We start from the raw sequence: 113,711 nt of genomic DNA, 5'->3' as shown, positions 1-113,711 counted from the left end.
GGTGAATGCAGGGAAATTCTGTATTTTATGTTTTATGTGAATGTTTTAACCCAGATAGCAACAGGGCCGGCGCTACCAGAAGGCGGCCTTAGGGCGCACCGGCCCTGGGGACGCAAAATCAGGCTGACCGGAAGGAGGGAAGCGCACTGCGCTCCCCTCCAACCGACGACCTATTGTAGCGTGGCCGAGCGCCCGGTTCTGCGGGCGCGCGAGGGAGCACTCTCCCATGTGTGCTTCCTCTTCAGCTCCCTCGCGCGCCGCATACTGATAACGGAGCCGGAAGATGATGTCATCTTACGGCGCCGGCATCCCTACACGGTGCGCGAGGGAGCTGAAGAGGAAGCACACATGGGAGAGTGCTCCCTCGCGTCCGCCCGCCAGCCCGGGAGCCAGCCAGCCTGGGAGTCAGCCAGCCAGGGAGCCAGCCAGCCAGCCAGGGAGCAAGCCAGCCAGCCAGGGAGCCAGCCAGGGAGCCAGCCAGCCAGGGAGGGAGCCAGCCAAGGAGCCCAGGAGCCCAGCAGCACCACTGGACCCCAGGGAATCCCTTCAGCACTCCAAAAAGGTAAGGAGACTGGGGGATTAAATTAATAAAAAAAAACATGTGTTAGTGTGAGTTTTAGTGTGTGTGTTTGTGTCTGCTAGTGAGTGTCAGTGAGTGTCAATGTGTGTGTCTGCTAGTGAGTGTCAGTGAGTGTCAATGCATGTGTCTGCTAGTGAGTGTCAGTGAGTGTGTCTGCTAGTGAGTGTCAGTGTGTGTGTGTGTCTGCTAGTGAGTGTCAGTGAGTGTCAATGAGTGTCTGCTAGTGAGTGTCAGAGTGAGTGTCAGTGTGTGTGTCTGCTAGTGAGTGTCAGTGAGTGTGTCTGCTAGTGAGTGTCAGTGAGTGTGTCTGCTAGTGAGTGTCAATGAGTGTCTGCTAGTGAGTGTCAGAGTGAGTGTCAGTGTGTGTGTCTGCTAGTGAGTGTCAGTGAGTGTGTCTGCTAGTGAGTGTCAGTGAGTGTCTGCTAGTGAGTGTCAGTGAGTGTGTCTGCTAGTATCAGTGTGTGTGTCTGCTAGTGTCAGTGAGTGTGTCTGCTAATGTCAGTGAGTGTGTCTGCTAGTTTCAGTGAGTGTGTATGCTAGTGTCAGTGAGTGCTAGTGAGTGTCAGTGTGTGTCTGCTAGTGAGTGTCAGTGTGTGTCTGCTAGTGAGTGTCAGTGTGTGTCTGCTAGTGTGTCAGTGAGTGTGTCTGCTAGTGAGTGTCAGTGAGTGTCAGTGAGTGTGTCTGCTAGTGAGTGTCAGTGAGTGTGTCTGCTAGTGAGTGTCAGTGTGTGTGTCTGCTAGTGAGTGTCAATGAGTTTCTGCTAGTGAGTGTCAGTGTGTGTGTCTGCTAGTGTCAGTGTGTGTGTCTGCTAGTGTCAGTGAGTGTGTCTGCTAATGTCAGTGAGTGTGTCCGCTAGTTTCAGTGAGTGTGTCTGCTAGTGAGTGTCAGTGTGTGTCTGCTAGTGAGTGTCAGTGTGTGTCTGCTAATGAGTGTAAGTGTGTGTCTGCTAGTGAGTGTCAGTGAGTGTGTCTGCTAGTGTGTCAGTGAGTGTGTCTGCTAGTGAGTGTCAGTAAGTGTGTTACTGTGTGTCTCTTACTGAGTGTGTTTGTGTGTGTATTTGTGAGTGTGTGTTTGTCAGTGAGAGTGTATGTTTTGTAAGTGAGTGTGTATGTATGTCTGTCGCTGAGTGTGTCTGTCAGTAAATGTGTGTGTCTGTTAGCTGGTGTGTATGCATCTGTTCGTGAGAGTGTGTGTGTGTCTTCAGCACTTACCTTTCTCTAGCACCGGACTCCCTTGGCACTGGGGATCCCTCCGCCTCTCAGCTCTGAATGCTCTTGCAGCGCACGCATTCAAACCGCCCATAGGAAAGCATTACTCAATGCTTTCCTATGGACGTTCAGTGTTTTAGAATAGCGGAAGCTCCTCTAGCGGCTGTCAGTGAGACATCCACTATAGGCTGGATTAACCCTCGGTGAAACATAGCAGTTTCTCTGAAACTGCTATGTTTTCAGCTGCAGGGTTAAAACTAGAGGGACCTGACACCCAGACCACTTCATTGAGCTGATGTGATCTGGGTGTCTGTAGTGGTCCTTTAATTGTGTGTGCATCTCCATGCACTGGCGTACAGACCACGGTCGCAGGGGTCATAGCCCTGCAACCCCTGCGACCAGGTGCCCGCCACCATGAGTTGCGGCCCCGGCCCGCGCAGAGTAAGAGCGAGGGGGGGGGGCACGGATCAATTTGCGCACTGGGGCCCCATGGGTCATGTGTACGCCACTGCACCTACCCTGGTGTCTGCCACAGGCTGTGTGGAGGGGGCGAGGATATGGATGACATCATATCCCTGCTCCCTGTGTACCACACAGCGCGGCTGGCGCCCTGTGATGGGGCTGGGCTGCAGGGCAGGACTCCAAGGAGCCAGACAGCATGCATCCAGGGGACAAGATTTAACTGATGTAAGTATGTAATTGTGTATGTCTCTGTATGTACATATGTATGTGTCCGTATGCCTGTATGTCTCTGTATGTACAAATGTATGTGTCTGTATGCCTGTATGTCTTTGTACGTATGTGTCTGTATGACGGTATGTCTCTGTATGCGTGTATGTCTTTGTATGCCTGTATGTATGTATGTGTCTGTATGCCTGGATGTCTCTGTATGTTTGTTTCTGTATGTCTATGTATGTATGTATGTATGTATGTATGGTATGCCTCTGTATGTATGTCTATATGCTTGCATGTATGTCTCTGTCTGTGTGTGTATGTCTCTGTATGATTATTTCTGTGTTTGTATGAACCTTATTTTAAACAAAATGCATCTTCGCCTGTGTAACTAAAAATCCTAGCACCGGTCCTGGATAGCATTGCCATGGAGCCTGTTCATATAATTAAAGACTTTGGCTCCATGGCAATTAAACTGTATTTGGGTGGTCTGGGTGCCATTCACCTAATAATGTGCACTCAGACCTGAGCTATCTGGGGATATGTTACATGTCTGTGTTTTATGTATAAAATGTGTCTTTATGTATTTTAAAGTGATAGTCTGTTTTGTGTCCCCACATGTATAATGGAGTTTTGCCTTTGTCCTGGGAGATAATTGAATTACTTCACTAATTATCTCCAGGACAGAGAGGAGGAAGCCAGGATGCATTGTGGGAAAGTATTGTGGCTGTATGTACTAAAGTGATACATGCCTGTCTGCTGTTTCAGTCTTCCATTTGGTCCCTTAGGGGAGTGTCCACCAAGTGGGAGACCCGCATAAATACTGGGCAGGTAGCCCTCAGTAAACCAGTTCCTGCTTAACCCTCAAAGCGATGTGTCGTCTCGTTCTTTGGGGGAATTGGATTGTATGCTGACTGCCAGGAGTGTAAGCAGATTGTATGCTTTTCCTGTTCGGCTGATTCCAGGGTTCGTGTTTTTGCAGTTCGGGAGTTGGTGAATTTGTACAGTTTGGAATTCGGGAGATTGGTGATTGCTGTAGTTGCTGGTCTATGAAAAAGGGGATTATCGCCTAAACAATTTTTATCCCCTTCTGAGCGAAACGGTCCGTTACACCAGGTCTTCACTAACTATACCCTAAGAACAAGATATGGCGGTATGCCGTGTCACATTCTGCATTTTTATGGTAGTTAAACCAACAAATAATAAACATCTGGATCAAAGCAGTTAAGGCATGTGTTATAAAAATAAAAAAAACATACAAGGCGTGTTACTGCCTTTTCAACCAATAGTAAAACAGTAAAACTGTACAATATCTTCCCAGCTGAAGGGGTCTGGATCTGGGTCTGCGCTTCCCTACTGAGCCTTCTCACTGGAGTGGAACAGATTTTGGTAGCCCTGTTCCAGCTCCATCTCCCGGGTCACCAGATGGACCAGGTCTTGCTCAATCTTATGAGTGTCGTCCCAGTCATACCTGCTCTCCCTCCACTCAAAGAGATCCTGGAACTGGGCTTGTGTAGCGCTCCCAAACTCAGGCTCTGCAAAAGTCTCCCATAACAAGCCAGGACCATCAAACTCCTCTCCCTCTGGCTTGTCATGCTCGGCTGTCCAGGGCAGGTACTGTGCAACATACCACCAAAGCGCCTGGTAGGCATCCTCCAGCCACATCTCCTGCCATACTAGGTGTTCCAATTCTCTCACCCATTCCTCCAGGGGCTGCTCTCCCAGGAAGGGCATCCGCAGGGCTACTCGCTTCTGCAACCGCTGCTCTTCCTTGGGGAATCTCCCGTCCTGCTGGTATTCCACAATACCCAGTGCCTGGTACCAGATGCCTTTGCGTACTGCATCTCGGTCATCCATGTCAGCCTCATCGAACTCCACTGCTGGTTCCATGCTGGTGCTGTCAGGGTCGCTGTACTGAGACATGCGTTGCCCTCAAATTGTAAAATCCAGAGCAATGGTGTCTCCTGTAGCTGTCCTTCTGGCTGTAGAAACGATCTCGCCGCTTGCCACCAATTGTAACGGACCGTTTCAGCAGACAAGGGGTTAAAATCTGTTTAGGCGATATGCCCCTTTCTGAGAGACAGGCACAGCTACTGTAAAATCACCAAACCTCACAAATTGGATATAGGTGAATGCATCAAACTCCCGAACTACATACAAGGGAATAAGGTAGCACTCCAAACTGGAACCTCACGAATAGTTGCTAGCAGACGAACAGGAAAAGCATATATCAGATTACACTCCTAGCAATCAATCTCCAACAGCATACAGTGAATCCCCCAAAGAACGAGACAAGGCTCCGTGTTGAGGGTCAAGCAGTGGTCTGTTTATTCAGGGCTACCTGCCCCTGTATTTATGCAGGTCTCCCACTTGGTGGACACTCCCCTAGGGGACCAGATGGAAGACTGTAACAGCAGACAGACATGTATCATTTTCGTACACTCAGCCACAATACTTTCCCACAATGCATCCTGGTTTCCTCCTCTCTGTCCTGGAGATAATTAATTAAGTAATTAAATTATCTCCCAGGACAAAGGCAAGACTCCATTATGCACGTGGTGACACAGAAACAGACTATCACTTTAAAATACATAAAGACACATTTTATACACAAAACACAGACATGTAACATATCCCCAGATAGCTCAGGTCTGGGTGCACATTATTAGGTGAATGGCACCCAGACCACCCAAATACAGTTTAAGTGCCATGGAGCTAAAGTCTTTAATTATACGAACAGGCTCCATGGCATTGCTATCTGGGTTAAAGGATTCACATAAAGCATAAAACACCAAATTTCCCTGCATTCACCAAATCCATACGAATTAGAACCAGGGGCTGGAGGTTCAGCGGTGCCTGCACGTAAAAGTGTCCGATTTTGGTGCATGAAAGCCGGGCAGAAAATTGCTGGCTGCCCGGGGAGATCCAGAACAGGACTCCAGGCTGTCCAGGGCAGGTACTGTGCAACATACCACCAAAGCGCCTGGTAGGCATCCTCCAGCCACATCTCCTGCCATACTAGGTGTTCCAATTCTCTCACCCATTCCTCCAGGGGCTGCTCTCCCAGGAAGGGCATCCGCAGGGCTACTTGCTTCTGCAACCGCTGCTCTTCCTTGGGGAATCTCCCGTCCTGCTGGTATTCCACAATACCCAGTGCCTGGTACCAGATGCCTTTGCGTACTGCATCTCGGTCATCCATGTCAGCCTCATCGAACTCCACTGCTGGTTCCATGCTGGTGCTGTCAGGGTCGCTGTACTGAGACATGCGTTGCCCTCAAATTGTAAAATCCAGAGCAATGGTGTCTCCTGTAGCTGTCCTTCTGGCTGTAGAAACGATCTCGCCGCTTGCCACCAATTGTAACGGACCGTTTCAGCAGACAAGGGGTTAAAATCTGTTTAGGCGATATGCCCCTTTCTGAGAGACAGGCACAGCTACTGTAAAATCACCAAACCTCACAAATTGGATATAGGTGAATGCATCAAACTCCCGAACTACATACAAGGGAATAAGGTAGCACTCCAAACTGGAACCTCACGAATAGTTGCTAGCAGACGAACAGGAAAAGCATATATCAGCTTACACTCCTAGCAATCAATCTCCAACAGCATACAGTGAATCCCCCCAAGAACGAGACAAGGCTCCGTGTTGAGGGTCAAGCAGTGGTCTGTTTATTCAGGGCTACCTGCCCCTGTATTTATGCAGGTCTCCCACCTGGTGGACACTCCCCTAGGGGACCAGATGGAAGACTGTAACAGCAGACAGACATGTATCATTTTCGTACACTCAGCCACAATACTTTCCCACAATGCATCCTGGTTTCCTCCTCTCTGTCCTGGAGATAATTAATGAAGTAATTAAATTATCTCCCAGGACAAAGGCAAGACTCCATTATGCACGTGGTGACACAGAAACAGACTATCACTTTAAAATACATAAAGACACATTTTATACACAAAACACAGACATGTAACATATCCCCAGATAGCTCAGGTCTGGGTGCACATTATTAGGTGAATGGCACCCAGACCACCCAAATACAGTTTAAGTGCCATGGAGCTAAAGTCTTTAATTATACGAACAGGCTCCATGGCATTGCTATCTGGGTTAAAGGATTCACATAAAACATAAAACACCGAATTTCCCTGTATTCACCAAATCCATACGAATTAGAACCAGGGGCTGGAGGTTCAGCGGTGCCTGCACGTAAAAGTGTACGATTTTGGTGCATGAAAGCCGGGCAGAAAATCGCTGGCTGCCCGGGGAGATCCAGAACACCGCCACCTAGCGGCCGCAAAGTGTAACAGCAGGCACAAAGTTAACAAGCAATTAAGCTGCGGTTAACCGCAGCTTCAGGGAGGTAAATAGGAGGCACACTCCAGCTCCTGGGTGGCCAATTAACAACGCCGGCCGGCTTCCCACGGCTCTGGGAAGGTTGGTGAACGGCTGTTTGTTCGGTATATGAAATCTACCGAACTGCTGTGCAGAAAGGGAGAAATAAATCCTTCTGCACAGTAAAATTAACCCTTTAGCTGCCGGTCCATAATCCAAAGGCAGTAGGCGGGTGTTCTATCAAAAAACCCTACCCCGTGAAAATTCCCTACCCTCGTCACTTCCGGTGACGCGGCCGCACCGGAAGTGACCCTCATCCAATGGAGGAGGAGGGTGTGCGCCGCCGCGCAGGCGCACAACAACTAGGCTAGGTAGGGATTTTTCACGGGGTAGGGGAAATTAACGCCACAGTGCGCACGCGCGGCAAAGTACTCCCGTCGGAGGTACAGCGCGCGTGCGCACTAGTGGCAAGGGAGAGAGGCTTTAATCCGACGATCAGAGTTTGCGCGTGCGCAGTATAGGGGTAGGGAATTTTGATGGCTATTAGCCCTGTGAGATCTCCCTACCCCTATACTGCGCATGCGCGAACTCTGATCGTCGGATTAAAGCCTCTCCCTGCTCCCAACACTCTCAGCCATCCAAGATTGAGGGTGAATTATGGTGGGACGGTGGGTGTTTATGTGCATTATATTGGGGGGGTCTGCGCAGAATTGGGGGGTCTGTGCAGAATTGGGGGTCTGCACAGACCCCCCAATATAATGCACATAAACACCCACCGTCCCACCATAATTCACCCTCAATCTTGGATGGCTGAGAGTGTTGGGAGCAGGGAGAGGCTTTAATCTGATGATGAGTCCGCGCATGCGCAGTATAGGGGTAGGGAGATTTCACAGGGCTAATAGCCATCAAATTTCCCTACCCCTATACTGCGCATGCGCGGTTTGTGAAGCGCTCCCTTGCAACTCGTGCGCACGCGCGCTGTACCCCCGACAGGAGTACTTTGTCGCGCGTGCGCACTGTTGCATTCATTTCCCCTACCCCGTGAAAAATCCCTACCTATTTGGTGTGCGCTTGCGCGGCGGCGCACACCCTCCTCCTCCATTGGATGAGGGTCACTTCCGGTGCGGCTGCGTCACCGGAAGTGACGAGGGTAGGGAATTTTCACGGGGTAGGGTTTTTTGATAGAACACGGGCAACCAGGCTCCTCCAATACAATGTGGCGAGATTGGTTTCGTCACATGTGCATACAGTGCCCATCCAAGCACCTGACCGCTAAACTGATTATCTCCCAAATACAAAGTACTTAAGACAAAAACACCCCCATAATACAATAAAACCACACAGGCACCCCACATATCATACAACCCTGGATAGCTCTCATCCGAATTGGTAAAATAGTGCCAGGATCCATGAAAAAATGTTGAATCGCCACCGGGTTACATTTTGACTGGCCGCACACGAGGGCCAAGCCCAAAATAGTTCCAGCATAATTGTGTCTTGGGCCAATCAAAGAGTGGGAGTTCCTGCAGTCAAATGGAAGGGAGCTCCCCCTGGCTCTCAGGAAGCAATTGCTCCAATAAGTCTGAACCTTCCCTCCAAAAAGCGCTCTACTGGCAGGTCGGCAAGGGGGTCATCACACTACCTCAAGATGACCAAGGGACGCAAATTCTCAGAGCAGAGTTTCCTTCCAGAGTATATATAACTGGTTTTAGTTGCTGTTAGACTCAGAGGATAATGAATAAATAGATAGAATAAAGATTATGCAAATTAAATATCAACTATATGCTATGATCTTACTACATACTGCCTGAGTTTACTGTCTGAACAAACGAGGTGCAACATCCCTCTTCTCTGTTTCTTTATGACATGAGCTACAACACACCTTGATAACACAGGTCCCTTCCCTTCCCTGAATAAGAGTGAGAAAGAAAGCCTTCAAATATATCATTTAAATAGTTCTGGAAATAATGTTTCTGGAGAACATCAAGCTGATCACAAACGAGTTGTGTCTGCTTTCCCCAGCTCTACTACATTGTGACAGCCCTCGGGAGCCATGAGACTGCTAATAAACTCTAGATAAGATAGTTTAGTACATTTCACGATGGATGACATCGACATCCGTTCTCTTATTTCAGTAAAATCTATTAGTTGTATCCACTCGGAAACACAGAGTGAGAGCAGTGTGTGAAAAGCAGGAGAAGGGAAAGTGAAGGGTGTGTCATAAGACTGTATCCAATCAGAGCGCGCTTAGATCAGCCTATAGGATGCCAGCTTGAGATCTATAAATGAGAGCCGGCTGTGAACGGAATTATTGACTGATCGGTATAGTGAATAGTGATCATGGCTGAAACTGCTCCTGCTGCCGCTCCTGCGGTTGAAATCGATTCTAAGAAGAAGCAGCCGAAGAAGGCATCCAGCGCCAAGAAAGCTGCCAAGCCGTCCGGTCCCAGCGTGTCCGAGCTCCTTGTTAAAGCTGTGTCCGCCTCTAAAGAGCGCAGCGGGGTGTCCCTGGCAGCCCTGAAGAAGGCTTTGACCGCCGCTGGTTACGATGTGGAGAAGAATAACAGCCGCCTCAAGCTGGCTCTCAAGGGCTTGGTGACTAAAGAGACTCTCGTCCAGGTCAAAGGTAGCGGAGCCTCCGGCTCCTTCAAGCTCAACAAGAAGCAGGCGGAGAGCAAAGACAAGGCTGCAAAGCCCAAGAAGGCACCGGCTAAAGTCAAGAAGCCCGCCCCAAAGAAAGCCTCCAAGTCTCCGGCTAAAGTGAAGAAGGTAGCCGCGAAGAGCCCGAAGAAGGCCAAGAAGCCGGCAGCCTCCGCTAAAAAAGTCACCAAGAGCCCCAAGAAAGTCAAAGCCGCCAAGCCCAAGAAGGCAGTGAAGAGTCCGGCTAAAAAAGCAACAAAGAGCCCGGCTAAAAAGGCAGCCAAGCCCAAAGCCGCTAAGAGTCCAGCAAAGGCTAAAAAGGCAGCTCCCAAGAAAAAATAAGCCCTGCTCGTATCTTGTTTTAATTTATATTTAAAAGTCCAAACGGCTCTTCTAAGAGCCACCACCTTGTCCTTTAAGAGCTATATTTGTGATAGGCACGTGTTTATTTTATAGAATGTCACACACACCATTTCTCATTCGTAAAGCAGGATCTAGTGCTAGAAAATACCTCGTTGGGATGTAAATAGAAAGTACCTTGTCAGTGCTACTCTTTATAAAATGTTTTTATTATTTTTTTTGTGGGAAGTTGAAATTCCCTCCTTGCCAAGATATTGTGGGAGATTCATTAAACTGCAAAAGGCCAACTTTAGTCAGAATTGAGTGAGAAACGCATATAATCTATAGAATATCACCATCCAAAGTAGCCATACTGGCTTTATTTCCTGTTCAGTAAGATGATAAAGCAGAGACTAATTAAGGCTGTTGTCGAGCTGAATATTTACATGGTGATAATAAAGGGACTGCCATCGCCCTCTCTCACTTGGGAACCGGGCGCTTATTTAGATGATCAAACCGTATGAAATAAGTGATACCGTGTGCTGTGAATAAGCCGACTTTCAAAGCAACACTAAATACATGATTTAAAAAAAAAAATCACGATCTTGTTTCATCCTTCGTGTTTACACAACTTTATGTTCAAGAGACAGAACCATTTCAGGAAAGAGGGGGAAAAAAAAAAAATGTGAATGAGGGCGGGACTTAACTCCGCCCCATGTGCTGCAGTTCTCCATTCGGTCCACCCGTGGTGTATATAAGGAGAGCGTTGCAGTGTATCCCGTATCATTGCGGCAGATAGTAAAACAGAACCATGTCTGGCAGAGGTAAAGGCGGAAAGGGTCTCGGGAAAGGCGGCGCTAAGCGGCACAGAAAGGTCCTGCGTGACAACATCCAGGGCATTACCAAGCCTGCAATCCGCCGCCTGGCTCGCAGAGGAGGAGTGAAGCGTATCTCCGGCCTCATCTACGAAGAGACTCGCGGGGTGCTGAAGGTCTTCCTGGAGAATGTTATCCGGGACGCCGTCACCTACACCGAGCATGCCAAGAGGAAGACTGTGACCGCCATGGACGTAGTCTATGCCCTTAAACGCCAGGGCCGCACTCTCTATGGCTTCGGAGGTTAAAACCCTGACTCGGCCTTACCGCATACCCCACTAACCCAAAGGCCCTTTTTAGGGCCACCCACCTTTTCACTGAAAGAGTCAATCTAATCACTTCAACCCTATATCTGACAAACTGCCTTCTACTGCTCAAACACATCGAGTTCTGAGTTTATAACATTCTCCTATGTAGAGTCAATGGTTATTGAGATCGTGTCATTCTCTAGTTACACATCGATTTGTCTGCACAGTTAGCACTCGATTTCTAGTAATTGTAGCGCTATATCACTCAACATTGCGATCTAGTGCAGTGCATTTAGATTAGACAGACTACCAAGATTTTAGAAGTATTGAATATAGTTACTGTTGCTTACATTTTATAACATGCTTGCAGTTTAAAGCCATTTCATTAGAAACATTATGACTAGCTGTATATAAATACACATGTATTCTTTTCCTCTAAGCAAGCCGTAGCAAATATAAAGTACTCCTTTACCTGCTGCCAATTCACATGATCGCTTGTAAATAGAGTAATTCGCTTCTACTGTCTACTAGATGAGTTTATTCACTGAAAATCTGTGAAGGTAAAATAGCCAAGCAGCTACTATAGCTACCCGGGGGGCATTGTTTATAAATTAGAAAAGAAAGAAACTGAATACGTCTAGATATTTAGTGATGTGCAGAGGATACAAAGACCGTGCATATAAAAGTGTTTAAACTCATTCCAGTGCAGATTTGGGGGCTCTTAAAAGAGCCTTTGTGGTGTTTGTGTGAACAAGTCAAGAGTTTAAGCTCTCTCTCCTCGGATCCTACGGGCCAGCTGGATGTCTTTGGGCATGATGGTGACCCTCTTGGCGTGGATGGCACACAAGTTTGTATCCTCAAAGAGACCCACCAGGTAAGCCTCGCTAGCCTCTTGCAGAGCCATGACGGCAGAGCTCTGGAAGCGCAGATCAGTCTTGAAATCCTGAGCGATCTCACGGACAAGGCGCTGGAAAGGCAGCTTGCGGATGAGCAGCTCGGTGGATTTCTGATAACGGCGGATTTCCCGGAGAGCCACAGTTCCCGGCCGGTAACGGTGAGGCTTCTTCACTCCCCCGGTAGCTGGAGCGCTCTTCCTGGCAGCTTTGGTGGCTAGCTGCTTGCGGGGAGCCTTGCCTCCGGTGGATTTACGGGCGGTCTGCTTAGTTCTGGCCATCGTAACAAAACGAGCGCGAATGAAGTCTGCGCTTACAAGACCGAGCTTTTATAGCCAGGCACGGCGTTTCCATTGGTTCATCAGGTGGGTGGAGTATTCTGATTGGCTGAACACAAATAGTTACTCATTTTAAAATACCCGCTCAAATCAACTGCTTATCCCCTCCCCCTCATTCAAAATACCCGCTCAAATCATCTGCTTCAAAGAAGGGATCTAGTCCTTCAGTGAGTCCTCCTGTCCTGACAGCATTTATTATAGACGCTACTAGTTGATAGGATTGGCAGTGGGCAGTAATGGCCGTATTACTCCCAATAGAATTATTAACTAGTGTGTAGGCTTTACCGAGGGGAGATGGGACATACACCTCTAACACATGCAGAGAGCCCGCTTCTTTACATGGGATTCTTAGTGTGATCACGTCTGATAAAGGACTCACAGTACGCCCAGCCGCCTTATAACCGAGCTACATGAGACAGAGCAGGGAATGTTACCAGGCAGCCACTCATTGAAACAATAATCCCCTTGTGCGGCCGTGAGTCCATGCTGTTGAGGCAGAGCTAACGCATCCAGCAGCCAGAGATCGGATCTGTAGAGCTGAATCTTATCCAAAGTTTCACGCAGCATGTTCAGACAGGGAGGGGGACAACCGTAAGTAAGCGAGATTCTCCCCCCCCCCTCCCCCCTTAGCAATAGAGGCTCAGGCACACTATATACACTTGACCCAATGTTTAACTCGATGCTGCTGCACGTATCATGGGTATACATTGATTCTAGCTCGCGTTCTAGAGTTGAAATGTTGTATACAGAATGGGACTGAGTGCAGGACGAGAACGCTTCCTATTTGACTTGTTACACGTTCATGGGGTGTGTGTGTGTGTGTGTGTGTGTGAGAGAGTAGATACAGGAAGATGGTTGCGCTCTTTGTGGAGACTGTGGGCGGCTCTTAGAAGAGCCTTTGTGTTTTTAGTCTAGACCGGTGGAGCAGCTGTCCGCTTTACTTGCTCTTTGATTTATGACTTTCGGTTTTCTTGGGCAGCAGCACAGCCTGGATGTTGGGCAAGACACCTCCCTGGGCGATAGTCACTCCTCCCAGCAGTTTGTTGAGCTCTTCGTCGTTACGGACAGCGAGCTGGAGATGGCGGGGAATGATGCGGGTTTTCTTGTTATCTCTGGCGGCATTCCCTGCCAGCTCCAGGATCTCAGCAGTCAGGTACTCCAGCACTGCAGCCAGATAAACGGGGGCACCGGCTCCAACACGCTCTGCATAATTCCCCTTCCTCAGCAGACGGTGGACTCTGCCGACTGGGAACTGAAGACCAGCGCGGGATGAGCGAGTCTTCGCCTTTGCACGGGTCTTTCCTCCTTGCTTTCCACGGCCTGACATGTTGGTTCTAGAATTTCGCTGATAATAAAACCTCACCCCCCTTTACACGGGCTATTTATAGACACACTCTGCTCTGTGATTGGATGGCTTTGCAAGCAGCCAATTAGACACGCGCTGTATAGGATACCAATCAATTGCTGAAACTATGACATCGTTTCGTCACCTGTCTGTGTTGACCAATCCCATCACAGAAAGTGGAAGGGCTTAATTTGCATGGCCTGCCTATAAATAGAGCCGCCGGAGCGCGCAGACCGTCATTGTATTTCCAGCAAACAGCGTAGATCATGCCTGATCCAGCCAAGTCCGCACCAGCCGCCAAGAAAGGCTCTAAGAAAGCCGTGACCAAGACTCAGAAGAAAGATGGCAAGAAGCGTAGGAAGACCAGGAAGGAGAGCTATGCCATCTACGTGTACAAGGTGCTGAAACAGGTCCACCCCGACACCGGTATCTCCTCCAAGGCCATGGGGATCATGAACTCCTTTGTCAATGATATCTTTGAGCGCATCGCAGGAGAAGCCTCTCGCCTGGCTCACTACAACAAGCGCTCCACCATCACTTCCCGGGAGATCCAGACCGCCGTGCGCCTGCTGCTACCCGGAGAGCTGGCAAAGCACGCCGTGTCCGAGGGCACCAAGGCTGTCACCAAGTACACCAGCGCCAAGTAATGGCATTCTTCTACTTTACTATAAACCCAAAGGCTCTTATAAGAGCCACCCACACTGTCTGTCAGAGCTCTAATCCTCGTGATAAACCCACTAGTATCATCTCTGCTGCTCTCGGTATTCACTGTTTAGTGAATCTCACATATTGCTCAGATTGTCTTGTACTACTAGGTCTGAATTGCCTTCCCCTGCTAGATGGATCTTAAACTGAAATCCGTCTTTAGAAAACCTGCTCCATTCATGGAAACCTGCCCAAATAGACCCCTTACTTAATATTCCTAGATCGTCGGGTAGCAATATAAAATATATATATATACACTACAATAGTTAAAACTGGCTTTCCATAGACTATGTGCCAAATAAGTGATAAATGTAAGGACTGCTCCTGAAAACAATCAAACCTTAAGCGCTATGACAATACTAACTGTTGAACAGGCTAGTGAGTTACACAGCAGATCGTATCTGGAATGAATCTTCAATTCTGTTTATGAATATAACAAAGTATCTAAGTTTGGGCTCATACATTCTGGATAGCTATTTTGGATTACGTTATCCTACCAGCTAGTACGGTCTTGTGACATACATTTATAGTGATTACCCAGTGAAATTTCCATTTACTAGCAATATTTAGAAGACAATCCATTTCTTGCTATATTGTTTTTTATTTATTTTTATGGGTTGAGATTCTATGTGTGGCAATTCTATATCAGATAAATAGATTGTATGTAGATTGCTCTGGCTTTACGATTAGCCCTTAAAGGAACACTATAGTCGCCTAAATTACTTTAGCTAAATAAAGCAGTTTTAGTGTATAGATCATTCCCCTGCAGTCTCACTGCTCAATTCTCTGTCATCTAGGAGTTAAATCACTTTGTTTCTGTTTATGCAGCCCTAGCCATACCTCCACTGGCTATGATTGACAGAGCCTGCATGAAAGGAACAAAAAAACAAAAAAACTGTTTTCACTTTCAAACAGATGTAATTTACCTTAAATAATTGTATCTCAATCTCTAAATTGAACTTTAATCACATACAGGAGGCTCTTACAGGGTCTAGCAAGCTATTAACATAGCAGGGGATACGAAAATCTTAATTAAACGGAACTTGCAATAAAGAAAGCCTAAATAGGGCTCTCTTTACAGGAAGTGTTTATGGAAGGCTGTGTAAGTCACATGCAGGGAGGTGTGACTTGACAGGGAGCTACAACAAAACTTGTCTGCAACTCCTAATCCAATCGGGCAACCACCGTGATCCGATAAAACTTTGAACAGAGTGCTCTCACTCCCAGGCAGTGGTGTATCCTGGTTTTGTGCTGCCCTAGGCAGGACAAAACTCAGGCGCCCCCCTCCTCCCCCCCCGCCACCCACACCCAACCCTTCCCTCCACCCCGCATTCTAAATATACACACACACACACACACACTAACAGACACACTCACAAACAGACAAACACACAGTCACTAACAGACACAAACTAGCACACACACACACTCACTAACAGACACACACACTCACTAACAGACACACACACAGTCAGACACACACACTAACAGACACACTCACAGGCTAACACACACACACACACACACTAACAGACATACAAACACACACACACACACTAACAGACATACACACACATACACACTCACTGACAGACACACACTCACTCATACTAACACATTTTTATTTTTTTTTAAATTCTTTATTTTTGTTGTGCACAAAAGTAACAAAAAGCCTTGGTGCGCCACAACAGCGACATCAAGAAAAATTGATAGACATTTGCAGTACAAGTCGTGGCATTCGTTTGTCAAGGCACTTTTTTTAGATTAATGAGATCAATATTTTGACAGCTTAGGTTCTCGTTTAGTTTAAATGATTTACCAAGATTTAACAAGATGCACACGTCAGGTAGGAATATTCAGAGGAGTGACAAAGAAGGAAGGTGCAAGGTAAGTTATAGGCATAAACAAAGACTCGTTCGACAGATTAGGTCGTCATAGACATTTGGTATGGGTAGCAAGATATGCAATTGTTAACATATAGGTAACCAAGTGTGTCAGGTTTAAGCTATGCTAAAGCAGGTAACAGGTGTGGTGAAACCAACTTCGCCACTGTGAACTGGAGAAGCCTGGTTGCTCGCCTGCTGCCTTTAGATTATGGACCGTCAGCTAAAGGGTTAATTTTGATGTGCAGAAGGATTGATTTCTTCCTTTCTGCACAGCAGTTCGGTAGATTCCATCTACCAAACAAACAGCCGTTTACCAACCTCCCCAGAGCCGTGGGAAGCCGGCCGGCGTTGTTAATGGGCCACCCAGAAGCTGGAGTGTGCCTCCAATTTACCTCCCTGAAGCTGCGGTTAACCGCAGCTTAATTGAATGTTACTGGGCGGCCACTGTTACACTTAGCGGCCGCTAGGGGGCGGTGTTCTGGAGCTCCCCGGGCAGTCAACGCTTTTCTGCCCAGCTTTCATGCACCAAAATCGGACACTTTTACGTGCAGGCGCCACTGAACCTCCAGCCCCTGGTTCCAATTCGTATGGATTTGGTGAATGCAGGGAAATTCTGTATTTTATGTTTTATGTGAATGTTTTAACCCAGATAGCAACAGGGCCGGCGCTACCATAAGGCGGCCCAGGCGGCCGCCTTAGGGCGCACCGGCCCTGGGGGCGCAAAATCAGGCTGACCGGAAGGAGGGAAGCGCACTGCGCTCCCCTCCAACCGACGACCTATTGTAGCGTGGCCGAGCGCCCGGTTCTGCGGGCGCGCGAGGGAGCACTCTCCCATGTGTGCTTCCTCTTCAGCTCCCTCGCGCGCCGCATACTGATAACGGAGCCGGAAGATGATGTCATCTTACGGCGCCGGCATCCCTACACGGTGCGCGAGGGAGCTGAAGAGGAAGCACACATGGGAGAGTGCTCCCTCGCGTCCGCCCGCCAGCCCGGGAGCCAGCCAGCCTGGGAGTCAGCCAGCCAGGGAGCCAGCCAGCCAGCCAGGGAGCAAGCCAGCCAGCCAGGGAGCCAGCCAGGGAGCCAGCCAGCCAGGGAGGGAGCCAGCCAAGGAGCCCAGGAGCCCAGCAGCACCACTGGACCCCAGGGAATCCCTTCAGCACTCCAAAAAGGTAAGGAGACTGGGGGATTAAATTAATAAAAAAAAACATGTGTTAGTGTGAGTTTTAGTGTGTGTGTTTGTGTCTGCTAGTGAGTGTCAGTGAGTGTCAATGTGTGTGTCTGCTAGTGAGTGTCAGTGAGTGTCAATGCGTGTGTCTGCTAGTGAGTGTCAGTGAGTGTGTCTGCTAGTGAGTGTCAGTGTGTGTGTGTGTCTGCTAGTGAGTGTCAGTGAGTGTCAATGAGTGTCTGCTAGTGAGTGTCAGAGTGAGTGTCAGTGTGTGTGTCTGCTAGTGAGTGTCAGTGAGTGTGTCTGCTAGTGAGTGTCAGTGAGTGTATCTGCTAGTGAGTGTCAATGAGTGTCTGCTAGTGAGTGTCAGAGTGAGTGTCAGTGTGTGTGTCTGCTAGTGAGTGTCAGTGAGTGTGTCTGCTAGTGAGTGTCAGTGAGTGTCTGCTAGTGAGTGTCAGTGAGTGTGTCTGCTAGTATCAGTGTGTGTGTCTGCTAGTGTCAGTGAGTGTGTCTGCTAATGTCAGTGAGTGTGTCTGCTAGTTTCAGTGAGTGTGTATGCTAGTGTCAGTGAGTGCTAGTGAGTGTCAGTGTGTGTCTGCTAGTGAGTGTCAGTGTGTGTCTGCTAGTGAGTGTCAGTGTGTGTCTGCTAGTGTGTCAGTGAGTGTGTCTGCTAGTGAGTGTCAGTGAGTGTGTCTGCTAGTGAGTGTCAGTGAGTGTGTCTGCTAGTGAGTGTCAGTGTGTGTGTCTGCTAGTGAGTGTCAATGAGTTTCTGCTAGTGAGTGTCAGTGTGTGTGTCTGCTAGTGTCAGTGTGTGTGTCTGCTAGTGTCAGTGAGTGTGTCTGCTAATGTCAGTGAGTGTGTCCGCTAGTTTCAGTGAGTGTGTCTGCTAGTGTCAGTGAGTGTGTCTGCTAGTGAGTGTCAGTGTGTGTCTGCTAGTGAGTGTCAGTGTGTGTCTGCTAATGAGTGTAAGTGTGTGTCTGCTAGTGAGTGTCAGTGAGTGTGTCTGCTAGTGTGTCAGTGAGTGTGTCTGCTAGTGAGTGTCAGTAAGTGTGTTACTGTGTGTCTCTTACTGAGTGTGTTTGTGTGTGTATTTGTGAGTGTGTGTTTGTCAGTGAGAGTGTATGTTTTGTAAGTGAGTGTGTATGTATGTCTGTCGCTGAGTGTGTCTGTCAGTAAATGTGTGTGTCTGTTAGCTGGTGTGTATGCATCTGTTCGTGAGAGTGTGTGTGTGTCTTCAGCACTTACCTTTCTCTAGCACCGGACTCCCTTGGCACTGGGGATCCCTCCGCCTCTCAGCTCTGAATGCTCTTGCAGCGCACGCATTCAAACCGCCCATAGGAAAGCATTACTCAATGCTTTCCTATGGACGTTCAGTGTTTTAGAATAGCGGAAGCTCCTCTAGCGGCTGTCAGTGAGACATCCACTATAGGCTGGATTAACCCTCGGTGAAACATAGCAGTTTCTCTGAAACTGCTATGTTTTCAGCTGCAGGGTTAAAACTAGAGGGACCTGACACCCAGACCACTTCATTGAGCTGATGTGATCTGGGTGTCTGTAGTGGTCCTTTAATTGTGTGTGCATCTCCATGCACTGGCGTACAGACCACGGTCGCAGGGGTCATAGCCCTGCAACCCCTGCGACCAGGTGCCCGCCACCATGAGTTGCGGCCCCGGCCCGCGCAGAGTAAGAGCGAGGGGGGGGGGCACGGATCAATTTGCGCACTGGGGCCCCATGGGTCATGTGTACGCCACTGCACCTACCCTGGTGTCTGCCACAGGCTGTGTGGAGGGGGCGAGGATATGGATGACATCATATCCCTGCTCCCTGTGTACCACACAGCGCGGCTGGCGCCCTGTGATGGGGCTGGGCTGCAGGGCAGGACTCCAAGGAGCCAGACAGCATGCATCCAGGGGACAAGATTTAACTGATGTAAGTATGTAATTGTGTATGTCTCTGTATGTACATATGTATGTGTCCGTATGCCTGTATGTCTCTGTATGTACAAATGTATGTGTCTGTATGCCTGTATGTCTTTGTACGTATGTGTCTGTATGACGGTATGTCTCTGTATGCGTGTATGTCTTTGTATGCCTGTATGTATGTATGTGTCTGTATGCCTGGATGTCTCTGTATGTTTGTTTCTGTATGTCTATGTATGTATGTATGTATGTATGTATGGTATGCCTCTGTATGTATGTCTATATGCTTGCATGTATGTCTCTGTCTGTGTGTGTATGTCTCTGTATGATTATTTCTGTGTTTGTATGAACCTTATTTTAAACAAAATGCATCTTCGCCTGTGTAACTAAAAATCCTAGCACCGGTCCTGGATAGCATTGCCATGGAGCCTGTTCATATAATTAAAGACTTTGGCTCCATGGCAATTAAACTGTATTTGGGTGGTCTGGGTGCCATTCACCTAATAATGTGCACTCAGACCTGAGCTATCTGGGGATATGTTACATGTCTGTGTTTTATGTATAAAATGTGTCTTTATGTATTTTAAAGTGATAGTCTGTTTTGTGTCCCCACATGTATAATGGAGTTTTGCCTTTGTCCTGGGAGATAATTGAATTACTTCACTAATTATCTCCAGGACAGAGAGGAGGAAGCCAGGATGCATTGTGGGAAAGTATTGTGGCTGTATGTACTAAAGTGATACATGCCTGTCTGCTGTTTCAGTCTTCCATTTGGTCCCTTAGGGGAGTGTCCACCAAGTGGGAGACCCGCATAAATACTGGGCAGGTAGCCCTCAGTAAACCAGTTCCTGCTTAACCCTCAAAGCGATGTGTCGTCTCGTTCTTTGGGGGAATTGGATTGTATGCTGACTGCCAGGAGTGTAAGCAGATTGTATGCTTTTCCTGTTCGGCTGATTCCAGGGTTCGTGTTTTTGCAGTTCGGGAGTTGGTGAATTTGTACAGTTTGGAATTCGGGAGATTGGTGATTGCTGTAGTTGCTGGTCTATGAAAAAGGGGATTATCGCCTAAACAATTTTTATCCCCTTCTGAGCGAAACGGTCCGTTACACCAGGTCTTCACTAACTATACCCTAAGAACAAGATATGGCGGTATGCCGTGTCACATTCTGCATTTTTATGGTAGTTAAACCAACAAATAATAAACATCTGGATCAAAGCAGTTAAGGCATGTGTTATAAAAATAAAAAAAACATACAAGGCGTGTTACTGCCTTTTCAACCAATAGTAAAACAGTAAAACTGTACAATATCTTCCCAGCTGAAGGGGTCTGGATCTGGGTCTGCGCTTCCCTACTGAGCCTTCTCACTGGAGTGGAACAGATTTTGGTAGCCCTGTTCCAGCTCCATCTCCCGGGTCACCAGATGGACCAGGTCTTGCTCAATCTTATGAGTGTCGTCCCAGTCATACCTGCTCTCCCTCCACTCAAAGAGATCCTGGAACTGGGCTTGTGTAGCGCTCCCAAACTCAGGCTCTGCAAAAGTCTCCCATAACAAGCCAGGACCATCAAACTCCTCTCCCTCTGGCTTGTCATGCTCGGCTGTCCAGGGCAGGTACTGTGCAACATACCACCAAAGCGCCTGGTAGGCATCCTCCAGCCACATCTCCTGCCATACTAGGTGTTCCAATTCTCTCACCCATTCCTCCAGGGGCTGCTCTCCCAGGAAGGGCATCCGCAGGGCTACTTGCTTCTGCAACCGCTGCTCTTCCTTGGGGAATCTCCCGTCCTGCTGGTATTCCACAATACCCAGTGCCTGGTACCAGATGCCTTTGCGTACTGCATCTCGGTCATCCATGTCAGCCTCATCGAACTCCACTGCTGGTTCCATGCTGGTGCTGTCAGGGTCGCTGTACTGAGACATGCGTTGCCCTCAAATTGTAAAATCCAGAGCAATGGTGTCTCCTGTAGCTGTCCTTCTGGCTGTAGAAACGATCTCGCCGCTTGCCACCAATTGTAACGGACCGTTTCAGCAGACAAGGGGTTAAAATCTGTTTAGGCGATATGCCCCTTTCTGAGAGACAGGCACAGCTACTGTAAAATCACCAAACCTCACAAATTGGATATAGGTGAATGCATCAAACTCCCGAACTACATACAAGGGAATAAGGTAGCACTCCAAACTGGAACCTCACGAATAGTTGCTAGCAGACGAACAGGAAAAGCATATATCAGCTTACACTCCTAGCAATCAATCTCCAACAGCATACAGTGAATCCCCCCAAGAACGAGACAAGGCTCCGTGTTGAGGGTCAAGCAGTGGTCTGTTTATTCAGGGCTACCTGCCCCTGTATTTATGCAGGTCTCCCACCTGGTGGACACTCCCCTAGGGGACCAGATGGAAGACTGTAACAGCAGACAGACATGTATAATTTTCGTACACTCAGCCACAATACTTTCCCACAATGCATCCTGGTTTCCTCCTCTCTGTCCTGGAGATAATTAATTAAGTAATTAAATTATCTCCCAGGACAAAGGCAAGACTCCATTATGCACGTGGTGACACAGAAACAGACTATCACTTTAAAATACATAAAGACACATTTTATACACAAAACACAGACATGTAACATATCCCCAGATAGCTCAGGTCTGGGTGCACATTATTAGGTGAATGGCACCCAGACCACCCAAATACAGTTTAAGTGCCATGGAGCTAAAGTCTTTAATTATACGAACAGGCTCCATGGCATTGCTATCTGGGTTAAAGGATTCACATAAAACATAAAACACCGAATTTCCCTGTATTCACCAAATCCATACGAATTAGAACCAGGGGCTGGAGGTTCAGCGGTGCCTGCACGTAAAAGTGTCCGATTTTGGTGCATGAAAGCCGGGCAGAAAATCGCTGGCTGCCCGGGGAGATCCAGAACACCGCCACCTAGCGGCCGCAAAGTGTAACAGCAGGCACAAAGTTAACAAGCAATTAAGCTGCGGTTAACCGCAGCTTCAGGGAGGTAAATAGGAGGCACACTCCAGCTCCTGGGTGGCCAATTAACAACGCCGGCCGGCTTCCCACGGCTCTGGGAAGGTTGGTGAACGGCTGTTTGTTCGGTATATGAAATCTACCGAACTGCTGTGCAGAAAGGGAGAAATAAATCCTTCTGCACAGTAAAATTAACCCTTTAGCTGCCGGTCCATAATCCAAAGGCAGTAGGCGGGTGTTCTATCAAAAAACCCTACCCCGTGAAAATTCCCTACCCTCGTCACTTCCGGTGACGCGGCCGCACCGGAAGTGACCCTCATCCAATGGAGGAGGAGGGTGTGCGCCGCCGCGCAGGCGCACAACAACTAGGCTAGGTAGGGATTTTTCACGGGGTAGGGGAAATTAACGCCACAGTGCGCACGCGCGGCAAAGTACTCCCGTCGGAGGTACAGCGCGCGTGCGCACTAGTGGCAAGGGAGAGAGGCTTTAATCCGACGATCAGAGTTCGCGCGTGCGCAGTATAGGGGTAGGGAATTTTGATGGCTATTAGCCCTGTGAGATCTCCCTACCCCTATACTGCGCATGCGCGAACTCTGATCGTCGGATTAAAGCCTCTCCCTGCTCCCAACACTCTCAGCCATCCAAGATTGAGGGTGAATTATGGTGGGACGGTGGGTGTTTATGTGCATTATATTGGGGGGGTCTGCGCAGAATTGGGGGGTCTGTGCAGAATTGGGGGTCTGCACAGACCCCCCAATATAATGCACATAAACACCCACCGTCCCACCATAATTCACCCTCAATCTTGGATGGCTGAGAGTGTTGGGAGCAGGGAGAGGCTTTAATCTGATGATGAGTCCGCGCATGCGCAGTATAGGGGTAGGGAGATTTCACAGGGCTAATAGCCATCAAATTTCCCTACCCCTATACTGCGCATGCGCGGTTTGTGAAGCGCTCCCTTGCAACTCGTGCGCACGCGCGCTGTACCCCCGACAGGAGTACTTTGTCGCGCGTGCGCACTGTTGCATTCATTTCCCCTACCCCGTGAAAAATCCCTACCTATTTGGTGTGCGCTTGCGCGGCGGCGCACACCCTCCTCCTCCATTGGATGAGGGTCACTTCCGGTGCGGCTGCGTCACCGGAAGTGACGAGGGTAGGGAATTTTCACGGGGTAGGGTTTTTTGATAGAACACGGGCAACCAGGCTCCTCCAATACAATGTGGCGAGATTGGTTTCGTCACATGTGCATACAGTGCCCATCCAAGCACCTGACCGCTAAACTGATTATCTCCCAAATACAAAGTACTTAAGACAAAAACACCCCCATAATACAATAAAACCACACAGGCACCCCACATATCATACAACCCTGGATAGCTCTCATCCGAATTGGTAAAATAGTGCCAGGATCCATGAAAAAATGTTGAATCGCCACCGGGTTACATTTTGACTGGCCGCACACGAGGGCCAAGCCCAAAATAGTTCCAGCATAATTGTGTCTTGGGCCAATCAAAGAGTGGGAGTTCCTGCAGTCAAATGGAAGGGAGCTCCCCCTGGCTCTCAGGAAGCAATTGCTCCAATAAGTCTGAACCTTCCCTCCAAAAAGCGCTCTACTGGCAGGTCGGCAAGGGGGTCATCACACTACCTCAAGATGACCAAGGGACGCAAATTCTCAGAGCAGAGTTTCCTTCCAGAGTATATATAACTGGTTTTAGTTGCTGTTAGACTCAGAGGATAATGAATAAATAGATAGAATAAAGATTATGCAAATTAAATATCAACTATATGCTATGATCTTACTACATACTGCCTGAGTTTACTGTCTGAACAAACGAGGTGCAACATCCCTCTTCTCTGTTTCTTTATGACATGAGCTACAACACACCTTGATAACACAGGTCCCTTCCCTTCCCTGAATAAGAGTGAGAAAGAAAGCCTTCAAATATATCATTTAAATAGTTCTGGAAATAATGTTTCTGGAGAACATCAAGCTGATCACAAACGAGTTGTGTCTGCTTTCCCCAGCTCTACTACATTGTGACAGCCCTCGGGAGCCATGAGACTGCTAATAAACTCTAGATAAGATAGTTTAGTACATTTCACGATGGATGACATCGACATCCGTTCTCTTATTTCAGTAAAATCTATTAGTTGTATCCACTCGGAAACACAGAGTGAGAGCAGTGTGTGAAAAGCAGGAGAAGGGAAAGTGAAGGGTGTGTCATAAGACTGTATCCAATCAGAGCGCGCTTAGATCAGCCTATAGGATGCCAGCTTGAGATCTATAAATGAGAGCCGGCTGTGAACGGAATTATTGACTGATCGGTATAGTGAATAGTGATCATGGCTGAAACTGCTCCTGCTGCCGCTCCTGCGGTTGAAATCGATTCTAAGAAGAAGCAGCCGAAGAAGGCATCCAGCGCCAAGAAAGCTGCCAAGCCGTCCGGTCCCAGCGTGTCCGAGCTCCTTGTTAAAGCTGTGTCCGCCTCTAAAGAGCGCAGCGGGGTGTCCCTGGCAGCCCTGAAGAAGGCTTTGACCGCCGCTGGTTACGATGTGGAGAAGAATAACAGCCGCCTCAAGCTGGCTCTCAAGGGCTTGGTGACTAAAGAGACTCTCGTCCAGGTCAAAGGTAGCGGAGCCTCCGGCTCCTTCAAGCTCAACAAGAAGCAGGCGGAGAGCAAAGACAAGGCTGCAAAGCCCAAGAAGGCACCGGCTAAAGTCAAGAAGCCCGCCCCAAAGAAAGCCTCCAAGTCTCCGGCTAAAGTGAAGAAGGTAGCCGCGAAGAGCCCGAAGAAGGCCAAGAAGCCGGCAGCCTCCGCTAAAAAAGTCACCAAGAGCCCCAAGAAAGTCAAAGCCGCCAAGCCCAAGAAGGCAGTGAAGAGTCCGGCTAAAAAAGCAACAAAGAGCCCGGCTAAAAAGGCAGCCAAGCCCAAAGCCGCTAAGAGTCCAGCAAAGGCTAAAAAGGCAGCTCCCAAGAAAAAATAAGCCCTGCTCGTATCTTGTTTTAATTTATATTTAAAAGTCCAAACGGCTCTTCTAAGAGCCACCACCTTGTCCTTTAAGAGCTATATTTGTGATAGGCACGTGTTTATTTTATAGAATGTCACACACACCATTTCTCATTCGTAAAGCAGGATCTAGTGCTAGAAAATACCTCGTTGGGATGTAAATAGAAAGTACCTTGTCAGTGCTACTCTTTATAAAATGTTTTTATTATTTTTTTTGTGGGAAGTTGAAATTCCCTCCTTGCCAAGATATTGTGGGAGATTCATTAAACTGCAAAAGGCCAACTTTAGTCAGAATTGAGTGAGAAACGCATATAATCTATAGAATATCACCATCCAAAGTAGCCATACTGGCTTTATTTCCTGTTCAGTAAGATGATAAAGCAGAGACTAATTAAGGCTGTTGTCGAGCTGAATATTTACATGGTGATAATAAAGGGACTGCCATCGCCCTCTCTCACTTGGGAACCGGGCGCTTATTTAGATGATCAAACCGTATGAAATAAGTGATACCGTGTGCTGTGAATAAGCCGACTTTCAAAGCAACACTAAATACATGATTTAAAAAAAAATCACGATCTTGTTTCATCCTTCGTGTTTACACAACTTTATGTTCAAGAGACAGAACCATTTCAGGAAAGAGGGGGAAAAAAAAAAAATGTGAATGAGGGCGGGACTTAACTCCGCCCCATGTGCTGCAGTTCTCCATTCGGTCCACCCGTGGTGTATATAAGGAGAGCGTTGCAGTGTATCCCGTATCATTGCGGCAGATAGTAAAACAGAACCATGTCTGGCAGAGGTAAAGGCGGAAAGGGTCTCGGGAAAGGCGGCGCTAAGCGGCACAGAAAGGTCCTGCGTGACAACATCCAGGGCATTACCAAGCCTGCAATCCGCCGCCTGGCTCGCAGAGGAGGAGTGAAGCGTATCTCCGGCCTCATCTACGAAGAGACTCGCGGGGTGCTGAAGGTCTTCCTGGAGAATGTTATCCGGGACGCCGTCACCTACACCGAGCATGCCAAGAGGAAGACTGTGACCGCCATGGACGTAGTCTATGCCCTTAAACGCCAGGGCCGCACTCTCTATGGCTTCGGAGGTTAAAACCCTGACTCGGCCTTACCGCATACCCCACTAACCCAAAGGCCCTTTTTAGGGCCACCCACCTTTTCACTGAAAGAGTCAATCTAATCACTTCAACCCTATATCTGACAAACTGCCTTCTACTGCTCAAACACATCGAGTTCTGAGTTTATAACATTCTCCTATGTAGAGTCAATGGTTATTGAGATCGTGTCATTCTCTAGTTACACATCGATTTGTCTGCACAGTTAGCACTCGATTTCTAGTAATTGTAGCGCTATATCACTCAACATTGCGATCTAGTGCAGTGCATTTAGATTAGACAGACTACCAAGATTTTAGAAGTATTGAATATAGTTACTGTTGCTTACATTTTATAACATGCTTGCAGTTTAAAGCCATTTCATTAGAAACATTATGACTAGCTGTATATAAATACACATGTATTCTTTTCCTCTAAGCAAGCCGTAGCAAATATAAAGTACTCCTTTACCTGCTGCCAATTCACATGATCGCTTGTAAATAGAGTAATTCGCTTCTACTGTCTACTAGATGAGTTTATTCACTGAAAATCTGTGAAGGTAAAATAGCCAAGCAGCTACTATAGCTACCCGGGGGGCATTGTTTATAAATTAGAAAAGAAAGAAACTGAATACGTCTAGATATTTAGTGATGTGCAGAGGATACAAAGACCGTGCATATAAAAGTGTTTAAACTCATTCCAGTGCAGATTTGGGGGCTCTTAAAAGAGCCTTTGTGGTGTTTGTGTGAACAAGTCAAGAGTTTAAGCTCTCTCTCCTCGGATCCTACGGGCCAGCTGGATGTCTTTGGGCATGATGGTGACCCTCTTGGCGTGGATGGCACACAAGTTTGTATCCTCAAAGAGACCCACCAGGTAAGCCTCGCTAGCCTCTTGCAGAGCCATGACGGCAGAGCTCTGGAAGCGCAGATCAGTCTTGAAATCCTGAGCGATCTCACGGACAAGGCGCTGGAAAGGCAGCTTGCGGATGAGCAGCTCGGTGGATTTCTGATAACGGCGGATTTCCCGGAGAGCCACAGTTCCCGGCCGGTAACGGTGAGGCTTCTTCACTCCCCCGGTAGCTGGAGCGCTCTTCCTGGCAGCTTTGGTGGCTAGCTGCTTGCGGGGAGCCTTGCCTCCGGTGGATTTACGGGCGGTCTGCTTAGTTCTGGCCATCGTAACAAAACGAGCGCGAATGAAGTCTGCGCTTACAAGACCGAGCTTTTATAGCCAGGCACGGCGTTTCCATTGGTTCATCAGGTGGGTGGAGTATTCTGATTGGCTGAACACAAATAGTTACTCATTTTAAAATACCCGCTCAAATCAACTGCTTATCCCCTCCCCCTCATTCAAAATACCCGCTCAAATCATCTGCTTCAAAGAAGGGATCTAGTCCTTCAGTGAGTCCTCCTGTCCTGACAGCATTTATTATAGACGCTACTAGTTGATAGGATTGGCAGTGGGCAGTAATGGCCGTATTACTCCCAATAGAATTATTAACTAGTGTGTAGGCTTTACCGAGGGGAGATGGGACATACACCTCTAACACATGCAGAGAGCCCGCTTCTTTACATGGGATTCTTAGTGTGATCACGTCTGATAAAGGACTCACAGTACGCCCAGCCGCCTTATAACCGAGCTACATGAGACAGAGCAGGGAATGTTACCAGGCAGCCACTCATTGAAACAATAATCCCCTTGTGCGGCCGTGAGTCCATGCTGTTGAGGCAGAGCTAACGCATCCAGCAGCCAGAGATCGGATCTGTAGAGCTGAATCTTATCCAAAGTTTCACGCAGCATGTTCAGACAGGGAGGGGGACAACCGTAAGTAAGCGAGATTCTCCCCCCCCCCTCCCCCCTTAGCAATAGAGGCTCAGGCACACTATATACACTTGACCCAATGTTTAACTCGATGCTGCTGCACGTATCATGGGTATACATTGATTCTAGCTCGCGTTCTAGAGTTGAAATGTTGTATACAGAATGGGACTGAGTGCAGGACGAGAACGCTTCCTATTTGACTTGTTACACGTTCATGGGGTGTGTGTGTGTGTGTGAGAGAGTAGATACAGGAAGATGGTTGCGCTCTTTGTGGAGACTGTGGGCGGCTCTTAGAAGAGCCTTTGTGTTTTTAGTCTAGACCGGTGGAGCAGCTGTCCGCTTTACTTGCTCTTTGATTTATGACTTTCGGTTTTCTTGGGCAGCAGCACAGCCTGGATGTTGGGCAAGACACCTCCCTGGGCGATAGTCACTCCTCCCAGCAGTTTGTTGAGCTCTTCGTCGTTACGGACAGCGAGCTGGAGATGGCGGGGAATGATGCGGGTTTTCTTGTTATCTCTGGCGGCATTCCCTGCCAGCTCCAGGATCTCAGCAGTCAGGTACTCCAGCACTGCAGCCAGATAAACGGGGGCACCGGCTCCAACACGCTCTGCATAATTCCCCTTCCTCAGCAGACGGTGGACTCTGCCGACTGGGAACTGAAGACCAGCGCGGGATGAGCGAGTCTTCGCCTTTGCACGGGTCTTTCCTCCTTGCTTTCCACGGCCTGACATGTTGGTTCTAGAATTTCGCTGATAATAAAACCTCACCCCCCTTTACACGGGCTATTTATAGACACACTCTGCTCTGTGATTGGATGGCTTTGCAAGCAGCCAATTAGACACGCGCTGTATAGGATACCAATCAATTGCTGAAACTATGACATCGTTTCGTCACCTGTCTGTGTTGACCAATCCCATCACAGAAAGTGGAAGGGCTTAATTTGCATGGCCTGCCTATAAATAGAGCCGCCGGAGCGCGCAGACCGTCATTGTATTTCCAGCAAACAGCGTAGATCATGCCTGATCCAGCCAAGTCCGCACCAGCCGCCAAGAAAGGCTCTAAGAAAGCCGTGACCAAGACTCAGAAGAAAGATGGCAAGAAGCGTAGGAAGACCAGGAAGGAGAGCTATGCCATCTACGTGTACAAGGTGCTGAAACAGGTCCACCCCGACACCGGTATCTCCTCCAAGGCCATGGGGATCATGAACTCCTTTGTCAATGATATCTTTGAGCGCATCGCAGGAGAAGCCTCTCGCCTGGCTCACTACAACAAGCGCTCCACCATCACTTCCCGGGAGATCCAGACCGCCGTGCGCCTGCTGCTACCCGGAGAGCTGGCAAAGCACGCCGTGTCCGAGGGCACCAAGGCTGTCACCAAGTACACCAGCGCCAAGTAATGGCATTCTTCTACTTTACTATAAACCCAAAGGCTCTTATAAGAGCCACCCACACTGTCTGTCAGAGCTCTAATCCTCGTGATAAACCCACTAGTATCATCTCTGCTGCTCTCGGTATTCACTGTTTAGTGAATCTCGCATATTGCTCAGATTGTCTTGTACCACTAGGTCTGAATTGCCTTCCCCTGCTAGATGGATCTTAAACTGAAATCCGTCTTTAGAAAACCTGCTCCATTCATGGAAACCTGCCCAAATAGACCCCTTACTTAATATTCCTAGATCGTCGGGTAGCAATATAAAATATATATATATACACTACAATAGTTAAAACTGGCTTTCCATAGACTATGTGCCAAATAAGTGATAAATGTAAGGACTGCTCCTGAAAACAATCAAACCTTAAGCGCTATGACAATACTAACTGTTGAACAGGCTAGTGAGTTACACAGCAGATCGTATCTGGAATGAATCTTCAATTCTGTTTATGAATATAACAAAGTATCTAAGTTTGGGCTCATACATTCTGGATAGCTATTTTGGATTACGTTATCCTACCAGCTAGTACGGTCTTGTGACATACATTTATAGTGATTACCCAGTGAAATTTCCATTTACTAGCAATATTTAGAAGACAATCCATTTCTTGCTATATTGTTTTTTATTTATTTTTATGGGTTGAGATTCTATGTGTGGCAATTCTATATCAGATAAATAGATTGTATGTAGATTGCTCTGGCTTTACGATTAGCCCTTAAAGGAACACTATAGTCGCCTAAATTACTTTAGCTAAATAAAGCAGTTTTAGTGTATAGATCATTCCCCTGCAGTCTCACTGCTCAATTCTCTGTCATCTAGGAGTTAAATCACTTTGTTTCTGTTTATGCAGCCCTAGCCATGCCTCCACTGGCTATGATTGACAGAGCCTGCATGAAAGGAACAAAAAAACAAAAAAAAAAACTGTTTTCACTTTCAAACAGATGTAATTTACCTTAAATAATTGTATCTCAATCTCTAAATTGAACTTCAATCACATACAGGAGGCTCTCACAGGGTCTAGCAAGCTATTAACATAGCAGGGGATACGAAAATCTTAATTAAACGGAACTTGCAATAAAGAAAGCCTAAATAGGGCTCTCTTTACAGGAAGTGTTTATGGAAGGCTGTGTAAGTCACATGCAGGGAGGTGTGACTTGACAGGGAGCTACAACAAAACTTGTCTGCAACTCCTAATCGGATCGGGCAACCACCGTGATCCGATAAAACTTTGAACAGAGTGCTCTCACTCCCAGGCAGTGGTGTATCCTGGTTTTGTGCTGCCCTAGGCAGGACAAAACTCAGGCGCCCCCCTCCTCCCCCCCCGCCACCCACACCCAACCCTTCCCTCCAGTATGTCAGAAGAGTCCCTGGCGTTTCTCATAATGTCTTCTTTTACAGTATAGTAGTGAACTCTGCATATAATGTCTCTGGGGGAGTCTTGTGGGAGGCCTTTGGGTCTTAAAGCCCTGTGTGCTCTATCTAATAGAATTGGGGTGTCTTCTGGCCTCTGTAGGATCTTGTTAAACAAAGATTGTAGAGTATTATGGAGATTTTCAGGGTTTTCCTGTGATTCTGGGATCCCTCTTATCCTAATGTTGTTTCGTCTGCCTCTATTATCGAGGTCTTCAGTGTTTCTCATAATGTAGTGGGTTCTGTTGTCTCTGTTTTTTTGTTGATGTTCTAGGGTGAGGAGTCTGTCTAAAATTTGGTCTCTTAGGGATCAGGGAGGAATTAACCTCCCGGATCTTGAAACATATCACAAAGCAACCCACCTGGCCCGAATTTACGAATGGTCGCGACCCAACCCAAACCTCCACTGGGTGCAGATTGAAAATGTATCTTCGCCCATACCTTTACATTTAAGACCATGGCTATTCACAAACCCAGCTCAGCGTCAACTCACAATTGATAACCATCCCACGATTAGACCTACCCTTCAAATATGGCAGAAGCTAACCAAAACATCATCAATTGCCCCTCACCCCTCCCCGCTATATCCTCTCACGCACAATCCAGATTTTCAAAGAGGGCAATCAGGGAGCACGTATGACCTCTACCATTCTGGCGAGGCCTTACAACTAAAAGATATCACCGACACCAACGATAACATAAAATCCTTGACTCATCTAATTCCCAACACCACCCCAACGGGCAACCAACGATTACACTATGCCCAACTGATCCATTTCCTTAAAAGTGCCAATCTCTTTCTTGCAGAGAAAAGACCACTGACAGACTTTGAACAACTTTGTTCAGAACACACAATCACAAAGAAATCACTTTCTATCATGTATAGACTAATAAGGAAATCTAGAGATATATCTTTACCTGCTAGCACAAAACATTGGATGGAGGAACTGCAAATAGACATACCTCACTCTGACTGGAAAAAAAATTTCATGATCGCACACAAATCCACCTCATCCACCGCTGCTCAAGAAAGTAATTATAAACGCATCACCCGTTGGCATTTCACCCCAGCTAAACTTAAAAAAATACATAATCTGACACAACAGACATGCTGGAGATGCAATCACGACCTAGCACATCATGCCCACATTTGGTGGCTTTGTCCACGGATTGCAACATTCTGGAAGAGGATTCAGGTCATAACACAGCTGATACTTGCTGCTACCATTCCGCTTACACCGCAACATTACTTATTCTCCTTAGCCCCTCCAGATATCGGAAAAAACAAAGCCTCACTGTTCAATTACTTAGTAATGGCGGCGTCACAACTCATTCCTATATACTGGAAGCAAGCGCAAATCCCTTCTATCAGAGAGTGGATTAGTAAAGTAGACGAGGTCAGACAAATGGAAGAAATAACCTATGCACAAACAAAAAATTTTCAAACCTTTACCAAAATCTGGAAGCCTTGGCTGCACTTCCTGGCAACTAAAGGCATCGAATACTCTAAGCCTAAATCCGCTTGAATCTTTCACCTCCCAATCCTCTCCCCCCCCCTACAACCTCCCCACCACGTAACTCATGTCGTTCAACATTCGAATGCCCACCTTAAACACAACCTCACGTCAATCTACTATCTCAGTTAAACTACACACACATTTAATGCAATGCTCGAATCTAACCTGTGATTTCGTACAAACGGTCTCATTGAATTACTTAATTATTCCCTGCCATAACTAGCAACACTGCAACAACTGCGCCTACCCTCTCCGTCAAGCTATTTCCTATTAATTCTACCTGGTTGAATTTTAAATATTGTTTCATTTGTTGTTTTTTTTTTTTTTTTTTTTTTTTTTTTCTTTTTCTTTGGTTGACCAACTTGAATATATGTTGAGTAACTACCTTGCCATGACAGTTTATCAGTTGGCTTACTCACTTACTCTGTTTTGAACCTTAATTATTGTGTTATCTACTGTTTTGTATACATTCCATGAAAGTATTTACTGTGAAACTCAATTTTTGTGTATTCTACTGTAATGTATGCGATATTTGGTATTGCATTCTGTGACACATCTTATTGTTCTATATTTCAATTTCAAAAAAAAATAAAAATCTTAAATTGAAAAAAAAAAATTTGGTCTCTGTCCTCTTCCAGGTCTCCCACCCTCGTGTTTACTTGCCTGATGTCTGCAGAAATGGCGGAGACTTGGTCTTGTACTGAGGATTCTAGCTTCGCTATCATGCTAGCCAGCTCGTCCCTGGAAGGTAAATGTGCAAGGGTTTCCCTTATGTTTGCTAGCCCATCTGCAATGCTGGTAGTTGGGGAGATCTCTTCTCCTGTCGTGCTGGGGTCGGGCGTTTTGCGCGGGCAAGATGGCGTCGCCATGTTGTCAGTTAGGCCTCCTCCGAGCACTTTCACTGTATCTCGGAAATATTTGTCGAGACCGTTCGAGTTTCTTGGCGTGCCTGATTCTTGGGTGTATGAGGGCTGAGTCTGTTTCCTTTTGTTGCCCATTAAGTAGGTATTTTCAGTTGTTTATGCCAGTTTTACTGCCGCCGGCCGGGAGCTCTCAGTATTTGCGACCGTTCACATCGGATGTCAGGACCCGCCCCCTCAAAAAATCAGACACTTTTACGTGCAGGCGCCACTGAACCTCCAGCCCCTGGTTCCAATTCGTATGGATTTGGTGAATGCAGGGAAATTCTGTATTTTATGTTTTATGTGAATGTTTTAACCCAGATAGCAACAGGGCCGGCGCTACCAGAAGGCGGCCTTAGGGCGCACCGGCCCTGGGGACGCAAAATCAGGCTGACCGGAAGGAGGGAAGCGCACTGCGCTCCCCTCCAACCGACGACCTATTGTAGCGTGGCCGAGCGCCCGGTTCTGCGGGCGCGCGAGGGAGCACTCTCCCATGTGTGCTTCCTCTTCAGCTCCCTCGCGCGCCGCATACTGATAACGGAGCCGGAAGATGATGTCATCTTACGGCGCCGGCATCCCTACACGGTGCGCGAGGGAGCTGAAGAGGAAGCACACATGGGAGAGTGCTCCCTCGCGTCCGCCCGCCAGCCCGGGAGCCAGCCAGCCTGGGAGTCAGCCAGCCAGGGAGCCAGCCAGCCAGCCAGGGAGCAAGCCAGCCAGCCAGGGAGCCAGCCAGGGAGCCAGCCAGCCAGGGAGGGAGCCAGCCAAGGAGCCCAGGAGCCCAGCAGCACCACTGGACCCCAGGGAATCCCTTCAGCACTCCAAAAAGGTAAGGAGACTGGGGGATTAAATTAATAAAAAAAAACATGTGTTAGTGTGAGTTTTAGTGTGTGTGTTTGTGTCTGCTAGTGAGTGTCAGTGAGTGTCAATGTGTGTGTCTGCTAGTGAGTGTCAGTGAGTGTCAATGCGTGTGTCTGCTAGTGAGTGTCAGTGAGTGTGTCTGCTAGTGAGTGTCAGTGTGTGTGTGTGTCTGCTAGTGAGTGTCAGTGAGTGTCAATGAGTGTCTGCTAGTGAGTGTCAGAGTGAGTGTCAGTGTGTGTGTCTGCTAGTGAGTGTCAGTGAGTGTGTCTGCTAGTGAGTGTCAGTGAGTGTGTCTGCTAGTGAGTGTCAATGAGTGTCTGCTAGTGAGTGTCAGAGTGAGTGTCAGTGTGTGTGTCTGCTAGTGAGTGTCAGTGAGTGTGTCTGCTAGTGAGTGTCAGTGAGTGTCTGCTAGTGAGTGTCAGTGAGTGTGTCTGCTAGTATCAGTGTGTGTGTCTGCTAGTGTCAGTGAGTGTGTCTGCTAATGTCAGTGAGTGTGTCTGCTAGTTTCAGTGAGTGTGTATGCTAGTGTCAGTGAGTGCTAGTGAGTGTCAGTGTGTGTCTGCTAGTGAGTGTCAGTGTGTGTCTGCTAGTGAGTGTCAGTGTGTGTCTGCTAGTGTGTCAGTGAGTGTGTCTGCTAGTGAGTGTCAGTGAGTGTCAGTGAGTGTGTCTGCTAGTGAGTGTCAGTGAGTGTGTCTGCTAGTGAGTGTCAGTGTGTGTGTCTGCTAGTGAGTGTCAATGAGTTTCTGCTAGTGAGTGTCAGTGTGTGTGTCTGCTAGTGTCAGTGTGTGTGTCTGCTAGTGTCAGTGAGTGTGTCTGCTAATGTCAGTGAGTGTGTCCGCTAGTTTCAGTGAGTGTGTCTGCTAGTGAGTGTCAGTGTGTGTCTGCTAGTGAGTGTCAGTGTGTGTCTGCTAATGAGTGTAAGTGTGTGTCTGCTAGTGAGTGTCAGTGAGTGTGTCTGCTAGTGTGTCAGTGAGTGTGTCTGCTAGTGAGTGTCAGTAAGTGTGTTACTGTGTGTCTCTTACTGAGTGTGTTTGTGTGTGTATTTGTGAGTGTGTGTTTGTCAGTGAGAGTGTATGTTTTGTAAGTGAGTGTGTATGTATGTCTGTCGCTGAGTGTGTCTGTCAGTAAATGTGTGTGTCTGTTAGCTGGTGTGTATGCATCTGTTCGTGAGAGTGTGTGTGTGTCTTCAGCACTTACCTTTCTCTAGCACCGGACTCCCTTGGCACTGGGGATCCCTCCGCCTCTCAGCTCTGAATGCTCTTGCAGCGCACGCATTCAAACCGCCCATAGGAAAGCATTACTCAATGCTTTCCTATGGACGTTCAGTGTTTTAGAATAGCGGAAGCTCCTCTAGCGGCTGTCAGTGAGACATCCACTATAGGCTGGATTAACCCTCGGTGAAACATAGCAGTTTCTCTGAAACTGCTATGTTTTCAGCTGCAGGGTTAAAACTAGAGGGACCTGACACCCAGACCACTTCATTGAGCTGATGTGATCTGGGTGTCTGTAGTGGTCCTTTAATTGTGTGTGCATCTCCATGCACTGGCGTACAGACCACGGTCGCAGGGGTCATAGCCCTGCAACCCCTGCGACCAGGTGCCCGCCACCATGAGTTGCGGCCCCGGCCCGCGCAGAGTAAGAGCGAGGGGGGGGGGCACGGATCAATTTGCGCACTGGGGCCCCATGGGTCATGTGTACGCCACTGCACCTACCCTGGTGTCTGCCACAGGCTGTGTGGAGGGGGCGAGGATATGGATGACATCATATCCCTGCTCCCTGTGTACCACACAGCGCGGCTGGCGCCCTGTGATGGGGCTGGGCTGCAGGGCAGGACTCCAAGGAGCCAGACAGCATGCATCCAGGGGACAAGATTTAACTGATGTAAGTATGTAATTGTGTATGTCTCTGTATGTACATATGTATGTGTCCGTATGCCTGTATGTCTCTGTATGTACAAATGTATGTGTCTGTATGCCTGTATGTCTTTGTACGTATGTGTCTGTATGACGGTATGTCTCTGTATGCGTGTATGTCTTTGTATGCCTGTATGTATGTATGTGTCTGTATGCCTGGATGTCTCTGTATGTTTGTTTCTGTATGTCTATGTATGTATGTATGTATGTATGTATGGTATGCCTCTGTATGTATGTCTATATGCTTGCATGTATGTCTCTGTCTGTGTGTGTATGTCTCTGTATGATTATTTCTGTGTTTGTATGAACCTTATTTTAAACAAAATGCATCTTCGCCTGTGTAACTAAAAATCCTAGCACCGGTCCTGGATAGCATTGCCATGGAGCCTGTTCATATAATTAAAGACTTTGGCTCCATGGCAATTAAACTGTATTTGGGTGGTCTGGGTGCCATTCACCTAATAATGTGCACTCAGACCTGAGCTATCTGGGGATATGTTACATGTCTGTGTTTTATGTATAAAATGTGTCTTTATGTATTTTAAAGTGATAGTCTGTTTTGTGTCCCCACATGTATAATGGAGTTTTGCCTTTGTCCTGGGAGATAATTGAATTACTTCACTAATTATCTCCAGGACAGAGAGGAGGAAGCCAGGATGCATTGTGGGAAAGTATTGTGGCTGTATGTACTAAAGTGATACATGCCTGTCTGCTGTTTCAGTCTTCCATTTGGTCCCTTAGGGGAGTGTCCACCAAGTGGGAGACCCGCATAAATACTGGGCAGGTAGCCCTCAGTAAACCAGTTCCTGCTTAACCCTCAAAGCGATGTGTCGTCTCGTTCTTTGGGGGAATTGGATTGTATGCTGACTGCCAGGAGTGTAAGCAGATTGTATGCTTTTCCTGTTCGGCTGATTCCAGGGTTCGTGTTTTTGCAGTTCGGGAGTTGGTGAATTTGTACAGTTTGGAATTCGGGAGATTGGTGATTGCTGTAGTTGCTGGTCTATGAAAAAGGGGATTATCGCCTAAACAATTTTTATCCCCTTCTGAGCGAAACGGTCCGTTACACCAGGTCTTCACTAACTATACCCTAAGAACAAGATATGGCGGTATGCCGTGTCACATTCTGCATTTTTATGGTAGTTAAACCAACAAATAATAAACATCTGGATCAAAGCAGTTAAGGCATGTGTTATAAAAATAAAAAAAACATACAAGGCGTGTTACTGCCTTTTCAACCAATAGTAAAACAGTAAAACTGTACAATATCTTCCCAGCTGAAGGGGTCTGGATCTGGGTCTGCGCTTCCCTACTGAGCCTTCTCACTGGAGTGGAACAGATTTTGGTAGCCCTGTTCCAGCTCCATCTCCCGGGTCACCAGATGGACCAGGTCTTGCTCAATCTTATGAGTGTCGTCCCAGTCATACCTGCTCTCCCTCCACTCAAAGAGATCCTGGAACTGGGCTTGTGTAGCGCTCCCAAACTCAGGCTCTGCAAAAGTCTCCCATAACAAGCCAGGACCATCAAACTCCTCTCCCTCTGGCTTGTCATGCTCGGCTGTCCAGGGCAGGTACTGTGCAACATACCACCAAAGCGCCTGGTAGGCATCCTCCAGCCACATCTCCTGCCATACTAGGTGTTCCAATTCTCTCACCCATTCCTCCAGGGGCTGCTCTCCCAGGAAGGGCATCCGCAGGGCTACTCGCTTCTGCAACCGCTGCTCTTCCTTGGGGAATCTCCCGTCCTGCTGGTATTCCACAATACCCAGTGCCTGGTACCAGATGCCTTTGCGTACTGCATCTCGGTCATCCATGTCAGCCTCATCGAACTCCACTGCTGGTTCCATGCTGGTGCTGTCAGGGTCGCTGTACTGAGACATGCGTTGCCCTCAAATTGTAAAATCCAGAGCAATGGTGTCTCCTGTAGCTGTCCTTCTGGCTGTAGAAACGATCTCGCCGCTTGCCACCAATTGTAACGGACCGTTTCAGCAGACAAGGGGTTAAAATCTGTTTAGGCGATATGCCCCTTTCTGAGAGACAGGCACAGCTACTGTAAAATCACCAAACCTCACAAATTGGATATAGGTGAATGCATCAAACTCCCGAACTACATACAAGGGAATAAGGTAGCACTCCAAACTGGAACCTCACGAATAGTTGCTAGCAGACGAACAGGAAAAGCATATATCAGATTACACTCCTAGCAATCAATCTCCAACAGCATACAGTGAATCCCCCAAAGAACGAGACAAGGCTCCGTGTTGAGGGTCAAGCAGTGGTCTGTTTATTCAGGGCTACCTGCCCCTGTATTTATGCAGGTCTCCCACTTGGTGGACACTCCCCTAGGGGACCAGATGGAAGACTGTAACAGCAGACAGACATGTATCATTTTCGTACACTCAGCCACAATACTTTCCCACAATGCATCCTGGTTTCCTCCTCTCTGTCCTGGAGATAATTAATTAAGTAATTAAATTATCTCCCAGGACAAAGGCAAGACTCCATTATGCACGTGGTGACACAGAAACAGACTATCACTTTAAAATACATAAAGACACATTTTATACACAAAACACAGACATGTAACATATCCCCAGATAGCTCAGGTCTGGGTGCACATTATTAGGTGAATGGCACCCAGACCACCCAAATACAGTTTAAGTGCCATGGAGCTAAAGTCTTTAATTATACGAACAGGCTCCATGGCATTGCTATCTGGGTTAAAGGATTCACATAAAGCATAAAACACCAAATTTCCCTGCATTCACCAAATCCATACGAATTAGAACCAGGGGCTGGAGGTTCAGCGGTGCCTGCACGTAAAAGTGTCCGATTTTGGTGCATGAAAGCCGGGCAGAAAATTGCTGGCTGCCCGGGGAGATCCAGAACAGGACTCCAGGCTGTCCAGGGCAGGTACTGTGCAACATACCACCAAAGCGCCTGGTAGGCATCCTCCAGCCACATCTCCTGCCATACTAGGTGTTCCAATTCTCTCACCCATTCCTCCAGGGGCTGCTCTCCCAGGAAGGGCATCCGCAGGGCTACTTGCTTCTGCAACCGCTGCTCTTCCTTGGGGAATCTCCCGTCCTGCTGGTATTCCACAATACCCAGTGCCTGGTACCAGATGCCTTTGCGTACTGCATCTCGGTCATCCATGTCAGCCTCATCGAACTCCACTGCTGGTTCCATGCTGGTGCTGTCAGGGTCGCTGTACTGAGACATGCGTTGCCCTCAAATTGTAAAATCCAGAGCAATGGTGTCTCCTGTAGCTGTCCTTCTGGCTGTAGAAACGATCTCGCCGCTTGCCACCAATTGTAACGGACCGTTTCAGCAGACAAGGGGTTAAAATCTGTTTAGGCGATATGCCCCTTTCTGAGAGACAGGCACAGCTACTGTAAAATCACCAAACCTCACAAATTGGATATAGGTGAATGCATCAAACTCCCGAACTACATACAAGGGAATAAGGTAGCACTCCAAACTGGAACCTCACGAATAGTTGCTAGCAGACGAACAGGAAAAGCATATATCAGCTTACACTCCTAGCAATCAATCTCCAACAGCATACAGTGAATCCCCCCAAGAACGAGACAAGGCTCCGTGTTGAGGGTCAAGCAGTGGTCTGTTTATTCAGGGCTACCTGCCCCTGTATTTATGCAGGTCTCCCACCTGGTGGACACTCCCCTAGGGGACCAGATGGAAGACTGTAACAGCAGACAGACATGTATCATTTTCGTACACTCAGCCACAATACTTTCCCACAATGCATCCTGGTTTCCTCCTCTCTGTCCTGGAGATAATTAATGAAGTAATTAAATTATCTCCCAGGACAAAGGCAAGACTCCATTATGCACGTGGTGACACAGAAACAGACTATCACTTTAAAATACATAAAGACACATTTTATACACAAAACACAGACATGTAACATATCCCCAGATAGCTCAGGTCTGGGTGCACATTATTAGGTGAATGGCACCCAGACCACCCAAATACAGTTTAAGTGCCATGGAGCTAAAGTCTTTAATTATACGAACAGGCTCCATGGCATTGCTATCTGGGTTAAAGGATTCACATAAAACATAAAACACCGAATTTCCCTGTATTCACCAAATCCATACGAATTAGAACCAGGGGCTGGAGGTTCAGCGGTGCCTGCACGTAAAAGTGTACGATTTTGGTGCATGAAAGCCGGGCAGAAAATCGCTGGCTGCCCGGGGAGATCCAGAACACCGCCACCTAGCGGCCGCAAAGTGTAACAGCAGGCACAAAGTTAACAAGCAATTAAGCTGCGGTTAACCGCAGCTTCAGGGAGGTAAATAGGAGGCACACTCCAGCTCCTGGGTGGCCAATTAACAACGCCGGCCGGCTTCCCACGGCTCTGGGAAGGTTGGTGAACGGCTGTTTGTTCGGTATATGAAATCTACCGAACTGCTGTGCAGAAAGGGAGAAATAAATCCTTCTGCACAGTAAAATTAACCCTTTAGCTGCCGGTCCATAATCCAAAGGCAGTAGGCGGGTGTTCTATCAAAAAACCCTACCCCGTGAAAATTCCCTACCCTCGTCACTTCCGGTGACGCGGCCGCACCGGAAGTGACCCTCATCCAATGGAGGAGGAGGGTGTGCGCCGCCGCGCAGGCGCACAACAACTAGGCTAGGTAGGGATTTTTCACGGGGTAGGGGAAATTAACGCCACAGTGCGCACGCGCGGCAAAGTACTCCCGTCGGAGGTACAGCGCGCGTGCGCACTAGTGGCAAGGGAGAGAGGCTTTAATCCGACGATCAGAGTTTGCGCGTGCGCAGTATAGGGGTAGGGAATTTTGATGGCTATTAGCCCTGTGAGATCTCCCTACCCCTATACTGCGCATGCGCGAACTCTGATCGTCGGATTAAAGCCTCTCCCTGCTCCCAACACTCTCAGCCATCCAAGATTGAGGGTGAATTATGGTGGGACGGTGGGTGTTTATGTGCATTATATTGGGGGGGTCTGCGCAGAATTGGGGGGTCTGTGCAGAATTGGGGGTCTGCACAGACCCCCCAATATAATGCACATAAACACCCACCGTCCCACCATAATTCACCCTCAATCTTGGATGGCTGAGAGTGTTGGGAGCAGGGAGAGGCTTTAATCTGATGATGAGTCCGCGCATGCGCAGTATAGGGGTAGGGAGATTTCACAGGGCTAATAGCCATCAAATTTCCCTACCCCTATACTGCGCATGCGCGGTTTGTGAAGCGCTCCCTTGCAACTCGTGCGCACGCGCGCTGTACCCCCGACAGGAGTACTTTGTCGCGCGTGCGCACTGTTGCATTCATTTCCCCTACCCCGTGAAAAATCCCTACCTATTTGGTGTGCGCTTGCGCGGCGGCGCACACCCTCCTCCTCCATTGGATGAGGGTCACTTCCGGTGCGGCTGCGTCACCGGAAGTGACGAGGGTAGGGAATTTTCACGGGGTAGGGTTTTTTGATAGAACACGGGCAACCAGGCTCCTCCAATACAATGTGGCGAGATTGGTTTCGTCACATGTGCATACAGTGCCCATCCAAGCACCTGACCGCTAAACTGATTATCTCCCAAATACAAAGTACTTAAGACAAAAACACCCCCATAATACAATAAAACCACACAGGCACCCCACATATCATACAACCCTGGATAGCTCTCATCCGAATTGGTAAAATAGTGCCAGGATCCATGAAAAAATGTTGAATCGCCACCGGGTTACATTTTGACTGGCCGCACACGAGGGCCAAGCCCAAAATAGTTCCAGCATAATTGTGTCTTGGGCCAATCAAAGAGTGGGAGTTCCTGCAGTCAAATGGAAGGGAGCTCCCCCTGGCTCTCAGGAAGCAATTGCTCCAATAAGTCTGAACCTTCCCTCCAAAAAGCGCTCTACTGGCAGGTCGGCAAGGGGGTCATCACACTACCTCAAGATGACCAAGGGACGCAAATTCTCAGAGCAGAGTTTCCTTCCAGAGTATATATAACTGGTTTTAGTTGCTGTTAGACTCAGAGGATAATGAATAAATAGATAGAATAAAGATTATGCAAATTAAATATCAACTATATGCTATGATCTTACTACATACTGCCTGAGTTTACTGTCTGAACAAACGAGGTGCAACATCCCTCTTCTCTGTTTCTTTATGACATGAGCTACAACACACCTTGATAACACAGGTCCCTTCCCTTCCCTGAATAAGAGTGAGAAAGAAAGCCTTCAAATATATCATTTAAATAGTTCTGGAAATAATGTTTCTGGAGAACATCAAGCTGATCACAAACGAGTTGTGTCTGCTTTCCCCAGCTCTACTACATTGTGACAGCCCTCGGGAGCCATGAGACTGCTAATAAACTCTAGATAAGATAGTTTAGTACATTTCACGATGGATGACATCGACATCCGTTCTCTTATTTCAGTAAAATCTATTAGTTGTATCCACTCGGAAACACAGAGTGAGAGCAGTGTGTGAAAAGCAGGAGAAGGGAAAGTGAAGGGTGTGTCATAAGACTGTATCCAATCAGAGCGCGCTTAGATCAGCCTATAGGATGCCAGCTTGAGATCTATAAATGAGAGCCGGCTGTGAACGGAATTATTGACTGATCGGTATAGTGAATAGTGATCATGGCTGAAACTGCTCCTGCTGCCGCTCCTGCGGTTGAAATCGATTCTAAGAAGAAGCAGCCGAAGAAGGCATCCAGCGCCAAGAAAGCTGCCAAGCCGTCCGGTCCCAGCGTGTCCGAGCTCCTTGTTAAAGCTGTGTCCGCCTCTAAAGAGCGCAGCGGGGTGTCCCTGGCAGCCCTGAAGAAGGCTTTGACCGCCGCTGGTTACGATGTGGAGAAGAATAACAGCCGCCTCAAGCTGGCTCTCAAGGGCTTGGTGACTAAAGAGACTCTCGTCCAGGTCAAAGGTAGCGGAGCCTCCGGCTCCTTCAAGCTCAACAAGAAGCAGGCGGAGAGCAAAGACAAGGCTGCAAAGCCCAAGAAGGCACCGGCTAAAGTCAAGAAGCCCGCCCCAAAGAAAGCCTCCAAGTCTCCGGCTAAAGTGAAGAAGGTAGCCGCGAAGAGCCCGAAGAAGGCCAAGAAGCCGGCAGCCTCCGCTAAAAAAGTCACCAAGAGCCCCAAGAAAGTCAAAGCCGCCAAGCCCAAGAAGGCAGTGAAGAGTCCGGCTAAAAAAGCAACAAAGAGCCCGGCTAAAAAGGCAGCCAAGCCCAAAGCCGCTAAGAGTCCAGCAAAGGCTAAAAAGGCAGCTCCCAAGAAAAAATAAGCCCTGCTCGTATCTTGTTTTAATTTATATTTAAAAGTCCAAACGGCTCTTCTAAGAGCCACCACCTTGTCCTTTAAGAGCTATATTTGTGATAGGCACGTGTTTATTTTATAGAATGTCACACACACCATTTCTCATTCGTAAAGCAGGATCTAGTGCTAGAAAATACCTCGTTGGGATGTAAATAGAAAGTACCTTGTCAGTGCTACTCTTTATAAAATGTTTTTATTATTTTTTTTGTGGGAAGTTGAAATTCCCTCCTTGCCAAGATATTGTGGGAGATTCATTAAACTGCAAAAGGCCAACTTTAGTCAGAATTGAGTGAGAAACGCATATAATCTATAGAATATCACCATCCAAAGTAGCCATACTGGCTTTATTTCCTGTTCAGTAAGATGATAAAGCAGAGACTAATTAAGGCTGTTGTCGAGCTGAATATTTACATGGTGATAATAAAGGGACTGCCATCGCCCTCTCTCACTTGGGAACCGGGCGCTTATTTAGATGATCAAACCGTATGAAATAAGTGATACCGTGTGCTGTGAATAAGCCGACTTTCAAAGCAACACTAAATACATGATTTAAAAAAAAAAATCACGATCTTGTTTCATCCTTCGTGTTTACACAACTTTATGTTCAAGAGACAGAACCATTTCAGGAAAGAGGGGGAAAAAAAAAAAATGTGAATGAGGGCGGGACTTAACTCCGCCCCATGTGCTGCAGTTCTCCATTCGGTCCACCCGTGGTGTATATAAGGAGAGCGTTGCAGTGTATCCCGTATCATTGCGGCAGATAGTAAAACAGAACCATGTCTGGCAGAGGTAAAGGCGGAAAGGGTCTCGGGAAAGGCGGCGCTAAGCGGCACAGAAAGGTCCTGCGTGACAACATCCAGGGCATTACCAAGCCTGCAATCCGCCGCCTGGCTCGCAGAGGAGGAGTGAAGCGTATCTCCGGCCTCATCTACGAAGAGACTCGCGGGGTGCTGAAGGTCTTCCTGGAGAATGTTATCCGGGACGCCGTCACCTACACCGAGCATGCCAAGAGGAAGACTGTGACCGCCATGGACGTAGTCTATGCCCTTAAACGCCAGGGCCGCACTCTCTATGGCTTCGGAGGTTAAAACCCTGACTCGGCCTTACCGCATACCCCACTAACCCAAAGGCCCTTTTTAGGGCCACCCACCTTTTCACTGAAAGAGTCAATCTAATCACTTCAACCCTATATCTGACAAACTGCCTTCTACTGCTCAAACACATCGAGTTCTGAGTTTATAACATTCTCCTATGTAGAGTCAATGGTTATTGAGATCGTGTCATTCTCTAGTTACACATCGATTTGTCTGCACAGTTAGCACTCGATTTCTAGTAATTGTAGCGCTATATCACTCAACATTGCGATCTAGTGCAGTGCATTTAGATTAGACAGACTACCAAGATTTTAGAAGTATTGAATATAGTTACTGTTGCTTACATTTTATAACATGCTTGCAGTTTAAAGCCATTTCATTAGAAACATTATGACTAGCTGTATATAAATACACATGTATTCTTTTCCTCTAAGCAAGCCGTAGCAAATATAAAGTACTCCTTTACCTGCTGCCAATTCACATGATCGCTTGTAAATAGAGTAATTCGCTTCTACTGTCTACTAGATGAGTTTATTCACTGAAAATCTGTGAAGGTAAAATAGCCAAGCAGCTACTATAGCTACCCGGGGGGCATTGTTTATAAATTAGAAAAGAAAGAAACTGAATACGTCTAGATATTTAGTGATGTGCAGAGGATACAAAGACCGTGCATATAAAAGTGTTTAAACTCATTCCAGTGCAGATTTGGGGGCTCTTAAAAGAGCCTTTGTGGTGTTTGTGTGAACAAGTCAAGAGTTTAAGCTCTCTCTCCTCGGATCCTACGGGCCAGCTGGATGTCTTTGGGCATGATGGTGACCCTCTTGGCGTGGATGGCACACAAGTTTGTATCCTCAAAGAGACCCACCAGGTAAGCCTCGCTAGCCTCTTGCAGAGCCATGACGGCAGAGCTCTGGAAGCGCAGATCAGTCTTGAAATCCTGAGCGATCTCACGGACAAGGCGCTGGAAAGGCAGCTTGCGGATGAGCAGCTCGGTGGATTTCTGATAACGGCGGATTTCCCGGAGAGCCACAGTTCCCGGCCGGTAACGGTGAGGCTTCTTCACTCCCCCGGTAGCTGGAGCGCTCTTCCTGGCAGCTTTGGTGGCTAGCTGCTTGCGGGGAGCCTTGCCTCCGGTGGATTTACGGGCGGTCTGCTTAGTTCTGGCCATCGTAACAAAACGAGCGCGAATGAAGTCTGCGCTTACAAGACCGAGCTTTTATAGCCAGGCACGGCGTTTCCATTGGTTCATCAGGTGGGTGGAGTATTCTGATTGGCTGAACACAAATAGTTACTCATTTTAAAATACCCGCTCAAATCAACTGCTTATCCCCTCCCCCTCATTCAAAATACCCGCTCAAATCATCTGCTTCAAAGAAGGGATCTAGTCCTTCAGTGAGTCCTCCTGTCCTGACAGCATTTATTATAGACGCTACTAGTTGATAGGATTGGCAGTGGGCAGTAATGGCCGTATTACTCCCAATAGAATTATTAACTAGTGTGTAGGCTTTACCGAGGGGAGATGGGACATACACCTCTAACACATGCAGAGAGCCCGCTTCTTTACATGGGATTCTTAGTGTGATCACGTCTGATAAAGGACTCACAGTACGCCCAGCCGCCTTATAACCGAGCTACATGAGACAGAGCAGGGAATGTTACCAGGCAGCCACTCATTGAAACAATAATCCCCTTGTGCGGCCGTGAGTCCATGCTGTTGAGGCAGAGCTAACGCATCCAGCAGCCAGAGATCGGATCTGTAGAGCTGAATCTTATCCAAAGTTTCACGCAGCATGTTCAGACAGGGAGGGGGACAACCGTAAGTAAGCGAGATTCTCCCCCCCCCCTCCCCCCTTAGCAATAGAGGCTCAGGCACACTATATACACTTGACCCAATGTTTAACTCGATGCTGCTGCACGTATCATGGGTATACATTGATTCTAGCTCGCGTTCTAGAGTTGAAATGTTGTATACAGAATGGGACTGAGTGCAGGACGAGAACGCTTCCTATTTGACTTGTTACACGTTCATGGGGTGTGTGTGTGTGTGTGAGAGAGTAGATACAGGAAGATGGTTGCGCTCTTTGTGGAGACTGTGGGCGGCTCTTAGAAGAGCCTTTGTGTTTTTAGTCTAGACCGGTGGAGCAGCTGTCCGCTTTACTTGCTCTTTGATTTATGACTTTCGGTTTTCTTGGGCAGCAGCACAGCCTGGATGTTGGGCAAGACACCTCCCTGGGCGATAGTCACTCCTCCCAGCAGTTTGTTGAGCTCTTCGTCGTTACGGACAGCGAGCTGGAGATGGCGGGGAATGATGCGGGTTTTCTTGTTATCTCTGGCGGCATTCCCTGCCAGCTCCAGGATCTCAGCAGTCAGGTACTCCAGCACTGCAGCCAGATAAACGGGGGCACCGGCTCCAACACGCTCTGCATAATTCCCCTTCCTCAGCAGACGGTGGACTCTGCCGACTGGGAACTGAAGACCAGCGCGGGATGAGCGAGTCTTCGCCTTTGCACGGGTCTTTCCTCCTTGCTTTCCACGGCCTGACATGTTGGTTCTAGAATTTCGCTGATAATAAAACCTCACCCCCCTTTACACGGGCTATTTATAGACACACTCTGCTCTGTGATTGGATGGCTTTGCAAGCAGCCAATTAGACACGCGCTGTATAGGATACCAATCAATTGCTGAAACTATGACATCGTTTCGTCACCTGTCTGTGTTGACCAATCCCATCACAGAAAGTGGAAGGGCTTAATTTGCATGGCCTGCCTATAAATAGAGCCGCCGGAGCGCGCAGACCGTCATTGTATTTCCAGCAAACAGCGTAGATCATGCCTGATCCAGCCAAGTCCGCACCAGCCGCCAAGAAAGGCTCTAAGAAAGCCGTGACCAAGACTCAGAAGAAAGATGGCAAGAAGCGTAGGAAGACCAGGAAGGAGAGCTATGCCATCTACGTGTACAAGGTGCTGAAACAGGTCCACCCCGACACCGGTATCTCCTCCAAGGCCATGGGGATCATGAACTCCTTTGTCAATGATATCTTTGAGCGCATCGCAGGAGAAGCCTCTCGCCTGGCTCACTACAACAAGCGCTCCACCATCACTTCCCGGGAGATCCAGACCGCCGTGCGCCTGCTGCTACCCGGAGAGCTGGCAAAGCACGCCGTGTCCGAGGGCACCAAGGCTGTCACCAAGTACACCAGCGCCAAGTAATGGCATTCTTCTACTTTACTATAAACCCAAAGGCTCTTATAAGAGCCACCCACACTGTCTGTCAGAGCTCTAATCCTCGTGATAAACCCACTAGTATCATCTCTGCTGCTCTCGGTATTCACTGTTTAGTGAATCTCACATATTGCTCAGATTGTCTTGTACTACTAGGTCTGAATTGCCTTCCCCTGCTAGATGGATCTTAAACTGAAATCCGTCTTTAGAAAACCTGCTCCATTCATGGAAACCTGCCCAAATAGACCCCTTACTTAATATTCCTAGATCGTCGGGTAGCAATATAAAATATATATATATACACTACAATAGTTAAAACTGGCTTTCCATAGACTATGTGCCAAATAAGTGATAAATGTAAGGACTGCTCCTGAAAACAATCAAACCTTAAGCGCTATGACAATACTAACTGTTGAACAGGCTAGTGAGTTACACAGCAGATCGTATCTGGAATGAATCTTCAATTCTGTTTATGAATATAACAAAGTATCTAAGTTTGGGCTCATACATTCTGGATAGCTATTTTGGATTACGTTATCCTACCAGCTAGTACGGTCTTGTGACATACATTTATAGTGATTACCCAGTGAAATTTCCATTTACTAGCAATATTTAGAAGACAATCCATTTCTTGCTATATTGTTTTTTATTTATTTTTATGGGTTGAGATTCTATGTGTGGCAATTCTATATCAGATAAATAGATTGTATGTAGATTGCTCTGGCTTTACGATTAGCCCTTAAAGGAACACTATAGTCGCCTAAATTACTTTAGCTAAATAAAGCAGTTTTAGTGTATAGATCATTCCCCTGCAGTCTCACTGCTCAATTCTCTGTCATCTAGGAGTTAAATCACTTTGTTTCTGTTTATGCAGCCCTAGCCATACCTCCACTGGCTATGATTGACAGAGCCTGCATGAAAGGAACAAAAAAACAAAAAAACTGTTTTCACTTTCAAACAGATGTAATTTACCTTAAATAATTGTATCTCAATCTCTAAATTGAACTTTAATCACATACAGGAGGCTCTTACAGGGTCTAGCAAGCTATTAACATAGCAGGGGATACGAAAATCTTAATTAAACGGAACTTGCAATAAAGAAAGCCTAAATAGGGCTCTCTTTACAGGAAGTGTTTATGGAAGGCTGTGTAAGTCACATGCAGGGAGGTGTGACTTGACAGGGAGCTACAACAAAACTTGTCTGCAACTCCTAATCCAATCGGGCAACCACCGTGATCCGATAAAACTTTGAACAGAGTGCTCTCACTCCCAGGCAGTGGTGTATCCTGGTTTTGTGCTGCCCTAGGCAGGACAAAACTCAGGCGCCCCCCTCCTCCCCCCCCGCCACCCACACCCAACCCTTCCCTCCACCCCGCATTCTAAATATACACACACACACACACACACTAACAGACACACTCACAAACAGACAAACACACAGTCACTAACAGACACAAACTAGCACACACACACACTCACTAACAGACACACACACTCACTAACAGACACACACACAGTCAGACACACACACTAACAGACACACTCACAGGCTAACACACACACACACACACACTAACAGACATACAAACACACACACACACACTAACAGACATACACACACATACACACTCACTGACAGACACACACTCACTCATACTAACACATTTTTATTTTTTTTTAAATTCTTTATTTTTGTTGTGCACAAAAGTAACAAAAAGCCTTGGTGCGCCACAACAGCGACATCAAGAAAAATTGATAGACATTTGCAGTACAAGTCGTGGCATTCGTTTGTCAAGGCACTTTTTTTAGATTAATGAGATCAATATTTTGACAGCTTAGGTTCTCGTTTAGTTTAAATGATTTACCAAGATTTAACAAGATGCACACGTCAGGTAGGAATATTCAGAGGAGTGACAAAGAAGGAAGGTGCAAGGTAAGTTATAGGCATAAACAAAGACTCGTTCGACAGATTAGGTCGTCATAGACATTTGGTATGGGTAGCAAGATATGCAATTGTTAACATATAGGTAACCAAGTGTGTCAGGTTTAAGCTATGCTAAAGCAGGTAACAGGTGTGGTGAAACCAACTTCGCCACTGTGAACTGGAGAAGCCTGGTTGCTCGCCTGCTGCCTTTAGATTATGGACCGTCAGCTAAAGGGTTAATTTTGATGTGCAGAAGGATTGATTTCTTCCTTTCTGCACAGCAGTTCGGTAGATTCCATCTACCAAACAAACAGCCGTTTACCAACCTCCCCAGAGCCGTGGGAAGCCGGCCGGCGTTGTTAATGGGCCACCCAGAAGCTGGAGTGTGCCTCCAATTTACCTCCCTGAAGCTGCGGTTAACCGCAGCTTAATTGAATGTTACTGGGCGGCCACTGTTACACTTAGCGGCCGCTAGGGGGCGGTGTTCTGGAGCTCCCCGGGCAGTCAACGCTTTTCTGCCCAGCTTTCATGCACCAAAATCGGACACTTTTACGTGCAGGCGCCACTGAACCTCCAGCCCCTGGTTCCAATTCGTATGGATTTGGTGAATGCAGGGAAATTCTGTATTTTATGTTTTATGTGAATGTTTTAACCCAGATAGCAACAGGGCCGGCGCTACCATAAGGCGGCCCAGGCGGCCGCCTTAGGGCGCACCGGCCCTGGGGGCGCAAAATCAGGCTGACCGGAAGGAGGGAAGCGCACTGCGCTCCCCTCCAACCGACGACCTATTGTAGCGTGGCCGAGCGCCCGGTTCTGCGGGCGCGCGAGGGAGCACTCTCCCATGTGTGCTTCCTCTTCAGCTCCCTCGCGCGCCGCATACTGATAACGGAGCCGGAAGATGATGTCATCTTACGGCGCCGGCATCCCTACACGGTGCGCGAGGGAGCTGAAGAGGAAGCACACATGGGAGAGTGCTCCCTCGCGTCCGCCCGCCAGCCCGGGAGCCAGCCAGCCTGGGAGTCAGCCAGCCAGGGAGCCAGCCAGCCAGCCAGGGAGCAAGCCAGCCAGCCAGGGAGCCAGCCAGGGAGCCAGCCAGCCAGGGAGGGAGCCAGCCAAGGAGCCCAGGAGCCCAGCAGCACCACTGGACCCCAGGGAATCCCTTCAGCACTCCAAAAAGGTAAGGAGACTGGGGGATTAAATTAATAAAAAAAAACATGTGTTAGTGTGAGTTTTAGTGTGTGTGTTTGTGTCTGCTAGTGAGTGTCAGTGAGTGTCAATGTGTGTGTCTGCTAGTGAGTGTCAGTGAGTGTCAATGCGTGTGTCTGCTAGTGAGTGTCAGTGAGTGTGTCTGCTAGTGAGTGTCAGTGTGTGTGTGTGTCTGCTAGTGAGTGTCAGTGAGTGTCAATGAGTGTCTGCTAGTGAGTGTCAGAGTGAGTGTCAGTGTGTGTGTCTGCTAGTGAGTGTCAGTGAGTGTGTCTGCTAGTGAGTGTCAGTGAGTGTATCTGCTAGTGAGTGTCAATGAGTGTCTGCTAGTGAGTGTCAGAGTGAGTGTCAGTGTGTGTGTCTGCTAGTGAGTGTCAGTGAGTGTGTCTGCTAGTGAGTGTCAGTGAGTGTCTGCTAGTGAGTGTCAGTGAGTGTGTCTGCTAGTATCAGTGTGTGTGTCTGCTAGTGTCAGTGAGTGTGTCTGCTAATGTCAGTGAGTGTGTCTGCTAGTTTCAGTGAGTGTGTATGCTAGTGTCAGTGAGTGCTAGTGAGTGTCAGTGTGTGTCTGCTAGTGAGTGTCAGTGTGTGTCTGCTAGTGAGTGTCAGTGTGTGTCTGCTAGTGTGTCAGTGAGTGTGTCTGCTAGTGAGTGTCAGTGAGTGTGTCTGCTAGTGAGTGTCAGTGAGTGTGTCTGCTAGTGAGTGTCAGTGTGTGTGTCTGCTAGTGAGTGTCAATGAGTTTCTGCTAGTGAGTGTCAGTGTGTGTGTCTGCTAGTGTCAGTGTGTGTGTCTGCTAGTGTCAGTGAGTGTGTCTGCTAATGTCAGTGAGTGTGTCCGCTAGTTTCAGTGAGTGTGTCTGCTAGTGTCAGTGAGTGTGTCTGCTAGTGAGTGTCAGTGTGTGTCTGCTAGTGAGTGTCAGTGTGTGTCTGCTAATGAGTGTAAGTGTGTGTCTGCTAGTGAGTGTCAGTGAGTGTGTCTGCTAGTGTGTCAGTGAGTGTGTCTGCTAGTGAGTGTCAGTAAGTGTGTTACTGTGTGTCTCTTACTGAGTGTGTTTGTGTGTGTATTTGTGAGTGTGTGTTTGTCAGTGAGAGTGTATGTTTTGTAAGTGAGTGTGTATGTATGTCTGTCGCTGAGTGTGTCTGTCAGTAAATGTGTGTGTCTGTTAGCTGGTGTGTATGCATCTGTTCGTGAGAGTGTGTGTGTGTCTTCAGCACTTACCTTTCTCTAGCACCGGACTCCCTTGGCACTGGGGATCCCTCCGCCTCTCAGCTCTGAATGCTCTTGCAGCGCACGCATTCAAACCGCCCATAGGAAAGCATTACTCAATGCTTTCCTATGGACGTTCAGTGTTTTAGAATAGCGGAAGCTCCTCTAGCGGCTGTCAGTGAGACATCCACTATAGGCTGGATTAACCCTCGGTGAAACATAGCAGTTTCTCTGAAACTGCTATGTTTTCAGCTGCAGGGTTAAAACTAGAGGGACCTGACACCCAGACCACTTCATTGAGCTGATGTGATCTGGGTGTCTGTAGTGGTCCTTTAATTGTGTGTGCATCTCCATGCACTGGCGTACAGACCACGGTCGCAGGGGTCATAGCCCTGCAACCCCTGCGACCAGGTGCCCGCCACCATGAGTTGCGGCCCCGGCCCGCGCAGAGTAAGAGCGAGGGGGGGGGGCACGGATCAATTTGCGCACTGGGGCCCCATGGGTCATGTGTACGCCACTGCACCTACCCTGGTGTCTGCCACAGGCTGTGTGGAGGGGGCGAGGATATGGATGACATCATATCCCTGCTCCCTGTGTACCACACAGCGCGGCTGGCGCCCTGTGATGGGGCTGGGCTGCAGGGCAGGACTCCAAGGAGCCAGACAGCATGCATCCAGGGGACAAGATTTAACTGATGTAAGTATGTAATTGTGTATGTCTCTGTATGTACATATGTATGTGTCCGTATGCCTGTATGTCTCTGTATGTACAAATGTATGTGTCTGTATGCCTGTATGTCTTTGTACGTATGTGTCTGTATGACGGTATGTCTCTGTATGCGTGTATGTCTTTGTATGCCTGTATGTATGTATGTGTCTGTATGCCTGGATGTCTCTGTATGTTTGTTTCTGTATGTCTATGTATGTATGTATGTATGTATGTATGGTATGCCTCTGTATGTATGTCTATATGCTTGCATGTATGTCTCTGTCTGTGTGTGTATGTCTCTGTATGATTATTTCTGTGTTTGTATGAACCTTATTTTAAACAAAATGCATCTTCGCCTGTGTAACTAAAAATCCTAGCACCGGTCCTGGATAGCATTGCCATGGAGCCTGTTCATATAATTAAAGACTTTGGCTCCATGGCAATTAAACTGTATTTGGGTGGTCTGGGTGCCATTCACCTAATAATGTGCACTCAGACCTGAGCTATCTGGGGATATGTTACATGTCTGTGTTTTATGTATAAAATGTGTCTTTATGTATTTTAAAGTGATAGTCTGTTTTGTGTCCCCACATGTATAATGGAGTTTTGCCTTTGTCCTGGGAGATAATTGAATTACTTCACTAATTATCTCCAGGACAGAGAGGAGGAAGCCAGGATGCATTGTGGGAAAGTATTGTGGCTGTATGTACTAAAGTGATACATGCCTGTCTGCTGTTTCAGTCTTCCATTTGGTCCCTTAGGGGAGTGTCCACCAAGTGGGAGACCCGCATAAATACTGGGCAGGTAGCCCTCAGTAAACCAGTTCCTGCTTAACCCTCAAAGCGATGTGTCGTCTCGTTCTTTGGGGGAATTGGATTGTATGCTGACTGCCAGGAGTGTAAGCAGATTGTATGCTTTTCCTGTTCGGCTGATTCCAGGGTTCGTGTTTTTGCAGTTCGGGAGTTGGTGAATTTGTACAGTTTGGAATTCGGGAGATTGGTGATTGCTGTAGTTGCTGGTCTATGAAAAAGGGGATTATCGCCTAAACAATTTTTATCCCCTTCTGAGCGAAACGGTCCGTTACACCAGGTCTTCACTAACTATACCCTAAGAACAAGATATGGCGGTATGCCGTGTCACATTCTGCATTTTTATGGTAGTTAAACCAACAAATAATAAACATCTGGATCAAAGCAGTTAAGGCATGTGTTATAAAAATAAAAAAAACATACAAGGCGTGTTACTGCCTTTTCAACCAATAGTAAAACAGTAAAACTGTACAATATCTTCCCAGCTGAAGGGGTCTGGATCTGGGTCTGCGCTTCCCTACTGAGCCTTCTCACTGGAGTGGAACAGATTTTGGTAGCCCTGTTCCAGCTCCATCTCCCGGGTCACCAGATGGACCAGGTCTTGCTCAATCTTATGAGTGTCGTCCCAGTCATACCTGCTCTCCCTCCACTCAAAGAGATCCTGGAACTGGGCTTGTGTAGCGCTCCCAAACTCAGGCTCTGCAAAAGTCTCCCATAACAAGCCAGGACCATCAAACTCCTCTCCCTCTGGCTTGTCATGCTCGGCTGTCCAGGGCAGGTACTGTGCAACATACCACCAAAGCGCCTGGTAGGCATCCTCCAGCCACATCTCCTGCCATACTAGGTGTTCCAATTCTCTCACCCATTCCTCCAGGGGCTGCTCTCCCAGGAAGGGCATCCGCAGGGCTACTCGCTTCTGCAACCGCTGCTCTTCCTTGGGGAATCTCCCGTCCTGCTGGTATTCCACAATACCCAGTGCCTGGTACCAGATGCCTTTGCGTACTGCATCTCGGTCATCCATGTCAGCCTCATCGAACTCCACTGCTGGTTCCATGCTGGTGCTGTCAGGGTCGCTGTACTGAGACATGCGTTGCCCTCAAATTGTAAAATCCAGAGCAATGGTGTCTCCTGTAGCTGTCCTTCTGGCTGTAGAAACGATCTCGCCGCTTGCCACCAATTGTAACGGACCGTTTCAGCAGACAAGGGGTTAAAATCTGTTTAGGCGATATGCCCCTTTCTGAGAGACAGGCACAGCTACTGTAAAATCACCAAACCTCACAAATTGGATATAGGTGAATGCATCAAACTCCCGAACTACATACAAGGGAATAAGGTAGCACTCCAAACTGGAACCTCACGAATAGTTGCTAGCAGACGAACAGGAAAAGCATATATCAGATTACACTCCTAGCAATCAATCTCCAACAGCATACAGTGAATCCCCCAAAGAACGAGACAAGGCTCCGTGTTGAGGGTCAAGCAGTGGTCTGTTTATTCAGGGCTACCTGCCCCTGTATTTATGCAGGTCTCCCACTTGGTGGACACTCCCCTAGGGGACCAGATGGAAGACTGTAACAGCAGACAGACATGTATCATTTTCGTACACTCAGCCACAATACTTTCCCACAATGCATCCTGGTTTCCTCCTCTCTGTCCTGGAGATAATTAATTAAGTAATTAAATTATCTCCCAGGACAAAGGCAAGACTCCATTATGCACGTGGTGACACAGAAACAGACTATCACTTTAAAATACATAAAGACACATTTTATACACAAAACACAGACATGTAACATATCCCCAGATAGCTCAGGTCTGGGTGCACATTATTAGGTGAATGGCACCCAGACCACCCAAATACAGTTTAAGTGCCATGGAGCTAAAGTCTTTAATTATACGAACAGGCTCCATGGCATTGCTATCTGGGTTAAAGGATTCACATAAAACATAAAACACCGAATTTCCCTGTATTCACCAAATCCATACGAATTAGAACCAGGGGCTGGAGGTTCAGCGGTGCCTGCACGTAAAAGTGTCCGATTTTGGTGCATGAAAGCCGGGCAGAAAATCGCTGGCTGCCCGGGGAGATCCAGAACACCGCCACCTAGCGGCCGCAAAGTGTAACAGCAGGCACAAAGTTAACAAGCAATTAAGCTGCGGTTAACCGCAGCTTCAGGGAGGTAAATAGGAGGCACACTCCAGCTCCTGGGTGGCCAATTAACAACGCCGGCCGGCTTCCCACGGCTCTGGGAAGGTTGGTGAACGGCTGTTTGTTCGGTATATGAAATCTACCGAACTGCTGTGCAGAAAGGGAGAAATAAATCCTTCTGCACAGTAAAATTAACCCTTTAGCTGCCGGTCCATAATCCAAAGGCAGTAGGCGGGTGTTCTATCAAAAAACCCTACCCCGTGAAAATTCCCTACCCTCGTCACTTCCGGTGACGCGGCCGCACCGGAAGTGACCCTCATCCAATGGAGGAGGAGGGTGTGCGCCGCCGCGCAGGCGCACAACAACTAGGCTAGGTAGGGATTTTTCACGGGGTAGGGGAAATTAACGCCACAGTGCGCACGCGCGGCAAAGTACTCCCGTCGGAGGTACAGCGCGCGTGCGCACTAGTGGCAAGGGAGAGAGGCTTTAATCCGACGATCAGAGTTCGCGCGTGCGCAGTATAGGGGTAGGGAATTTTGATGGCTATTAGCCCTGTGAGATCTCCCTACCCCTATACTGCGCATGCGCGAACTCTGATCGTCGGATTAAAGCCTCTCCCTGCTCCCAACACTCTCAGCCATCCAAGATTGAGGGTGAATTATGGTGGGACGGTGGGTGTTTATGTGCATTATATTGGGGGGGTCTGCGCAGAATTGGGGGGTCTGTGCAGAATTGGGGGTCTGCACAGACCCCCCAATATAATGCACATAAACACCCACCGTCCCACCATAATTCACCCTCAATCTTGGATGGCTGAGAGTGTTGGGAGCAGGGAGAGGCTTTAATCTGATGATGAGTCCGCGCATGCGCAGTATAGGGGTAGGGAGATTTCACAGGGCTAATAGCCATCAAATTTCCCTACCCCTATACTGCGCATGCGCGGTTTGTGAAGCGCTCCCTTGCAACTCGTGCGCACGCGCGCTGTACCCCCGACAGGAGTACTTTGTCGCGCGTGCGCACTGTTGCATTCATTTCCCCTACCCCGTGAAAAATCCCTACCTATTTGGTGTGCGCTTGCGCGGCGGCGCACACCCTCCTCCTCCATTGGATGAGGGTCACTTCCGGTGCGGCTGCGTCACCGGAAGTGACGAGGGTAGGGAATTTTCACGGGGTAGGGTTTTTTGATAGAACACGGGCAACCAGGCTCCTCCAATACAATGTGGCGAGATTGGTTTCGTCACATGTGCATACAGTGCCCATCCAAGCACCTGACCGCTAAACTGATTATCTCCCAAATACAAAGTACTTAAGACAAAAACACCCCCATAATACAATAAAACCACACAGGCACCCCACATATCATACAACCCTGGATAGCTCTCATCCGAATTGGTAAAATAGTGCCAGGATCCATGAAAAAATGTTGAATCGCCACCGGGTTACATTTTGACTGGCCGCACACGAGGGCCAAGCCCAAAATAGTTCCAGCATAATTGTGTCTTGGGCCAATCAAAGAGTGGGAGTTCCTGCAGTCAAATGGAAGGGAGCTCCCCCTGGCTCTCAGGAAGCAATTGCTCCAATAAGTCTGAACCTTCCCTCCAAAAAGCGCTCTACTGGCAGGTCGGCAAGGGGGTCATCACACTACCTCAAGATGACCAAGGGACGCAAATTCTCAGAGCAGAGTTTCCTTCCAGAGTATATATAACTGGTTTTAGTTGCTGTTAGACTCAGAGGATAATGAATAAATAGATAGAATAAAGATTATGCAAATTAAATATCAACTATATGCTATGATCTTACTACATACTGCCTGAGTTTACTGTCTGAACAAACGAGGTGCAACATCCCTCTTCTCTGTTTCTTTATGACATGAGCTACAACACACCTTGATAACACAGGTCCCTTCCCTTCCCTGAATAAGAGTGAGAAAGAAAGCCTTCAAATATATCATTTAAATAGTTCTGGAAATAATGTTTCTGGAGAACATCAAGCTGATCACAAACGAGTTGTGTCTGCTTTCCCCAGCTCTACTACATTGTGACAGCCCTCGGGAGCCATGAGACTGCTAATAAACTCTAGATAAGATAGTTTAGTACATTTCACGATGGATGACATCGACATCCGTTCTCTTATTTCAGTAAAATCTATTAGTTGTATCCACTCGGAAACACAGAGTGAGAGCAGTGTGTGAAAAGCAGGAGAAGGGAAAGTGAAGGGTGTGTCATAAGACTGTATCCAATCAGAACGCGCTTAGATCAGCCTATAGGATGCCAGCTTGAGATCTATAAATGAGAGCCGGCTGTGAACGGAATTATTGACTGATCGGTATAGTGAATAGTGATCATGGCTGAAACTGCTCCTGCTGCCGCTCCTGCGGTTGAAATCGATTCTAAGAAGAAGCAGCCGAAGAAGGCATCCAGCGCCAAGAAAGCTGCCAAGCCGTCCGGTCCCAGCGTGTCCGAGCTCCTTGTTAAAGCTGTGTCCGCCTCTAAAGAGCGCAGCGGGGTGTCCCTGGCAGCCCTGAAGAAGGCTTTGACCGCCGCTGGTTACGATGTGGAGAAGAATAACAGCCGCCTCAAGCTGGCTCTCAAGGGCTTGGTGACTAAAGAGACTCTCGTCCAGGTCAAAGGTAGCGGAGCCTCCGGCTCCTTCAAGCTCAACAAGAAGCAGGCGGAGAGCAAAGACAAGGCTGCAAAGCCCAAGAAGGCACCGGCTAAAGTCAAGAAGCCCGCCCCAAAGAAAGCCTCCAAGTCTCCGGCTAAAGTGAAGAAGGTAGCCGCGAAGAGCCCGAAGAAGGCCAAGAAGCCGGCAGCCTCCGCTAAAAAAGTCACCAAGAGCCCCAAGAAAGTCAAAGCCGCCAAGCCCAAGAAGGCAGTGAAGAGTCCGGCTAAAAAAGCAACAAAGAGCCCGGCTAAAAAGGCAGCCAAGCCCAAAGCCGCTAAGAGTCCAGCAAAGGCTAAAAAGGCAGCTCCCAAGAAAAAATAAGCCCTGCTCGTATCTTGTTTTAATTTATATTTAAAAGTCCAAACGGCTCTTCTAAGAGCCACCACCTTGTCCTTTAAGAGCTATATTTGTGATAGGCACGTGTTTATTTTATAGAATGTCACACACACCATTTCTCATTCGTAAAGCAGGATCTAGTGCTAGAAAATACCTCGTTGGGATGTAAATAGAAAGTACCTTGTCAGTGCTACTCTTTATAAAATGTTTTTATTATTTTTTTTGTGGGAAGTTGAAATTCCCTCCTTGCCAAGATATTGTGGGAGATTCATTAAACTGCAAAAGGCCAACTTTAGTCAGAATTGAGTGAGAAACGCATATAATCTATAGAATATCACCATCCAAAGTAGCCATACTGGCTTTATTTCCTGTTCAGTAAGATGATAAAGCAGAGACTAATTAAGGCTGTTGTCGAGCTGAATATTTACATGGTGATAATAAAGGGACTGCCATCGCCCTCTCTCACTTGGGAACCGGGCGCTTATTTAGATGATCAAACCGTATGAAATAAGTGATACCGTGTGCTGTGAATAAGCCGACTTTCAAAGCAACACTAAATACATGATTTAAAAAAAAAAATCACGATCTTGTTTCATCCTTCGTGTTTACACAACTTTATGTTCAAGAGACAGAACCATTTCAGGAAAGAGGGGGAAAAAAAAAAATGTGAATGAGGGCGGGACTTAACTCCGCCCCATGTGCTGCAGTTCTCCATTCGGTCCACCCGTGGTGTATATAAGGAGAGCGTTGCAGTGTATCCCGTATCATTGCGGCAGATAGTAAAACAGAACCATGTCTGGCAGAGGTAAAGGCGGAAAGGGTCTCGGGAAAGGCGGCGCTAAGCGGCACAGAAAGGTCCTGCGTGACAACATCCAGGGCATTACCAAGCCTGCAATCCGCCGCCTGGCTCGCAGAGGAGGAGTGAAGCGTATCTCCGGCCTCATCTACGAAGAGACTCGCGGGGTGCTGAAGGTCTTCCTGGAGAATGTTATCCGGGACGCCGTCACCTACACCGAGCATGCCAAGAGGAAGACTGTGACCGCCATGGACGTAGTCTATGCCCTTAAACGCCAGGGCCGCACTCTCTATGGCTTCGGAGGTTAAAACCCTGACTCGGCCTTACCGCATACCCCACTAACCCAAAGGCCCTTTTTAGGGCCACCCACCTTTTCACTGAAAGAGTCAATCTAATCACTTCAACCCTATATCTGACAAACTGCCTTCTACTGCTCAAACACATCGAGTTCTGAGTTTATAACATTCTCCTATGTAGAGTCAATGGTTATTGAGATCGTGTCATTCTCTAGTTACACATCGATTTGTCTGCACAGTTAGCACTCGATTTCTAGTAATTGTAGCGCTATATCACTCAACATTGCGATCTAGTGCAGTGCATTTAGATTAGACAGACTACCAAGATTTTAGAAGTATTGAATATAGTTACTGTTGCTTACATTTTATAACATGCTTGCAGTTTAAAGCCATTTCATTAGAAACATTATGACTAGCTGTATATAAATACACATGTATTCTTTTCCTCTAAGCAAGCCGTAGCAAATATAAAGTACTCCTTTACCTGCTGCCAATTCACATGATCGCTTGTAAATAGAGTAATTCGCTTCTACTGTCTACTAGATGAGTTTATTCACTGAAAATCTGTGAAGGTAAAATAGCCAAGCAGCTACTATAGCTACCCGGGGGGCATTGTTTATAAATTAGAAAAGAAAGAAACTGAATACGTCTAGATATTTAGTGATGTGCAGAGGATACAAAGACCGTGCATATAAAAGTGTTTAAACTCATTCCAGTGCAGATTTGGGGGCTCTTAAAAGAGCCTTTGTGGTGTTTGTGTGAACAAGTCAAGAGTTTAAGCTCTCTCTCCTCGGATCCTACGGGCCAGCTGGATGTCTTTGGGCATGATGGTGACCCTCTTGGCGTGGATGGCACACAAGTTTGTATCCTCAAAGAGACCCACCAGGTAAGCCTCGCTAGCCTCTTGCAGAGCCATGACGGCAGAGCTCTGGAAGCGCAGATCAGTCTTGAAATCCTGAGCGATCTCACGGACAAGGCGCTGGAAAGGCAGCTTGCGGATGAGCAGCTCGGTGGATTTCTGATAACGGCGGATTTCCCGGAGAGCCACAGTTCCCGGCCGGTAACGGTGAGGCTTCTTCACTCCCCCGGTAGCTGGAGCGCTCTTCCTGGCAGCTTTGGTGGCTAGCTGCTTGCGGGGAGCCTTGCCTCCGGTGGATTTACGGGCGGTCTGCTTAGTTCTGGCCATCGTAACAAAACGAGCGCGAATGAAGTCTGCGCTTACAAGACCGAGCTTTTATAGCCAGGCACGGCGTTTCCATTGGTTCATCAGGTGGGTGGAGTATTCTGATTGGCTGAACACAAATAGTTACTCATTTTAAAATACCCGCTCAAATCAACTGCTTATCCCCTCCCCCTCATTCAAAATACCCGCTCAAATCATCTGCTTCAAAGAAGGGATCTAGTCCTTCAGTGAGTCCTCCTGTCCTGACAGCATTTATTATAGACGCTACTAGTTGATAGGATTGGCAGTGGGCAGTGGGCAGTAATGGCCGTATTACTCCCAATAGAATTATTAACTAGTGTGTAGGCTTTACCGAGGGGAGATGGGACATACACCTCTAACACATGCAGAGAGCCCGCTTCTTTACATGGGATTCTTAGTGTGATCACGTCTGATAAAGGACTCACAGTACGCCCAGCCGCCTTATAACCGAGCTACATGAGACAGAGCAGGGAATGTTACCAGGCAGCCACTCATTGAAACAATAATCCCCTTGTGCGGCCGTGAGTCCATGCTGTTGAGGCAGAGCTAACGCATCCAGCAGCCAGAGATCGGATCTGTAGAGCTGAATCTTATCCAAAGTTTCACGCAGCATGTTCAGACAGGGAGGGGGACAACCGTAAGTAAGCGAGATTCTCCCCCCCCCTCCCCCCTTAGCAATAGAGGCTCAGGCACACTATATACACTTGACCCAATGTTTAACTCGATGCTGCTGCACGTATCATGGGTATACATTGATTCTAGCTCGCGTTCTAGAGTTGAAATGTTGTATACAGAATGGGACTGAGTGCAGGACGAGAACGCTTCCTATTTGACTTGTTACACGTTCATGGGGTGTGTGTGTGTGTGTGTGTGTGAGAGAGTAGATACAGGAAGATGGTTGCGCTCTTTGTGGAGACTGTGGGCGGCTCTTAGAAGAGCCTTTGTGTTTTTAGTCTAGACCGGTGGAGCAGCTGTCCGCTTTACTTGCTCTTTGATTTATGACTTTCGGTTTTCTTGGGCAGCAGCACAGCCTGGATGTTGGGCAAGACACCTCCCTGGGCGATAGTCACTCCTCCCAGCAGTTTGTTGAGCTCTTCGTCGTTACGGACAGCGAGCTGGAGATGGCGGGGAATGATGCGGGTTTTCTTGTTATCTCTGGCGGCATTCCCTGCCAGCTCCAGGATCTCAGCAGTCAGGTACTCCAGCACTGCAGCCAGATAAACGGGGGCACCGGCTCCAACACGCTCTGCATAATTCCCCTTCCTCAGCAGACGGTGGACTCTGCCGACTGGGAACTGAAGACCAGCGCGGGATGAGCGAGTCTTCGCCTTTGCACGGGTCTTTCCTCCTTGCTTTCCACGGCCTGACATGTTGGTTCTAGAATTTCGCTGATAATAAAACCTCACCCCCCTTTACACGGGCTATTTATAGACACACTCTGCTCTGTGATTGGATGGCTTTGCAAGCAGCCAATTAGACACGCGCTGTATAGGATACCAATCAATTGCTGAAACTATGACATCGTTTCGTCACCTGTCTGTGTTGACCAATCCCATCACAGAAAGTGGAAGGGCTTAATTTGCATGGCCTGCCTATAAATAGAGCCGCCGGAGCGCGCAGACCGTCATTGTATTTCCAGCAAACAGCGTAGATCATGCCTGATCCAGCCAAGTCCGCACCAGCCGCCAAGAAAGGCTCTAAGAAAGCCGTGACCAAGACTCAGAAGAAAGATGGCAAGAAGCGTAGGAAGACCAGGAAGGAGAGCTATGCCATCTACGTGTACAAGGTGCTGAAACAGGTCCACCCCGACACCGGTATCTCCTCCAAGGCCATGGGGATCATGAACTCCTTTGTCAATGATATCTTTGAGCGCATCGCAGGAGAAGCCTCTCGCCTGGCTCACTACAACAAGCGCTCCACCATCACTTCCCGGGAGATCCAGACCGCCGTGCGCCTGCTGCTACCCGGAGAGCTGGCAAAGCACGCCGTGTCCGAGGGCACCAAGGCTGTCACCAAGTACACCAGCGCCAAGTAATGGCATTCTTCTACTTTACTATAAACCCAAAGGCTCTTATAAGAGCCACCCACACTGTCTGTCAGAGCTCTAATCCTCGTGATAAACCCACTAGTATCATCTCTGCTGCTCTCGGTATTCACTGTTTAGTGAATCTCACATATTGCTCAGATTGTCTTGTACTACTAGGTCTGAATTGCCTTCCCCTGCTAGATGGATCTTAAACTGAAATCCGTCTTTAGAAAACCTGCTCCATTCATGGAAACCTGCCCAAATAGACCCCTTACTTAATATTCCTAGATCGTCGGGTAGCAATATAAAATATATATATATATACACTACAATAGTTAAAACTGGCTTTCCATAGACTATGTGCCAAATAAGTGATAAATGTAAGGACTGCTCCTGAAAACAATCAAACCTTAAGCGCTATGACAATACTAACTGTTGAACAGGCTAGTGAGTTACACAGCAGATCGTATCTGGAATGAATCTTCAATTCTGTTTATGAATATAACAAAGTATCTAAGTTTGGGCTCATACATTCTGGATAGCTATTTTGGATTACGTTATCCTACCAGCTAGTACGGTCTTGTGACATACATTTATAGTGATTACCCAGTGAAATTTCCATTTACTAGCAATATTTAGAAGACAATCCATTTCTTGCTATATTGTTTTTTATTTATTTTTATGGGTTGAGATTCTATGTGTGGCAATTCTATATCAGATAAATAGATTGTATGTAGATTGCTCTGGCTTTACGATTAGCCCTTAAAGGAACACTATAGTCGCCTAAATTACTTTAGCTAAATAAAGCAGTTTTAGTGTATAGATCATTCCCCTGCAGTCTCACTGCTCAATTCTCTGTCATCTAGGAGTTAAATCACTTTGTTTCTGTTTATGCAGCCCTAGCCATACCTCCACTGGCTATGATTGACAGAGCCTGCATGAAAGGAACAAAAAAACAAAAAAAAAAACTGTTTTCACTTTCAAACAGATGTAATTTACCTTAAATAATTGTATCTCAATCTCTAAATTGAACTTTAATCACATACAGGAGGCTCTTACAGGGTCTAGCAAGCTATTAACATAGCAGGGGATACGAAAATCTTAATTAAACGGAACTTGCAATAAAGAAAGCCTAAATAGGGCTCTCTTTACAGGAAGTGTTTATGGAAGGCTGTGTAAGTCACATGCAGGGAGGTGTGACTTGACAGGGAGCTACAACAAAACTTGTCTGCAACTCCTAATCCAATCGGGCAACCACCGTGATCCGATAAAACTTTGAACAGAGTGCTCTCACTCCCAGGCAGTGGTGTATCCTGGTTTTGTGCTGCCCTAGGCAGGACAAAACTCAGGCGCCCCCCTCCTCCCCCCCCGCCACCCACACCCAACCCTTCCCTCCACCCCGCATTCTAAATATACACACACACACACACACACTAACAGACACACTCACAAACAGACAAACACACAGTCACTAACAGACACAAACTAGCACACACACACACTCACTAACAGACACACACACTCACTAACAGACACACACACAGTCAGACACACACACTAACAGACACACTCACAGGCTAACACACACACACACACACACTAACAGACATACAAACACACACACACACACTAACAGACATACACACACATACACACTCACTGACAGACACACACTCACTCATCTCACTCATACTAACACATTTTTATTTTTTTTTAAATTCTTTATTTTTGTTGTGCACAAAAGTAACAAAAAGCCTTGGTGCGCCACAACAGCGACATCAAGAAAAATTGATAGACATTTGCAGTACAAGTCGTGGCATTCGTTTGTCAAGGCACTTTTTTTAGATTAATGAGATCAATATTTTGACAGCTTAGGTTCTCGTTTAGTTTAAATGATTTACCAAGATTTAACAAGATGCACACGTCAGGTAGGAATATTCAGAGGAGTGACAAAGAAGGAAGGTGCAAGGTAAGTTATAGGCATAAACAAAGACTCGTTCGACAGATTAGGTCGTCATAGACATTTGGTATGGGTAGCAAGATATGCAATTGTTAACATATAGGTAACCAAGTGTGTCAGGTTTAAGCTATGCTAAAGCAGGTAACAGGTGTGGTGAAACCAACTTCGCCACTGTGAACTGGAGAAGCCTGGTTGCTCGCCTGCTGCCTTTAGATTATGGACCGTCAGCTAAAGGGTTAATTTTGATGTGCAGAAGGATTGATTTCTCCCTTTCTGCACAGCAGTTCGGTAGATTCCATCTACCAAACAAACAGCCGTTTACCAACCTCCCCAGAGCCGTGGGAAGCCGGCCGGCGTTGTTAATGGGCCACCCAGAAGCTGGAGTGTGCCTCCAATTTACCTCCCTGAAGCTGCGGTTAACCGCAGCTTAATTGAATGTTACTGGGCGGCCACTGTTACACTTAGCGGCCGCTAGGGGGCGGTGTTCTGGAGCTCCCCGGGCAGTCAACGCTTTTCTGCCCAGCTTTCATGCACCAAAATCGGACACTTTTACGTGCAGGCGCCACTGAACCTCCAGCCCCTGGTTCCAATTCGTATGGATTTGGTGAATGCAGGGAAATTCTGTATTTTATGTTTTATGTGAATGTTTTAACCCAGATAGCAACAGGGCCGGCGCTACCATAAGGCGGCCCAGGCGGCCGCCTTAGGGCGCACCGGCCCTGGGGGCGCAAAATCAGGCTGACCGGAAGGAGGGAAGCGCACTGCGCTCCCCTCCAACCGACGACCTATTGTAGCGTGGCCGAGCGCCCGGTTCTGCGGGCGCGCGAGGGAGCACTCTCCCATGTGTGCTTCCTCTTCAGCTCCCTCGCGCGCCGCATACTGATAACGGAGCCGGAAGATGATGTCATCTTACGGCGCCGGCATCCCTACACGGTGCGCGAGGGAGCTGAAGAGGAAGCACACATGGGAGAGTGCTCCCTCGCGTCCGCCCGCCAGCCCGGGAGCCAGCCAGCCTGGGAGTCAGCCAGCCAGGGAGCCAGCCAGCCAGCCAGGGAGCAAGCCAGCCAGCCAGGGAGCCAGCCAGGGAGCCAGCCAGCCAGGGAGGGAGCCAGCCAAGGAGCCCAGGAGCCCAGCAGCACCACTGGACCCCAGGGAATCCCTTCAGCACTCCAAAAAGGTAAGGAGACTGGGGGATTAAATTAATAAAAAAAAACATGTGTTAGTGTGAGTTTTAGTGTGTGTGTTTGTGTCTGCTAGTGAGTGTCAGTGAGTGTCAATGTGTGTGTCTGCTAGTGAGTGTCAGTGAGTGTCAATGCGTGTGTCTGCTAGTGAGTGTCAGTGAGTGTGTCTGCTAGTGAGTGTCAGTGTGTGTGTGTGTCTGCTAGTGAGTGTCAGTGAGTGTCAATGAGTGTCTGCTAGTGAGTGTCAGAGTGAGTGTCAGTGTGTGTGTCTGCTAGTGAGTGTCAGTGAGTGTGTCTGCTAGTGAGTGTCAGTGAGTGTGTCTGCTAGTGAGTGTCAATGAGTGTCTGCTAGTGAGTGTCAGAGTGAGTGTCAGTGTGTGTGTCTGCTAGTGAGTGTCAGTGAGTGTGTCTGCTAGTGAGTGTCAGTGAGTGTCTGCTAGTGAGTGTCAGTGAGTGTGTCTGCTAGTATCAGTGTGTGTGTCTGCTAGTGTCAGTGAGTGTGTCTGCTAATGTCAGTGAGTGTGTCTGCTAGTTTCAGTGAGTGTGTATGCTAGTGTCAGTGAGTGCTAGTGAGTGTCAGTGTGTGTCTGCTAGTGAGTGTCAGTGTGTGTCTGCTAGTGAGTGTCAGTGTGTGTCTGCTAGTGTGTCAGTGAGTGTGTCTGCTAGTGAGTGTCAGTGAGTGTCAGTGAGTGTGTCTGCTAGTGAGTGTCAGTGAGTGTGTCTGCTAGTGAGTGTCAGTGTGTGTGTCTGCTAGTGAGTGTCAATGAGTTTCTGCTAGTGAGTGTCAGTGAGTGTCTGCTAGTGAGTGTCAGTGAGTGTGTCTGCTAGTATCAGTGTGTGTGTCTGCTAGTGTCAGTGAGTGTGTCTGCTAATGTCAGTGAGTGTGTCTGCTAGTTTCAGTGAGTGTGTATGCTAGTGTCAGTGAGTGCTAGTGAGTGTCAGTGTGTGTCTGCTAGTGAGTGTCAGTGTGTGTCTGCTAGTGAGTGTCAGTGTGTGTCTGCTAGTGTGTCAGTGAGTGTGTCTGCTAGTGAGTGTCAGTGAGTGTCAGTGAGTGTGTCTGCTAGTGAGTGTCAGTGAGTGTGTCTGCTAGTGAGTGTCAGTGTGTGTGTCTGCTAGTGAGTGTCAATGAGTTTCTGCTAGTGAGTGTCAGTGTGTGTGTCTGCTAGTGTCAGTGTGTGTGTCTGCTAGTGTCAGTGAGTGTGTCTGCTAATGTCAGTGAGTGTGTCCGCTAGTTTCAGTGAGTGTGTCTGCTAGTGAGTGTCAGTGTGTGTCTGCTAGTGAGTGTCAGTGTGTGTCTGCTAATGAGTGTAAGTGTGTGTCTGCTAGTGAGTGTCAGTGAGTGTGTCTGCTAGTGTGTCAGTGAGTGTGTCTGCTAGTGAGTGTCAGTAAGTGTGTTACTGTGTGTCTCTTACTGAGTGTGTTTGTGTGTGTATTTGTGAGTGTGTGTTTGTCAGTGAGAGTGTATGTTTTGTAAGTGAGTGTGTATGTATGTCTGTCGCTGAGTGTGTCTGTCAGTAAATGTGTGTGTCTGTTAGCTGGTGTGTATGCATCTGTTCGTGAGAGTGTGTGTGTGTCTTCAGCACTTACCTTTCTCTAGCACCGGACTCCCTTGGCACTGGGGATCCCTCCGCCTCTCAGCTCTGAATGCTCTTGCAGCGCACGCATTCAAACCGCCCATAGGAAAGCATTACTCAATGCTTTCCTATGGACGTTCAGTGTTTTAGAATAGCGGAAGCTCCTCTAGCGGCTGTCAGTGAGACATCCACTATAGGCTGGATTAACCCTCGGTGAAACATAGCAGTTTCTCTGAAACTGCTATGTTTTCAGCTGCAGGGTTAAAACTAGAGGGACCTGACACCCAGACCACTTCATTGAGCTGATGTGATCTGGGTGTCTGTAGTGGTCCTTTAATTGTGTGTGCATCTCCATGCACTGGCGTACAGACCACGGTCGCAGGGGTCATAGCCCTGCAACCCCTGCGACCAGGTGCCCGCCACCATGAGTTGCGGCCCCGGCCCGCGCAGAGTAAGAGCGAGGGGGGGGGGCACGGATCAATTTGCGCACTGGGGCCCCATGGGTCATGTGTACGCCACTGCACCTACCCTGGATCCAGAACAGGACTCCAGGCTGTCCAGGGCAGGTACTGTGCAACATACCACCAAAGCGCCTGGTAGGCATCCTCCAGCCACATCTCCTGCCATACTAGGTGTTCCAATTCTCTCACCCATTCCTCCAGGGGCTGCTCTCCCAGGAAGGGCATCCGCAGGGCTACTTGCTTCTGCAACCGCTGCTCTTCCTTGGGGAATCTCCCGTCCTGCTGGTATTCCACAATACCCAGTGCCTGGTACCAGATGCCTTTGCGTACTGCATCTCGGTCATCCATGTCAGCCTCATCGAACTCCACTGCTGGTTCCATGCTGGTGCTGTCAGGGTCGCTGTACTGAGACATGCGTTGCCCTCAAATTGTAAAATCCAGAGCAATGGTGTCTCCTGTAGCTGTCCTTCTGGCTGTAGAAACGATCTCGCCGCTTGCCACCAATTGTAACGGACCGTTTCAGCAGACAAGGGGTTAAAATCTGTTTAGGCGATATGCCCCTTTCTGAGAGACAGGCACAGCTACTGTAAAATCACCAAACCTCACAAATTGGATATAGGTGAATGCATCAAACTCCCGAACTACATACAAGGGAATAAGGTAGCACTCCAAACTGGAACCTCACGAATAGTTGCTAGCAGACGAACAGGAAAAGCATATATCAGCTTACACTCCTAGCAATCAATCTCCAACAGCATACAGTGAATCCCCCCAAGAACGAGACAAGGCTCCGTGTTGAGGGTCAAGCAGTGGTCTGTTTATTCAGGGCTACCTGCCCCTGTATTTATGCAGGTCTCCCACCTGGTGGACACTCCCCTAGGGGACCAGATGGAAGACTGTAACAGCAGACAGACATGTATAATTTTCGTACACTCAGCCACAATACTTTCCCACAATGCATCCTGGTTTCCTCCTCTCTGTCCTGGAGATAATTAATTAAGTAATTAAATTATCTCCCAGGACAAAGGCAAGACTCCATTATGCACGTGGTGACACAGAAACAGACTATCACTTTAAAATACATAAAGACACATTTTATACACAAAACACAGACATGTAACATATCCCCAGATAGCTCAGGTCTGGGTGCACATTATTAGGTGAATGGCACCCAGACCACCCAAATACAGTTTAAGTGCCATGGAGCTAAAGTCTTTAATTATACGAACAGGCTCCATGGCATTGCTATCTGGGTTAAAGGATTCACATAAAACATAAAACACCGAATTTCCCTGTATTCACCAAATCCATACGAATTAGAACCAGGGGCTGGAGGTTCAGCGGTGCCTGCACGTAAAAGTGTACGATTTTGGTGCATGAAAGCCGGGCAGAAAATCGCTGGCTGCCCGGGGAGATCCAGAACACCGCCACCTAGCGGCCGCAAAGTGTAACAGCAGGCACAAAGTTAACAAGCAATTAAGCTGCGGTTAACCGCAGCTTCAGGGAGGTAAATAGGAGGCACACTCCAGCTCCTGGGTGGCCAATTAACAACGCCGGCCGGCTTCCCACGGCTCTGGGAAGGTTGGTGAACGGCTGTTTGTTCGGTATATGAAATCTACCGAACTGCTGTGCAGAAAGGGAGAAATAAATCCTTCTGCACAGTAAAATTAACCCTTTAGCTGCCGGTCCATAATCCAAAGGCAGTAGGCGGGTGTTCTATCAAAAAACCCTACCCCGTGAAAATTCCCTACCCTCGTCACTTCCGGTGACGCGGCCGCACCGGAAGTGACCCTCATCCAATGGAGGAGGAGGGTGTGCGCCGCCGCGCAGGCGCACAACAACTAGGCTAGGTAGGGATTTTTCACGGGGTAGGGGAAATTAACGCCACAGTGCGCACGCGCGGCAAAGTACTCCCGTCGGAGGTACAGCGCGCGTGCGCACTAGTGGCAAGGGAGAGAGGCTTTAATCCGACGATCAGAGTTCGCGCGTGCGCAGTATAGGGGTAGGGAATTTTGATGGCTATTAGCCCTGTGAGATCTCCCTACCCCTATACTGCGCATGCGCGAACTCTGATCGTCGGATTAAAGCCTCTCCCTGCTCCCAACACTCTCAGCCATCCAAGATTGAGGGTGAATTATGGTGGGACGGTGGGTGTTTATGTGCATTATATTGGGGGGGTCTGCGCAGAATTGGGGGGTCTGTGCAGAATTGGGGGTCTGCACAGACCCCCCAATATAATGCACATAAACACCCACCGTCCCACCATAATTCACCCTCAATCTTGGATGGCTGAGAGTGTTGGGAGCAGGGAGAGGCTTTAATCTGATGATGAGTCCGCGCATGCGCAGTATAGGGGTAGGGAGATTTCACAGGGCTAATAGCCATCAAATTTCCCTACCCCTATACTGCGCATGCGCGGTTTGTGAAGCGCTCCCTTGCAACTCGTGCGCACGCGCGCTGTACCCCCGACAGGAGTACTTTGTCGCGCGTGCGCACTGTTGCATTCATTTCCCCTACCCCGTGAAAAATCCCTACCTATTTGGTGTGCGCTTGCGCGGCGGCGCACACCCTCCTCCTCCATTGGATGAGGGTCACTTCCGGTGCGGCTGCGTCACCGGAAGTGACGAGGGTAGGGAATTTTCACGGGGTAGGGTTTTTTGATAGAACACGGGCAACCAGGCTCCTCCAATACAATGTGGCGAGATTGGTTTCGTCACATGTGCATACAGTGCCCATCCAAGCACCTGACCGCTAAACTGATTATCTCCCAAATACAAAGTACTTAAGACAAAAACACCCCCATAATACAATAAAACCACACAGGCACCCCACATATCATACAACCCTGGATAGCTCTCATCCGAATTGGTAAAATAGTGCCAGGATCCATGAAAAAATGTTGAATCGCCACCGGGTTACATTTTGACTGGCCGCACACGAGGGCCAAGCCCAAAATAGTTCCAGCATAATTGTGTCTTGGGCCAATCAAAGAGTGGGAGTTCCTGCAGTCAAATGGAAGGGAGCTCCCCCTGGCTCTCAGGAAGCAATTGCTCCAATAAGTCTGAACCTTCCCTCCAAAAAGCGCTCTACTGGCAGGTCGGCAAGGGGGTCATCACACTACCTCAAGATGACCAAGGGACGCAAATTCTCAGAGCAGAGTTTCCTTCCAGAGTATATATAACTGGTTTTAGTTGCTGTTAGACTCAGAGGATAATGAATAAATAGATAGAATAAAGATTATGCAAATTAAATATCAACTATATGCTATGATCTTACTACATACTGCCTGAGTTTACTGTCTGAACAAACGAGGTGCAACATCCCTCTTCTCTGTTTCTTTATGACATGAGCTACAACACACCTTGATAACACAGGTCCCTTCCCTTCCCTGAATAAGAGTGAGAAAGAAAGCCTTCAAATATATCATTTAAATAGTTCTGGAAATAATGTTTCTGGAGAACATCAAGCTGATCACAAACGAGTTGTGTCTGCTTTCCCCAGCTCTACTACATTGTGACAGCCCTCGGGAGCCATGAGACTGCTAATAAACTCTAGATAAGATAGTTTAGTACATTTCACGATGGATGACATCGACATCCGTTCTCTTATTTCAGTAAAATCTATTAGTTGTATCCACTCGGAAACACAGAGTGAGAGCAGTGTGTGAAAAGCAGGAGAAGGGAAAGTGAAGGGTGTGTCATAAGACTGTATCCAATCAGAGCGCGCTTAGATCAGCCTATAGGATGCCAGCTTGAGATCTATAAATGAGAGCCGGCTGTGAACGGAATTATTGACTGATCGGTATAGTGAATAGTGATCATGGCTGAAACTGCTCCTGCTGCCGCTCCTGCGGTTGAAATCGATTCTAAGAAGAAGCAGCCGAAGAAGGCATCCAGCGCCAAGAAAGCTGCCAAGCCGTCCGGTCCCAGCGTGTCCGAGCTCCTTGTTAAAGCTGTGTCCGCCTCTAAAGAGCGCAGCGGGGTGTCCCTGGCAGCCCTGAAGAAGGCTTTGACCGCCGCTGGTTACGATGTGGAGAAGAATAACAGCCGCCTCAAGCTGGCTCTCAAGGGCTTGGTGACTAAAGAGACTCTCGTCCAGGTCAAAGGTAGCGGAGCCTCCGGCTCCTTCAAGCTCAACAAGAAGCAGGCGGAGAGCAAAGACAAGGCTGCAAAGCCCAAGAAGGCACCGGCTAAAGTCAATAAGCCCGCCCCAAAGAAAGCCTCCAAGTCTCCGGCTAAAGTGAAGAAGGTAGCCGCGAAGAGCCCGAAGAAGGCCAAGAAGCCGGCAGCCTCCGCTAAAAAAGTCACCAAGAGCCCCAAGAAAGTCAAAGCCGCCAAGCCCAAGAAGGCAGTGAAGAGTCCGGCTAAAAAAGCAACAAAGAGCCCGGCTAAAAAGGCAGCCAAGCCCAAAGCCGCTAAGAGTCCAGCAAAGGCTAAAAAGGCAGCTCCCAAGAAAAAATAAGCCCTGCTCGTATCTTGTTTTAATTTATATTTAAAAGTCCAAACGGCTCTTCTAAGAGCCACCACCTTGTCCTTTAAGAGCTATATTTGTGATAGGCACGTGTTTATTTTATAGAATGTCACACACACCATTTCTCATTCGTAAAGCAGGATCTAGTGCTAGAAAATACCTCGTTGGGATGTAAATAGAAAGTACCTTGTCAGTGCTACTCTTTATAAAATGTTTTTATTATTTTTTTTGTGGGAAGTTGAAATTCCCTCCTTGCCAAGATATTGTGGGAGATTCATTAAACTGCAAAAGGCCAACTTTAGTCAGAATTGAGTGAGAAACGCATATAATCTATAGAATATCACCATCCAAAGTAGCCATACTGGCTTTATTTCCTGTTCAGTAAGATGATAAAGCAGAGACTAATTAAGGCTGTTGTCGAGCTGAATATTTACATGGTGATAATAAAGGGACTGCCATCGCCCTCTCTCACTTGGGAACCGGGCGCTTATTTAGATGATCAAACCGTATGAAATAAGTGATACCGTGTGCTGTGAATAAGCCGACTTTCAAAGCAACACTAAATACATGATTTAAAAAAAAATCACGATCTTGTTTCATCCTTCGTGTTTACACAACTTTATGTTCAAGAGACAGAACCATTTCAGGAAAGAGGGGGAAAAAAAAAAAATGTGAATGAGGGCGGGACTTAACTCCGCCCCATGTGCTGCAGTTCTCCATTCGGTCCACCCGTGGTGTATATAAGGAGAGCGTTGCAGTGTATCCCGTATCATTGCGGCAGATAGTAAAACAGAACCATGTCTGGCAGAGGTAAAGGCGGAAAGGGTCTCGGGAAAGGCGGCGCTAAGCGGCACAGAAAGGTCCTGCGTGACAACATCCAGGGCATTACCAAGCCTGCAATCCGCCGCCTGGCTCGCAGAGGAGGAGTGAAGCGTATCTCCGGCCTCATCTACGAAGAGACTCGCGGGGTGCTGAAGGTCTTCCTGGAGAATGTTATCCGGGACGCCGTCACCTACACCGAGCATGCCAAGAGGAAGACTGTGACCGCCATGGACGTAGTCTATGCCCTTAAACGCCAGGGCCGCACTCTCTATGGCTTCGGAGGTTAAAACCCTGACTCGGCCTTACCGCATACCCCACTAACCCAAAGGCCCTTTTTAGGGCCACCCACCTTTTCACTGAAAGAGTCAATCTAATCACTTCAACCCTATATCTGACAAACTGCCTTCTACTGCTCAAACACATCGAGTTCTGAGTTTATAACATTCTCCTATGTAGAGTCAATGGTTATTGAGATCGTGTCATTCTCTAGTTACACATCGATTTGTCTGCACAGTTAGCACTCGATTTCTAGTAATTGTAGCGCTATATCACTCAACATTGCGATCTAGTGCAGTGCATTTAGATTAGACAGACTACCAAGATTTTAGAAGTATTGAATATAGTTACTGTTGCTTACATTTTATAACATGCTTGCAGTTTAAAGCCATTTCATTAGAAACATTATGACTAGCTGTATATAAATACACATGTATTCTTTTCCTCTAAGCAAGCCGTAGCAAATATAAAGTACTCCTTTACCTGCTGCCAATTCACATGATCGCTTGTAAATAGAGTAATCCGCTTCTACTGTCTACTAGATGAGTTTATTCACTGAAAATCTGTGAAGGTAAAATAGCCAAGCAGCTACTATAGCTACCCGGGGGGCATTGTTTATAAATTAGAAAAGAAAGAAACTGAATACGTCTAGATATTTAGTGATGTGCAGAGGATACAAAGACCGTGCATATAAAAGTGTTTAAACTCATTCCAGTGCAGATTTGGGGGCTCTTAAAAGAGCCTTTGTGGTGTTTGTGTGAACAAGTCAAGAGTTTAAGCTCTCTCTCCTCGGATCCTACGGGCCAGCTGGATGTCTTTGGGCATGATGGTGACCCTCTTGGCGTGGATGGCACACAAGTTTGTATCCTCAAAGAGACCCACCAGGTAAGCCTCGCTAGCCTCTTGCAGAGCCATGACGGCAGAGCTCTGGAAGCGCAGATCAGTCTTGAAATCCTGAGCGATCTCACGGACAAGGCGCTGGAAAGGCAGCTTGCGGATGAGCAGCTCGGTGGATTTCTGATAACGGCGGATTTCCCGGAGAGCCACAGTTCCCGGCCGGTAACGGTGAGGCTTCTTCACTCCCCCGGTAGCTGGAGCGCTCTTCCTGGCAGCTTTGGTGGCTAGCTGCTTGCGGGGAGCCTTGCCTCCGGTGGATTTACGGGCGGTCTGCTTAGTTCTGGCCATCGTAACAAAACGAGCGCGAATGAAGTCTGCGCTTACAAGACCGAGCTTTTATAGCCAGGCACGGCGTTTCCATTGGTTCATCAGGTGGGTGGAGTATTCTGATTGGCTGAACACAAATAGTTACTCATTTTAAAATACCCGCTCAAATCAACTGCTTATCCCCTCCCCCTCATTCAAAATACCCGCTCAAATCATCTGCTTCAAAGAAGGGATCTAGTCCTTCAGTGAGTCCTCCTGTCCTGACAGCATTTATTATAGACGCTACTAGTTGATAGGATTGGCAGTGGGCAGTAATGGCCGTATTACTCCCAATAGAATTATTAACTAGTGTGTAGGCTTTACCGAGGGGAGATGGGACATACACCTCTAACACATGCAGAGAGCCCGCTTCTTTACATGGGATTCTTAGTGTGATCACGTCTGATAAAGGACTCACAGTACGCCCAGCCGCCTTATAACCGAGCTACATGAGACAGAGCAGGGAATGTTACCAGGCAGCCACTCATTGAAACAATAATCCCCTTGTGCGGCCGTGAGTCCATGCTGTTGAGGCAGAGCTAACGCATCCAGCAGCCAGAGATCGGATCTGTAGAGCTGAATCTTATCCAAAGTTTCACGCAGCATGTTCAGACAGGGAGGGGGACAACCGTAAGTAAGCGAGATTCTCCCCCCCCCCCTCCCCCCTTAGCAATAGAGGCTCAGGCACACTATATACACTTGACCCAATGTTTAACTCGATGCTGCTGCACGTATCATGGGTATACATTGATTCTAGCTCGCGTTCTAGAGTTGAAATGTTGTATACAGAATGGGACTGAGTGCAGGACGAGAACGCTTCCTATTTGACTTGTTACACGTTCATGGGGTGTGTGTGTGTGTGTGAGAGAGTAGATACAGGAAGATGGTTGCGCTCTTTGTGGAGACTGTGGGCGGCTCTTAGAAGAGCCTTTGTGTTTTTAGTCTAGACCGGTGGAGCAGCTGTCCGCTTTACTTGCTCTTTGATTTATGACTTTCGGTTTTCTTGGGCAGCAGCACAGCCTGGATGTTGGGCAAGACACCTCCCTGGGCGATAGTCACTCCTCCCAGCAGTTTGTTGAGCTCTTCGTCGTTACGGACAGCGAGCTGGAGATGGCGGGGAATGATGCGGGTTTTCTTGTTATCTCTGGCGGCATTCCCTGCCAGCTCCAGGATCTCAGCAGTCAGGTACTCCAGCACTGCAGCCAGATAAACGGGGGCACCGGCTCCAACACGCTCTGCATAATTCCCCTTCCTCAGCAGACGGTGGACTCTGCCGACTGGGAACTGAAGACCAGCGCGGGATGAGCGAGTCTTCGCCTTTGCACGGGTCTTTCCTCCTTGCTTTCCACGGCCTGACATGTTGGTTCTAGAATTTCGCTGATAATAAAACCTCACCCCCCTTTACACGGGCTATTTATAGACACACTCTGCTCTGTGATTGGATGGCTTTGCAAGCAGCCAATTAGACACGCGCTGTATAGGATACCAATCAATTGCTGAAACTATGACATCGTTTCGTCACCTGTCTGTGTTGACCAATCCCATCACAGAAAGTGGAAGGGCTTAATTTGCATGGCCTGCCTATAAATAGAGCCGCCGGAGCGCGCAGACCGTCATTGTATTTCCAGCAAACAGCGAAGATCATGCCTGATCCAGCCAAGTCCGCACCAGCCGCCAAGAAAGGCTCTAAGAAAGCCGTGACCAAGACTCAGAAGAAAGATGGCAAGAAGCGTAGGAAGACCAGGAAGGAGAGCTATGCCATCTACGTGTACAAGGTGCTGAAACAGGTCCACCCCGACACCGGTATCTCCTCCAAGGCCATGGGGATCATGAACTCCTTTGTCAATGATATCTTTGAGCGCATCGCAGGAGAAGCCTCTCGCCTGGCTCACTACAACAAGCGCTCCACCATCACTTCCCGGGAGATCCAGACCGCCGTGCGCCTGCTGCTACCCGGAGAGCTGGCAAAGCACGCCGTGTCCGAGGGCACCAAGGCTGTCACCAAGTACACCAGCGCCAAGTAATGGCATTCTTCTACTTTACTATAAACCCAAAGGCTCTTATAAGAGCCACCCACACTGTCTGTCAGAGCTCTAATCCTCGTGATAAACCCACTAGTATCATCTCTGCTGCTCTCGGTATTCACTGTTTAGTGAATCTCGCATATTGCTCAGATTGTCTTGTACCACTAGGTCTGAATTGCCTTCCCCTGCTAGATGGATCTTAAACTGAAATCCGTCTTTAGAAAACCTGCTCCATTCATGGAAACCTGCCCAAATAGACCCCTTACTTAATATTCCTAGATCGTCGGGTAGCAATATAAAATATATATATATACACTACAATAGTTAAAACTGGCTTTCCATAGACTATGTGCCAAATAAGTGATAAATGTAAGGACTGCTCCTGAAAACAATCAAACCTTAAGCGCTATGACAATACTAACTGTTGAACAGGCTAGTGAGTTACACAGCAGATCGTATCTGGAATGAATCTTCAATTCTGTTTATGAATATAACAAAGTATCTAAGTTTGGGCTCATACATTCTGGATAGCTATTTTGGATTACGTTATCCTACCAGCTAGTACGGTCTTGTGACATACATTTATAGTGATTACCCAGTGAAATTTCCATTTACTAGCAATATTTAGAAGACAATCCATTTCTTGCTATATTGTTTTTTATTTATTTTTATGGGTTGAGATTCTATGTGTGGCAATTCTATATCAGATAAATAGATTGTATGTAGATTGCTCTGGCTTTACGATTAGCCCTTAAAGGAACACTATAGTCGCCTAAATTACTTTAGCTAAATAAAGCAGTTTTAGTGTATAGATCATTCCCCTGCAGTCTCACTGCTCAATTCTCTGTCATCTAGGAGTTAAATCACTTTGTTTCTGTTTATGCAGCCCTAGCCATGCCTCCACTGGCTATGATTGACAGAGCCTGCATGAAAGGAACAAAAAAACAAAAAAAAAAACTGTTTTCACTTTCAAACAGATGTAATTTACCTTAAATAATTGTATCTCAATCTCTAAATTGAACTTCAATCACATACAGGAGGCTCTTACAGGGTCTAGCAAGCTATTAACATAGCAGGGGATACGAAAATCTTAATTAAACGGAACTTGCAATAAAGAAAGCCTAAATAGGGCTCTCTTTACAGGAAGTGTTTATGGAAGGCTGTGTAAGTCACATGCAGGGAGGTGTGACTTGACAGGGAGCTACAACAAAACTTGTCTGCAACTCCTAATCGGATCGGGCAACCACCGTGATCCGATAAAACTTTGAACAGAGTGCTCTCACTCCCAGGCAGTGGTGTATCCTGGTTTTGTGCTGCCCTAGGCAGGACAAAACTCAGGCGCCCCCCTCCTCCCCCCCCGCCACCCACACCCAACCCTTCCCTCCAGTATGTCAGAAGAGTCCCTGGCGTTTCTCATAATGTCTTCTTTTACAGTATAGTAGTGAACTCTGCATATAATGTCTCTGGGGGAGTCTTGTGGGAGGCCTTTGGGTCTTAAAGCCCTGTGTGCTCTATCTAATAGAATTGGGGTGTCTTCTGGCCTCTGTAGGATCTTGTTAAACAAAGATTGTAGAGTATTATGGAGATTTTCAGGGTTTTCCTGTGATTCTGGGATCCCTCTTATCCTAATGTTGTTTCGTCTGCCTCTATTATCGAGGTCTTCAGTGTTTCTCATAATGTAGTGGGTTCTGTTGTCTCTGTTTTTTTGTTGATGTTCTAGGGTGAGGAGTCTGTCTAAAATTTGGTCTCTTAGGGATCAGGGAGGAATTAACCTCCCGGATCTTGAAACATATCACAAAGCAACCCACCTGGCCCGAATTTACGAATGGTCGCGACCCAACCCAAACCTCCACTGGGTGCAGATTGAAAATGTATCTTCGCCCATACCTTTACATTTAAGACCATGGCTATTCACAAACCCAGCTCAGCGTCAACTCACAATTGATAACCATCCCACGATTAGACCTACCCTTCAAATATGGCAGAAGCTAACCAAAACATCATCAATTGCCCCTCACCCCTCCCCGCTATATCCTCTCACGCACAATCCAGATTTTCAAAGAGGGCAATCAGGGAGCACGTATGACCTCTACCATTCTGGCGAGGCCTTACAACTAAAAGATATCACCGACACCAACGATAACATAAAATCCTTGACTCATCTAATTCCCAACACCACCCCAACGGGCAACCAACGATTACACTATGCCCAACTGATCCATTTCCTTAAAAGTGCCAATCTCTTTCTTGCAGAGAAAAGACCACTGACAGACTTTGAACAACTTTGTTCAGAACACACAATCACAAAGAAATCACTTTCTATCATGTATAGACTAATAAGGAAATCTAGAGATATATCTTTACCTGCTAGCACAAAACATTGGATGGAGGAACTGCAAATAGACATACCTCACTCTGACTGGAAAAAAATTTTCATGATCGCACACAAATCCACCTCATCCACCGCTGCTCAAGAAAGTAATTATAAACGCATCACCCGTTGGCATTTCACCCCAGCTAAACTTAAACAAATACATAATCTGACACAACAGACATGCTGGAGATGCAATCACGACCTAGCACATCATGCCCACATTTGGTGGCTTTGTCCACGGATTGCAACATTCTGGAAGAGGATTCAGGTCATAACACAGCTGATACTTGCTGCTACCATTCCGCTTACACCGCAACATTACTTATTCTCCTTAGCCCCTCCAGATATCGGAAAAAACAAAGCCTCACTGTTCAATTACTTAGTAATGGCGGCGTCACAACTCATTCCTATATACTGGAAGCAAGCGCAAATCCCTTCTATCAGAGAGTGGATTAGTAAAGTAGACGAGGTCAGACAAATGGAAGAAATAACCTATGCACAAACAAAACATTTTCAAACCTTTACCAAAATCTGGAAGCCTTGGCTGCACTTCCTGGCAACTAAAGGCATCGAATACTCTAAGCCTAAATCCGCTTGAATCTTTCACCTCCCAATCCTCTCCCCCCCCCCCTACAACCTCCCCACCACGTAACTCATGTCGTTCAACATTCGAATGCCCACCTTAAACACAACCTCACGTCAATCTACTATCTCAGTTAAACTACACACACATTTAATGCAATGCTCGAATCTAACCTGTGATTTCGTACAAACGGTCTCATTGAATTACTTAATTATTCCCTGCCATAACTAGCAACACTGCAACAACTGCGCCTACCCTCTCCGTCAAGCTATTTCCTATTAATTCTACCTGGTTGAATTTTAAATATTGTTTCATTTGTTGTTTTTTTTTTTTTTTTTTTTTTTTTTTTTTTTCTTTTTCTTTGGTTGACCAACTTGAATATATGTTGAGTAACTACCTTGCCATGACAGTTTATCAGTTGGCTTACTCACTTACTCTGTTTTGAACCTTAATTATTGTGTTATCTACTGTTTTGTATACATTCCATGAAAGTATTTACTGTGAAACTCAATTTTTGTGTATTCTACTGTAATGTATGCGATATTTGGTATTGCATTCTGTGACACATCTTATTGTTCTATATTTCAATTTCAAAAAAAAATAAAAATCTTAAATTGAAAAAAAAAAATTTGGTCTCTGTCCTCTTCCAGGTCTCCCACCCTCGTGTTTACTTGCCTGATGTCTGCAGAAATGGCGGAGACTTGGTCTTGTACTGAGGATTCTAGCTTCGCTATCATGCTAGCCAGCTCGTCCCTGGAAGGTAAATGTGCAAGGGTTTCCCTTATGTTTGCTAGCCCATCTGCAATGCTGGTAGTTGGGGAGATCTCTTCTCCTGTCGTGCTGGGGTCGGGCGTTTTGCGCGGGCAAGATGGCGTCGCCATGTTGTCAGTTAGGCCTCCTCCGAGCACTTTCACTGTATCTCGGAAATATTTGTCGAGACCGTTCGAGTTTCTTGGCGTGCCTGATTCTTGGGTGTATGAGGGCTGAGTCTGTTTCCTTTTGTTGCCCATTAAGTAGGTATTTTCAGTTGTTTATGCCAGTTTTACTGCCGCCGGCCGGGAGCTCTCAGTATTTGCGACCGTTCACATCGGATGTCAGGACCCGCCCCCTCAAAAAATCAGACACTTTTACGTGCAGGCGCCACTGAACCTCCAGCCCCTGGTTCCAATTCGTATGGATTTGGTGAATGCAGGGAAATTCTGTATTTTATGTTTTATGTGAATGTTTTAACCCAGATAGCAACAGGGCCGGCGCTACCAGAAGGCGGCCTTAGGGCGCACCGGCCCTGGGGACGCAAAATCAGGCTGACCGGAAGGAGGGAAGCGCACTGCGCTCCCCTCCAACCGACGACCTATTGTAGCGTGGCCGAGCGCCCGGTTCTGCGGGCGCGCGAGGGAGCACTCTCCCATGTGTGCTTCCTCTTCAGCTCCCTCGCGCGCCGCATACTGATAACGGAGCCGGAAGATGATGTCATCTTACGGCGCCGGCATCCCTACACGGTGCGCGAGGGAGCTGAAGAGGAAGCACACATGGGAGAGTGCTCCCTCGCGTCCGCCCGCCAGCCCGGGAGCCAGCCAGCCTGGGAGTCAGCCAGCCAGGGAGCCAGCCAGCCAGCCAGGGAGCAAGCCAGCCAGCCAGGGAGCCAGCCAGGGAGCCAGCCAGCCAGGGAGGGAGCCAGCCAAGGAGCCCAGGAGCCCAGCAGCACCACTGGACCCCAGGGAATCCCTTCAGCACTCCAAAAAGGTAAGGAGACTGGGGGATTAAATTAATAAAAAAAAACATGTGTTAGTGTGAGTTTTAGTGTGTGTGTTTGTGTCTGCTAGTGAGTGTCAGTGAGTGTCAATGTGTGTGTCTGCTAGTGAGTGTCAGTGAGTGTCAATGCGTGTGTCTGCTAGTGAGTGTCAGTGAGTGTGTCTGCTAGTGAGTGTCAGTGTGTGTGTGTGTCTGCTAGTGAGTGTCAGTGAGTGTCAATGAGTGTCTGCTAGTGAGTGTCAGAGTGAGTGTCAGTGTGTGTGTCTGCTAGTGAGTGTCAGTGAGTGTGTCTGCTAGTGAGTGTCAGTGAGTGTGTCTGCTAGTGAGTGTCAATGAGTGTCTGCTAGTGAGTGTCAGAGTGAGTGTCAGTGTGTGTGTCTGCTAGTGAGTGTCAGTGAGTGTGTCTGCTAGTGAGTGTCAGTGAGTGTCTGCTAGTGAGTGTCAGTGAGTGTGTCTGCTAGTATCAGTGTGTGTGTCTGCTAGTGTCAGTGAGTGTGTCTGCTAGTGTCAGTGAGTGTGTCTGCTAATGTCAGTGAGTGTGTCTGCTAGTTTCAGTGAGTGTGTATGCTAGTGTCAGTGAGTGCTAGTGAGTGTCAGTGTGTGTCTGCTAGTGAGTGTCAGTGTGTGTCTGCTAGTGAGTGTCAGTGTGTGTCTGCTAGTGTGTCAGTGAGTGTGTCTGCTAGTGAGTGTCAGTGAGTGTGTCTGCTAGTGAGTGTCAGTGAGTGTGTCTGCTAGTGAGTGTCAGTGTGTGTGTCTGCTAGTGAGTGTCAATGAGTTTCTGCTAGTGAGTGTCAGTGTGTGTGTCTGCTAGTGTCAGTGTGTGTGTCTGCTAGTGTCAGTGAGTGTGTCTGCTAATGTCAGTGAGTGTGTCCGCTAGTTTCAGTGAGTGTGTCTGCTAGTGAGTGTCAGTGTGTGTCTGCTAGTGAGTGTCAGTGTGTGTCTGCTAATGAGTGTAAGTGTGTGTCTGCTAGTGAGTGTCAGTGAGTGTGTCTGCTAGTGTGTCAGTGAGTGTGTCTGCTAGTGAGTGTCAGTAAGTGTGTTACTGTGTGTCTCTTACTGAGTGTGTTTGTGTGTGTATTTGTGAGTGTGTGTTTGTCAGTGAGAGTGTATGTTTTGTAAGTGAGTGTGTATGTATGTCTGTCGCTGAGTGTGTCTGTCAGTAAATGTGTGTGTCTGTTAGCTGGTGTGTATGCATCTGTTCGTGAGAGTGTGTGTGTGTCTTCAGCACTTACCTTTCTCTAGCACCGGACTCCCTTGGCACTGGGGATCCCTCCGCCTCTCAGCTCTGAATGCTCTTGCAGCGCACGCATTCAAACCGCCCATAGGAAAGCATTACTCAATGCTTTCCTATGGACGTTCAGTGTTTTAGAATAGCGGAAGCTCCTCTAGCGGCTGTCAGTGAGACATCCACTATAGGCTGGATTAACCCTCGGTGAAACATAGCAGTTTCTCTGAAACTGCTATGTTTTCAGCTGCAGGGTTAAAACTAGAGGGACCTGACACCCAGACCACTTCATTGAGCTGATGTGATCTGGGTGTCTGTAGTGGTCCTTTAATTGTGTGTGCATCTCCATGCACTGGCGTACAGACCACGGTCGCAGGGGTCATAGCCCTGCAACCCCTGCGACCAGGTGCCCGCCACCATGAGTTGCGGCCCCGGCCCGCGCAGAGTAAGAGCGAGGGGGGGGGGCACGGATCAATTTGCGCACTGGGGCCCCATGGGTCATGTGTACGCCACTGCACCTACCCTGGTGTCTGCCACAGGCTGTGTGGAGGGGGCGAGGATATGGATGACATCATATCCCTGCTCCCTGTGTACCACACAGCGCGGCTGGCGCCCTGTGATGGGGCTGGGCTGCAGGGCAGGACTCCAAGGAGCCAGACAGCATGCATCCAGGGGACAAGATTTAACTGATGTAAGTATGTAATTGTGTATGTCTCTGTATGTACATATGTATGTGTCCGTATGCCTGTATGTCTCTGTATGTACAAATGTATGTGTCTGTATGCCTGTATGTCTTTGTACGTATGTGTCTGTATGACGGTATGTCTCTGTATGCGTGTATGTCTTTGTATGCCTGTATGTATGTATGTGTCTGTATGCCTGGATGTCTCTGTATGTTTGTTTCTGTATGTCTATGTATGTATGTATGTATGTATGTATGGTATGCCTCTGTATGTATGTCTATATGCTTGCATGTATGTCTCTGTCTGTGTGTGTATGTCTCTGTATGATTATTTCTGTGTTTGTATGAACCTTATTTTAAACAAAATGCATCTTCGCCTGTGTAACTAAAAATCCTAGCACCGGTCCTGGATAGCATTGCCATGGAGCCTGTTCATATAATTAAAGACTTTGGCTCCATGGCAATTAAACTGTATTTGGGTGGTCTGGGTGCCATTCACCTAATAATGTGCACTCAGACCTGAGCTATCTGGGGATATGTTACATGTCTGTGTTTTATGTATAAAATGTGTCTTTATGTATTTTAAAGTGATAGTCTGTTTTGTGTCCCCACATGTATAATGGAGTTTTGCCTTTGTCCTGGGAGATAATTGAATTACTTCACTAATTATCTCCAGGACAGAGAGGAGGAAGCCAGGATGCATTGTGGGAAAGTATTGTGGCTGTATGTACTAAAGTGATACATGCCTGTCTGCTGTTTCAGTCTTCCATTTGGTCCCTTAGGGGAGTGTCCACCAAGTGGGAGACCCGCATAAATACTGGGCAGGTAGCCCTCAGTAAACCAGTTCCTGCTTAACCCTCAAAGCGATGTGTCGTCTCGTTCTTTGGGGGAATTGGATTGTATGCTGACTGCCAGGAGTGTAAGCAGATTGTATGCTTTTCCTGTTCGGCTGATTCCAGGGTTCGTGTTTTTGCAGTTCGGGAGTTGGTGAATTTGTACAGTTTGGAATTCGGGAGATTGGTGATTGCTGTAGTTGCTGGTCTATGAAAAAGGGGATTATCGCCTAAACAATTTTTATCCCCTTCTGAGCGAAACGGTCCGTTACACCAGGTCTTCACTAACTATACCCTAAGAACAAGATATGGCGGTATGCCGTGTCACATTCTGCATTTTTATGGTAGTTAAACCAACAAATAATAAACATCTGGATCAAAGCAGTTAAGGCATGTGTTATAAAAATAAAAAAAAACATACAAGGCGTGTTACTGCCTTTTCAACCAATAGTAAAACAGTAAAACTGTACAATATCTTCCCAGCTGAAGGGGTCTGGATCTGGGTCTGCGCTTCCCTACTGAGCCTTCTCACTGGAGTGGAACAGATTTTGGTAGCCCTGTTCCAGCTCCATCTCCCGGGTCACCAGATGGACCAGGTCTTGCTCAATCTTATGAGTGTCGTCCCAGTCATACCTGCTCTCCCTCCACTCAAAGAGATCCTGGAACTGGGCTTGTGTAGCGCTCCCAAACTCAGGCTCTGCAAAAGTCTCCCATAACAAGCCAGGACCATCAAACTCCTCTCCCTCTGGCTTGTCATGCTCGGCTGTCCAGGGCAGGTACTGTGCAACATACCACCAAAGCGCCTGGTAGGCATCCTCCAGCCACATCTCCTGCCATACTAGGTGTTCCAATTCTCTCACCCATTCCTCCAGGGGCTGCTCTCCCAGGAAGGGCATCCGCAGGGCTACTCGCTTCTGCAACCGCTGCTCTTCCTTGGGGAATCTCCCGTCCTGCTGGTATTCCACAATACCCAGTGCCTGGTACCAGATGCCTTTGCGTACTGCATCTCGGTCATCCATGTCAGCCTCATCGAACTCCACTGCTGGTTCCATGCTGGTGCTGTCAGGGTCGCTGTACTGAGACATGCGTTGCCCTCAAATTGTAAAATCCAGAGCAATGGTGTCTCCTGTAGCTGTCCTTCTGGCTGTAGAAACGATCTCGCCGCTTGCCACCAATTGTAACGGACCGTTTCAGCAGACAAGGGGTTAAAATCTGTTTAGGCGATATGCCCCTTTCTGAGAGACAGGCACAGCTACTGTAAAATCACCAAACCTCACAAATTGGATATAGGTGAATGCATCAAACTCCCGAACTACATACAAGGGAATAAGGTAGCACTCCAAACTGGAACCTCACGAATAGTTGCTAGCAGACGAACAGGAAAAGCATATATCAGATTACACTCCTAGCAATCAATCTCCAACAGCATACAGTGAATCCCCCAAAGAACGAGACAAGGCTCCGTGTTGAGGGTCAAGCAGTGGTCTGTTTATTCAGGGCTACCTGCCCCTGTATTTATGCAGGTCTCCCACTTGGTGGACACTCCCCTAGGGGACCAGATGGAAGACTGTAACAGCAGACAGACATGTATCATTTTCGTACACTCAGCCACAATACTTTCCCACAATGCATCCTGGTTTCCTCCTCTCTGTCCTGGAGATAATTAATTAAGTAATTAAATTATCTCCCAGGACAAAGGCAAGACTCCATTATGCACGTGGTGACACAGAAACAGACTATCACTTTAAAATACATAAAGACACATTTTATACACAAAACACAGACATGTAACATATCCCCAGATAGCTCAGGTCTGGGTGCACATTATTAGGTGAATGGCACCCAGACCACCCAAATACAGTTTAAGTGCCATGGAGCTAAAGTCTTTAATTATACGAACAGGCTCCATGGCATTGCTATCTGGGTTAAAGGATTCACATAAAGCATAAAACACCAAATTTCCCTGCATTCACCAAATCCATACGAATTAGAACCAGGGGCTGGAGGTTCAGCGGTGCCTGCACGTAAAAGTGTCCGATTTTGGTGCATGAAAGCCGGGCAGAAAATTGCTGGCTGCCCGGGGAGATCCAGAACAGGACTCCAGGCTGTCCAGGGCAGGTACTGTGCAACATACCACCAAAGCGCCTGGTAGGCATCCTCCAGCCACATCTCCTGCCATACTAGGTGTTCCAATTCTCTCACCCATTCCTCCAGGGGCTGCTCTCCCAGGAAGGGCATCCGCAGGGCTACTTGCTTCTGCAACCGCTGCTCTTCCTTGGGGAATCTCCCGTCCTGCTGGTATTCCACAATACCCAGTGCCTGGTACCAGATGCCTTTGCGTACTGCATCTCGGTCATCCATGTCAGCCTCATCGAACTCCACTGCTGGTTCCATGCTGGTGCTGTCAGGGTCGCTGTACTGAGACATGCGTTGCCCTCAAATTGTAAAATCCAGAGCAATGGTGTCTCCTGTAGCTGTCCTTCTGGCTGTAGAAACGATCTCGCCGCTTGCCACCAATTGTAACGGACCGTTTCAGCAGACAAGGGGTTAAAATCTGTTTAGGCGATATGCCCCTTTCTGAGAGACAGGCACAGCTACTGTAAAATCACCAAACCTCACAAATTGGATATAGGTGAATGCATCAAACTCCCGAACTACATACAAGGGAATAAGGTAGCACTCCAAACTGGAACCTCACGAATAGTTGCTAGCAGACGAACAGGAAAAGCATATATCAGCTTACACTCCTAGCAATCAATCTCCAACAGCATACAGTGAATCCCCCCAAGAACGAGACAAGGCTCCGTGTTGAGGGTCAAGCAGTGGTCTGTTTATTCAGGGCTACCTGCCCCTGTATTTATGCAGGTCTCCCACCTGGTGGACACTCCCCTAGGGGACCAGATGGAAGACTGTAACAGCAGACAGACATGTATCATTTTCGTACACTCAGCCACAATACTTTCCCACAATGCATCCTGGTTTCCTCCTCTCTGTCCTGGAGATAATTAATGAAGTAATTAAATTATCTCCCAGGACAAAGGCAAGACTCCATTATGCACGTGGTGACACAGAAACAGACTATCACTTTAAAATACATAAAGACACATTTTATACACAAAACACAGACATGTAACATATCCCCAGATAGCTCAGGTCTGGGTGCACATTATTAGGTGAATGGCACCCAGACCACCCAAATACAGTTTAAGTGCCATGGAGCTAAAGTCTTTAATTATACGAACAGGCTCCATGGCATTGCTATCTGGGTTAAAGGATTCACATAAAACATAAAACACCGAATTTCCCTGTATTCACCAAATCCATACGAATTAGAACCAGGGGCTGGAGGTTCAGCGGTGCCTGCACGTAAAAGTGTCCGATTTTGGTGCATGAAAGCCGGGCAGAAAATCGCTGGCTGCCCGGGGAGATCCAGAACACCGCCACCTAGCGGCCGCAAAGTGTAACAGCAGGCACAAAGTTAACAAGCAATTAAGCTGCGGTTAACCGCAGCTTCAGGGAGGTAAATAGGAGGCACACTCCAGCTCCTGGGTGGCCAATTAACAACGCCGGCCGGCTTCCCACGGCTCTGGGAAGGTTGGTGAACGGCTGTTTGTTCGGTATATGAAATCTACCGAACTGCTGTGCAGAAAGGGAGAAATAAATCCTTCTGCACAGTAAAATTAACCCTTTAGCTGCCGGTCCATAATCCAAAGGCAGTAGGCGGGTGTTCTATCAAAAAACCCTACCCCGTGAAAATTCCCTACCCTCGTCACTTCCGGTGACGCGGCCGCACCGGAAGTGACCCTCATCCAATGGAGGAGGACGGTGTGCGCCGCCGCGCAGGTGCACAACAACTAGGCTAGGTAGGGATTTTTCACGGGGTAGGGGAAATTAACGCCACAGTGCGCACGCGCGGCAAAGTACTCCCGTCGGAGGTACAGCGCGCGTGCGCACTAGTGGCAAGGGAGAGAGGCTTTAATCCGACGATCAGAGTTCGCGCGTGCGCAGTATAGGGGTAGGGAATTTTGATGGCTATTAGCCCTGTGAGATCTCCCTACCCCTATACTGTGCATGCGCGAACTCTGATCGTCGGATTAAAGCCTCTCCCTGCTCCCAACACTCTCAGCCATCCAAGATTGAGGGTGAATTATGGTGGGACGGTGGGTGTTTATGTGCATTATATTGGGGGGGTCTGCGCAGAATTGGGGGGTCTGTGCAGAATTGGGGGTCTGCACAGACCCCCCAATATAATGCACATAAACACCCACCGTCCCACCATAATTCACCCTCAATCTTGGATGGCTGAGAGTGTTGGGAGCAGGGAGAGGCTTTAATCTGATGATGAGTCCGCGCATGCGCAGTATAGGGGTAGGGAGATTTCACAGGGCTAATAGCCATCAAATTTCCCTACCCCTATACTGCGCATGCGCGGTTTGTGAAGCGCTCCCTTGCAACTCGTGCGCACGCGCGCTGTACCCCCGACAGGAGTACTTTGTCGCGCGTGCGCACTGTTGCATTCATTTCCCCTACCCCGTGAAAAATCCCTACCTATTTGGTGTGCGCTTGCGCGGCGGCGCACACCCTCCTCCTCCATTGGATGAGGGTCACTTCCGGTGCGGCTGCGTCACCGGAAGTGACGAGGGTAGGGAATTTTCACGGGGTAGGGTTTTTTGATAGAACACGGGCAACCAGGCTCCTCCAATACAATGTGGCGAGATTGGTTTCGTCACATGTGCATACAGTGCCCATCCAAGCACCTGACCGCTAAACTGATTATCTCCCAAATACAAAGTACTTAAGACAAAAACACCCCCATAATACAATAAAACCACACAGGCACCCCACATATCATACAACCCTGGATAGCTCTCATCCGAATTGGTAAAATAGTGCCAGGATCCATGAAAAAATGTTGAATCGCCACCGGGTTACATTTTGACTGGCCGCACACGAGGGCCAAGCCCAAAATAGTTCCAGCATAATTGTGTCTTGGGCCAATCAAAGAGTGGGAGTTCCTGCAGTCAAATGGAAGGGAGCTCCCCCTGGCTCTCAGGAAGCAATTGCTCCAATAAGTCTGAACCTTCCCTCCAAAAAGCGCTCTACTGGCAGGTCGGCAAGGGGGTCATCACACTACCTCAAGATGACCAAGGGACGCAAATTCTCAGAGCAGAGTTTCCTTCCAGAGTATATATAACTGGTTTTAGTTGCTGTTAGACTCAGAGGATAATGAATAAATAGATAGAATAAAGATTATGCAAATTAAATATCAACTATATGCTATGATCTTACTACATACTGCCTGAGTTTACTGTCTGAACAAACGAGGTGCAACATCCCTCTTCTCTGTTTCTTTATGACATGAGCTACAACACACCTTGATAACACAGGTCCCTTCCCTTCCCTGAATAAGAGTGAGAAAGAAAGCCTTCAAATATATCATTTAAATAGTTCTGGAAATAATGTTTCTGGAGAACATCAAGCTGATCACAAACGAGTTGTGTCTGCTTTCCCCAGCTCTACTACATTGTGACAGCCCTCGGGAGCCATGAGACTGCTAATAAACTCTAGATAAGATAGTTTAGTACATTTCACGATGGATGACATCGACATCCGTTCTCTTATTTCAGTAAAATCTATTAGTTGTATCCACTCGGAAACACAGAGTGAGAGCAGTGTGTGAAAAGCAGGAGAAGGGAAAGTGAAGGGTGTGTCATAAGACTGTATCCAATCAGAGCGCGCTTAGATCAGCCTATAGGATGCCAGCTTGAGATCTATAAATGAGAGCCGGCTGTGAACGGAATTATTGACTGATCGGTATAGTGAATAGTGATCATGGCTGAAACTGCTCCTGCTGCCGCTCCTGCGGTTGAAATCGATTCTAAGAAGAAGCAGCCGAAGAAGGCATCCAGCGCCAAGAAAGCTGCCAAGCCGTCCGGTCCCAGCGTGTCCGAGCTCCTTGTTAAAGCTGTGTCCGCCTCTAAAGAGCGCAGCGGGGTGTCCCTGGCAGCCCTGAAGAAGGCTTTGACCGCCGCTGGTTACGATGTGGAGAAGAATAACAGCCGCCTCAAGCTGGCTCTCAAGGGCTTGGTGACTAAAGAGACTCTCGTCCAGGTCAAAGGTAGCGGAGCCTCCGGCTCCTTCAAGCTCAACAAGAAGCAGGCGGAGAGCAAAGACAAGGCTGCAAAGCCCAAGAAGGCACCGGCTAAAGTCAAGAAGCCCGCCCCAAAGAAAGCCTCCAAGTCTCCGGCTAAAGTGAAGAAGGTAGCCGCGAAGAGCCCGAAGAAGGCCAAGAAGCCGGCAGCCTCCGCTAAAAAAGTCACCAAGAGCCCCAAGAAAGTCAAAGCCGCCAAGCCCAAGAAGGCAGTGAAGAGTCCGGCTAAAAAAGCAACAAAGAGCCCGGCTAAAAAGGCAGCCAAGCCCAAAGCCGCTAAGAGTCCAGCAAAGGCTAAAAAGGCAGCTCCCAAGAAAAAATAAGCCCTGCTCGTATCTTGTTTTAATTTATATTTAAAAGTCCAAACGGCTCTTCTAAGAGCCACCACCTTGTCCTTTAAGAGCTATATTTGTGATAGGCACGTGTTTATTTTATAGAATGTCACACACACCATTTCTCATTCGTAAAGCAGGATCTAGTGCTAGAAAATACCTCGTTGGGATGTAAATAGAAAGTACCTTGTCAGTGCTACTCTTTATAAAATGTTTTTATTATTTTTTTTGTGGGAAGTTGAAATTCCCTCCTTGCCAAGATATTGTGGGAGATTCATTAAACTGCAAAAGGCCAACTTTAGTCAGAATTGAGTGAGAAACGCATATAATCTATAGAATATCACCATCCAAAGTAGCCATACTGGCTTTATTTCCTGTTCAGTAAGATGATAAAGCAGAGACTAATTAAGGCTGTTGTCGAGCTGAATATTTACATGGTGATAATAAAGGGACTGCCATCGCCCTCTCTCACTTGGGAACCGGGCGCTTATTTAGATGATCAAACCGTATGAAATAAGTGATACCGTGTGCTGTGAATAAGCCGACTTTCAAAGCAACACTAAATACATGATTTAAAAAAAAATCACGATCTTGTTTCATCCTTCGTGTTTACACAACTTTATGTTCAAGAGACAGAACCATTTCAGGAAAGAGGGGGAAAAAAAAAAAATGTGAATGAGGGCGGGACTTAACTCCGCCCCATGTGCTGCAGTTCTCCATTCGGTCCACCCGTGGTGTATATAAGGAGAGCGTTGCAGTGTATCCCGTATCATTGCGGCAGATAGTTAAACCGAACCATGTCTGGCAGAGGTAAAGGCGGAAAGGGTCTCGGGAAAGGCGGCGCTAAGCGGCACAGAAAGGTCCTGCGTGACAACATCCAGGGCATTACCAAGCCTGCAATCCGCCGCCTGGCTCGCAGAGGAGGAGTGAAGCGTATCTCCGGCCTCATCTACGAAGAGACTCGCGGGGTGCTGAAGGTCTTCCTGGAGAATGTTATCCGGGACGCCGTCACCTACACCGAGCATGCCAAGAGGAAGACTGTGACCGCCATGGACGTAGTCTATGCCCTTAAACGCCAGGGCCGCACTCTCTATGGCTTCGGAGGTTAAAACCCTGACTCGGCCTTACCGCATACCCCACTAACCCAAAGGCCCTTTTTAGGGCCACCCACCTTTTCACTGAAAGAGTCAATCTAATCACTTCAACCCTATATCTGACAAACTGCCTTCTACTGCTCAAACACATCGAGTTCTGAGTTTATAACATTCTCCTATGTAGAGTCAATGGTTATTGAGATCGTGTCATTCTCTAGTTACACATCGATTTGTCTGCACAGTTAGCACTCGATTTCTAGTAATTGTAGCGCTATATCACTCAACATTGCGATCTAGTGCAGTGCATTTAGATTAGACAGACTACCAAGATTTTAGAAGTATTGAATATAGTTACTGTTGCTTACATTTTATAACATGCTTGCAGTTTAAAGCCATTTCATTAGAAACATTATGACTAGCTGTATATAAATACACATGTATTCTTTTCCTCTAAGCAAGCCGTAGCAAATATAAAGTACTCCTTTACCTGCTGCCAATTCACATGATCGCTTGTAAATAGAGTAATTCGCTTCTACTGTCTACTAGATGAGTTTATTCACTGAAAATCTGTGAAGGTAAAATAGCCAAGCAGCTACTATAGCTACCCGGGGGGCATTGTTTATAAATTAGAAAAGAAACTGAATACGTCTAGATATTTAGTGATGTGCAGAGGATACAAAGACCGTGCATATAAAAGTGTTTAAACTCATTCCAGTGCAGATTTGGGGGCTCTTAAAAGAGCCTTTGTGGTGTTTGTGTGAACAAGTTAAGAGTTTAAGCTCTCTCTCCTCGGATCCTACGGGCCAGCTGGATGTCTTTGGGCATGATGGTGACCCTCTTGGCGTGGATGGCACACAAGTTTGTATCCTCAAAGAGACCCACCAGGTAAGCCTCGCTAGCCTCTTGCAGAGCCATGACGGCAGAGCTCTGGAAGCGCAGATCAGTCTTGAAATCCTGAGCGATCTCACGGACAAGGCGCTGGAAAGGCAGCTTGCGGATGAGCAGCTCGGTGGATTTCTGATAACGGCGGATTTCCCGGAGAGCCACAGTTCCCGGCCGGTAACGGTGAGGCTTCTTCACTCCCCCGGTAGCTGGAGCGCTCTTCCTGGCAGCTTTGGTGGCTAGCTGCTTGCGGGGAGCCTTGCCTCCGGTGGATTTACGGGCGGTCTGCTTAGTTCTGGCCATCGTAACAAAACGAGCGCGAATGAAGTCTGCGCTTACAAGACCGAGCTTTTATAGCCAGGCACGGCGTTTCCATTGGTTCATCAGGTGGGTGGAGTATTCTGATTGGCTGAACACAAATAGTTACTCATTTTAAAATACCCGCTCAAATCAACTGCTTATCCCCTCCCCCTCATTCAAAATACCCGCTCAAATCATCTGCTTCAAAGAAGGGATCTAGTCCTTCAGTGAGTCCTCCTGTCCTGACAGCATTTATTATAGACGCTACTAGTTGATAGGATTGGCAGTGGGCAGTAATGGCCGTATTACTCCCAATAGAATTATTAACTAGTGTGTAGGCTTTACCGAGGGGAGATGGGACATACACCTCTAACACATGCAGAGAGCCCGCTTCTTTACATGGGATTCTTAGTGTGATCACGTCTGATAAAGGACTCACAGTACGCCCAGCCGCCTTATAACCGAGCTACATGAGACAGAGCAGGGAATGTTACCAGGCAGCCACTCATTGAAACAATAATCCCCTTGTGCGGCCGTGAGTCCATGCTGTTGAGGCAGAGCTAACGCATCCAGCAGCCAGAGATCGGATCTGTAGAGCTGAATCTTATCCAAAGTTTCACGCAGCATGTTCAGACAGGGAGGGGGACAACCGTAAGTAAGCGAGATTCTCCCCCCCCCTCCCCCCTTAGCAATAGAGGCTCAGGCACACTATATACACTTGACCCAATGTTTAACTCGATGCTGCTGCACGTATCATGGGTATACATTGATTCTAGCTCGCGTTCTAGAGTTGAAATGTTGTATACAGAATGGGACTGAGTGCAGGACGAGAACGCTTCCTATTTGACTTGTTACACGTTCATGGGGTGTGTGTGTGTGTGTGAGAGAGTAGATACAGGAAGATGGTTGCGCTCTTTGTGGAGACTGTGGGCGGCTCTTAGAAGAGCCTTTGTGTTTTTAGTCTAGACCGGTGGAGCAGCTGTCCGCTTTACTTGCTCTTTGATTTATGACTTTCGGTTTTCTTGGGCAGCAGCACAGCCTGGATGTTGGGCAAGACACCTCCCTGGGCGATAGTCACTCCTCCCAGCAGTTTGTTGAGCTCTTCGTCGTTACGGACAGCGAGCTGGAGATGGCGGGGAATGATGCGGGTTTTCTTGTTATCTCTGGCGGCATTCCCTGCCAGCTCCAGGATCTCAGCAGTCAGGTACTCCAGCACTGCAGCCAGATAAACGGGGGCACCGGCTCCAACACGCTCTGCATAATTCCCCTTCCTCAGCAGACGGTGGACTCTGCCGACTGGGAACTGAAGACCAGCGCGGGATGAGCGAGTCTTCGCCTTTGCACGGGTCTTTCCTCCTTGCTTTCCACGGCCTGACATGTTGGTTCTAGAATTTCGCTGATAATAAAACCTCACCCCCCCTTTACACGGGCTATTTATAGACACACTCTGCTCTGTGATTGGATGGCTTTGCAAGCAGCCAATTAGACACGCGCTGTATAGGATACCAATCAATTGCTGAAACTATGACATCGTTTCGTCACCTGTCTGTGTTGACCAATCCCATCACAGAAAGTGGAAGGGCTTAATTTGCATGGCCTGCCTATAAATAGAGCCGCCGGAGCGCGCAGACCGTCATTGTATTTCCAGCAAACAGCGTAGATCATGCCTGATCCAGCCAAGTCCGCACCAGCCGCCAAGAAAGGCTCTAAGAAAGCCGTGACCAAGACTCAGAAGAAAGATGGCAAGAAGCGTAGGAAGACCAGGAAGGAGAGCTATGCCATCTACGTGTACAAGGTGCTGAAACAGGTCCACCCCGACACCGGTATCTCCTCCAAGGCCATGGGGATCATGAACTCCTTTGTCAATGATATCTTTGAGCGCATCGCAGGAGAAGCCTCTCGCCTGGCTCACTACAACAAGCGCTCCACCATCACTTCCCGGGAGATCCAGACCGCCGTGCGCCTGCTGCTACCCGGAGAGCTGGCAAAGCACGCCGTGTCCGAGGGCACCAAGGCTGTCACCAAGTACACCAGCGCCAAGTAATGGCATTCTTCTACTTTACTATAAACCCAAAGGCTCTTATAAGAGCCACCCACACTGTCTGTCAGAGCTCTAATCCTCGTGATAAACCCACTAGTATCATCTCTGCTGCTCTCGGTATTCACTGTTTAGTGAATCTCGCATATTGCTCAGATTGTCTTGTACCACTAGGTCTGAATTGCCTTCCCCTGCTAGATGGATCTTAAACTGAAATCCGTCTTTAGAAAACCTGCTCCATTCATGGAAACCTGCCCAAATAGACCCCTTACTTAATATTCCTAGATCGTCGGGTAGCAATATAATATATATATATATACACTACAATAGTTAAAACTGGCTTTCCATAGACTATGTGCCAAATAAGTGATAAATGTAAGGACTGCTCCTGAAAACAATCAAACCTTAAGCGCTATGACAATACTAACTGTTGAACAGGCTAGTGAGTTACACAGCAGATCGTATCTGGAATGAATCTTCAATTCTGTTTATGAATATAACAAAGTATCTAAGTTTGGGCTCATACATTCTGGATAGCTATTTTGGATTACGTTATCCTACCAGCTAGTACGGTCTTGTGACATACATTTATAGTGATTACCCAGTGAAATTTCCATTTACTAGCAATATTTAGAAGACAATCCATTTCTTGCTATATTGTTTTTTATTTATTTTTATGGGTTGAGATTCTATGTGTGGCAATTCTATATCAGATAAATAGATTGTATGTAGATTGCTCTGGCTTTACGATTAGCCCTTAAAGGAACACTATAGTCGCCTAAATTACTTTAGCTAAATAAAGCAGTTTTAGTGTATAGATCATTCCCCTGCAGTCTCACTGCTCAATTCTCTGTCATCTAGGAGTTAAATCACTTTGTTTCTGTTTATGCAGCCCTAGCCATGCCTCCACTGGCTATGATTGACAGAGCCTGCATGAAAGGAACAAAAAAACAAAAAAAAAAACTGTTTTCACTTTCAAACAGATGTAATTTACCTTAAATAATTGTATCTCAATCTCTAAATTGAACTTCAATCACATACAGGAGGCTCTTACAGGGTCTAGCAAGCTATTAACATAGCAGGGGATACGAAAATCTTAATTAAACGGAACTTGCAATAAAGAAAGCCTAAATAGGGCTCTCTTTACAGGAAGTGTTTATGGAAGGCTGTGTAAGTCACATGCAGGGAGGTGTGACTTGACAGGGAGCTACAACAAAACTTGTCTGCAACTCCTAATCGGATCGGGCAACCACCGTGATCCGATAAAACTTTGAACAGAGTGCTCTCACTCCCAGGCAGTGGTGTATCCTGGTTTTGTGCTGCCCGCATTCTAAATATACACACACACACACACACTAACAGACACACTCACAGACAAACAAACACACAGTCACTAACAGACACAAACTAGCACACACACACACTCACTAACAGACACACACACTCACTAACAGACACACACACAGTCAGACACACACACTAACAGACACACTCACAGGCTAACACACACACACACACACACTAACAGACATACAAACACACACACACACACACACACACACACACACTAACAGACATACACACACATACACACTCACTGACAGACACACACTCACTCATCTCACTCATACTAACACATTTTTATTTTTTTTTAAATTCTTTATTTTTGTTGTGCACAAAAGTAACAAAAAGCCTTGGTGCGCCACAACAGCGACATCAAGAAAAATTGATAGACATTTGCAGTACAAGTCGTGGCATTCGTTTGTCAAGGCACTTTTTTAGATTAATGAGATCAATATTTTGACAGCTTAGGTTCTCGTTTAGTTTAAATGATTTACCAAGATTTAACAAGATGCACACGTCAGGTAGGAATATTCAGAGGAGTGACAAAGAAGGAAGGTGCAAGGTAAGTTATAGGCATAAACAAAGACTCGTTCGACAGATTAGGTCGTCATAGACATTTGGTATGGGTAGCAAGATATGCAATTGTTAACATATAGGTAACCAAGTGTGTCAGGTTTAAGCTATGCTAAAGCAGGTAACAGGTGTGGTGAAACCAACTTCGCCACTGTGAACTGGAGAAGCCTGGTTGCTCGCCTGCTGCCTTTAGATTATGGACCGTCAGCTAAAGGGTTAATTTTGATGTGCAGAAGGATTGATTTCTCCCTTTCTGCACAGCAGTTCGGTAGATTCCATCTACCAAACAAACAGCCGTTTACCAACCTCCCCAGAGCCGTGGGAAGCCGGCCGGCGTTGTTAATGGGCCACCCAGAAGCTGGAGTGTGCCTCCAATTTACCTCCCTGAAGCTGCGGTTAACCGCAGCTTAATTGAATGTTACTGGGCGGCCGCTGTTACACTTAGCGGCCGCTAGGGGGCGGTGTTCTGGAGCTCCCCGGGCAGTCAACGCTTTTCTGCCCAGCTTTCATGCACCAAAATCAGACACTTTTTTTTTTTATGTAATTTCTTTTTATTAGGTTTTACATATATAATAAACAGTTTCACATTTCAGTATTAATATATATAATATAATAAAGGTTTAGCAGTGTACAATCAAGATTCTTAGATGTGATAATAGTACAAAAAGTTTTGCAATGTAGCATACTGGTGTTGTGTTACAATTTCCTACAGTTGTTAATGAACGTACAGAATAAAACTGTCAACAACATAACAAGGCATTTCCTATCGACATGTGTATATGTGTGATTTCTGGGAGGGGAGCGCAGTTAAGCTATTCTTGATCAATCAGAACCCAAGAATGAGCCATTTTACACTACTAGCTGCATTCTGTGATTGGATTATTTTACATAAAGTTTAGTGTAATTAACTGGGGTTCCTTAGATAGGAGTTCCATGGGTCCCAAATTGTGTAATAAGTTAGGTATTTGTCTAGTGCTGACAATCTCAATTCCTCCATTTTATGAATGTGTTCAATTTTTTGAAACCACTCCCGTCTCGAGGGTCTAACATCTGTTTTCCATAGCCCTGCTATTACCAGTTTGGCCGCGGTTAAAAGGTAGAGTATTATTGAGTTTTTAAATTGTTTCAAGGATAGTGGGATGTGGAAGAAAAGGAGTGCCTCTGGGGTGAGTGGTAGTGGGGTTTTGCTTACTAGATCTGTGATTCTTTGTACTTCTTTCCAGAATCCCTTTATTCTGCCACAATCCCACCATAAGTGGCATAAGTGCCTAGTGCCTTCATACATCTCCAGCAGGTTGTTAGTGCATTGGCATCGTATTTGTTGACGTCTATTGGGGTGGTGTACCACTGGGATAAAAATTTATAATTAATTTCTTGGATTGTTACGCTGGGGTGGGCTTTTAACATTTTCATAAAGATCCCCCTCCAAGTCTTTTCCTCCACTGGGGAGGGAAACCATGAGTTGTTTCTGATTGTATACCAAGGGAGTGCGCCATTTGTGTTATCTTGTAGTAACTTGTAACATATGGAAATAGTTTTAGTTTTTGGCGGGCGTGTGAACAGTTTCTCAAATCTAGTGGTCTCTCTGGGTTGCCAGTGTAACAAGCCTTCCTTGGATAGGAAGTGAGTGAGTTGGTGATATTGGAACGATTGTGACAGCGTAGGCTTGTGTACTCCAGTAATGTCAGTTAGTGATAGGAGTCCTTCTGGTGTGATTATATCTTTTAACATAACTTCCCTGTTTGCTGGTCTGAGTTGGAGTTTATTTAATAGTGTGTTATTCTTGCCTGGGGGGAATCTGTGATTGTGGGATATTGGGAAGAGGGGTGAAGGTGTCGGGACAAAGTCTTCGTTCGTGCAAATGTTTTTCCAGACTTGAAGGGTGGTTGAGACGGTTGGTAGGTCTTTTGTTGGGGTCTCTTTGTCTATGGGTAGAGACCATGGGAGTGATCGTAATGGAGTTTGCACTTGTGCTTGTTCAATGTGCACCCAGGCTTTCCTAGATTTCCCCTCTCGTGACCACTCCAAAATCCTTCCCAGGTGTATTGCTTTGTGGTATCTGTGTATATTGGGGCATCCCAGCCCACCTCCCTCTTTAGGTTTGGTCAGTAGGTTGAAGGCAATTCTCGGCCGTTTATGGGCCCATATGAATTTGGTGAGCAGCGATTGTATATTTCTGAAGAATATCCCTGGGATGTGTATAGGGATGGCGTTCAGGAGGTAAAGGATGCGTGGGAGGACATTCATCGATATAATGCTAATCCTGCCCGTCCATCTGAAATGTGGTTTGTCCCATCTATGTAAATCTTTTTGGATTGCTGCTAATAGGTCTGGGAAATTCGCTTTATAGAGGGTTTTATGCGTATTGGTGACTTTGATCCCTAGGTATTTGATAGAGTGGTTGGCCCATTGGAAGGGGAATTTTTGTTTTAGTTTCTTTGTTTGATCTAGAGGTGTGTTGAGATTGAGGATTTCACACTTGTCTGTGTTGATTTTGAAATTAGAGTGTGTACTGTAGTCTTCTATAATTTGGATTAATTTGGGTAGGCTGCTGACGGGGTGTTCAATGGTGAAGAGTAGGTCATCTGCAAACGCAGATACTTTATATTCAGTTTGTTGAACTGTGATGCCTTTAATGTCGGGGTGGTTTCTTACCGCTTGTAGAAGAGGTTCTAATGTCAGGATGAATAGTAATGGGGATAATGGGCATCCCTGGCGTGTGCCATTGCTTATCGTGAATGGTCTGGAAAGCTGTCCATTCACCTTTAGTCTGGCTGTTGGGACGGAATAGATTGCCTTAATCCATTTTATCCATCTTTGTCCGAAGCCCAGCATTTCTAGAGTATTGAACATGAAGGACCAATCAACTCTATCAAATGCTTTTTCAGCATCAATTGCTAGGAGCAGTGTTGGGTTTTTGGTGTATTTCGTGGTATGTATTAAGTTTATGATTTTTGATGTATTATCTTTTGCTTCTCTAGTTGGGACGAAGCCTGCTTGGTCTGGGTGGATGAGGTTTTGTAGGAATGGTTTGAGTCTAGTCGCTAGCATTTTGGTGAATATTTTTATGTCCACATTGATTAGGGATATTGGTCTATAGCTGGTGCATTTCTCACTGTCTTTCCCTGGTTTGGGTATGAGGGTTATTGTCGCTTCTAAGGCCTGTCTTGGAATATGTTCTTTTTGTGGGATGGAGTTAATTGCTTCTAATAGGTGTGGGGTTAGGTCCGTTTGGAACAGTTTATAATAAGAGGCTGAGAACCCATCTGGGCCTGGGCTTTTATTATGTGGGGTCTGTTTTATAGCTATGTTAATTTCGTCTATAGTGAATGGTTCTTCTAGGGACCTCGTGGCAGCTGTTGGGAGGATAGTGTCGAATTTGGTTTCTAGGTATGATTTGATCTCTTCTGTATTACCTTCCTTGTCTTTTAGGTTATATAGAGATGTATAATAGCTATGAAAAGTGTCAGCTATGTCCTCTGTAGTGTGTGCGTAGGTCTCATCTGGGCGTTTGACTTTAGGGATGTATGTGAGCATTTGTTTTTGTTTTAAGGCTTGTGCTAGAAATTTACCACTTCTGTCTCCTTGAGCGTAGTGGAGCTGTTTTGTCCACAGAATCGCTTTTTTCGCTTTGTCTTGGAGGAGTGATTTTAGGTCGTCTCTAAGGGCTAGAAGTTTGCAATAGGCTTTGTCTGTCATGTATAGTTTGTGTTCTTCCTCTAGTTGTGAGATTTCTTTATGTAGGTCATTGATTTTTTGGTTTTTTTCCCTTTTGAGTTGGGCTCCCCACTTGATCAGTTCCCCTCTGATTACTGCTTTGTGGGCTTCCCATTGTGTGAAGGCGGAGGTGTCTGGGGTTTTGTTTTCGTGGAAGTATTGTTTTATCGATTTTTCTATTGAGTCCTTCACTTTTGGTGCCTGTAATAGGAAGGGGTTTAATTTCCATGTTCCTTTAGGGCGTGGGAGTGAGGGGATGGATATAGTAAGATATATTGGCGAGTGGTCAGACCATGTCATTGGGCCTATCGAAGTGTCTGATATCAGCCCTAAGTCTCTGTGTTCTATGAGGAAGAAGTCTATTCTGGAATATGATTTGTTTGGGATGGAATAGTGAGTATAATCTTTTGTTGTCGGGTGGAATATTCTCCAGCAGTCTGATAGTTGGTGGGTTTTGATGATGTGTTGCATTTGGACTCTGGTGGCGTTAAGGTGGGTGCTATGTGTTGAGGTGCTGTCTCTAGTGGCATCTAGTGATACATTAAAATCCCCTCCGATTATGAGAATGCCATTAGTATTTTGCTTTATTTTTGCCATTATCTTCCTCATTGTCCCGCATTGATGTTTATTGGGTAAGTAGATCGCTACTAGGGTAATAGGTTCTGACCCCACTGTGCCCTGCAGGATAATGAATCTGCCTGATTCGTCTGTGAGATGTGTCGAGTACGTGAATGGGACTTTTTTCCCAATTAATATTGCTACGCCTCGTGACTTGCTTTGGTTATAGTTATTGTAATATACATGAGGGAATTGATGATGTTTGAGTTTTGGGGCTTCTGCACCTTTCAGATGTGTTTCTTCTAAGAATACTATGTCTGCTTTGTTTTTTGCTAAGTCCGTTAGGACCATCTTCCTTTTCTCTGGTGTGTTCAGCCCCCTTACATTAATGGAGCATATTTTCAGTGAGCCCATTGCGGAGTGTAGTATTGATATTTTATCTGTTTGATAGGTGGGATGACTTTTTGGGAGTTTAGTACTATTTAAGTACGTTGGGTGTGATCGGGAGGTGGATTAATTGGTTGTGGATGCTTGTGTGTGAATGTAACACTGCTAGTGTACAGGCATACAAATCAAGTAAATAAACAATTAAACAATATAACATTAACTATTTACAGGTATCTTGCGATAAAGTTGTGGGTAGAGAGTATCACGAAGGGGGGGGTTCTGGGCGAACTTTGGACCCTTCGTGTGGGTATAGAAATCTCCCTTTCGGTAGGTTGCGTGCAATTGAGAGAAATTATTATGGGTAGATTTCTAAATAGGAGACGGTACTTTCCTCTGGGTTCGTCTAGCGCTAGGGGCTAGCCCAGATGCTGCTTAGATTTGCGGTTGAGTAATGAGGTAGGTGTTTGTACCGCTCTTGGCCGTTAAGGCCTGTGGGTTATGTCCTAAGTGAACTGGAGCACTATATTACTATGTAAAGTGCTTCTATTTCTTTGCCTCCGTAGCTGAGTAAACTCTCCGGTAGGCGGCCATTTGACGCTTGTCGTCTGTAACTGGCTATGTATATGTGTAGTTTGGGTGGGCATCTTAAATGGGTATGTCTGTGGCAAGTACTAAAAATAGTATGGTGTTTTGAACCTTCTGTTTGATAGCATTCAGCATTTCTTTAACGTAATAACATCATGTCTATTGTATGCTTTTCAGTCTATGTACTCGTGAGTTATCAGATATCACTTTGATCATAATGTCGTTACATATACAATCATGTGTAACAGGTAAGCGTAGATATTATATACATTGATTTATCACAATACTATTCGGCATTTACAGAGTATAGTTACCCTTCCCTTAGTTGGTGATTAGGCGAGTGAGTTAGTTCAATATTGCTTTAGTCAATGATATGTCTCTTTAAGCGTTAGAGGTTTTGTCTCCTTCGCTTCTTGGAGTTGTTTCAGTTTATTTTCCTAGGAGTCATTGGATTTTTCCTTGATCTTAAGAAAGGTGAGGCTGGCGGGGTCTTCCATGACGTTCTCTTTCGCGTGTCCATCGCTTGTCCCATCTGTCTCGTGGTTTGTGGTTTGGTCTTTTCAGGTTCTGAGATGTCGTACCAGTCCGGTATCTCCATGTTAGGAATGCCTAGGCGTTGGGTGAAAGCTTCTACTTCATCTGCTGAAGTTAAGGTGGCTTGTATTCCTTGGTGGGAGGCCGTGAGAGCGAAGGGGAATCCCCATCTATATTTTATATTGGCTTGTTGCAGGGCTAATGTTAGTGGTCTCAGCGCCCGTCTGCCCCTCAGGGTCAGCCATGCCAGGTCAGGGAGGATTAGTATTTTCGCGTTGTTAAACAGTATGTCAGAAGAGTCCCTGGCGTTTCTCATAATGTCTTCTTTTACAGTATAGTAGTGAACTCTGCATATAATGTCTCTGGGGGAGTCTTGTGGGAGGCCTTTGGGTCTTAAAGCCCTGTGTGCTCTATCTAATAGAATTGGGGTGTCTTCTGGCCTCTGTAGGATCTTGTTAAACAAAGATTGTAGAGTATTATGGAGATTTTCAGGGTTTTCCTGTGATTCTGGGATCCCTCTTATCCTAATGTTGTTTCGTCTGCCTCTATTATCGAGGTCTTCAGTGTTTCTCATAATGTAGTGGGTTCTGTTGTCTCTGTTTTTTTGTTGATGTTCTAGGGTGAGGAGTCTGTCTAAAATTTGGTCTCTGTCCTCTTCCAGGTCTCCCACCCTCGTGTTTACTTGCCTGATGTCTGCAGAAATGGCGGAGACTTGGTCTTGTACTGAGGATTCTAGCTTCGCTATCATGCTAGCCAGCTCGTCCCTGGAAGGTAAATGTGCAAGGGTTTCCCTTATGTTTGCTAGCCCATCTGCAATGCTGGTAGTTGGGGAGATCTCTTCTCCTGTCGTGCTGGGGTCGGGCGTTTTGCGCGGGCAAGATGGCGTCGCCATGTTGTCAGTTAGGCCTCCTCCGAGCACTTTCACTGTATCTCGGAAATATTTGTCGAGACCGTTCGAGTTTCTTGGCGTGCCTGATTCTTGGGTGTATGAGGGCTGAGTCTGTTTCCTTTTGTTGCCCATTAAGTAGGTATTTTCAGTTGTTTATGCCAGTTTTACTGCCGCCGGCCGGGAGCTCTCAGTATTTGCGACCGTTCACATCGGATGTCAGGACCCGCCCCCTCAAAAAATCAGACACTTTTACGTGCAGGCGCCACTGAACCTCCAGCCCCTGGTTCCAATTCGTATGGATTTGGTGAATGCAGGGAAATTCTGTATTTTATGTTTTATGTGAATGTTTTAACCCAGATAGCAACAGGGCCGGCGCTACCAGAAGGCGGCCTTAGGGCGCACCGGCCCTGGGGACGCAAAATCAGGCTGACCGGAAGGAGGGAAGCGCACTGCGCTCCCCTCCAACTGACGACCTATTGTAGCGTGGCCGAGCGCCCGGTTCTGCGGGCGCGCGAGGGAGCACTCTCCCATGTGTGCTTCCTCTTCAGCTCCCTCGCGCGCCGCATACTGATAACGGAGCCGGAAGATGATGTCATCGTACGGCGCCGGCATCCCTACACGGTGCGCGAGGGAGCTGAAGAGGAAGCACACATGGGAGAGTGCTCCCTCGCGTCCGCCCGCCAGCCCGGGAGCCAGCCAGCCTGGGAGTCAGCCAGCCAGGGAGCCAGCCAGCCAGCCAGGGAGCAAGCCAGCCAGCCAGGGAGCCAGCCAGGGAGCCAGCCAGCCAGGGAGGGAGCCAGCCAAGGAGCCCAGGAGCCCAGCAGCACCACTGGACCCCAGGGAATCCCTTCAGCACTCCAAAAAGGTAAGGAGACTGGGGGATTAAATTAATAAAAAAAAACATGTGTTAGTGTGAGTTTTAGTGTGTGTGTTTGTGTCTGCTAGTGAGTGTCAGTGAGTGTCAATGTGTGTGTCTGCTAGTGAGTGTCAGTGAGTGTCAATGCGTGTGTCTGCTAGTGAGTGTCAGTGAGTGTGTCTGCTAGTGAGTGTCAGTGTGTGTGTGTGTCTGCTAGTGAGTGTCAGTGAGTGTCAATGAGTGTCTGCTAGTGAGTGTCAGAGTGAGTGTCAGTGTGTGTGTCTGCTAGTGAGTGTCAGTGAGTGTGTCTGCTAGTGAGTGTCAGTGAGTGTGTCTGCTAGTGAGTGTCAATGAGTGTCTGCTAGTGAGTGTCAGAGTGAGTGTCAGTGAGTGTGTCTGCTAGTGAGTGTCAGTGAGTGTGTCTGCTAGTGAGTGTCAGTGAGTGTCTGCTAGTGAGTGTCAGTGAGTGTGTCTGCTAGTATCAGTGTGTGTGTCTGCTAGTGTCAGTGAGTGTGTCTGCTAATGTCAGTGAGTGTGTCTGCTAGTTTCAGTGAGTGTGTATGCTAGTGTCAGTGAGTGCTAGTGAGTGTCAGTGTGTGTCTGCTAGTGAGTGTCAGTGTGTGTCTGCTAGTGTGTCAGTGAGTGTGTCTGCTAGTGAGTGTCAGTGAGTGTGTCTGCTAGTGAGTGTCAGTGTGTGTGTCTGCTAGTGAGTGTCAATGAGTTTCTGCTAGTGAGTGTCAGTGTGTGTGTCTGCTAGTGTCAGTGTGTGTGTCTGCTAGTGTCAGTGAGTGTGTCTGCTAATGTCAGTGAGTGTGTCCGCTAGTTTCAGTGAGTGTGTCTGCTAGTGTCAGTGAGTGTGTCTGCTAGTGAGTGTCAGTGTGTGTCTGCTAGTGAGTGTCAGTGTGTGTCTGCTAATGAGTGTAAGTGTGTGTCTGCTAGTGAGTGTCAGTGAGTGTGTCTGCTAGTGTGTCAGTGAGTGTGTCTGCTAGTGAGTGTCAGTAAGTGTGTTACTGTGTGTCTCTTACTGAGTGTGTTTGTGTGTGTTTTTGTGAGTGTGTGTTTGTCAGTGAGAGTGTATGTTTTGTAAGTGAGTGTGTATGTATGTCTGTCGCTGAGTGTGTCTGTCAGTAAATGTGTGTGTCTGTTAGCTGGTGTGTATGCATCTGTTCGTGAGAGTGTGTGTGTGTCTTCAGCACTTACCTTTCTCTAGCACCGGACTCCCTTGGCACTGGGGATCCCTCCGCCTCTCAGCTCTGAATGCTCTTGCAGCGCACGCATTCAAACCGCCCATAGGAAAGCATTACTCAATGCTTTCCTATGGACGTTCAGTGTTTTAGAATAGCGGAAGCTCCTCTAGCGGCTGTCAGTGAGACATCCACTATAGGCTGGATTAACCCTCGGTGAAACATAGCAGTTTCTCTGAAACTGCTATGTTTTCAGCTGCAGGGTTAAAACTAGAGGGACCTGACACCCAGACCACTTCATTGAGCTGATGTGATCTGGGTGTCTGTAGTGGTCCTTTAATTGTGTGTGCATCTCCATGCACTGGCGTACATACCACGGTCGCAGGGGTCATAGCCCTGCAACCCCTGCGACCAGGTGCCCGCCACCATGAGTTGCGGCCCCGGCCCGCGCAGAGTAAGAGCGAGGGGGGGGGGCACGGATCAATTTGTGCACTGGGGCCCCATGGGTCATGTGTACGCCACTGCACCTACCCTGGTGTCTGCCACAGGCTGTGTGGAGGGGGCGAGGATATGGATGACATCATATCCCTGCTCCCTGTGTACCACACAGCGCGGCTGGCGCCCTGTGATGGGGCTGGGCTGCAGGGCAGGACTCCCAGGAGCCAGACAGCATGCATCCAGGGGACAAGATTTAACTGATGTAAGTATGTAATTGTGTATGTCTCTGTATGTACATATGTATGTGTCCGTATGCCTGTATGTCTCTGTATGTACAAATGTATGTGTCTGTATGCCTGTATGTCTTTGTACGTATGTGTCTGTATGACGGTATGTCTCTGTATGCGTGTATGTCTTTGTATGCCTGTATGTATGTATGTGTCTGTATGCCTGGATGTCTCTGTATGTTTGTTTCTGTATGTCTATGTATGTATGTATGTATGTATGTATGGTATGCCTCTGTATGTATGTCTATATGCTTGCATGTATGTCTCTGTCTGTGTGTGTATGTCTCTGTATGATTATTTCTGTGTTTGTATGAACCTTATTTTAAACAAAATGCATCTTCGCCTGTGTAACTAAAAATCCTAGCACCGGTCCTGGATAGCATTGCCATGGAGCCTGTTCATATAATTAAAGACTTTGGCTCCATGGCAATTAAACTGTATTTGGGTGGTCTGGGTGCCATTCACCTAATAATGTGCACTCAGACCTGAGCTATCTGGGGATATGTTACATGTCTGTGTTTTATGTATAAAATGTGTCTTTATGTATTTTAAAGTGATAGTCTGTTTTGTGTCCCCACATGTATAATGGAGTTTTGCCTTTGTCCTGGGAGATAATTGAATTACTTCACTAATTATCTCCAGGACAGAGAGGAGGAAGCCAGGATGCATTGTGGGAAAGTATTGTGGCTGTATGTACTAAAGTGATACATGCCTGTCTGCTGTTTCAGTCTTCCATTTGGTCCCTTAGGGGAGTGTCCACCAAGTGGGAGACCCGCATAAATACTGGGCAGGTAGCCCTCAGTAAACCAGTTCCTGCTTAACCCTCAAAGCGATGTGTCGTCTCGTTCTTTGGGGGAATTGGATTGTATGCTGACTGCCAGGAGTGTAAGCAGATTGTATGCTTTTCCTGTTCGGCTGATTCCAGGGTTCGTGTTTTTGCAGTTCGGGAGTTGGTGAATTTGTACAGTTTGGAATTCGGGAGATTGGTGATTGCTGTAGTTGCTGGTCTATGAAAAAGGGGATTATCGCCTAAACAATTTTTATCCCCTTCTGAGCGAAACGGTCCGTTACACCAGGTCTTCACTAACTATACCCTAAGAACAAGATATGGCGGTATGCCGTGTCACATTCTGCATTTTTATGGTAGTTAAACCAACAAATAATAAACATCTGGATCAAAGCAGTTAAGGCATGTGTTATAAAAATAAAAAAACATACAAGGCGTGTTACTGCCTTTTCAACCAATAGTAAAACAGTAAAACTGTACAATATCTTCCCAGCTGAAGGGGTCTGGATCTGGGTCTGCGCTTCCCTACTGAGCCTTCTCACTGGAGTGGAACAGATTTTGGTAGCCCTGTTCCAGCTCCATCTCCCGGGTCACCAGATGGACCAGGTCTTGCTCAATCTTATGAGTGTCGTCCCAGTCATACCTGCTCTCCCTCCACTCAAAGAGATCCTGGAACTGGGCTTGTGTAGCGCTCCCAAACTCAGGCTCTGCAAAAGTCTCCCATAACAAGCCAGGACCATCAAACTCCTCTCCCTCTGGCTTGTCATGCTCGGCTGTCCAGGGCAGGTACTGTGCAACATACCACCAAAGCGCCTGGTAGGCATCCTCCAGCCACATCTCCTGCCATACTAGGTGTTCCAATTCTCTCACCCATTCCTCCAGGGGCTGCTCTCCCAGGAAGGGCATCCGCAGGGCTACTCGCTTCTGCAACCGCTGCTTTTCCTTGGGGAATCTCCCGTCCTGCTGGTATTCCACAATACCCAGTGCCTGGTACCAGATGCCTTTGCGTACTGCATCTCGGTCATCCATGTCAGCCTCATCGAACTCCACTGCTGGTTCCATGCTGGTGCTGTCAGGGTCGCTGTACTGAGACATGCGTTGCCCTCAAATTGTAAAATCCAGAGCAATGGTGTCTCCTGTAGCTGTCCTTCTGGCTGTAGAAACGATCTCGCCGCTTGCCACCAATTGTAACGGACCGTTTCAGCAGACAAGGGGTTAAAATCTGTTTAGGCGATATGCCCCTTTCTGAGAGACAGGCACAGCTACTGTAAAATCACCAAACCTCACAAATTGGATATAGGTGAATGCATCAAACTCCCGAACTACATACAAGGGAATAAGGTAGCACTCCAAACTGGAACCTCACGAATAGTTGCTAGCAGACGAACAGGAAAAGCATATATCAGCTTACACTCCTAGCAATCAATCTCCAACAGCATACAGTGAATCCCCCCAAGAACGAGACAAGGCTCCGTGTTGAGGGTCAAGCAGTGGTCTGTTTATTCAGGGCTACCTGCCCCTGTATTTATGCAGGTCTCCCACCTGGTGGACACTCCCCTAGGGGACCAGATGGAAGACTGTAACAGCAGACAGACATGTATCATTTTCGTACACTCAGCCACAATACTTTCCCACAATGCATCCTGGTTTCCTCCTCTCTGTCCTGGAGATAATTAATGAAGTAATTAAATTATCTCCCAGGACAAAGGCAAGACTCCATTATGCACGTGGTGACACAGAAACAGACAATCACTTTAAAATACATAAAGACACATTTTATACACAAAACACAGACATGTAACATATCCCCAGATAGCTCAGGTCTGGGTGCACATTATTAGGTGAATGGCACCCAGACCACCCAAATACAGTTTAAGTGCCATGGAGCTAAAGTCTTTAATTATACGAACAGGCTCCATGGCATTGCTATCTGGGTTAAAGGATTCACATAAAACATAAAACACCGAATTTCCCTGTATTCACCAAATCCATACGAATTAGAACCAGGGGCTGGAGGTTCAGCGGTGCCTGCACGTAAAAGTGTCCGATTTTGGTGCATGAAAGCCGGGCAGAAAATCGCTGGCTGCCCGGGGAGATCAAGAACACCAACACCTAGCGGCCGCAAAGTGTAACAGCAGGCACAAAGTTAACAAGCAATTAAGCTGCGGTTAACCGCAGCTTCAGGGAGGTAAATAGGAGGCACACTCCAGCTCCTGGGTGGCCAATTAACAACGCCGGCCGGCTTCCCACGGCTCTGGGAAGGTTGGTGAACGGCTGTTTGTTCGGTATATGAAATCTACCGAACTGCTGTGCAGAAAGGGAGAAATAAATCCTTCTGCACAGTAAAATTAACCCTTTAGCTGCCGGTCCATAATCCAAAGGCAGTAGGCGGGTGTTCTATCAAAAAACCCTACCCCGTGAAAATTCCCTACCCTCGTCACTTCCGGTGACGCGGCCGCACCGGAAGTGACCCTCATCCAATGGAGGAGGAGGGTGTGCGCCGCCGCGCAGGCGCACAACAACTAGGCTAGGTAGGGATTTTTCACGGGGTAGGGGAAATTAACGCCACAGTGCGCACGCGCGGCAAAGTACTCCCGTCGGAGGTACAGCGCGCGTGCGCACTAGTGGCAAGGGAGAGAGGCTTTAATCCGACGATCAGAGTTCGCGCGTGCGCAGTATAGGGGTAGGGAATTTTGATGGCTATTAGCCCTGTGAGATCTCCCTACCCCTATACTGCGCATGCGCGAACTCTGATCGTCGGATTAAAGCCTCTCCCTGCTCCCAACACTCTCAGCCATCCAAGATTGAGGGTGAATTATGGTGGGACGGTGGGTGTTTATGTGCATTATATTGGGGGGGTCTGCGCAGAATTGGGGGGTCTGTGCAGAATTGGGGGTCTGCACAGACCCCCCAATATAATGCACATAAACACCCACCGTCCCACCATAATTCACCCTCAATCTTGGATGGCTGAGAGTGTTGGGAGCAGGGAGAGGCTTTAATCTGATGATGAGTCCGCGCATGCGCAGTATAGGGGTAGGGAGATTTCACAGGGCTAATAGCCATCAAATTTCCCTACCCCTATACTGCGCATGCGCGGTTTGTGAAGCGCTCCCTTGCAACTCGTGCGCACGCGCGCTGTACCCCCGACGGGAGTACTTTGTCGCGCGTGCGCACTGTTGCATTCATTTCCCCTACCCCGTGAAAAATCCCTACCTATTTGGTGTGCGCTTGCGCGGCGGCGCACACCCTCCTCCTCCATTGGATGAGGGTCACTTCCGGTGCGGCTGCGTCACCGGAAGTGACGAGGGTAGGGAATTTTCACGGGGTAGGGTTTTTTGATAGAACACGGGCAACCAGGCTCCTCCAATACAATGTGGCGAGATTGGTTTCGTCACATGTGCATACAGTGCCCATCCAAGCACCTGACCGCTAAACTGATTATCTCCCAAATACAAAGTACTTAAGACAAAAACACCCCCATAATACAATAAAACCACACAGGCACCCCACATATCATACAACCCTGGATAGCTCTCATCCGAATTGGTAAAATAGTGCCAGGATCCATGAAAAAATGTTGAATCGCCACCGGGTTACATTTTGACTGGCCGCACACGAGGGCCAAGCCCAAAATAGTTCCAGCATAATTGTGTCTTGGGCCAATCAAAGAGTGGGAGTTCCTGCAGTCAAATGGAAGGGAGCTCCCCCTGGCTCTCAGGAAGCAATTGCTCCAATAAGTCTGAACCTTCCCTCCAAAAAGCGCTCTACTGGCAGGTCGGCAAGGGGGTCATCACACTACCTCAAGATGACCAAGGGACGCAAATTCACAGAGCAGAGTTTCCTTCCAGAGTATATATAACTGGTTTTAGTTGCTGTTAGACTCAGAGGATAATGAATAAATAGATAGAATAAAGATTATGCAAATTAAATATCAACTATATGCTATGATCTTACTACATACTGCCTGAGTTTACTGTCTGAACAAACGAGGTGCAACATCCCTCTTCTCTGTTTCTTTATGACATGAGCTACAACACACCTTGATAACACAGGTCCCTTCCCTTCCCTGAATAAGAGTGAGAAAGAAAGCCTTCAAATATATCATTTAAATAGTTCTGGAAATAATGTTTCTGGAGAACATCAAGCTGATCACAAACGAGTTGTGTCTGCTTTCCCCAGCTCTACTACATTGTGACAGCCCTCGGGAGCCATGAGACTGCTAATAAACTCTAGATAAGATAGTTTAGTACATTTCACGATGGATGACATCGACATCCGTTCTCTTATTTCAGTAAAATCTATTAGTTGTATCCACTCGGAAACACAGAGTGAGAGCAGTGTGTGAAAAGCAGGAGAAGGGAAAGTGAAGGGTGTGTCATAAGACTGTATCCAATCAGAGCGCGCTTAGATCAGCCTATAGGATGCCAGCTTGAGATCTATAAATGAGAGCCGGCTGTGAACGGAATTATTGACTGATCGGTATAGTGAATAGTGATCATGGCTGAAACTGCTCCTGCTGCCGCTCCTGCGGTTGAAATCGATTCTAAGAAGAAGCAGCCGAAGAAGGCATCCAGCGCCAAGAAAGCTGCCAAGCCGTCCGGTCCCAGCGTGTCCGAGCTCCTTGTTAAAGCTGTGTCCGCCTCTAAAGAGCGCAGCGGGGTGTCCCTGGCAGCCCTGAAGAAGGCTTTGACCGCCGCTGGTTACGATGTGGAGAAGAATAACAGCCGCCTCAAGCTGGCTCTCAAGGGCTTGGTGACTAAAGAGACTCTCGTCCAGGTCAAAGGTAGCGGAGCCTCCGGCTCCTTCAAGCTCAACAAGAAGCAGGCGGAGAGCAAAGACAAGGCTGCAAAGCCCAAGAAGGCACCGGCTAAAGTCAAGAAGCCCGCCCCAAAGAAAGCCTCCAAGTCTCCGGCTAAAGTGAAGAAGGTAGCCGCGAAGAGCCCGAAGAAGGCCAAGAAGCCGGCAGCCTCCGCTAAAAAAGTCACCAAGAGCCCCAAGAAAGTCAAAGCCGCCAAGCCCAAGAAGGCAGTGAAGAGTCCGGCTAAAAAAGCAACAAAGAGCCCGGCTAAAAAGGCAGCCAAGCCCAAAGCCGCTAAGAGTCCAGCAAAGGCTAAAAAGGCAGCTCCCAAGAAAAAATAAGCCCTGCTCGTATCTTGTTTTAATTTATATTTAAAAGTCCAAACGGCTCTTCTAAGAGCCACCACCTTGTCCTTTAAGAGCTATATTTGTGATAGGCACGTGTTTATTTTATAGAATGTCACACACACCATTTCTCATTCGTAAAGCAGGATCTAGTGCTAGAAAATACCTCGTTGGGATGTAAATAGAAAGTACCTTGTCAGTGCTACTCTTTATAAAATGTTTTTATTATTTTTTTTGTGGGAAGTTGAAATTCCCTCCTTGCCAAGATATTGTGGGAGATTCATTAAACTGCAAAAGGCCAACTTTAGTCAGAATTGAGTGAGAAACGCATATAATCTATAGAATATCACCATCCAAAGTAGCCATACTGGCTTTATTTCCTGTTCAGTAAGATGATAAAGCAGAGACTAATTAAGGCTGTTGTCGAGCTGAATATTTACATGGTGATAATAAAGGGACTGCCATCGCCCTCTCTCACTTGGGAACCGGGCGCTTATTTAGATGATCAAACCGTATGAAATAAGTGATACCGTGTGCTGTGAATAAGCCGACTTTCAAAGCAACACTAAATACATGATTTAAAAAAAAATCACGATCTTGTTTCATCCTTCGTGTTTACACAACTTTATGTTCAAGAGACAGAACCATTTCAGGAAAGAGGGGGAAAAAAAAAAATGTGAATGAGGGCGGGACTTAACTCCGCCCCATGTGCTGCAGTTCTCCATTCGGTCCACCCGTGGTGTATATAAGGAGAGCGTTGCAGTGTATCCCGTATCATTGCGGCAGATAGTTAAACCGAACCATGTCTGGCAGAGGTAAAGGCGGAAAGGGTCTCGGGAAAGGCGGCGCTAAGCGGCACAGAAAGGTCCTGCGTGACAACATCCAGGGCATTACCAAGCCTGCAATCCGCCGCCTGGCTCGCAGAGGAGGAGTGAAGCGTATCTCCGGCCTCATCTACGAAGAGACTCGCGGGGTGCTGAAGGTCTTCCTGGAGAATGTTATCCGGGACGCCGTCACCTACACCGAGCATGCCAAGAGGAAGACTGTGACCGCCATGGACGTAGTCTATGCCCTTAAACGCCAGGGCCGCACTCTCTATGGCTTCGGAGGTTAAAACCCTGACTCGGCCTTACCGCATACCCCACTAACCCAAAGGCCCTTTTTAGGGCCACCCACCTTTTCACTGAAAGAGTCAATCTA

General features: G+C 47.4%; 32 protein-coding genes across 32 annotated transcripts; 20 read left to right on the top strand and 12 right to left on the bottom strand.

The window, feature by feature from the left end:
- The first annotated feature begins 9,130 nt into the window (after positions 1-9,130).
- On the top strand, positions 9,131-9,815 carry LOC134601333 (histone H1B-like). Its single transcript, XM_063445807.1, has one exon. It carries the CDS (start codon positions 9,131-9,133, stop codon positions 9,770-9,772), a length of 642 nt encoding a protein of 213 aa, XP_063301877.1. The 3' UTR covers positions 9,773-9,815.
- Positions 9,816-10,568: 753 nt separating this feature from the next.
- Positions 10,569-10,953, top strand: LOC134601332 (histone H4). Its single transcript, XM_063445806.1, has one exon. It carries the CDS (start codon positions 10,581-10,583, stop codon positions 10,890-10,892), a length of 312 nt encoding a protein of 103 aa, XP_063301876.1. The 5' UTR covers positions 10,569-10,580; the 3' UTR covers positions 10,893-10,953.
- Positions 10,954-11,655: 702 nt separating this feature from the next.
- LOC134601331 (histone H3) lies at positions 11,656-12,066 on the bottom strand. Its single transcript, XM_063445805.1, has one exon. It carries the CDS (start codon positions 12,064-12,066, stop codon positions 11,656-11,658), a length of 411 nt encoding a protein of 136 aa, XP_063301875.1.
- A 979-nt stretch (positions 12,067-13,045) lies between these two features.
- LOC134601330 (histone H2A type 2-C) lies at positions 13,046-13,456 on the bottom strand. Its single transcript, XM_063445804.1, has one exon. It carries the CDS (start codon positions 13,448-13,450, stop codon positions 13,061-13,063), a length of 390 nt encoding a protein of 129 aa, XP_063301874.1. The 5' UTR covers positions 13,451-13,456; the 3' UTR covers positions 13,046-13,060.
- A 278-nt stretch (positions 13,457-13,734) lies between these two features.
- Positions 13,735-14,166, top strand: LOC134601329 (histone H2B-like). The gene has a single exon (XM_063445803.1). It carries the CDS (start codon positions 13,735-13,737, stop codon positions 14,113-14,115), a length of 381 nt encoding a protein of 126 aa, XP_063301873.1. The 3' UTR covers positions 14,116-14,166.
- Positions 14,167-24,466: 10,300 nt separating this feature from the next.
- LOC134601328 (histone H1B-like) lies at positions 24,467-25,151 on the top strand. Its single transcript, XM_063445802.1, has one exon. The coding sequence runs from the start codon at positions 24,467-24,469 to the stop codon at positions 25,106-25,108; it is 642 nt and encodes a 213-aa protein (XP_063301872.1). The 3' UTR covers positions 25,109-25,151.
- A 751-nt stretch (positions 25,152-25,902) lies between these two features.
- On the top strand, positions 25,903-26,287 carry LOC134601327 (histone H4). Its single transcript, XM_063445801.1, has one exon. It carries the CDS (start codon positions 25,915-25,917, stop codon positions 26,224-26,226), a length of 312 nt encoding a protein of 103 aa, XP_063301871.1. The 5' UTR covers positions 25,903-25,914; the 3' UTR covers positions 26,227-26,287.
- A 702-nt stretch (positions 26,288-26,989) lies between these two features.
- On the bottom strand, positions 26,990-27,400 carry LOC134601326 (histone H3). Its single transcript, XM_063445798.1, has one exon. The coding sequence runs from the start codon at positions 27,398-27,400 to the stop codon at positions 26,990-26,992; it is 411 nt and encodes a 136-aa protein (XP_063301868.1).
- Positions 27,401-28,371: 971 nt separating this feature from the next.
- Positions 28,372-28,782, bottom strand: LOC134601325 (histone H2A type 2-C). Its single transcript, XM_063445797.1, has one exon. The coding sequence runs from the start codon at positions 28,774-28,776 to the stop codon at positions 28,387-28,389; it is 390 nt and encodes a 129-aa protein (XP_063301867.1). The 5' UTR covers positions 28,777-28,782; the 3' UTR covers positions 28,372-28,386.
- Positions 28,783-29,060: 278 nt separating this feature from the next.
- LOC134601324 (histone H2B-like) lies at positions 29,061-29,492 on the top strand. The gene has a single exon (XM_063445796.1). It carries the CDS (start codon positions 29,061-29,063, stop codon positions 29,439-29,441), a length of 381 nt encoding a protein of 126 aa, XP_063301866.1. The 3' UTR covers positions 29,442-29,492.
- A 13,211-nt stretch (positions 29,493-42,703) lies between these two features.
- Positions 42,704-43,388, top strand: LOC134601322 (histone H1B-like). The gene has a single exon (XM_063445795.1). The coding sequence runs from the start codon at positions 42,704-42,706 to the stop codon at positions 43,343-43,345; it is 642 nt and encodes a 213-aa protein (XP_063301865.1). The 3' UTR covers positions 43,346-43,388.
- A 753-nt stretch (positions 43,389-44,141) lies between these two features.
- On the top strand, positions 44,142-44,526 carry LOC134601321 (histone H4). Its single transcript, XM_063445794.1, has one exon. The coding sequence runs from the start codon at positions 44,154-44,156 to the stop codon at positions 44,463-44,465; it is 312 nt and encodes a 103-aa protein (XP_063301864.1). The 5' UTR covers positions 44,142-44,153; the 3' UTR covers positions 44,466-44,526.
- Positions 44,527-45,228: 702 nt separating this feature from the next.
- On the bottom strand, positions 45,229-45,639 carry LOC134601320 (histone H3). The gene has a single exon (XM_063445793.1). The coding sequence runs from the start codon at positions 45,637-45,639 to the stop codon at positions 45,229-45,231; it is 411 nt and encodes a 136-aa protein (XP_063301863.1).
- Positions 45,640-46,610: 971 nt separating this feature from the next.
- Positions 46,611-47,021, bottom strand: LOC134601319 (histone H2A type 2-C). Its single transcript, XM_063445792.1, has one exon. The coding sequence runs from the start codon at positions 47,013-47,015 to the stop codon at positions 46,626-46,628; it is 390 nt and encodes a 129-aa protein (XP_063301862.1). The 5' UTR covers positions 47,016-47,021; the 3' UTR covers positions 46,611-46,625.
- Positions 47,022-47,299: 278 nt separating this feature from the next.
- LOC134601318 (histone H2B-like) lies at positions 47,300-47,731 on the top strand. The gene has a single exon (XM_063445791.1). The coding sequence runs from the start codon at positions 47,300-47,302 to the stop codon at positions 47,678-47,680; it is 381 nt and encodes a 126-aa protein (XP_063301861.1). The 3' UTR covers positions 47,681-47,731.
- Positions 47,732-58,031: 10,300 nt separating this feature from the next.
- LOC134601317 (histone H1B-like) lies at positions 58,032-58,716 on the top strand. The gene has a single exon (XM_063445790.1). It carries the CDS (start codon positions 58,032-58,034, stop codon positions 58,671-58,673), a length of 642 nt encoding a protein of 213 aa, XP_063301860.1. The 3' UTR covers positions 58,674-58,716.
- A 752-nt stretch (positions 58,717-59,468) lies between these two features.
- LOC134601316 (histone H4) lies at positions 59,469-59,853 on the top strand. The gene has a single exon (XM_063445789.1). It carries the CDS (start codon positions 59,481-59,483, stop codon positions 59,790-59,792), a length of 312 nt encoding a protein of 103 aa, XP_063301859.1. The 5' UTR covers positions 59,469-59,480; the 3' UTR covers positions 59,793-59,853.
- A 702-nt stretch (positions 59,854-60,555) lies between these two features.
- On the bottom strand, positions 60,556-60,966 carry LOC134601315 (histone H3). The gene has a single exon (XM_063445787.1). It carries the CDS (start codon positions 60,964-60,966, stop codon positions 60,556-60,558), a length of 411 nt encoding a protein of 136 aa, XP_063301857.1.
- A 983-nt stretch (positions 60,967-61,949) lies between these two features.
- Positions 61,950-62,360, bottom strand: LOC134601314 (histone H2A type 2-C). Its single transcript, XM_063445786.1, has one exon. It carries the CDS (start codon positions 62,352-62,354, stop codon positions 61,965-61,967), a length of 390 nt encoding a protein of 129 aa, XP_063301856.1. The 5' UTR covers positions 62,355-62,360; the 3' UTR covers positions 61,950-61,964.
- Positions 62,361-62,638: 278 nt separating this feature from the next.
- On the top strand, positions 62,639-63,070 carry LOC134601313 (histone H2B-like). Its single transcript, XM_063445785.1, has one exon. The coding sequence runs from the start codon at positions 62,639-62,641 to the stop codon at positions 63,017-63,019; it is 381 nt and encodes a 126-aa protein (XP_063301855.1). The 3' UTR covers positions 63,020-63,070.
- An 8,935-nt stretch (positions 63,071-72,005) lies between these two features.
- On the top strand, positions 72,006-72,690 carry LOC134601311 (histone H1B-like). Its single transcript, XM_063445784.1, has one exon. The coding sequence runs from the start codon at positions 72,006-72,008 to the stop codon at positions 72,645-72,647; it is 642 nt and encodes a 213-aa protein (XP_063301854.1). The 3' UTR covers positions 72,648-72,690.
- A 751-nt stretch (positions 72,691-73,441) lies between these two features.
- On the top strand, positions 73,442-73,826 carry LOC134601310 (histone H4). Its single transcript, XM_063445783.1, has one exon. It carries the CDS (start codon positions 73,454-73,456, stop codon positions 73,763-73,765), a length of 312 nt encoding a protein of 103 aa, XP_063301853.1. The 5' UTR covers positions 73,442-73,453; the 3' UTR covers positions 73,766-73,826.
- A 702-nt stretch (positions 73,827-74,528) lies between these two features.
- On the bottom strand, positions 74,529-74,939 carry LOC134601309 (histone H3). Its single transcript, XM_063445782.1, has one exon. The coding sequence runs from the start codon at positions 74,937-74,939 to the stop codon at positions 74,529-74,531; it is 411 nt and encodes a 136-aa protein (XP_063301852.1).
- A 972-nt stretch (positions 74,940-75,911) lies between these two features.
- On the bottom strand, positions 75,912-76,322 carry LOC134601308 (histone H2A type 2-C). The gene has a single exon (XM_063445781.1). It carries the CDS (start codon positions 76,314-76,316, stop codon positions 75,927-75,929), a length of 390 nt encoding a protein of 129 aa, XP_063301851.1. The 5' UTR covers positions 76,317-76,322; the 3' UTR covers positions 75,912-75,926.
- A 278-nt stretch (positions 76,323-76,600) lies between these two features.
- On the top strand, positions 76,601-77,032 carry LOC134601307 (histone H2B-like). The gene has a single exon (XM_063445780.1). The coding sequence runs from the start codon at positions 76,601-76,603 to the stop codon at positions 76,979-76,981; it is 381 nt and encodes a 126-aa protein (XP_063301850.1). The 3' UTR covers positions 76,982-77,032.
- Positions 77,033-90,262: 13,230 nt separating this feature from the next.
- LOC134601306 (histone H1B-like) lies at positions 90,263-90,947 on the top strand. The gene has a single exon (XM_063445779.1). It carries the CDS (start codon positions 90,263-90,265, stop codon positions 90,902-90,904), a length of 642 nt encoding a protein of 213 aa, XP_063301849.1. The 3' UTR covers positions 90,905-90,947.
- Positions 90,948-91,710: 763 nt separating this feature from the next.
- On the top strand, positions 91,711-92,083 carry LOC134601305 (histone H4). The gene has a single exon (XM_063445778.1). The coding sequence runs from the start codon at positions 91,711-91,713 to the stop codon at positions 92,020-92,022; it is 312 nt and encodes a 103-aa protein (XP_063301848.1). The 3' UTR covers positions 92,023-92,083.
- A 675-nt stretch (positions 92,084-92,758) lies between these two features.
- LOC134601304 (histone H3) lies at positions 92,759-93,192 on the bottom strand. The gene has a single exon (XM_063445776.1). The coding sequence runs from the start codon at positions 93,190-93,192 to the stop codon at positions 92,782-92,784; it is 411 nt and encodes a 136-aa protein (XP_063301846.1). The 3' UTR covers positions 92,759-92,781.
- Positions 93,193-94,162: 970 nt separating this feature from the next.
- On the bottom strand, positions 94,163-94,573 carry LOC134601303 (histone H2A type 2-C). The gene has a single exon (XM_063445775.1). It carries the CDS (start codon positions 94,565-94,567, stop codon positions 94,178-94,180), a length of 390 nt encoding a protein of 129 aa, XP_063301845.1. The 5' UTR covers positions 94,568-94,573; the 3' UTR covers positions 94,163-94,177.
- Positions 94,574-94,852: 279 nt separating this feature from the next.
- Positions 94,853-95,284, top strand: LOC134601302 (histone H2B-like). The gene has a single exon (XM_063445774.1). The coding sequence runs from the start codon at positions 94,853-94,855 to the stop codon at positions 95,231-95,233; it is 381 nt and encodes a 126-aa protein (XP_063301844.1). The 3' UTR covers positions 95,234-95,284.
- A 16,582-nt stretch (positions 95,285-111,866) lies between these two features.
- Positions 111,867-112,551, top strand: LOC134601300 (histone H1B-like). The gene has a single exon (XM_063445773.1). It carries the CDS (start codon positions 111,867-111,869, stop codon positions 112,506-112,508), a length of 642 nt encoding a protein of 213 aa, XP_063301843.1. The 3' UTR covers positions 112,509-112,551.
- A 762-nt stretch (positions 112,552-113,313) lies between these two features.
- LOC134601299 (histone H4) lies at positions 113,314-113,686 on the top strand. The gene has a single exon (XM_063445772.1). The coding sequence runs from the start codon at positions 113,314-113,316 to the stop codon at positions 113,623-113,625; it is 312 nt and encodes a 103-aa protein (XP_063301842.1). The 3' UTR covers positions 113,626-113,686.
- Positions 113,687-113,711: the final 25 nt, after the last annotated feature.

This window comes from Pelobates fuscus, chromosome 3 (assembly GCF_036172605.1).
Source record: "Pelobates fuscus isolate aPelFus1 chromosome 3, aPelFus1.pri, whole genome shotgun sequence".
In the NCBI taxonomy this organism is placed as follows: Eukaryota; Metazoa; Chordata; class Amphibia; order Anura; family Pelobatidae; genus Pelobates; species Pelobates fuscus.
This window is presented reverse-complemented; position numbering and strand designations above follow the sequence as displayed.

Excerpts from the sequence above, each read along its gene's own strand:
- LOC134601329 (XM_063445803.1), top strand. The coding sequence starts at position 13,735 with ATGCCTGATCCAGCCAAGTCCGCACCAGCCGCCAAGAAAGGCTCTAAG.
- LOC134601311 (XM_063445784.1), top strand. The coding sequence starts at position 72,006 with ATGGCTGAAACTGCTCCTGCTGCCGCTCCTGCGGTTGAAATCGATTCT.
- LOC134601324 (XM_063445796.1), top strand. The coding sequence starts at position 29,061 with ATGCCTGATCCAGCCAAGTCCGCACCAGCCGCCAAGAAAGGCTCTAAG.
- LOC134601299 (XM_063445772.1), top strand. The coding sequence starts at position 113,314 with ATGTCTGGCAGAGGTAAAGGCGGAAAGGGTCTCGGGAAAGGCGGCGCT.
- LOC134601307 (XM_063445780.1), top strand. The coding sequence starts at position 76,601 with ATGCCTGATCCAGCCAAGTCCGCACCAGCCGCCAAGAAAGGCTCTAAG.
- LOC134601304 (XM_063445776.1), bottom strand. The coding sequence starts at position 93,192 with ATGGCCAGAACTAAGCAGACCGCCCGTAAATCCACCGGAGGCAAGGCT.
- LOC134601322 (XM_063445795.1), top strand. The coding sequence starts at position 42,704 with ATGGCTGAAACTGCTCCTGCTGCCGCTCCTGCGGTTGAAATCGATTCT.
- LOC134601320 (XM_063445793.1), bottom strand. The coding sequence starts at position 45,639 with ATGGCCAGAACTAAGCAGACCGCCCGTAAATCCACCGGAGGCAAGGCT.
- LOC134601315 (XM_063445787.1), bottom strand. The coding sequence starts at position 60,966 with ATGGCCAGAACTAAGCAGACCGCCCGTAAATCCACCGGAGGCAAGGCT.
- LOC134601321 (XM_063445794.1), top strand. The coding sequence starts at position 44,154 with ATGTCTGGCAGAGGTAAAGGCGGAAAGGGTCTCGGGAAAGGCGGCGCT.
- LOC134601309 (XM_063445782.1), bottom strand. The coding sequence starts at position 74,939 with ATGGCCAGAACTAAGCAGACCGCCCGTAAATCCACCGGAGGCAAGGCT.
- LOC134601319 (XM_063445792.1), bottom strand. The coding sequence starts at position 47,015 with ATGTCAGGCCGTGGAAAGCAAGGAGGAAAGACCCGTGCAAAGGCGAAG.
- LOC134601333 (XM_063445807.1), top strand. The coding sequence starts at position 9,131 with ATGGCTGAAACTGCTCCTGCTGCCGCTCCTGCGGTTGAAATCGATTCT.
- LOC134601306 (XM_063445779.1), top strand. The coding sequence starts at position 90,263 with ATGGCTGAAACTGCTCCTGCTGCCGCTCCTGCGGTTGAAATCGATTCT.
- LOC134601328 (XM_063445802.1), top strand. The coding sequence starts at position 24,467 with ATGGCTGAAACTGCTCCTGCTGCCGCTCCTGCGGTTGAAATCGATTCT.
- LOC134601317 (XM_063445790.1), top strand. The coding sequence starts at position 58,032 with ATGGCTGAAACTGCTCCTGCTGCCGCTCCTGCGGTTGAAATCGATTCT.
- LOC134601305 (XM_063445778.1), top strand. The coding sequence starts at position 91,711 with ATGTCTGGCAGAGGTAAAGGCGGAAAGGGTCTCGGGAAAGGCGGCGCT.
- LOC134601332 (XM_063445806.1), top strand. The coding sequence starts at position 10,581 with ATGTCTGGCAGAGGTAAAGGCGGAAAGGGTCTCGGGAAAGGCGGCGCT.
- LOC134601331 (XM_063445805.1), bottom strand. The coding sequence starts at position 12,066 with ATGGCCAGAACTAAGCAGACCGCCCGTAAATCCACCGGAGGCAAGGCT.
- LOC134601326 (XM_063445798.1), bottom strand. The coding sequence starts at position 27,400 with ATGGCCAGAACTAAGCAGACCGCCCGTAAATCCACCGGAGGCAAGGCT.
- LOC134601308 (XM_063445781.1), bottom strand. The coding sequence starts at position 76,316 with ATGTCAGGCCGTGGAAAGCAAGGAGGAAAGACCCGTGCAAAGGCGAAG.
- LOC134601303 (XM_063445775.1), bottom strand. The coding sequence starts at position 94,567 with ATGTCAGGCCGTGGAAAGCAAGGAGGAAAGACCCGTGCAAAGGCGAAG.
- LOC134601310 (XM_063445783.1), top strand. The coding sequence starts at position 73,454 with ATGTCTGGCAGAGGTAAAGGCGGAAAGGGTCTCGGGAAAGGCGGCGCT.
- LOC134601330 (XM_063445804.1), bottom strand. The coding sequence starts at position 13,450 with ATGTCAGGCCGTGGAAAGCAAGGAGGAAAGACCCGTGCAAAGGCGAAG.
- LOC134601313 (XM_063445785.1), top strand. The coding sequence starts at position 62,639 with ATGCCTGATCCAGCCAAGTCCGCACCAGCCGCCAAGAAAGGCTCTAAG.
- LOC134601318 (XM_063445791.1), top strand. The coding sequence starts at position 47,300 with ATGCCTGATCCAGCCAAGTCCGCACCAGCCGCCAAGAAAGGCTCTAAG.
- LOC134601302 (XM_063445774.1), top strand. The coding sequence starts at position 94,853 with ATGCCTGATCCAGCCAAGTCCGCACCAGCCGCCAAGAAAGGCTCTAAG.
- LOC134601300 (XM_063445773.1), top strand. The coding sequence starts at position 111,867 with ATGGCTGAAACTGCTCCTGCTGCCGCTCCTGCGGTTGAAATCGATTCT.
- LOC134601314 (XM_063445786.1), bottom strand. The coding sequence starts at position 62,354 with ATGTCAGGCCGTGGAAAGCAAGGAGGAAAGACCCGTGCAAAGGCGAAG.
- LOC134601327 (XM_063445801.1), top strand. The coding sequence starts at position 25,915 with ATGTCTGGCAGAGGTAAAGGCGGAAAGGGTCTCGGGAAAGGCGGCGCT.
- LOC134601316 (XM_063445789.1), top strand. The coding sequence starts at position 59,481 with ATGTCTGGCAGAGGTAAAGGCGGAAAGGGTCTCGGGAAAGGCGGCGCT.
- LOC134601325 (XM_063445797.1), bottom strand. The coding sequence starts at position 28,776 with ATGTCAGGCCGTGGAAAGCAAGGAGGAAAGACCCGTGCAAAGGCGAAG.